Source organism: Melozone crissalis, unplaced genomic scaffold (genome assembly GCF_028551555.1).
Source record: "Melozone crissalis strain CALT ecotype California unplaced genomic scaffold, PUWL_Pcris_2 ptg000029l_1, whole genome shotgun sequence".
In the NCBI taxonomy this organism is placed as follows: domain Eukaryota; kingdom Metazoa; phylum Chordata; class Aves; order Passeriformes; family Passerellidae; genus Melozone; species Melozone crissalis.
In genome coordinates this window covers 4734287-4876497 of record NW_026535807.1, presented here as the reverse complement: position 1 = coordinate 4876497, position 142211 = coordinate 4734287, and the positions used below count along the sequence as shown (strand labels likewise).

Sequence of the window (142211 nt, the reverse complement as noted above, 5' to 3'; positions counted from 1 at the left end):
TGTCCTATTCACACGTAGCTACTGAATAATTTTTCCAGTTCAACTCACTGCTGTGTCAACACAGTGACAAACAGCTGAAAAATATTCGGTTTTCAGTCAGATTTGAGTTTCCTCTCTGCATTAAGCTACAGAAATTAAATGCTGTGACACCAGGTCAAGAACATTTAAACCCCATAAACTTTGCTGCTGTGTAGATTTCTTTGCTTGTTCCAAATCAATCTGCCATCAGCCCTTAATTTTCCTTCCAGCTAATCCTCTAAAGAAGCCATTCCCATTCTTCACCCCTTCCTCACATCTCCCTCACCAATGCAAATAATTATTTGGTACAAGGTGAATGAGACCACACATTAAATCTCTTTTTCCCCAATTAAATGAGTTCCCCAAGCTGGTTGACAGCATGGATGCAAGAACACAGATTTGAACACCGAGCAGCCTGGATGGCTGGAAACAGCTCATGCTGGTCACTAACAGCCTCATGCTTCTCCCTGGGTTAATATTAATTGTTTTTCCTCAAGAAATTCAATTGTGTCATAAACTAATAAATATTAATTTCATGAAAAAAGCCAAATCACCTTTTTAGCTGCATCTCTCTCTTTGCAGGCTAGTTGGAGTTTCTTTTCAGCATCTGCAATTCGCTGAGCAAACTCCTCTTTAAGAGATGAAAGGCTGCTGCTCTCTTCTTTCATTCTAAACATTTCACTGCATTTAAAATGAACATTTCAGAACAGTTGCATGGGTATGTGACACTCCAAACACTTTGCAACAAGTTGCCTTAAATGCTTTTCAGAAGTATTTTACTTATATTACACATGATAAGCTAAAGTCAAAAAACCTCACATATGTATCAGAAGTCCTAATCAAAGATCTTTATCAATTCAGTAGTTTACCCATGAAAACAACTAAATGTTTGACTTAGCTTAAATGTTTTCTCCTTGAAAAAGTCCTTTTTAGTTAACCATAATCTGTATCATATAAAGGGTAAATTATTTCATCTATTTTTAAAGTTAGGATCAATTTGGTCATTAAAAAACAGCATCATATATCTGTAAATTTTATAACTCTGTATTTGATCAATGAGCTGGTAAATACAACTTCCCACTTTTTCCCCTTTTAACTTAACCAAATTAAATAATAATTTCAGGTTTTCCCCTAAACCAGCCCTTCTTCCACACCTTCACTACCTACATTTTAGTCAACAAAGTTGACTATTTACTTAGTAAATCAGGATCATCCCTCTGTATCAGCAGTCAGTCTCTCTTAATAGCTGAATCCAGTCTTATAATAAAGATCTTTATTAGAAACCAAGACTGATTCTCCACATTGTCATTCCTACTGCTTGCTTACTGAAAACTCTTTCCCCAGCCCCCTCCCAAAAGAGATTTTAGCTCCAAAAAATAACATGTGTTTAAAAATCCCATCACAGCACATGCCATCATTATTGCCACCTTTCCCAAACAGTGCACATCCCCTGTAACCTTTGCTCCAGTCACAAAGCTCCTTGTTTGATCTATAATCTAACATTTTATTACAGCAAAGTCAATGACAGCACTGGGTGTATTTTCATACTTACTCTTTGAGGTTATCATAAGCTTCCTCCAAGCGAGCCCTCTCTTTGCTGGTGCTTAATAACTGAATTTCCCTCTTCTCCAGCTTCTCAGTTAATGCATCAATCATCTGGACAAGGTTTTATAGATACAGAGCAGATTAATGGGACAATTAAAACACAAGAGGGGCAGGCTTTCCCTTCTCCCCCCTCCTATTCCCTCACAAGACTATTTAAAATTGAACTGGTCAATGTTTCAGGAATTTGGGGCAGAAGTCAGTCAGGATTATCATGTTTCTGCCACACACCTGAACATAAAGACAACTGTTTTCTCTAGGTGTAGAAATCCTACTAAATCAGCACATGTGGCTCAAGTAAGTTCCTCAACAAAATCATCAGCTGTGATACAGTTTAATTTTACATGAAGCTTTTAACTAGAGCTGATAGTCTATAAAACCATGGCTTACATTAAACATGAAGACTCACAATGTTCTTTACAGAATAATTTCTATGGGAAGGTCTTCTCTGTGAAGCATTAGCACAAAGCAACAGAATACCCTCAGATGAGGGAGGAAAACTTTCACTCAGAGTCAAAAGCTCTTGGGTCACATCCTCAAAATAATTTCTTAATATCAAGTTTTGGAAAGTTGAACATTGATAACAAAAATACAAGAAAATATGCAAATGTAAACACCAAAGAACTAAAATAACACATTTGACTTATTAGGCTTCCTGTTTGCCACCCTTACTCAGAATTCACAACAATGACAACCAGGTGGGTCAGGTGAAACCCACAAGTATCTGATCAGAAATTTTACCACTCTGTTCCACTGCAGGATATCAGGGACAGTTTTGTACAGGGTCAGATAGCTCAGCATCAATTAATGCATTCAAATAAGCTGATGTAGGAGATACAGGACAATGTAAGGGAATGTCAGGAGTCTCATTTGCAATTAAAAGGTGTGTTTGCAATACATGTTTTATTTACCTTTTTAAGCTCTTGCTTTTCAGTGTCCTGTTCTACCAATGGTTCCCCAGCATCCTGCTGGGGCTCGGCCTCCTCCTTCACCACCTGTTCTTCAACAGTTTGCACAGCAGCAACCAAAACCACATCTGGCTGCTCAGAATTAACAGGAGTTGCACTTCTCCCACTCTCTTCCATCTCAGCCTCCTCAGCATGCAGCACAGGAGCATCATTCAAGTTCTCAGATTTATTTTTCAGGGCGTCAACCGTTTCTGCCTTTGGCACGGAAGGACTGACAGCGACAGACGCCGAAGCAGAAGCCCTGCCTGATAACTCATCATCTGAATTTATTTCACTGACACTCCTGCTGTCCAAGGACTGCACACTGAATGAATCAATTCTTTCAAAGGCATCCGAGGAGCCACAGCTCTCAGTCATTTTCTGGAAGTCCTCTAAGCGATTATAATCCGCGCAGGCAGACGTGGACAGGAGCTGGAACGACGTCTGCATGAGGTGAAGGCTGGATTTGGAATCTGCAGCTTCTTGTCTGGAGCTTACTGAGCTCTCACTTATCACACTTTCATGGTCCAGAACTTCAATATCACTGGTGGTGGAAGTGCCTGAGGAGAAGGTGCTGATGGGAGGTGATGGGGTATTGCTTTGTCTGTCCTCAGTCTTTCTCTCCTTCCCCTCCAAACCCAGGTCTTTCGTGCCTGCTCCAAGGGGCTGAGCAGTGCCCTCAGGTGCACCCCCTGCTCCATCCCCTCCCACACTGGATTTTTCAGTAGGAGAATCTTCAGGTTCTTCAAAATTTAGAGCGGACACCTTTTTGTCAGTAGCTTCATTTGTGCTTGCTTCATGCTGGCCATCAGACTGAAGCACAGCATTCTCTTCCAATTTCTCCTTGGGAATATCAAGGCTTTTCAAGTCCAGGACAGCTCCAGAGGAATCCTTGACCTCTGTCTCTGCTGCCACTGGCCCTTCCAGCTGACTGAAGTGCTGAGACTCCTTCAAAGTGCTTTTCACCTCCTCTTTGGGTCGCTGTGATTTGGCTGGAGGCTTGGACACCACTGGGTTTTTCTGTATACTCTGAACGTCTGTTGGGGAGAGAAAGGCACTGAAGAAATTTTCAGATTCATCCACAACCGTCCTCCTCACGGGCTTTGTGATGGCTGTGGGTGATACTGGCTGGTTCTGGGGTTCTGCAGTTGAGTTCAAGCCCCAGGATGATGTGTCCCATCCTCCACTTATGAGAGAATTTGTTCCTAAAATAAAGGAAAAAAGGGAGATAGGCAAATAAACCCCACTTTGAAGGCTACAAGCAAAAGCAAAAATTCCTGCTTCCCTACAGTGAAAGGAGTCCAGGCAAAACAACATGAAAAGCTGTAGTTAGGAGAATTACACTGATTAAAAAGGAGGAAAAAATTACAAGGTCTTAAAAGTTATCTGCAAATAGCACATAAGCACTTCACACACCATTACAGAAGAAGTGGAAAACCTTTGAGTATTTGCAGCATTTACATTGTAAGAAGGGTTCTTGCCCTTCAGTTTCTGACAAGATTTCATTTTTCCTCATACACCAAGCATCAGCATAGAGCTGACAATAAAAATCAGCAGCAGCCCAGCTGAGAATTTTCCTCTTCTGTAGAGAAATACTGAATTGTTCAGTTCTGAAGCTGCCCTAAAACAACATCAACAATTCCAATTATTGTATTTCTTGCAGCTTTTCCAGGACTTGTCAACAGCAAGAACAAGAATTTCAGCATCAAATTTCAGAAGCATCTGAAGTAAGAAAGAGAAGTCAAAAAACAGTATCCAATTTTGTACCTAAAATACAATCTGGGTAACATAACTATTTCAGGCTACTTAAAAACAAACTCACTCTATACAGCAGCATCTATTAAAAACTGAGTTACAATATTTAAAGCTGGCTTCTACTTTCAGAACAATTGATAGCTGTTGGCCTCAAATCCAAATTACTGTTTTCATTGCCCAAAATACTACAAACATGTGATTTATTACTACAAACATCTCACTTATTGATACCTTGTCCATGATTCAACAGCTTCAGAAAAAGCTGAGTTAACATTTAGAACATATTTTGACATCTCTTAAGAACAAGAAGGTTTTCCCTCAAAACCAGATGCAGGCTGATCTTTGCTGCTCTTCTTACAAATTACAGAGCTATCACAAACACTAAGATACAAATAAAATTTTAAAAATTTGGACAAGTCTAGAGCTTTGAGAAATTAAGCATGACAGAGTTTTCTATAAATGATTTCTGCATTTTAAGATGACACCAGACCACTTATATGACTGCCAAGCCCTCAAAGGGATAAAGACATCCCAAATTGACCTTTGCTGAGCAACCGACCTGGAAAACATTTTCAGTTGCTACAGCTTTCAGTTTCAGAAATCTCACTCTGCTGTGGCTTCACCTGGAAACAACCTCCTCCTCCTCCAAATATGTGTAGTTTTTCTAGATATAGTTGTAGCAATGACACTGATTCCAGATGACTTTATTTCTCATATAATTTCCCTTATTATTATTATTATTATTATTATTATTATTATTATTATTATTATTACTATATTATTTTGGGGGAGTTTCTAATACAAGGGCTCTTTTTTGCTCTCTCCCTTCCAAACAGCAGCTTAGGGCTGACCATTCCTTCAGGCTCTCCATTAGCACACGCACAGGGGAGACACTTCCTCACAGCCATGACAACTTTTCCACCAGCACATTCCTTTCGAAAGATGTTGGAGGATTATGAACTGGAAGCCACGAAAAGTGGAAATTTCATTTGGTTCACATTGACCAGACTTTCAGCTTCTCCTCTGCCCTCCCTGTTGCAGAGAGTGAATCCATGGAAGCCTCTGAAAACAGCATGATTTCCCCTTTTATATTACTGAGTTTTCACCAATTATTAGCCCCTCAGAAAACAAAATATAAATAAATAACGTCTCGCGAAGCAGGGATATGAAGCTCAGTGCTACGTATGTGATAAAAGCAGGACACTGGTGACACCAGCCAGGCTCTGAGCTGAGCTTGTGCCGGTGTCACACAGAACGGGAGGGAGCAGAACTTGGATTATTGAACCACAGGGGGCTCTGATTTATAAAAACCGGGGCGGCTTTGGGAGGAGGGCCGGTTAAACCTCCCCAGGGTAAGGGGGAGACAGCGGAGGAGGCGGGCGAGGCTCGGGGCCGCGAGGCTCGGCACGGCGGCCGGACCGAGCCCTTACCGTCACCGTAGTCGGGGATGACGGCGTCGGGCCAGGGGGTCTCCTCGGCCTGGATGTCCAGCACCCGGTCGATGGACTTCTGCGCCTGCGACAGCGCCTGCTTGGCGAAGCTGGACAGCTGCGAGGCGTTGAACCAGCTCATCCTCGGCGGCTCCGCAGCGCCCGTTCCCCGCGGCTGCCCCGGGCCGGGCCGGGCCGGGCGCGGCGCTGAGGGAGCGGAGCGGAGCGGAGCGGAGCGAGGGCCCCGCGCAGGCGCCGCCGGATCCACGTCGCACCCGGGCCCGGCGCAGCCGCGTCCGGCCCGGCACGTCCGGGAGGCGGGGCCGGGGCACCGCGCCCGCCCTCACAGCGCCTCCGGAGCTGCGGCTCAGCGGCTGAAGGGACCTAAACACCGTCCGGTTCCAGTCCCTGCCGTGGACACACACACCTTCCGCTCCAAGCCCCAGCTGACCCGGCCTGGAGCACTTCCAGGGGTGGGGCAGCCGCAGCTCCTCTGGACAACCTGTGCCAGCCCCTCTCAACCCTCCCAGGAAAGAATTTCTTCCGAGTATCTAGCCCAAATTTCCCCTTTTCCAATTTGTACCCATTAATCCTTGTCCTATCCCCCCATTTCCCCTCGTTCAGTTTGTACCCATTTCTCCCCATCCTATCCCCCTATTTCCCCTCACTCAATTTGTACCCACTACTCCTTGTCCTATTCCCCTATTTCCCCTCATTCAATTTGTATCCATTAATCCTCGTCCTTTTAAACTATGCAGTTCATAGTTAAAAAATTGTGAACTTCAAACACGGCTAACACATCAAACTAGAATTCACTGGCACTCCTTAAGTCTCTGACTAAAGCAGCCAAATGATGCCCCAGAATTTTTAATGGAGGTTATAAATGCTCTTGAATGTCCACAGAAAAGCCACAGACTCGGGTGTCTTTCTGATTTTTTTATTAATAAATACCTTAACAGCACCAATGATATTTGAACATAATTTTGCAATGCTGTGCATGATGGCTGCTTGGGGACAGTGAAGAGACACACCTGTATTTTCATGTACAGTTGATAATTTCCTCCTTTTGTGTTTCTTGTAAACAAAGCCATCTCTTCCATATTTAACAGCTTCCATAACATTGATCAAATCAATGCCAAATAAGAGGGAAATCCTCATTTTAATCTACTGCTTCCTTTGGTTTAAGGTGACTCAGTTAAATCTCAGGAGTGCTAAACTTATAACCAGATTGTTGTGGTTCCTTTTAAAAACATCATCTCTTTGCATATATGTGTGCACACATGTTGAAAACAAGACTTTTGGCCACCTTAAAGTTCCATGTGTTTGAAAGTACATTAGCATGAACATTTTGACAGCAAAACCTGGGAAAAGTGTATTTCTATACATCAGAGGTCTGTACATGAATAAGCATTTATACAAATATAATCCACCAAATATTGGCTTCTACATACAATTCTGAAATATGGTGATTCATTTAGATTTCCTAACCTTCAACCATGCTGGCACTAACAGGAACATTTCAGGCTGCCTTAACACCCACAGAGTATGTTTATTTTATAAGGTGGGGACAGACTTCTCTTGCTGTATTTGCACTTTACTTATGAATAAATTAAGTGGTAAAGTGAAGTTTGAACAACATAGTCTGTGGTGTAGTAACATCAGCAACTGCAAGTTCCTGGCCATCCACAAGCCCCAGTTCTGAAACAGAAAGAAAAGCTAAATTAATTTAATTAAACCATGTGCTTTGCCTTTTCAAGAAGCCCAAAAAAATTAGAATTGCTATCCTCACAAACTGTAAATGTGATTAAATAAAGCTGCAAACAGCTTACTGGCTAAATTAATATTAATCAAATTTAACCAGGAAACAGACCTTGTTGAGAAATATATATAAAACTCTGCTGGACAGTGTGAAATTTACAGAAGTAAATTCTGTCCATCTGCCTGCACTTCACCTTTAAACAATTAATATACCTGAGAAATGTGAAACTAAAATTCAATGTGTATTGAAAGTAAAAAGACAATGAAGCAAATTCTACTGCATAATGCAAAATAAACCTAAATATCCATACAGAGGGGTGAAACTGACTTTCTCTAACTTGAAAATCAACACCTGACAGCTCCAGGATACCTTTTAGTGTCTTGGAAAGATTTGGCCTTGTTCGTTCTTCAATTGAAGCTACTGTCTGCAAATTAAAACAAAAAAAAAGGACAATTTTTTTTCCAAATTCAGTAAATTTAAGCACATTCAGAATATTAAGATCAATTATGTATGTTCAGATTACCTGTAAATAAAGTGTTTTATTTCCCCCATACATAGTTGCTGTGATTGCAGGAGATTTCATCTGCCTATATATAAAACATTTTAAAACAAACAAACAGAAGAAAACAAAACCAGGAAATCAGGTTAAAAAACACATTTTAAAATTACCTTTTATAAGTAATAAACCAACAAATTATCAAATTACTCAGAATGGTTGCAACTTACAATGAAGCATTATTTGTTAAGTAATCCAGGATCTCCTGCAATTTAGCTGATGGGGAAATCTCTATGTTTTGGGGAAGCTGGCTGCAGGCTGGACAGTTCTCCTACCACAAAACAGCACAAGAATACACATCAGGTTAAAGATGATTTTAGAAATGCTGCTAGTAAGGTCTATAAAGTGTTTATGTTGTGTTTTTCTGAAATTTTACCTCTAGAAATATTAATGGTTGTAAATATTAATGACAAAACCCATTTCCTTCTGGAGTCTGTCACTGACTGGCTCCCAACAGTACCTAAGTATTTATGAATGACAAATTTAATCTGACATTAAATCCAATATTACAAACTTTCAGATCAATTTTTGCCATAACCTCTTATTTAGATCATCTGCCCATGAGTCATCTTAGGTTTGAAAATCTTATTTTGTGGCTCTACTTTGCAGAAATAGCAGACCAGTAACACTGTAGTTTCCATTGTTAAAGCTTCAGAAATATTATTATTCAGTGCTAGGGGCCAACTGATTCAATACTGAGGTTCAGAAATACACACAAAGTGCATAAAAACAAATCAAGGAAAAATTCCTTCAAGCCTTTAATGGCACTAACCTTTCTTTCAGCTTCAAAACTGTATGTATATAATCCATCCACATCATTGAACACCAAGTAGTTGTTAAGAGGAACATATGCACTGTAATGACAAATATGTCAGCGTGGATACATGGCATTCTGCTGGAAATCATGTCTGTAATTAATTAATTAATTAATAAGAAATTAAATACCTTGTGGCTATCTTAAAAACCTCCGTGGCGCAAACAGCTGCAATGAGAAAAAAGAATTTCTTCACCTAGCTCTACCAGACATGCAGACAGCACACAGCTGGACAAAAAGTGACAGAAACAATCAAGTATAACAATCTACAAAGAGAAAAATAAACATCTGAATGCAGCTGGTAGTTCTGTGCATTAACACCATAGATTTGGCACTAATCTGAGACTGTTTCAAGCCTATGTACTGTGTCAATTTTTCTCCCCAGCCTTAAATGCTTTTGCTCTCTCCCAGAGTGATAACATTTATTCAGTCACTTACAGTTTCTCTATGGAAAACAGAAATATGACTGTAAGAATAAACCAGACACATTTAAAATTTACTATTATCCTCTCCAGGTTCTCAATTCCAAATTTTTTGTCCCACAAAATTCTCAAGTCAGTAAAGTAGAAGTGAAATGAGTTCTTACAGCATACCTGCAATTACTGCATTTGTAGAAGCTACTGCTGGAATAATTCGTTTAATCACCCCTGTAAAAACAAAACATACAGCTCTGGGTTTTCTAAGAAACTCTATTGAGAGACTAATTTAAACAGAATAATTTCAAAGGGTGATTCCAAAAGTACTTTCAGGTGTCCAGGAACTTCTGTAACAAACATGTATAATGGGATGCTGCTGCAGTACTTGGGCACTTTTTTATTTTAGCAATGGATCAAGCACATTGAAAAAAAGCAGGTATCAAACAAAGAGAACTACTGAACAAACTCTGAAAGCAAGTGTTCTGCATTTAGCAGGGAAAATTAAAACTGTTCTTTTCCTGTTAAACTGGGAAATGCACAAAGGAAAGACAGTTGAGTTTTCTATTTGGTTAGTGTTTGAAATGCTGATGAAATGAGTGTCAGCAATACTGCACTTGCATGTGAACAGAGGCAAGGACAGCAGAGAGGAACAGATGCCACAGACTTAACCAGCCTGAACTGGCACAAAATGTTGCTAAAAAAGACAATCAAGTCCCTTTGTTTTTATTCTTTGAACCAGCAAGAGTGGTCACCATGTAATGTAAACTGTGGAGCTGCTCCAAGTTAAAAATAAAATAGCAAAAAGAATGTTCAGCTTTATCCCAGATAGGTTCCTCTGATTCATCATGAATGCCTGAACATCTGATTTGTCATAAAAATATTTGTGCTGGCACAGGAAACAAGCTGCTTGTTTCTGTTTTAAGGGTGAGGAGAATTATCCCTGCACAGCTGCCAGCTTAGTCATAACAAATACAAAGAATGCCAATCCAGCCTAGGTGCAAATGCCACAACTTGGTGAAATGCCATCCCCTTACCTTGGGTGAGTCTGTAGGTAACACCTTTAATGTTAAATTGTGATGCTCTTTCTAAAGACTTCTGGTAAATCCACTGTATATGTTCAGGGTCATCTCCATCCAATGCAACACCTTCTACAGTAAAGAATTTACAGATAAATTGCAATTATAAAAGTTCTGAAACACAGCATTCTTTTGGTCTAAAAAAATCCTTGTTAAATTTATAATGAATACCCCATGAAGCTATTGAAACTTGACATTTTAAATAACCAAAGTATTATTTGTACAAACATCTTTAGTTTTAACACAAACTATAATCACTGCACAATTTACAGAGCTGTTACAGGTTACATTTCAATTCAGGAAAGACACTGTGCAGTGTGAGAAACAGGAGCAAATATGGAACTGAAGAGTGAGTTCAAGAAGAGAAAATCCATCTCCAGCTCAGAGGAGGCTTAGATTCAATGACAATGAACCACACAAGGTTAAGAGTCAGGACTGTTTTATTAAAAGCATACACCCAACTGAAGTTAATTAAAAGGAGAAATGTTCATTTAGCACCATTACAATATATTAATTACCTCCAAAAGGCTGTTCCTTTGGCCACTGCAATATCCTGACATACTCAATGCAATGCTCTGGCAGTCTGGGCATGGATGCAATGGTGCACATGGGAAAATTGACCTGGTTGGGCAGGGGAGGAAAACCAGAAGAAACCAACATACATTAGGTGTAGTACTAAGAAAAGAAACCAGCAAGGCAGAGGAATATGAAGAGATGGCAATTTCACTGGGGGAGTTACCTGTGGTGGGTAAAGTGCAAGTGTGCATTCAACACACGCTGTCATCCCAGGAATGATCACACGGACATTGCCTTTGAAACCCTCTGTCCCTCCATCTATCAGGGGGATGATGGAACTTGGGTCCAGGACACCATCTTCATAATGCAAAAATGACATCTAACAAAGAAAGGGGGTGGGGGGTTGGTTTTTGTTTGGTTTGGGTTTTTAAACAAGTTGCAGGAAGAAAAAAAAATCCTACAATTTTATTCTTAAAGCAACACCCAACTATTGAATGCTTAATGTACAGTTTATTTTAAGTGTATATAAAACACTACTTATTTGTCAGTGCACAAGACTTTATCAACCACCTTCACCCTCTACCTCCTCCCCTTACTCCCCTGATAAATGCTATTATTTGCTATATATGTTCTTATAGTTCATCAGAACAAATGGCTGAAGGTTTGGTTGAAGGTTTGATTTGTGACTTGTTGTTTTGCTTTTGTCTTTTCCTTTTTTTTTTTTAATACAGGTAGATACTCCAGATCACTGTTTTACAAACAAATTCACAATTATAAAATTACCAATTTTCTGGTCACTGAATTCTGTAACAGTGCACCTCCAAATAATGGCATTTACAAGTTGCAGCATAATAAATACTGTTTGGGTAGTGAAGAAAAAATTCACAGTGGGAGCATCCAGAGCAGCTCTGGAGCTTTCTGTCTTGACCTTCAAAAGCTGACTGCAGAAGGCCACAAGCAATGTAACCTAACTATGACACTATCCCTGCAGGGCACTGCACAGGTGTTGGCTAACACTCTCAAGAAAAGGGCAGGTAAGAGAGCCTGCATTTCATCCTGCTCACAGAAAGAAAACAGATATACAGAAAGCTGTGAGTTTCAACAGCCCTCATTCATTCTCATGACACATTCTACACAAGTATGTTTAATTTTAGTCATCTAAACTCAAGCAATAATCAGGTATTAAGAAGATTGAAAACTTTACCAGCATGCCATTTATCCATCTTCTTGCAATTATAGAGTCCAGCCCACAAACAATAATATGAAACTCTGGGGAGAAAAAAACATTATTCAAAATCTACACTAATGCAGACTTCCCAAGACAAGCACAGTATTCTGTCCATAACAGGGACAGTGACTGTAGCTCAGCTATCTCCCCCACACTGCCTGTATCACAGGTGTATTCAAATTTTGTCTATGTGTTACTTCTACTTCCAACATACTGTGGAAGACTAAAATAATTAGCAGCAAAGTACCAGGAAAAGCAGTGAGCAGCAACATCTGCAAGGGTCCCCAAAGCACCTGTGGGTGTTTGTCAGGGAAACAAATGCCACTTACGTCGATAGAAGCTTTCATCCATGTCTTGAATCTTTTTAAAATATCTGAATGCAAGCTCAGTAAAGGAATATATTCATAGTTAAGTTTATTGTTTTCTATTTGCTATCCTAAAGCCAAAGTATTGTCTAATTTATTACTGTAATTCTATACAACACCTAAAAAACTGTGATCTGAGATTAAATTCCCACAGCTGAAGCTGTAACATCTCACAAAACTAGTAAAGGGCACAATGGAATAGTTCTAAACAGCAAAGTTCAGCAGGTGAAATATTTAGGAAGCTCAAAATATGTGCTCTCACAAAGTCCTTTATCAGTAAGTGCTGCTCTGTTTATAAACTAATGCCTCCTACCAGTGCTTACTCAAAACTCTCTGGTGAATAATTCCAGTATCTCAGTGAAAATTACCATATTGCACTTGAATAAAAAGACTCAGTGGAAAAATACAAAATCATCTCTGAGCCTTTCCCATGCAGATTCCCTGTATGTTAATAGGACGGAGAAAGAATTCTCAACTCACCAGCTGAATGAATGTGTCCTTTATTGTATGAGAAACAGGATGGCAGCAAAATACTTCAGATACTCTTACCTCCCACAGAGTTTTCTAGGGTACAGAAGCCTTCAGGCCTCCCTGTGAAAGGATACGGTACCACAGCACAGCTGGGAACGCGGCTGTTCAGGAACTCTGCTGCCACTTCTGCCTTCGGCCGCCCCACATCCTTCGCTCTGGGAAAACCCAAGCAATCCCAAAAGCTTGATTTTAGCACACTTTGTCTTTCCAGTCTATATACATTGCAATACCAAATTGAGTGGCTAATTGTTACTTCAGAACAATGTATTTAATTGGATCATATTATGGCATTCAACCCAAACTATTCCAGAATCCCTGTAAAGCATCAGATGTGAGAGTCTTAGAATTAACTATGGTTATCAGCACCAAAAAAATCCACTGATATTTTTTTGTTCACTGTACTTGGATGAAAAAGTTACCAGAAGCATCAGATGTGAGAGTCTTAGAATGAACTACGGCTATCAGCACCAAAACCATCCAGTGATTATTTTTTTTTTTGTTCACTGTACTTGGATGAAAAAGGTACCAGAAAAATCTGAAATCTCAATCTGTGTGCATTTATTCCTTGGTGTCACCTTTTCCAATAGTCATTAGCTGTACTGGAATGGCAAGAACACAGATTGATTTTCTTCATGCCACAGAGCCCAAAATAAGAAGAAACCATATGCAATTTTTAGTTAATTCTGAGTACTATTGTGACATGAAGGTCCAGTAATCTTTAATGACCTCTTGTCCAACCAAAATAATGAATGTATTAACATGTTTTATTTAGGCACATTTTAAAAAACCCAGAAGTTAAACAGTGAAAATGTAAAACATCACTCACCGAAACAAAAACTGTCGATTAAGGTTAGAAACATCTATAGTATCCATGTCAATAACATGGATCTGTCTGAAGCCAGACAGTGCCTGGGAAAAGACAAGGTCAGCTTCATTTAACAGGAAATGAAATGCTCACAAAGCTCCAGAATTCACTTCACATGCCAAAACAGCAACCTTTGAAGGAACAACTGTGTTTGCTCCTCATTGCCTGAGCAGACAGGTACAGGGTCATTCTTTGTTCAAAGGGGTTTGTGGGGCTGCTAATGCTGGTATCAGACAGATGGAATTAATAACATTCCAAAGTCAAAGACAATGCTCTCCTGAAGGCAATATTGCTCTGGACTACCTAATGCTAACACAGGAAAGCCAACAGTAGGCTGATCTATAAGGGCAAACTGCAGCGTTTCTTCATGGCTGGAGTAAATCAAAAGAGCCCACTGAGTTAAACAAGCACAGAATTTAATCAAATACCATAAGCACTTCCATGCTTGGCAGGAATAGGAAAAACAAAGTTTAATTCCTTTAAAAGGCTTTTTAAAAATTCCTGTTGAGGTTTGGGATATTTTCACATAAATGAGTCTGGCCTATTGACCCAGATATCACAGTTCTAAACAAGGCAGCATTCCTCGTGGCATTCAGTGCTGAAGGAGAGGGCAAGCACAAAAATCACCTCCCTATCTAAGAACACACTGAACCTCTGACAGAAGCTCTGCCTCTTTCCATTTGTATTCAGGAGATCACTACATCTGGGAAATAACTTTACAGTAAAATTGCCTTAAAAATGTATTGTGGGTCTGATCTGGTCAAGTAGCAACATCAGTCACACACAAAGACACAATGTGAACTGCAGTTAAAGGGAAATAAATGCTGTAAAACGTGGGGTTTGGAGAAAAGAAATGAGCTGTGATGTTCTGAAGTGACTCTAAAAAATTTGAATGATATACAAAATATGACTTAAATTTTCCTTTAAGACTCCATCGTTTTAAATGTAAAGACTTTGAAACTTTTCCTTTTACATTTTCTGAACAAACAAAGCTATCTCATGCAACAGAAATCCTTGTTCTTAAATAGAAACATGGGAAAGCAGAGTAATAGCCCAAACTACCAAACTCAAATGGGATCATAACACTGATACACTGAGATAAATGAGTGCTTGTGAGGATAAAAACCACACTAACAGGATAATTAAACTTTTGCATTTCAAACACTTTGTAGCATTATAAGCATGATTTGTCTTCATTTAGTTGACTTCACTTCCCTAGATCCGGTAATTAGGGAAAATCACCAATATCAGACTGGATATAAGGCTGCACATGAACTTTTGGCTATTCTTCATACAAAGCAACTTGTTATAACTCAAGACAAGCTTTGAGATAGCTGAATAAATAACATGCAACAAATGAAAATACCACCTTTCCAGTGCATTCTTTATCTTTATTGTCTGTATCAACATGTATTTTACACATGTTGATTAGAACTTAAAATTCTAGTAGCTATATACAACCAGAACTGCAAAATTAGCTAATTAAAAAAGACAGTTTTGTCAAAGAAAAAAAGAAACAGAGAAAATTCAAAGAAGAAAAGGGTTAAAACACAATAATTACCAGGTTTTTCAGGAGTTCACATCCTAACCCTCCTGCTCCAATAACTAGCACTTTACATGTGCTTAACAAAAAATCAAGGGCCTGCAGAAAACATAAAACAAAAAATTAATACAATTTGTGCTTTACTTCATAACCCTTACAAACATGTTACCATAAATGTTCAGTGCCTACTGAGTTACAGATAAAGCAGCTTTGCATTTGCAGGAGTAATTACACATTGGACTTTAATCAGTTGTTGAGTTCATGCAGTTCCTGTATCCTCACTTAGAGAGAACCAAGACATTTGCTGATACCAATATATTACTTTTATATTACTTTTGACCATGAAAAAAGCAAGGTCCACTCTTATTATTATTTAGTTTAAGGTGATAATGCTTTCCTTCTTCAGCTATTTCACATATATATTATATAAAATAAATCTATACAGACAACATTGCTGGACAGAAAGAATTGGAAATGTTAAATATATAACTGTTTTCTGTGAACTGTTCTGCTTCACCCCAGTCTCCAACTAATAAATAATGGAACAGTACATTAAAAAGGTAACAGGAAAATACTTTCAACCAAAAGCTCTGAAACAAAATGTACAACAAAAGAAGAAAAGCAGAAGAAATATTTAAAATAGTCTACCCTACTACACACCTTATCCCGTTCCCAAAGTATACATATTAACTCTAATTTCTTCAAGTACAATAAATTCCTCCCTGTATCAAATTACTTAAAAATGGAGATTCAAATGCTGCTATTTTTCATGTGAAACTCAAAAACAGCATAATTCATACATTACTATTTTTTTATATATGGTAACAGCAAGCTTAAAGTTGACAGTGTACAACTTAAAAATACAAACTTATAAAAAGAATACAACAACATTATCTCCAAGGACTATAGTGTTCAATTGATTAAAACACAAGCTTTTCATGCAGCTTCAGTACCCACACACTGCTGGTGGTCAATTAATGAACCTGCTCACATTAATTTGCAACACACTCTACAGATACTTGATTGAAATGAAGTCTTTCTCACTTGAGTGCCTGGCTCGAAATCGGGATGTGTGAATGGTCCAGATCGCTCGAGGAACTTCTTTACATGGTTCCAGCGACCTTCCCAGTCTGCAGAGTCCCCACACCCACCATCAACAGCCATTCTGCACAGAACACAGTAAATTCAGCTGCAACATCACACAGCAAAAGCCACACCTCCAACTTGCTATGCAAACAACACCTCAATTATTGATCATTTGTACAGATGCATCTGCATATTCTTTATGCCTGTAAGTTATGCACATGAGTATTTGCATGAGTGGGTTTTATTTGTGGAACTAGAAAGCAATAATATAAATATGCACAGAGGGGAAAAACAAGCCAGGCATTTCAATAAACCCACTGATTTAACTGTTACTAGTAAAAGTTGACCTGCAGTTTAAAAAGGGCCAAGTCTTATTACTTTTATTTCCCTCCAATTTAAAGAGGAAACACATAAAGAGCTTGTTCCTTTCAATTTCGAGGGTGATTGTTTTTTCATCAGTCAAGTCTTGTATTTTTGTATTTTTTTTACAGACTTATCAGTCTGCAACTGCAATGGTGAGGCTCTGAATAAATTACAGTAACATGCCCCAACATCATCCTCTGAATCTTCAGGGTAGCTTATTTAGACAAATATTTTTTAAAGACATGAATCTTGAATGTTCTTCACCCTCAGGTGGTACCATGGAATTAGAACTGCCCCATTTCTCAGGTATCCTCAAGCCTGTCTGCAGTAACAGTCTCACTTGAAATAAAAAGGAATGTTTGCAGTTATCTTCCTTTAAATTTTCAAGGCAGAATTTTACATCAAATACTCCAATACCCTTTTCTCCTTTTGCAGGTCACTTTTAATAGTACAGAAATATAGATTTAAATTTTTAAGAGACTTACAGGAATAGTTCAAAATCAGCTCTCAAGTATTGTTCTAGTATAAGATCAACACCTACTTCCCCATTAAATAAATAGGGAAGTGAAACTCAATAAATATGATTATGTTCTACGTTAATATAAAACTAGGCTCATTATAAAAGAGCCAATCCTGAGTAGCAAAGGATGTGTCACCACTGATAAAGTGTTTTCTCCTATCTTTCTCCACCTGCTTTCTCCTATGAAGCACTATGAAAAGCACTTGTCTAATAACTCTTGGGTAATGTTCAGAATTTATTATAACAATAAACTCATCTCAAAATCAAAGGTAAATGTGGTGAAAACATCTGGAGTGAGTTCCTTTATCTTCACAGAATTCAGAACTTGGACAACACAGTGTGCCAAAGTAAGTGAACTTAGAGGCAATGGAGTCTGCAAAAGATTTTCAGTAACAGGGGAAAACTTCCCTAAACTGCAGAAATAAATAAATCATAATTCACCTGTGATGTCCCTGCCCATGGCAGTGGGTTGGAACAAAATGATCTTTAAGGTCCCTTCCAACCCAAACCATTCCAGGGTTCTATGATAATTTGATTGCAGACTGAACTCTCCTCATTAACTGTTGAGGGAACTTACTCACTACATGAGCAGTTAAATAAAACCTACAAAAATTACTTGAATTCATAAGGGTCTTTCGACCTCAGATGCACTTCTGTATCTCCTCCAGTTTTCACAACAATGTGAAAATACACATATTTCACATAATGGGAAATGGTGTAAATAATGGTTCTCTGCAGAACTCCTCATCTGCTGTAAAAGAGATTTCAGGAGGTGCATTAAGCACTGACTTAAGCAAATAAAATGGGTCAACAAACAGCACAAAAACTGCTTCTATGGATATTACAGTTTTTAGCGTTTCTGAAAATGAGTGTAGAAGCTGTGTTTGGTCACATTAAGAACACGTTCTTAAATTCTTTTATATAGTCCCTATAAACAGCTACTAAACAGCAGCACTCCTTTTCTGTTTAGGTGTGTATTTCCCTTCCTAATTGATGAAAATACAAAGATCTAGTTTCACTTTTGCAATTAGCCTACCATTCATTTTTTAGAGGGCTGGACATTGTGGAGATCTGAAAAACATCTGTAACTCAACCTGATATTTTATGTTTTATTTCACAGACAATTTTCTCAAGTGTTTATTTGTTGTGCTGTTACAGCACGACCAGGTACAAGAGTTCAACAACATTCTTATTTATTTCAATTAGTTACTTTCATTTTGAATTTTGTTTGAAACATCAGAGCACCACAGTCCTTTTATCGCTTTAAGCTCAGACTTTTCCCTGCCACCCTCCCATCTCCAAAGCTCCATGCTTTTGGGGACTCGGCATGCAGCCCTCCCACCCCACATGCCCCGGGATGCTGCGGGCCCATCCCCACACACATGCACTGCCAGAGCCCAGGCAGGCCTGCCTGCTGACCCAGGGGACACAATGGAATGGGATAGTAAGGGATGGAAGCAGATGATGTTCAAGATTTCTCAATTTTCACAGCCTTTAAGGCAGGTGCGTAGGTTTTTTAAGAGTTTTAATGCGCAGAGACAACTGTTCTGCAGTCTGGATTTTAAATTTTCAGCCAAAAGCTTAAGTCACCTGCTTCTAGCCTAGAGGCCCTCCCAGGTCCCTGACCGGCCAGGCAGCTTTTCCCCTCTCCTCACCAAGCTCTTCAGCACACCATGCCAAGCTGCGAGCCCGCCACTCCCGCCCCGCTCCTCTCCCCGGGGGCTTCCTCTCCCCCAGCCCGGGCTGCTCAAGGGCCCTGCCCCACCTACGGCAGCTCCCCTGGGGCTCCCTCCTCCCCCGCGGGCCCCGCAGCCTCCTCCCAGCCCTCAGCTCCTGCGGGGCTGCGGCTCGCCCTCACCTACCCCCGCCCCAGCAAGCGCTGCCCCTGCTCCGCTCGCCCGCAGCCCCGCACTAACCCATCCGCCAGCAGCTCCTCTAGCCTCCTTCTTTTCTTCTCCCTAAAAGAGAGAGAATAAAAGAAGGGTCAGTATCGCGCTACACAGACCGGGGAGGAGGGAGAGGGGACCCCGGGCCCGGGGCAGGGCCGGCCGAGCACGCACATACAGGGCACTTACGGTTCCTCACCATCCGCCATAGTTCCCTCTGCTTCCCACAGTGCCCCGCGAGCGGCGGGGCGGGCCCGGGCCCGGCGGGCTTAGCGCGGCCCGTGCAGCGCTGATAGCGGCGACAGAGCCGATAGTGGCGATAACTGGCACGGACACACGGCGGGGACACCTCCGCTCCCTCCCGTCCTGCCTGCCCGCACCCCAGGGATCTCGCTGCGCCCGCCTCTCTGATGGTCACAGAGTCCTGAAATGATTTGGCTTCAAAGGGACCTCAAAGCCCATCCAGTTTCACCCCTGTCATGGCAGGGACACCTTCCTCTACCCCAGGTTGCTCCAAGCCTTGTCCAACCTGGCCTTTAACACTTCCAGGGATGGAACAGCCACAGCTTATATGGGTAACCTGTGCCAGGGCCTCACCACCCTCAGAGGAAAGCATTTCTTCCTAATATTTAATCTAAACCTACTGTCCATCAGTTTGAAGCCATTCCCCTTTGTCCTATCACTCCAGGCCAATGTAAATAGTCTCTCTCCATCTTTGTTGCAGCCTCTCTTCAGGTACTGGAAGGCCACCATTAGGTCACCCCATGCTGAACCATCCCAGTTCCCTCAGCCTTTCCTCACAGCAGAGCTGCTCTGGCCTCCTCCAGACTCAGAACTTCCTGGGAGCCATGGAGAGCATCCTCAGGGACAAAGTATGGAGATCATGATGCCTTAAAGCCTTCAGGAAGGCTGGAACCCAAATGTGATCACTGGGCTGGTCACTGCCTGCCCCAATGGCTTTTGTCTTACCAGCATTCCCTGGGCAGGGACCAGGCATAAACCAGAACAGTGCAGGCCAGGAAGCTGATGAGCAGGACTAACTTGGGCTGTGCTCAAGTCTTGGGTTTCCAAACTTCAGGGATGTAAATCCTTCAGGGATGGAGCTGTGAGAAGCAAGTGCTAGCCAGACTGCTTACATTTGGAGAAGGATTTTGATGCACGGTAGTGCAGCAAACCCTGGGTGCTGTGTGATGCTCAAGCCATGGAGGCTGAAGTGTGAAAGCCTGAAAACACAAGTGTTCCAACATGGACATGGGGTCAAAACACCACAGCTGCTGGCACCAACTTTTCCCTCCAAAGGTACGGTCACCCTAATGCCCATTTTAGGAGCTCTCTAAACAGAGTCTGGTTTAGAAAGGAGACATTGTTTAATCTGCACAGGCAGAAGTTTCCGCAAATCAAACACCCCAAGGGGTAAAAAGTTCTATCTATTATATAGTAAAATTTACGTGAACCCGCCCACATACTACATATTCTCCGCCCTCCTCATGCATATTTATTTAGGTGATGTAATCTGACGCAATGCCTGAAACCCAAAGTTCTTCTTTTCATTAGGCAAATTCTATTGTCGAAATTATCAGGCGGCATCAGTTACTTTGCAAAAGGTGAGAAAGATCAGCGTGAAGACAGAAAATTCAGCTTGAAGACACCAACCCCACTAGCAGAGCCCCCCTGCCATGGGATACCCCGCAGTGCCCCCTTGGCCGGGGCTGACACTTCTCGTGGTGCCCTCCCCGCTCACCCCTTGTTTCACAGACGATGCCAAGCGGCTTCGCCACGTGAATGCCCTACGTGCATCACCACTAGCTGAAGGAACAATGAATTTACAGCGGTTATTGACAGCAGCCCCTGTCAGCTGCCAGCCCTGGGCGGTGACACACGCCCGTCGCTTGTGCTGCTGCTCGTTCGCTCTCGGGTTCAGCAGCGCGGAGCGGCGGGGCCGGAGCGGAGCGCGGCCGCTGTCGGTGCCGGTGCCGCCCCGGTACCGCCGTCGCTGTCGGTGCCGGAGCCGCCCCGGGGCGGTGCCCGGCGCTCCCGAGCCTGCGCGGCGGCGGCGGCGGCCATGGAGGTGCAGGTGGCCCCGCTGCGGGCCTGGGACGATTTCTTCCCCGGCTCGGACCGCTTCGCCCTGCCCGACCTCAAGGACATCTCGAAATGGAACAACCGCGTGGTCAGCAACCTGCTCTACTACCAGACCAACTACCTGATGGTGGCCGCCGCGCTCGTCTCCATCGTGGGGTCAGTGCGCGGCCTCGCGGTGCGGCCGCAGGGCCGGGGCGGGCGGTGCGGTGCCCGCGGTCCCCTGTCCCTGGGTATGGGCTCTGCGACCCTGCCCGGTGCCACGGGAAAGGGCCCGGCCGGGATGTGAGAGCACAGGGGCGGGGGAGCTGCCTTTTCCTTTCCTCCTTTCTCCTTTTCCCCTGTTTTCCCCTTACCCTTTTCCCTCCCCTTTCCCCTTCCCGCCCCTCCTTAAACCCCCGGTGTGGTTTAAAAATGCAGCGGCCTGGTTTGCAGCCTCCCTCGGCGCTCGGTGGCAGCGGGGTTCGCGGTGTGTCGGTGGGGTGTGCCCGGCCCCAGGGCTCCCTCCCTGTGTGTGTTATCTCCCTTTCCCACGGGCTGCTCCTCCAGCCGGTGCCCGGGGCGGGCGCTGCGGGCACCGCGCCCGACCGAAGGCAGCGATGCTCGAGGCGCTCGGGGTGCGGGATGGCGCTGCTCGCCGAGCCGCATCCTGCGCAGCGAGCTGTGCTTCCTCCCCAGCCTGCCCAGCGGGGCTGCTCAGGCTGAGACACGCTCAGCTTGGAATTTAAAAAAATGCATCGGTAAATTCTGCTCTCAGTTGCTGTTCTAAAGTAATGTTCAGGGAAAGCCGTTCTTATTTCTGATCTAGATCATACAGAAAAAGTTCGCTATAAAATATATAAAGTACCCCTTCATTTCCTTCTGGTGGGCAGGATTCAGACCTTGGAGGTAGGACCGTCTGCTATTGTGTCACACCCAGCTTTCCTAAAGGGAATAAGGAAATAACCTTATAATCACCTTCTGAATCAAAGGCTGTGTGACCTATGTGACTCTATTTCAGGTACTGCTCTAGGATCTTTGGTCAGAAAGCTCTTAAGCAAGACATGCAGCAGAAATGATGATTAAGCTTTTAATATGGAAACTAAAATACTCCACTCTTCTCAACAAGCAATGCACAAATGCTTAAATTGGAGAACTGCCCAGCCACCAGGCCAGAGTGGCTTTGGCTGAAGTACATCTTATCTCTTATGTTGCAGAGGCTTAAAGTGATTCCCCTAAATCAATTTTTTTTTTTTGCGGGGGGTAAGCATTCTGCATCCTGTCAGGGCTTCTGAAGCTGTTGACCCAGCATCTAAGTTGATAACAATTCTGTGGCTCACAAGAGACTTTGACTTGTGCTCAGTGGAAGGATAGGCTCAGAATCTTGCCTTATGTTCTTGATGTATGTGATAGTTTTAGATTCAGTATAGTGGCATAGGCCTTGTTCTTGTCTATTTTGGTGGGGATATGTCACAGTGATTTTACAGACTACGGGGCTGGCAAAATGAGACTTCCATGGTCTTGCTGTTCTTCTCTCACTTCATTCTAGACTTGTGTGTTCATTACCCTCATTAGCAGCACAATGCTGTAACCAGCTCTCAATGAACAGATAAATCACAGAGTCCCTGGAAAGCAGGGGGACAGCTCTTCTGCTCAAGAAGATGGGAAAAGGCTGTAAATAATTTTGGTATCTCCGAACAGGGTATCTCCCTATAAAACAGGGATGGCAGCAGCTTTTACTCACCCTCCTAAATTCCTGCTTTTGAACTCTGATTGCTTTTCTACAGATGGGGGGAGATTTCTCTCCCACTTGTTTCCCACTAATCTGCTGAGGTGGGAGGTGGAGGAGGAAGAGAGCCACAGAAGATGGAAACTAATATCAGAACTGCAACTATAATATCTTAATGTTGAATGATAACCCTCTGTGTTGAAAACTTATGGGTGAACAAGGCCTGAAGTGAGATCTTTATCTCACTTTATTTTTTTATTGCATGTCTTACGAGTCTTTGGTTATATGATGAACCTGATTCTTCTAACATAGAAGTAAAATCAGATGGAAGAATAGTTCTAAAGGAGATGGGATAATACCTCAATAAAGAAAAAGTATCCATTTGTTTTAATAAAAATACTTTTCATTTGGCCAGACTGTGGCTTTGGAAGAAAGGTAAAGAAAGTTCTCCTGATAAATTTAAACTGATGACTAAGTTGTCTTTCACTTCATTCTGTAATGGGCAGGAACCCCTGATAAATGATGAATCATGGCTTTTTAGGAACTCCAGGGCTGTGTCCAGGCCTAAGGGCAGGATTATTGGAACCACTAAGAAAGTGGTCTTCTTGTGATCAAAACTAAACCTATGACCAACTCTACCTGTTTATAAACCATCTAATTGTATAGACAGACTTGAAATGCAAAGATGATATTTTCAGCTGTTGCAGTGCTGTGGTTGTGCTGGGCTGACACAGAAATTGTAGCCCAGAGCTTTCTTGATACTGGAAATACTTTGTGCCACAGCTTTAGTTTACTGCCCCTCCTACAACAAAGCTGAGCTCTCCAGCCTTTTACCTTCTCTCCACAAGGTGTGGAATAACCTTACCCTGAGCACAGTGGAATTGTAATGATCTTTTCTGCATTGTGTCCCTGCCCTTCTCCGTCCATTTGTCTTCTCCTGTAGCTACTCTTACCTGTAAATTAAATTGTGCTTTGCAGTAATGCAGATTTTACTTTCAGCCTTCAGGACTGGGTAGAAAATAAGAAACCAGTGAACAAGAAACTAAAATTTGTGAATTAGTGCCACTCCACAAATACAGGCTGGTGGTAGCAGCCACATTCCCTCCCTGCAAATTCCTTTAAGGACTCTGGACTTGTCTGCCTTTTCTTTTCTTCCCCCCTACAACTCTGTTGCAGTAGACTGCTGATAAAAAAACAAGCTCTTGACAAAATTCTGCCCTTTCTCCTAGTTATAGAAGAACTGGACTCCCTGTTCTTACCCTGAGCTAGGGCCCTGTCATTGTGAGTCCTGTATGAATTTTTATTAAAATCAGGGCCTTCAGTGCCTCCCACATCTTGAAACTTCCCTCAAACAGTCAATTTAGTTAATAAGTGAAATTTGTCTGTTCTTCCACCTACTCCAACAAGGCCTCTCTTATCATGGAGTTCAAACTTAACTACTTTAAATTCATGTAATTTCATCTAGGCTTTTGTTGCCATGTACTTGCTAAAAATTAGCTTCAGAATCTGACAGTTTTAAAAAAGCGTGCTGAATTTCGGAATGCTGCATCAGAGTGCTCATTCTGTCTTGGAATAATATTCTCCTTGCAGCCTGAGGTTTGATGTCTCTTTCCTTTGCCACTTCTTCAAAACATCTCCTGTCCATCTGTACAACCCCAGCAGTCAAAAACTGTGTCATTTTTTTTTCCCATGTTTCTTCCCCAGATCACTGCCTTAGCTGACGTACTTGTAGTGATTCCCTTTGCTGAAACAGAGGCTCCAGGGCAGCAAAATGTTTAGTTGCTCTCATGCTTGATGAAAAGCTAAGAATGAGTGAGCAAAACACATAATTTTAAATCATGTTGCATAATAATATTGGTGCATAACTTCATAAAGGTCTGGCAGTTCTGCAGGCAAGGATTCTGTCTCCTGTTGTCAAAGCCATGCAAGTGAGCAACAGTAGGTACAGAAGCATTGCTAAATCCATGGATGCTGAGGACTATCCCTCCAGACAACGTGCTATTTATAGTTTTGTGTGCTACCTGTAGTTACAGCTGCATAACCTCAGTGAAGCTCAAAGCATGGGGAAAGAGGAGGCAGAACTTCATCTTTCAAGTTATTTAAATGAATACAAATAAGCACATTTTAGTGCTCTGACCTGCCCTCTGCTTGGGCCGTGGTGGAGCAAAAAGCCTTCTAAGAAGGAATTTTCATGCTTATTTCAGCCTAACTGAGCTGCTCTAAATTAAAAAGATGTTCTCAATAACTGCCAGTCTCCTACTCAGTGCCTTTGTTCAGACTTGCCTGGTCACATGTGAAAGAAACAGATGTGACAGCAACTGCTGAATAATCACCCCAGGACAGTCGTCTAAAATGGAGATGATCTGAGGATGGAGCTATCTTGCTTTTGCTTTTTATGTGGCCTATCCTATTTCTGGGCTTGTGCTGCTGGAGGCTCCTTGCCTTACACAAAGAATGTGCCTTGCCAAGCTGTCCTTTCCCTGTGCTACAGCTGTGTGTCCTCCCCCTCTCCTGCTGTAAGCTGTGCACAAGTGTGCAGGTATGAAACAACCTGACAAGAAGAGGTGATGTGATAGCTCACTGAAAGCAGAGCTTTTTGTGTTTTCCTGCTCCTGTGTGAGAATTCTGACCTGTTTTGTGATGCATGTAGGGCAGTGCCTAGAGATATGAGTCTAATTTTTAAAAAAAAGAAAGTATTTCATCTTCATCTGTTTCTGCTGGCCAGGGGTAGCTGCCAGTACTTCTTCCCACACAAGTGCACCCCCAGAATCCCTGCTCTCCTGAGGCTGCTTCTACCAATACAAAGTGTCCCGTGGTCCTCCTTGACACAGGACAATGCCCCTGTCCCTGCAGCCATCCAGCATGTTTCTTTCCATGTGTTTGTTTTCCCTGACTCTACTTTGTATCTAGGTGGATGCTGGAGGAAGCCTGGTGTCTGCAGGGCAGCAGGAAACTGAATCTGGGTGATGGCTTTCCTTGTCCCCTTGTCCCATCTGTACTGGAGGTCACAGGCTGGTACCCTGTCACCACAGAAGACAAAGGAGATGATCCAGCTGGGGTGCTCTGAGCTGTTGGCACCCCCAAATGCTGTTAGTCCTGCCACACTCACTGCTTTCAGGGTCAGAGAAGTTAGTGGGTTTTATGTCCAGCCCTAAAAAAAGTTTTTCTTCCCCCAGGTCCTCTGAGCAGTATAAACTCAAGTCACCTTACCCTTGCCACGCTGGTAGTTCTATGCATTACATTTTTAGGTATTTGAGGTCTCATAAATCCCTGCTAAAGGGAATTATATTTAGAAAGTATCTTGTAACATACTTAATGGCTGGTCACTTACCTTTCCTCTGCATCTCTGAAAGACTTCCAGCCTCCTTGCCTGAGCACAAATTTGTCCTCTTCTGTTCTGACCTCTGGATAAATGTGGCCAATATCAGTGTTAGTGGTTCAACAGTAAGGTGACTTCTAGAGCTGTTACACAGCTCTCTTTTTCCCCAGTCTCTGTTGTTCTAAAATTACATATCCCTGTTTTTTCCTTTTTAGTTTTTAGCTATTGTGCTATTGAGAACAGCGTGCCAGCAGATCTGAGTGAAACTGGACAATGGAGTTCTGCCTTCCTTAATGCTGCCATTGTTGTAGAAGAATTTTCTACATCTGAATGTCTAGGATAATCTTAGATAGTGCTGTAAATTATGCTGTGGGTGAGTCAAGCAGCAAAGGGTGGCTTTGGCAATGACACCCTGTCCAGCAGTGTAATCACCAGCAGTGAAGTCTGTGGACACATGGCTGATGATGTGAATGCTGGTTTTCAGTGGCAACTGTGATCCCCATCTGTGTTCATGTGGCTCTGAATGCCTTCACTTGATACTTCTGCTCACTGTTCCCTTGTGCACGTTGGAATGCAGCCCACTTCAGAAAACATGTGATCCAAATCACTCTCCTCAGAAAAGAGGGATCTTCTGAATGCATTCTCCCCTCACCCCTCTTCATGTCCCTTACAGCCAGGCAGTGACACAGAACCTGGGTAATACCAGAAAGAAATGTAGAGCAGAGAAGTCTTTGTCTCTTCTCATAAATATGGAGGGATGGTTCTTCACCACAAGTTTCTGAAGTTGTAACAAGAGTAACAGGAAATGCAGATAAGGCTTTGAGAGTATTTTCCAGGCACATGGAAAGTGTAGAGTGGAGCTCTGTCTAGATCTTTGTTGCTTCCAGGATTATCTTGTCCATGGATTTTTAGCAACAAGAACAAAAAAAAGATTGCTGTGAGTTGTGTAAGTTTTGGCCATTTCTGTCTTGGCCATTTCTGCTCCAAGACAGCTGAGGTGTGGAGGTGAATCCTACTTTAAGAATCTCACATGTCCAGTGGTACATATATAACCCAGGCACCAGTGTGGTCCAGTCATGAGTCACCCTCCTCCTGCTGCTAAGGAGCACAAATGAAACTGATTTCTTTCCAGAGCAATGCTGTTCACTTTTTCCAGCCTGGAAACTTTAGATTGACAATTCAGAGCTAAATATAATCTGGCTGGCTACAGGGAGTGACTCAAATGCAACAAGCAAGTCTGGCCTCTCACCACTTCCAAAAAGCCCGATTGGCTTTTCAGCATGAGTAGCAGAAGCAGGTGGGGAACTACTCTGAATTTTAATCTTTTTCTGTCCAGCTGTCCCATCCCCTGTTGGCACAACTGACTTGAAGAATCAAGAGCCATTCCTTGCTGTGAAATAATTCTTGGGGGTTCTTCCTTCTCCAGGAAAATGCTCCCTAGCACTGCAGGTAGAGCTGGCAGTGCCAGAGCAGATTTCTTCTGCCTGGGCCGGATGTGAAGCACAGACCACAAACCATAACATCCTCCTTGGCAGTGGGGAGGAGTGGTGAGTCACTGGGCACGGTAGCTTTGGAGCAGCAGGATGAGCTGCAAAGTCTGCAAGAGTAAACCTTGAGCGTGTCTTGCTTTATTGGGCACTGTCATGCTGCTGCCATAGCTGTAATAGCCCTGAGGCCTCAGCTGTTGTGTAATCAGATCAGTGCATGCCAAAGCCAGAAAATCAGAATGCACACCAATTCACATAACTTATAGATAGATAAATACCATAGAGCCTGGACTCTGGATGAGTACAGAAACAAGCTCAGCAAAGTCATTGCTGAACACTTGATTCTGAACAAGCTCTAAATACCTGGGGATGTGGTTTGAGCAGGTGACGTTTCTGCCTTCGTCCAAAAAAGGATTTGCTGTTTGTAGTCCAGAGCTGATCCACTCCATGGCTTGGTTTGCCTGGAAACTGGTAACAATAACAGAACACAAACCTCAGCAGTGACTGTCTTGCCCAGCCTGGCTCTTGTTCCTGTAAGACCTTTATCACATACTCCAGCTCCTTCTGACTCTCAGACTTGCTTGCTTGGGGCTGGGCTTCCATCTGTTGTGCTACCAGTGGAGAGCTACTTTTGCAGGTTCATACAATTTTTTTTGGAATGTAAACCAATGAGAAGGTTTATTCAGAAATGAGAAGTAGTGAAGTAACTTCCTTTACTCAGTGTTCTACCTTTCCCATTTTGCAAACGTAGACGAGATAGCAAGAAGAGCTAGTTCATCTGAAGGCCTAGCCTGAGCCTGGTTTTGGTCATGTGAAGGGAGAAGATCAGTCAGTGTTGTCTCCATCTGCTATCTAGATATGCTGACTCTGGGTGTGATATCAAATGAGTTGATTGCAGAGGTAGGAGGGGTCCTGGTGGGCAGTGCCTCTATGATGATGTGCTGCAGAAACTCATCATCCTGAGCTAAGCTCAGGAAGAGAACATAAAGACAAAGATTACCCTAATTCAGTGCTAAGGGTTTCTTCTTCAGTTATACTTTTTACTTTATTCAGCTCCTGCTAGAGACCTTGGTGAAGATTTTCACAACAGCAACTTCCTTTTCAATGCCTTACCTCCCTAACATTACCACTGAGCAGGCTGATCCTCTATGGACACACAAGTCATGAAGGTGCTGAAACTGAACTCTTTGGTTGTTGTTCCTCTTCCCTCCAGGTTTCTGAGTCCCCTGAACATGCTCATTGGTGGCACTGTGGTGGTGCTGGTGTTCCTGGGCTTTGTGTGGATGTCACACAACAAGGATGTGCTCCGCAAGCTGAAGAAGCAGTACCCAACCACGTTTGTCCTGGCCATCATGCTGTCTAGCTACTTCCTGATCTCCTACCTGGGGGATGTCATGGTGTTCATGTTTGGGATCACGCTTCCTCTCCTCTGTGAGTATTTGTTCTCTTCCCTGGGGGGCTGGAGGTGTGTGAGCTGAGCTTTCTCAACCAAGTCTGCAGAGTCTAAGTCAGCTGTTAACTTTGCTATCTGTGTTTAAGTGGTCCCAAAGCAGAGCTGGGGGAGGGGACACAAAGCAGCACAAGCCATCTTTGATGTTATTATTAAATGGATACCTGTGGTTACTTCAGCAGTCATTGATACATCATCATCTTCCAGTGATGTCACAGTGCTGGGACATGTCTTAAGTGCTGCAAGAACTATGCATTCCTTGGGCATGAGCAATTAATGAGGGTGTTTTTGTCATGCAGTGATGTTTGTCCATGCTTCCCTGAGGCTCAGGAACATACAGAACAAGCTGCAGAACAAGATGGAGGGGATAGGCTTGAAGAAGACCCCGATGGGCTTCATTCTGGATGCTCTAGAACAGCAAGAGGATAGTATCAACAAACTGGCTGACTACATATCTAAAGTGAAGGAGTAAGCAGCTGCAACGTGGCATTTCTGCCTGTTGCAGGAGTGTAGTTGCTATTTACTATTGTTCAAGCTTGCTTTCAGTTTATGTACAAAACAGGAAATGCATGTGGTACAGGTTAATAGTTGCAGGATACAGGTATTCCAAGGTCTTCAGGGCTCCTCTAAGAACATACAAACAGCAACTTTTTTTCTATTGTATAGCAAAATGTTCTGGTGTTTACACAAATACATCCTAACTTAACCATGTTTGCTTGTCTCTTCTTCTGGGGGTAGAGGAGGAAGAGGTAGAAACCTATGGAATGCAGTCTCTCAAACTGACTTGTAGCAAATTGGTCTATTAAAGCAACATCCCTTTGATCTCAGTTCTAAAATATTGCAGTTTAGCCAGGTCATGCTGGGTGACACCTTTGAGGCTGGTGATGCTCAGATGAGCTGGAATGTATCACAGGCAGGTATCTCTTGCATCCTCCAAATCCCTCCCTTGGGTGCTCTGTGTTACAGAGACCACATTACCAGCTTAACTGGATGTGGTAAAACTCTGCAGTGCTTGTGCCCAGTCTGGGGTCCTGTCCTCACCTCACAGCCCTCCTTTAGCAGCCCTGAAATAATCTAAATAGCTGTAAGCATGAAGAATATACACGGCCCTGCCTGCCAGTCCCAGTAACATTTACCTTCAGGCTCTCCAAAATCCTCATCCATAGAGCTGCTCCCCTCTGTAGGAGAGCCAAACTTCCCTGTGTACCAGCTAAACCCTGGCCAAGCATGGGAGAAAAAGAGAGAGGTTGGATGAGCTGAGTTCCTACCCCATGGATGTTTTTAAATACTGCTACTTTAGGACTTACCTGCTTTAGTCTGCACAAGCTGTTTGTAGATGGAGGTGTATGTGTGTTCTTGAGCGTGGGTCATCTTTTTCTTTCTTCTCACCCAGAATGCAAAGATACAGGTCAAACATGCATCTGTTGACTCTGTACTTCCAACACTCCTCAAAGGAATAAACTGGATTTCAGGTTTACAAGTACAAGCAATAAATGTCAAGATAAAATTTTTGAAAACCCATTCAAATTCATGAAGATATTTGCCTGTTAAAACTCCTGATGTTGAAAGCAGTGTGGGGGATTCTTTTATATATACACAATTTAACTGCCAGCTCTGATGGAATCATCTTGATAACAGGAGCTTACCAACGACAGGGGGGGAAAGTTGTCCAGGTGAGACTCCATTTCAAATACTCTTGAATTTCTCTTTTCTAACCAAGTAATTAATTTAACAAAAAAGCAAGGATCCTTGAAGTTGAAGCTTTTATGTAACTTGCCATGCTGTTTTCATAGTGAACTGTGTAGAACTCTGAACATGTCATTCCATTTAAGTGTTAAGGTGATCAGTATTTATCAAAAATGTCTGTATATTCCAGCTGAAGAGTCGATGGCCTGTTCCTCACTTGTAGCGCATGGTCTTTGTTTTCAAAAACTGTTTCCACACCTAAAGAACATAGTAGCCTATGACTTCATCATTACAGTAGCATTTTAAAAACTACACAGTTATGAAGAAAAATAAATTCTAATGGTTGGAAACTCGACCTTGTGCCTGTGTCTGTGGTTGGGGTGGTGGGAGATCTGCTGTCACCCTGTGGCTCGTGCCACAAGCCCGTGCTGGGGATTAAGCTGCTGGCTCTGTGCTCTGTGTCAGCTTTGTTGAGGCCCAGGGGACCTCTGAGCTGAAATATTCCAGCCTTGCTCTCGCATCCTTAAAACAGCTGCTCTACAGAGGTGGAATACTTACTGTATTTCTTCATGCAGCTTTGGTCTCTTACATAACTCAACTCTACTTAACTGGGATTTCAATTCCTGTTAATTACCTGAGAGGGATTTTTGCCTCTAGGATTACTGAGAGCTGTGCCCAGAGCAGTACTGGTACCAGCTCTGCTGCAGTCAGGCTAATGGTGTGATGTCTGTGTGTGCCTCCCTCCTCCTGTGATCCCTGAGAGGCTGCTCAGTGGGAGAACGTGGATCAGAGCAGAGTTTCACAGGTCATGCTCTATCCACCCTGGAAATTCATGTTTGGCAGCTTCTGGGTGTAGCAGTAATTGGTGCCTGGCAGCTTCAATTGGAGATTTAAAGCACTATATTACATATTCCTTTGTGCTTCCCTGTCCCAGCTGCTGCAGTCTGAGCTGCACCAGCCTGGCCTTGAAGCCAGTCTGGAGAGCAGTGTGCTCCAGCAGCTTTCCTGGGCAGTTACCTGGTGCATTTGTCACCTGCTGCTGTGCTCTGTGCAAGGCCTTGGTTGGAAGTACCAAGCTTCTTCCTTTCCTGCTCTTCACCTTTACAAAAAGAAAAGGCTGCAATGAAAATTACTTTCTTTCTTTATGTTACTTCCCTGCTATGTGATGCTTTAAAGCTATTTGCTCTTTCTTGGGCAATGAAAGTAATCAGCTTTCCCAAGTTTGGGGCATCACATTTGCAAGCAGAAGCAGAGCTGAGAAGGAGCTTTACAAGTTTGGAAGGTGGAGATTGGAAAGAGACCAGGTGATAGGTACCAAAGGACAAGAACAAGTGAAAATTTGAACAAGTGACAGCAGAGACTACCTTGGATTCAAGAGGTCTTGGACATTGCTGATACTACAGGACTATTAAAATAAACATGGGAAGGGGGAGCAGGGAGGGACTGGGATTTAGCTGCCAGGGAAGGTTGCTAAGAGTTACCACTCAGAGATGAACTCACCTGAAGGAAATCCTGCCAGGAGATACAAAGCTGTGCCTTTGGATCAAGCAGCCACAGGAAGGTGCATTTTAGCACAGGGAAAGCCTTTGCTCTTTCCCTGTGCCTTGCAGCTTTAAAAAAAAATAGCCTCAAAAACAATTGGTTTCTTGTGAATGTATTTCACAAGAGTGTGACTTAGCTCTAGCTGCTGTACAAGAAAGGCAGCAGAAGAACTTAATGATCATAAAGTGATCATAAAGAGGGGGGAGAAAAAAAATCATAAAATTATTAAGGGAAAACTGAGTTGTGTATATACAGGTTTTACCCCTTCAAATCCAGCCTGCCAGGATGTGACACACTATTCACACATCATACTAGGAAGAATTAGGTGTTTCTTAAACTCCTGGAATAGTGGTGAGGCTCATCCTCCTGCCACAAAAAAAGCATGGAGAGAGACCTAAAATGGCATTTCAGTGCTCTCCAAGGTGGCTGCAATTAAGGATTACAGTAAGACCATGGTGAATCACAGGGAATGAACATCACATTTCTCAAGCAGAGCATGGCATCATCTTTTAAATGCTGATCAGGTAAATACCCACTAGACATTGTTCTGAAATAGAAGGAGCTTGGAAGGTGTTTGCTGTACCAGAGCAATTGTTCTGTGAATGCTTTTTAGCAATGGAAGTGCTGCACGCTTCTTACAGAGAGAGCTTTATTTCATTTCTATTTCCTTAGCCTAAAAAATGAAGCTGTATACATAGAAACCAAATACATTTCTCATGGACAAGAGAGTAATAAAGTAGCATGTGTGTGAAAAGAAGGATAAGATAAAGCACAGCGTGTTCCTGCAGAATCTGGCAGCAGAAGGACAACGTGGAAGCAAAATAGTTTGCTGACAAACTAGAAAGACAAGGTTATTGATGCCTCTGAGAAAATACTCCCACAACAATCTGAAGCCTCAGATCCACTTGGCAGACAGATGGCAGCGGGATTGTTTGATACCTGATGGAAACACTTAGCAGTGACTTTTCCCATGCCAGCCGTTTTCAGCACACTTACACAAGTGTGTGTCACAAGCTTTGTTCCCAAAGAGTTGAATACACCACCTGGCTTCTGCAGAAAACATCTGCTGAAACAGTTGTAGGCAAAACTTGAGTAGTCCTTATTCCAAGTTGTTTTCTTCAGGTCAGTCTGGTCTCTCACTCCAGCTGCTTTGGCAACGGCACCTGGACAAGGACAAGAAGTATTAGGAGGAGGCAATTTCTCAGCCTTATTTACCAGACCAGTTTAGTCTAATACAAACCCCCAGAAACTAAAATATAACAGCTGGGAACTCCAAGGAGCTCTAATTGGGAGCTCTCTTTTGTTTGGAATGCCCCACTGGATGTTTGGAATGCTTAAGGTCCAGGAAAGCAGTTTGAAGGCCTTGAGTCTCACCACAGAGAGAACAAACACCCAACTCAGCTCAAGCAGAAAAACTCCATTTTAGAAATGAAGCTGAGGGAATTGAGGCAAAAAGGAATTACCAAAACCATGGAGGATGGGCAGAATAACACCCTAATGCCCCAAATCCAAGCCAAGTGGTCTGATGACAGAGGCCAAAACAGTGCCATCCCAAAAAATCCCCAAACACTCCACCAAAACAAACCACCCCAAGCCCCGAGAATGTGTCCATAGTTTCATCTTTCCATGGGCTGGGACAGCAATTGTTATCTGGCATATTTAGGATGCACCATGAATTGATCTGTCTATCTTTAACCCCACAGCTCTCATGGATAAAATCCTCCTGATCATTTTGGGGGAATGGCTGGGGTTCAGTATCACCCCTGGCATATGGCAGCACCCAGGTTTTTCAACCATTGCTGTCCAAAACAAGGGCTGTGCCTGGCAGAGAACGAGCTCCATTGTCCTCCAGCCTCTTGAGAGCTGGGCAGGCAGCAGCTCCCACGGCCATGAAGGACCAGCCTTGTCACCAGCACAATCTGTGAGCTGTCCACAAGCAGGTCGTCTTGTCTGGGATGTGGAACCAAAATGCAAACCCTCGACTGGCCCAGAAATGCCCTGGGGAGAGGCCTTGGCTGCAGCCAAGTTGGAGTGGCCAGCACAAACTCAGAACCCCAAACCTTGCCTACAGGACAGAATGTTCAGGGTAATCCTGGACCAGAATCTGAGGTCACTGCAGAACCTGCGCCTGCCAAAATATCAGGACAAACTACTCTGTCTGGAATTACTGAGAAAATATTTATTTCTTTGTAGGTATAAATGGAAGAAAAATTAGGACCGCTATATTAAAATGTCAATATTGAAAGAAATGATAATTACAAAATACTACTTGACTATTTTTAACTACAAGGGATTTTCTGTCCTCTTCCTAAAGCCTTGACAGCACAAACAGGCATCAAGCTACAAATACATCAGCCAGCTCTTAAGATTTCTTGAATCAATGCAAGGGAATGTAACAGGTCAGGAGAACAAGAGCTTAAATCTGGTGGCCAGCATTTTGAGAAGAAGCCCATGAATTTGGTACCCAAGTGAGACCATACCCAAGAGGCAGTTTTCAGTTTTGGACTGGCATTCTAAAGTCAGGATGATCTTGATCTCATTGAATTGCCAATTTTCAGTGGCAAAGTTTTACTTGAAAACAAATATAAAATCCCCTACAGTACCACTACTTTCTTGCCACAACCTTGTTCCATCTTTACTGCTGGTGGATCTAATTTCTTTTTTCTTGTTAGCACTAGAATTTTACAATTGATCTATATAAGGACAAACGGAAGAATGAGCAGCAAAGGACCAGTAAAATAATGCACTCCTTGTTACTGGGTGAGGCAGGCAGGAGCAGGGCTGCAGAGTGTGAGTCCAGGCTGGATTTCAGTGTGTGCCAAGTGCTCTCTTGTGTAAAGTGAGAGCTAAGGAAAAACAAAGCTATTGAAGAGAGAAACATGGGGTTTGTGGGAGACTGATGTGAAAAATAATACCTGTTGTACTCCTGAAATAACAGTCCCATAATACCATGGGTCTGTCATAACTAATACACTATTAGGAGCATAGAAAGGTTGAGTTTCTGTGGGTTTTTTCACCTCCTGAGTGAATTTCCTTTCTTTTACCCTGTGGATGCAGCCAGGGATGCACAAGGCTGAAGCCTTGGTGTGAGTCCCCTGTGTACCTTAGTGCTGCTGGAAAACAACCACCTGCACACCAGGAGTGGCAGCCTGACACAAAAGGGTGACAATGCCACATGCAGGTGCATTTGCCAGCCCTGCCAAAGCCCAGCATTTCCAGCCAGGGCTCAGAGCACAGCAGGTGAGTGCCTTTCCCCCCTCGGAGGCACCACTCTGCACGTACCGGCCTGAGATAGGCGACGTTGCTCTGGCGGATGTCGTTGAGGAGCTGATCTCTGGGGGTTATTTCCACCAGGGGAGGAGGTCTTCTCCTGGGAACTGGTTTGAGTGTTTTGATGACGTCCTTGAGGTTGGTTTTCTCAGCAGGCTCCACGTACTCTGGCACAGGGGCTTTGCGCTGGGTCTTCTTCAGCTTCACCACTTTGAAGCAGATGGGTTTCTCCCTGCACGGCTGCTCGGGTGCTGGTTGCCTCGTGTTCTCCTGCCTTTTGTTCAGTGACACAGCTGCAGGGACAGGGGGTTTGGGGGCTTGTGGGGGCTCCTGCATCCTCAGCTGGGACAGCGGTACCCCCAGCATCTCCCACATCCCAGGAGGCAACCCAAGTCCATTCTCCAGCATGGCTATCAACTCCTTCTGCTCCTTCATCTGCTGCTGCCTTTGCCCCTCCTGCCTCTTTTGCCTCTGCTTGTCCAGGTTCCTGCTGAGCAGGTTGGTCACCACCATCCTGGGCCCCGGCAGCTCGAAGTGATAGCCCATTTTGAGGAGGGTGTTGTTGGCTTTCAGCAGCCTGGCAATCTCCATCTCTGCCTGGTGGCCCAGCAGGCCGCGCTGGTTGTGGAAGCGGAGCTCGGTCAGCGTCTCGTTGTACTGCAGGCAGCGCATGATGGCCACGATGCCTTTGCCGGAGATGAAGTTGGAGTCAATGTTCAGGGTGGTGATGCTCCTGTTCTCCCTCAGCATGTTGGCCAGCGCGAACGCCACGTTGTCGTCAGCCCCCACGTTGGCCAGGCTGAACGTTTTTATGTTTTTGTTCTTTTTCATGGCGTTGACAAAATCGATCAGCATTTCCTTGGGGACGTTTTCTATGTTGTTCAGGTTGAGCTCCTTCACGTCTGGGTTGTTTTTTCGGACTTTCTCCAAACTGTCTTCTAAATTGGTTTGATTTCCTGAGGGCCTGGCACTTATCTTCATGAAGCTGGTATCCAGCGCTAACTTCTGGGGGATGTTCAATTTCGATATTTTCTTTTCATTTTCCTTGGGCTTTTCTTTGATTTCTCCTGGTTCTGTAACTGGCTTCTGACTTATCTGGTTGATGTGACTGTTCTCATTGGTGCAATTCTCCTTTGTTTCCAATTCAGTCTCATTTTCTTCTTCGTCTTCTTCATCATCTTCCTCTTCCTCCTCCTCCTCTGCGTCTTCTTTCTCATCCTCCTCCACCACTCTCTCCTTATCACTTCTATCTGTCTTTGTGTCCCCAGGTTGTGTTCTTGACTCGGACACGTGCTCATTTTGGTAATGTCTCTCTTTTCCCTCTGTTCCTGGCATCCTCCCTCCAGCCACCTCTCCACCGCTGCCGGCCTCTCCTTCCATCTCCTCCGCTGCACTTCTCTGAGGGAGACAAAACCTCACAGCTGAAATAGTTGCAAAACATCTTTGCTACAATAACTTTCTGGTCAAATAGTAGCAGCTGGATTTAGAGCCCTCTTTGCCCATACAATAGAGAATAATCCTTAAAAGTGTCACTGCTGTAAATTCAGGCTGCACCAGCTTGCTTGGGAACACAGGAACAACTTGTTCCTAAAGAAGCTGCAAACCAGTTTCTCATCTTTGCCTACTAAATTAAGTCCTAACAATTAAATCCTGAACATATTTAATGATATGTTAAGATGGTCTTTGAACCCTTCCGGGGGTTGAGAGTTTCTGATCCAAAGTCTCTTTCTGGATTTAGTAATCTTTATAAATTCTTTGACAAGAAAGTTTCCTTCATATGCCACAAAGCACTGGACATCAGTGTGACCCCCTGATGGTTTGCTCAGCCCAAGGAGGAGTGAAAAGGGCACATTGTGACCCCTGTGGAATCAATAGAATCATCAGCACAAGGGACAACAGGGCTACCTGCCCTGGCAGTCCCAGGGCATCACACTTAAGGCAGCACCTCACTGAAGACAAAACATTAGCTCAGTTTGGAGTCCAGAGATAGAATCCAGCCCCTGCACAAAGCAGTTGTAGGGCAATGAGGCTTCTAACATCCAAATAAATTAGTTGCAAACATCTACCAATTCTAGAGACACTCCTTACTGAGATTTTTCTTTGTCAAGCATCTTTTTCCAATCAGTTCCTCCATCACAGAAATGCTAATGAAGCACTAATAAAATCAAGCTATTTCCCTGAAATTTGCACTCTTCAGGCAGGACAGTGCCATGGCTTGTGCTGCACCCAAAGTCAGCGAAATTGTCCCAGTCACTTCTGCCCTTGGGGCTGTGGGGGTGAATGGGTTTGGGATGGGGATTGATGGGTCAGCTGTGAATGCAGCAGCCAGGTCCACGCGCCCAGGTTTCAGATTTAACCTCTGAAGTGTTTACAAAATTGTTTCTTTGAGCATAAGAGTGCAGGAGAAAAAATCCCACAGATTTCCCCTGGTCTCCAAACGCAGCTCATGAAACCTGCCCTGGGAAGTCTGGGATGCGCCACACCGGTGAGTATTAGCAAACCACTGATATTTAAAATAAAAATAAAATAAATAAGTCACCTCAAATTCACTTCCAGAGAACTTCACATTCAAGTATGGATGTGTTTCATCTGGCCATGTTTCAATTCTATTAACCTATTTTTAAGTGTAGCCCTCATCCTGAAAGATATCTAAGTATGACCTTAACTTCATTTAAAAGTCATGGGGATAGTCAAATAAATTTAAGCATTGTATTGAGCATGGTTGAACTAGTTCAAGAGTTTGCATGCTTGGTTGTTAATGTTTCACCCTGTTAAAATACAGTGGTTTGGGATTTTTCTCCAGTACATCATTAAATTCTGTCAATTAATAATTTAATTTGTATGATTAATATAATCTTCCATGGAAAAGCAACATGGTGTTCTTCCATATGCAAAATCAAACTAATTAGAGTTACATCCTCCAAAACTGATCTTGTGACAGTTTCTCAGTGATTTGCTTTACTCTAATCAGAATTAGGATTTTTTTTTTCTATTAAAAAGCTTAAGTAAATATTTGGGAAAAGCAATTAAAAAATTACAAATCCTGACATCAGTCCAAGCTGGATTCTATCACTGATGAGGCTTTTAGGATTAATCTACATTCGTTTGTACTCTACCTTACGTAAGGGACGGAAGCAGAGGCAGGTTAAGGTATTAAAGCTACAAAACAGATCCCACTGCTGATGCATAATAAATATTTGTGATTTTTGCTCGTTACCTCAGAGGGCAGGAGGGTGACAGGAACTCTCTCATCCTCGAGCATGCGTCTGGATGCCTTCTGCCAGTACAGGTAATCGACCAGGGACCTGTGGTCGAAGCTGCCCGTGGGGGGTTTCTCTGTCTGATCCCTCTGTATCATTCCAGTCGGGATTTCAGGGTCTGGGGCCATGACTTCCATCTCACTCTGCAGCTCCTTCAGCTCCTCAGGGGACAGGTTAGCCAGGATTTCATCTTCATCAATGTCCTCAGGACACACGTCTTCGTCGGAGTTTTGGCCAAGTTCAGACATGTTCATTCTCCCCTCCTTCCTCTAACACTTTTTAAACCTAAACAGAAAGATAAATTTCAAAGGGTTTTCTTTTTTTCCCCCCTCACTAGCAGTAGTTATCTGGTTAAAATGACCAGTTCATGTTTTGGTCCTGAGCTGTGGCAGCTCCTGGGCTCAGTGCGGGGCACAGCCCGTGCAGTTCAGTCTATATTAAGCTGCACTTGGCTGGATAAAGAGAATTTATGGCGATGCTCCATTTTCAGCAACCTGTCAGCTGTGCAAACCCTTCTGACATTTCAGTGCAGCTGGTGTGTCCCCCACGGAGGGAGGCAGGAGACAGACATGTTCCAGAGGATTCCTGGGACACTGCACTGCCCGGGGCGGAATCACCAGAGCAGGATGAAGGGACATCAGCGGCACCTGTGAGATGTGCAGGTGAAATCTGGCCTCTGGGAGGAATCAGAAAGGTTTCTGTGTCCATAACATCTCCAATCTATCTCAAAAGGACCAGAGACCACAGGCCCTGTGCTGCTTTTGGCCAGGTCTAAGCCCTGGCTGACCATCACAGGGGGTTTGGTGTGAGTGCAGCCACCCTCTGTGGGTGACCTCTCCCAAACCTCACATCCTGGTCTGGGGAAACTCCTCCGAGGTGGAAAAAGGAGGGTAGAGCTGGTACAACATGCCCCTTCTGCCTGGGGACAGAGGTCCGTGCAAGGACAGGCACCAAACCCTTGGAGCAGGCTGAGTGCTCCCAGGGCAGCGTTTCCCATGGCACATCCCTGCTCCCAGCCAGGGGCAATGCCACTGCGGCTTCTCGACTGGCCTGGCCCTGCCATGAGCATCATTTGCACCATCAACTCTTCTTGGCTGGCAGCTCATCACCAGATCATCCTTCTCCTACTTTTTACCTTTTTTTTTTCAGAATTAATATGCAGCCACAAAGATTTACTGTTATATTTGTAGACCTGATGTAGCACTCTAAAATCCTTTTCATCTTAGGTGTCCATTTCATCCAAGTGCCTCCTTCTTTCTTCAGAATACTTTATAGACTGCTAAATTCCCACAGCAAACCTCCAGCATCACCATGTGCATGGTTTCTTTGTAAGAGTAGAGTAGCAAGGGTGGCTCATTTTGCTACTCACACTTTGGGCCGTTCATTGGATTAGGAAGATTGCCTCTCATAATTTCAAATTTTCTTTGCAGGGGTATCAAATCAAATCCTCACCTTGCAAATGCAGCTTCCATAGGAGCAAAACCATGGGGGAGAGGCTCTGAAACCATGCCCTGCCAATTTTTAAACCATATTTCTCATCACAGTCTCAGCCATGCTCTGCTGGAGTCTGCCAGCAGCAAAATAGGGTCTGCATGATGATGGTGCCTCTTTGCCGTGTTTTGTAACATGAAACATGGAGCTCTAAGCCCTGTTAACCTCTATTAAAAGTCCATTATCCAAAGGTCCTCATTTGATTCATGCTGTTACACAGCAGGGAAGAGGGCAAAAATTTAGGAACGGCATAAGTGGCAAAGGGAAAGATAATAAATGTTTCTCATTTAAACAAGCCAAGAATGCAATGGCTCCATTTGCCCCTTTGGTATTTCAGGGATGTCCTTACCCTTGTTTTATTTTATGCAGTGGCAAGCACAACAACAGACCCACACATCAATCTATCTGCTCTAACCCCCAGTGATTGCTGCCCATTGTAGAACACACAAATGGTTTCCTGGTGTTCTCAAATAAATCAGTGCTCCTCAGCAGCCTGCGTGCTGCTCTCCCAGACCATGCAGTTTGGGCCCCAGAAGCTGTCTGTGCAGTGCTTGCTGCTCACTTGCTGTTTCCTTGCCTGTAAATAAAGCCCCATGCCACCTGCTTGGGTTTCCATGATCTTCAGCCAGGCCATCTTGGGCCATGGTCTTATCAGATCATCCAAGTTAAGCAGGGTCAAACCCATGAATTCCTCTTGAGAAGGAAAACAGGGGTACTGAGAACACTATCAGGTGTTTGAAAACCACTTTTTCTCTTAAGCAGAAATATATCACTTGTCAATACCACCATTAGGAAACTCTAGACTGGCAATGATGCCTTCCCCATCAGATGCAGAGCAAGGGGCTGCCTGGTGACACCTCTCCTGGTGACATGGGTGCTAATCCCACAGATTTCCAAGGTGGGTATCATATTTTGCCTACTTTAGGTCTCTCCTCCATAAATTATGTTTCCAGGATGTACTTCCTTTCCTAACACACTGCTTAGTGTTTTGGTGTTCTGGTAACAGCACATTAGAGCAACAAACAACACCCTGAAGGTGAGGACACGCTCACAGTGGGTCTAAAACACTTTTCCAAGTCTAAACTCCCACCTTCTTCCCAAAGACATTTGCTGGTGCTCCCCTCAGAGCTTTCCAAAACAATCACACATTTCTCAACCTTCATTAAGACAGGAAAGCCACTTCCACTGGTGACACTTGCTATTTCCACACCAGTTTGACACTTGTTCAGGAATCCCTGGGCTAACAAGCTGCTGCACTGCTACCAGAGGGCAGAGCTGTGCCAGAGCAGCCCTCAAAGCCCCAGCAGAAGACAAGAGAAGGAAAACAGGGGTGCTGAGAACTCTATCAGGTGTTGGAAAATCACTTATGATTGTGCAGCAATTCCTACAGGCAGTAGCAGCTCAAAACTCACACTAAGCAGGTACCCAACAAGCGTTAAACAAAAGCACTTCAGACAAAGGATGAGATCTGCCCTGGGTAATGAACCATTCTCACCCACTGCTCGCTGTTTGTAAGGCAGGTACTCACATATGGATGAACTCTGGAATGAAACCAGCAGCCTCTCCTGCAGGATTGCGTCACATCATTGATTTTTTCCTCATTTAAACATTTTCTTCAAAAATTCCAATCTAGCCCTCTTGAAAGCCAAAAGGTTGACAAGTTCTTCGCTTGAATATCAGCAAGGCCTGACTGCTGTGTCACCCCTTGACAGGAGGCAGCCCATGTTTCAAGCCCATGTTTCAAGTGCCTAAAACTGTTCTATTTTTAAGGTAATTGATGCTTGCCACATGCTGTGGCCAAATATTGGAGAGCAATTTCTATAATGTTGGCTTTCATTTTTTTTTTGTTTATAAATCCCCCCTCTATTACCAATCCGTGGCATTTCCAAGTGCCACTGGAAGGAGTCAGGAATGTGCCCATGTAACATAACCTTGCATTACTTTTAAGAAACTCTTAGGCTGATGGGAGAGTCTAAAATTGACAATCAGTAGCATAGAGCAAGCATGTCCAGCAATGCAGTGTAACCCAATACAGGGATTATAAAGGGTCAGATGATGGGATCTGAACAATAACAACCACTGAGCAATGGGAGCAGTCATAGAGAGACACCCTGTGGGAAAAACATCACCCACCACACCTCCAAATTCTTCCAGATATAAATATATCAGATTAAGTTTGCTGCTTAAATAGAGTAAGGACACCTGACTTTGGAGGTATTTGCCCAAGTTGTTTGACAGGGAGCTGCAAAGGCAAACCCTGTGAGAAGCAGCAGGCACAGCAGGCTGGGCCAGGGCAGGAGGGGGCAGAGGGATGGGGATCTGAGCCCTCCCCTGCTGCCCCAGCTCAACCAACCCCATGTCACTGTGCTGAGGTCCCTCATCATCTCCCATGATCCCTCCCATCATCACTGTGTGGATGCCTTGTGATTTCCTCTGCCTCTAGAGAAACAAGCAGAGCTGCATCTCCTGTTTCAGTGGGACCTGGATGCTTCTAATTTGCCCCCCCCCCCCCCAAAAAAAAGAGCTTGGTGATTTATTTATTTATTTATTTTAGTTTCCATTTTTAGAGAAATCTGAGAGCAGCTACAGTACCTGTGCAGTAGGAAACAACCTCTGTCATCATCCACCTTCTTGATTACAGGGAAAAGAAAACGTCAACAAGTGTAGGGAGAAAAGGGGAGCAGGGAGAAGGCTTTGGTCATGACAGGAATCAAGGACAGAACATTTCAGCCTGGAGAAGGGCACTGACCACCCACAGTGGCCTGCCCAAAGCAATCCTGTAGGGAAATGCATTGGTAAGTCACATGTGTATGCCTAGGTTTGTATCAAAAAGGGTTAAATAATCAGCAAATGGATTTCTAAATAATTTCGACTCTTTAAAGCCATTAAAAAATATCAAAATCCCCATGGTTTTGGGGTAGCAGACAGCCCCACATATCAATGTTGACACTGAGATGTTGCTGGTGGGGGTCTGGAGATGACACAAAAGGCAACTGAGCTGCTCCTGGGCCGACCCAGGACAAACCTTTGCCCCATTCAGAGCCAAAACCTGTTCCAAATCTGACCCCCAAAGACTGACTTTCTGGGCTTGCTTGCCACTGAACAGCACCACACCCCCCCTGCCATCTCCCAGCATTTTCTTACTGACCACACTCTGAAGAGGCTGGAGCACAGCCAGGGGGGCTGCTCTGCACCATGTCCTGTTACACAGAGCAGTTCTGTGGCTACAGGAACGGGTTTCTGCTCCCAGATGTCATTTATAGCACAGACATGGGCAAAATGCTGAAACACTCAGCCCTGGTTTCTGCTCACTTGGTGTTTTCCTTTCCCAGCTTGTTATTTATGTGACCTTGGTGAAGCTCTTGTAAATACCTGAATGTTTTCATCCCTGGGCGGTGGTTTGTTACCTCCTCTTCCCAAAGCACAGTGCTAACAGCTGCCAAAAGGAGGAGAAAACCAGCCTGTGGTGAATAAAACCAGGTCTGTGAGAGACCAAGAGCAATTTTGTTATTTTATGGGGAGCAGGCAATTCATGATGTTTGTTACCTGACCACGACTTCAGGGCCTGAGCTTCGGCTCCACCTGGGGCTTCTCACCCATGGGCAAACCCAGAAGGTGCCCTGAGCTGGCCCAGAGTGGCTTGGCCTGCTTGGGGACAGAGCTGAGGCTGCTATGGGGACACTGAGCCCTGCACAGGGAGTGCCTGGGGACAGAGCCTGGGGCAGCACTGGCTCCTGTGTGATGGGCACAGCTGGGCTGGGCACGAGGCACACACGGTGCTGAACCTCACACTGCCCATGGGCACTGCACAGGGCATTCACCCAAATGTTTACTGCTACCAACAGAGGGCTTGCCATTCCAAATCTTTGTGCAAAACAGGCTCAGAGATTCAATACTGGCATCAGAAACGCGAGCTCAGACCTTGAGAGAAGACATTAATCTCCCTGAGAACTGTGTGAGAACCTGTCTGTGACAGCATGTGCAATTCAGCAATTATTTACTGCTAACTCTGCCTTTATTCTCACAATTTATCTGCGCTCTGGGTTTGCAGGGGGAAAATAACCCACAAAAAACCAAACCCAGGAGTGACAAAAGCCTCATGCTAAAAGCAGTGGCTAGAATTAAATGTTAAAATATACCCTCTCTTTTAGGCCAAATCTCTATTTTCACTCCCAATGTTGCCTGGAAGCACTATTAAATCAGAACTGCAACAATACAATGTCAAGGATTCTTCAAGAAGCAACAACAAAACCTTTGCAAGGAGAAATCACCTCCACATTTATATGAAACACTGAATTCAGCATAAGCAGATCAGATGAGAAACAGAGTAATCTGTTACAGACACCTTTTCATAAAAATATTTTCTTTAGGATTTTCCTTTCTGGGAAGCTGAGGCTTCAGAAAAAGAATGTAAACAATGGTTATCTGCTGCTGTGGAATGCAACAGGTGCACCTGTGATTGGCCCATGTTGGATGTGTATAATTAATGGCCAGTCAAAGACCGAGCTCTCTCTGGGACAGAATCGGAGAGAGATCCTTTCTTATTAATTCTTTTCTACTCTTAGCTTAGCTAGCCTTCTGAGAACTTTTCCTTCTATTTCTTTTAGTATAGTTATAATGTAGTATATATATCATAAAATAATAAACCAAGCCTTCTGAACATGAGGTCAATATTCTCGTCTCTCTCTTCATTCTGCAACCCTTGTGACCAGTCACAATCATCCTAGGAAACAATGTCACCCTTCCCACTGAAATAGGGTGTATCTTTCTTTTACAGCATCCAAGCCTATTCCAGCCCCACACTTTGTGTCCTCCTGCCACCAGAATGTGCCCACAGGCAGGGATGCTGCAAAGGCCACGTGGGCACCTCGTCCTGCACACATGGGGCACGTCCTGCCCTAACCTCAGGCTGCAGCAGGTGCAAGGATTTCTTCTAGAGTTACTCCAGCTGAGCCCTGGCTGGCTGCAAACTCCATCTGCAGCTCTTTGGTGGCACTCTAATGATGAAACAGAAACTGAGACTCCTCCCTGGTGTGCTGAACAGGGCAGGAGGTGCCCAGGGAGGCAGAGCACATCCCTCTGCAGCCAAGCACCTGCTGAAGGATTTATGGTGATGCCCTTCATCACAGGGGACAGGCAGGGATAACCAAGGTGGATGGATGGCAAGGAGCTGCTGCTTGTCAGGAGTCTTGCTTCTGTGTCATTGGAACCCTGACCTGTGTGCCATGTGTCCTCCTGGGCCACCAGCACTGACCACAACTCACTCTGCCCCATTTCCAAGCAGGAAATGTCACCTCAGGCTTCATGTGCTCCAGCAGAGCACAGGGTAAAAACTTTGATGGTAAATCCTGCCCTGGGAGAGATTTCACTGAGAGAGATTTCACTACTCAGCAGGTGAGTGCGACGGTGGTCACAGGGGTTTTCAGGATGAGGGAAGAGATGGAGATCTGATTCCATATTTCAGAAGGCTTGATTTATTATTTTATGATATATATATATTACATTAAAACTATACTAAAAAGAACAGAAGGAGAAGTTTCATCTCAGAAAGCTAGCTAAGCTAAAAACAGAAAAGAATAAATAATAAAAGTTTGTGTCTCGGACAGAGAGTCCAAGCTAACTGGGCTGTGGTTGGCCATTAATTGTAAACATCTAAGCTGGGCCAATCACAGGTGCACCTGTTGCATTCCACAGCAGCAGATAACCATTGTTTGCATTTTGTTGCTGAAGCTTCTCAGCAGGAAAAATCCTAGTGAAAGGATTTTCATGAAAAGACATCTGTGACAGGTGAGTCCCTGCTGTAGCTGAGACTGTCAGTTTTATACCTTAAAAATGTATTAAATGTGACAGAAAAGTACAAAGGAGATGGAGAACAGTGTAGAATGCAGAAAACTCCCTAGGAGCAGTGTGAACATATCCAGACAGTGCCAGAAAAGAGCAGGGAACTTCTCCCCAGGCTGAGGAGCTCTCCTGCAATGATCCCAAAGCCCAGAAGATGGAGCAAACCTTCAGCGTTTATGGGATTTCCTACACACGTTTTGGGACGGGCTGGGTCATGGTGGAGGCCTCTCACCCACCCAGGAGTTACAAACATTGCTGCTGCATTCTTCACACTTACTTGAGCAAGTCCAAGATCACAAAGGAGAAATCAGCAGAAACCTGCAAGAGTCACATACTGACTTTGGCCAAAAAGTTTCACATAAGTATAGTCAGGTGAATTTTAGAGATTAGTGGTGTTAAAAGATTTTCCTGTGTTGGAGAAGGGGCTCCTGGTCTGAGCCCCATCCCTCCTGGTCCCTGCACTGGAGGAATGTCCAGCCCCAGCCTCCCACAGGGCTCTGGTGACTCCCATCAGTGCTTGTCCTCCCTTATCTCAGTGTTTTTGTTCAAAACAGCAGAGAAGCAGCAGACAGTAATTAAAAATATCAGGCATGGCTTGTTTTAGCTCAGTGCCCAAATTCCTTTTTAAAGATTTCTGGCAAGGATTGGGTCTTCTTTTTAACTCAAAGCACTCCAAACCACTCCACTACACACAGATTTAAGTGGGGTTTTATTTCCCCTCCACACTCCCATCAGCAGCATCTACCTTCTGAAAAGAGAGATGTTTGTAAAATCAAACCCTGTGGTTTGGTGTTTTACCTTGTTCGCCTCTTGGCTTTGTTCTGATATTACCAAATAAGAATTTCTGATATTTCTTCATACTGGAAGGGTCAGGAAGGATTCCAGAGGAGCACAAGAGGCAGGAGGGCTCCTTTCTCCAACTCTGCTGTCAGGCACTAGATGTCCTCAGTTATCCTGGAGAGGCAGGCTGTGGTTAAACAGCTACACAGAGATGAGATAGGAATTCAAACAAAGCACAGGCAATTTGTATTTCAGCTGTGAACAAATAAGATCATGATTACAAGTATGTCTTTATGACCTCCTCAGCTGCAGTCGTTTCTGTGAACAGTTGTACATCTGCATCAAAAGATCACTCCAGAAACGCAACACAGCAAGCTGGGAATCTGCCAAGGGCAAAGTTAAAGGTCCTGGGGAACAACTGGCAACAACTGGGTGCAGCAGCAGCTCCCCTGATAGGCAGGAGATGCCACAGAGACATCGTGGTCTCCCTTTCCCTCCCTGTGCCACCCAAGACTGACCCTGAGCAACATCTGAGAGAAGTTGAACATTCTAATTCTCTTCTTCTGGGCCTCCTTCTTCACTTTGTATTTCCACCCTTCATAGAAGTTCCTAAAAACAAAACCCTTGTAGAGCCAGGCATGTGGAGAATGACAAGAGGGGCTTGAGAGCCACAGCTCCGCCACCCCTGTTCCATTTCCAACTCCTCTGCTCGGCTCTTGCTAACTGGAAACTGCAAAACCAGGCTCTGACCTCAACCCAAACCCACCTCAAATCCCCATTTTCTCAACAACTGCACCCAAAATCACCCTGGTGCTGTCCCAGCATGCCAGGAGCTCAGGCTGAGTGCCAGCCTGGTGCCAACACGGATGTGCTGGGCTGAGCTAAATCCTGAATGCTGTCAGAAAAACCAACACAGAACTCTGTGGGTGCAGCATTAAAACAAAGGATTGCAAACAAAGCTTTAAACGGGGAACAAGCCTTATTACACATCTCATTTCCTTTTTGCAGGAAAAGCTTTGATAGTGCTGATTCCATGAGGTCTGGGTAAGGAACTGGAGACTTGGGACCACTCAGCTTCCTGCTCAAAGCACTGGTGGTTTGTAGCAGCAGGGAGCAGTCAGGGCATGAAGAACTTGCCAGCAGACAAACCTCAAACGCTGCTTGGATAAATGCAAAAGTACAGCATCATGGGGATAATTTTAAAAAAACCCTGCAGGTGTGATCATTAAGCACCTATTTTCACCAGCAACCTGGAAAAAAGAATAACATTCAGTGGTGGTTGTGAAGTTTATGGACACCTCAAAAAGCAGGGAATGACAACTCTGAAGAGAGGAGAGTAAAACTGAATAACCTCAGCTACTGGGTGCCCAGGGTGCAGAAGCAGCTGCACATCTGAAACCCAAGTCACTCTTACAGACAGAGGGTGTCTCAGGGGGCACAAACTCCAAACAGGACCCAGCAGGTGAGCAATACAAACCCTAAAAGCCACGTTCCAATTGGGAAAGGCTGAGGCAATTCCTAAGTGCAAGGACAGATGAGCAAGAAGCATTTTCAGCAACACAAGGACACCCCCGTCTCTGCATCACTGGAGGGATGCTGAGAGAGCCCAGCTTGGCTCCCTCAGTACAGCTGATGGAGAAGCAGAAATTCTGACCTGATATTCTGATGTTTTGGGATCTCTGACCTGCCTGGGGCCAGCCTTCCTTCAGATGAGACCACTGACCCTCTGCAGCCCAGCCAACACCACAGGCCAAAAGACATCAGACCACAGTGATTTACTTCAAAGCCCTGCAATAACACACACTGCACTTTGCCAAGCACTCAAGGAGAAACAGGAGGAATGCTGAAGTGGTTTTGGTAGCACACTTTTCAGTTTATTGACCTATACAAAATAATAGGTCTAAAAAATTCAGGAGTAGTAAAAGAATAAGCAAAAAGAGCTCTCGCATTTCTAGAAGGCTATACAAATATGCAAAACCAAGGAAATAAGTTATTTTTTATTTTGTTTTTGTTCGTTTAATTCCAAATTGCGACTCTAATAATACAAACAACTAAGTACCAGCTTAACAAGTGTGTCCTTCTGTATATATTACATGCTCTGGAATACTGGTAAAAAACGTCAAAAAAGTTTATCAGAAACCTTTCTATTCACAATATGAACAAGGAGTAACTAATCTTCTGTATAAAAGAACAAAAGAGCACCATTTCTGGAATCCTGAAGCACAGTACAGCTGAGAAACGAGAGAGATTTTACCATATGCAGACGAGTCACCAGGAATCAGGCAGGATAACTCAGTGCCAGTTTGTTCCTACAGATGGATGACCTGAGGTAGGTTTATCCCTCTTAAATCCAGACTGCAGCCATGTGTTTTTTTCCTACACAAATGGTTCTGTGAAAAGGCTGTTCTGCCACTCAGTGACTCTGCAACGCACCTGGCAGTTCAGGTGACTCCTGGTACAATCCTAATGCCCCTCATTTTAAGGCACCCACTTGGCTGTTTGTGTTTGCATCCACCTTAGAACACTGGCCACCGCTACCAAATTGTCCCTGGGGCTCCCCACTGCGGATCCTTGACCCACTGTGGCACAGCAACCTGTCACTGTCACCACTGAACAGGGGTCACCGTGAAGCCACGGTGAAAATTTGCCTACTCCTCCACACAGTGAGGTTGTACCATGGAAAGGTCATTAAATGGGCCATAATTAATTGTGTTTTATCATGGAAAAGAGAACTCAAAGTTCACTGCTTCTGTTTCCAAATCCAAAACTAGCTATTAGTTTTACATTATGTATGTGTCAGCAAATTTTTTTTCTTTCCAGAACTTGCTTGTGGTGCTAACAAACACTCTTAACAACACCCCAAAAACTAGACAGACTCATTCAAACCTCCATAATAAAAAAACTCCAGCCTTCCTTCAAGTAATGTTCCAATACTGATTCAGTCATCCTTTGCCTCACTCACACACACAGATCTATCCTTCATGAAGCCTATGAAACCTCTTCCAGGTCCTCATAAGCCATGGCAGAATAAATTTTCATTTTTTCTTCTTCTTTCAGACATCAGACTTGTGCTCTTATAATTCCCGGTTTTTCCATAAGAGTCTCCTTTTCACATTTTTTTTATTTTTTTCTCTGAGGTTTGCCTTCAACACCTTCCAATCTTCCCAAAAAGTGCTTGCTAAATATAAATACTTCAACCAAGTGCTGCAGCTGCTCGTAGATGAACTGTGGCCGTACGGATTCACAAAGAGACGCCATTCGTGGTAAGACTTTGTCAAGTTTGCTACAGTCCCTCTGAACGCTGAATTCCACCTTTCCCAGCAGGACAAACAGCCTCTGCTTCCTCTTTTTGTTCCTTTTGCAAAGTTCCACCCGAGGCCGGGTGCGGCGTTCTGTGCAAGGCACGCAGGGGTAGAGGGAGGGAGTGAGTGAGTGAGGGGCTGCACGGGGGCTACACCAGCGTCCCGGGCTTGGAGTCCTCGTGCCAGAACAGCCTCTGCTCACTGCTGGGCAGCTCTGCCTCCAGGCCATCCTCCTCGTCCCCTCCCAGCTGGCTCGGCTCCACGTAGGTCCTGCAACACAGACACGGCACCAGCGTCACCTGAGGGTCCTCCCCATGCGCCTCCCTTGGGCTCAGAGTGATGCTGGTTATTTGGAGTTTGCCTCCAAGCACAAACCCGTTTTTGGGCTGCAATCAGTAAAGTTATGTGCACAGCAATCCCAGCTGCTCCAAACTGTCATAGTATCACTGACTGGTTTGGCTTGGAGGGATTTTAAAGCTCACCTTGTTCCAACATCCCTGCCCTGGGCAGGGACACCTTCCACTACACCACATTGCTCCAAGCCCCATCCAACCTGGCCTTGAGCTCTGTCAAGGCTGTTGGGTGTACTGATTGCTTGTTTGCCATGATCACATTAAAGCAGACAATAAAGCAGATGAACAATCAGACAAGTGATTAAGAATGTGGAAAATTAATAGCTAATGAACCTCATTTAGATAAAGCTGCTAATACAAGCAGAATTTTCAAAGTTCAATTATGAGAAATTAAAAAATTAGTAGAAACAGTATTTTTAAACACTGTTGCCATAGATATTTTAAATCACTTCAGTAAAACAGCCCATAGCACTTAGCTTAGGAAAAAAAAAGATCTAGCAGCAGCTTTTATGTATTCCCTTACACTTTCATTTATTTTAAAACAAACAGAATTAAAAATTCAGTATTTTCACACAAGTCGGTCTGGCAGCAAGCACAAACTGCAACCCACAAAGCAGGAGGCACACGTGGGGTACTCATTACACTGAGCATAAGTGCATTTCAATGTGATGGCATTTGTGGGGGCAGAGCCATTCCCCAGGGCAGGAGCTTTCTGTCCTCACAGCCAAGTGCTCTGCAGTGGGGGGGGACACATCCAAACAGAAAACTGCCCTCACAACACCGGTTTTCTAAATACCCTTCATCCTGGCTCTTTGAAATCAAGCTGATTTGCTCAGATTTAAGAGGCAGTGACATGCAGGAGGAAGGGCAGGAAAATCTTCACGTATTCCACTCACCTGCTCTGCAAAGGAAGGTTGCCATAAACATTCCCGTAACAGCTGGCGTAGGAGGAATGAGACAACGTGTCGTAGTCTGAAAGTCCCAGTGCAAGGGGGGTTCTCCAGTTCCCAGCAGTGTTTGTAGAAGATGCTGGAATTACAAAAAGGATTACAACAAATTATACCTTTCTTAGAACGAATTACACCTTTCTTCAGCTAAATCAGCTGAGGCAAACAAGACAATTCTCATCAGCAATTTCTATGGGGTTTTGCAGGACACAGGCAGACAATGCAAACACAAAATATGATTTACAAGCCCTGTAAAGGGGGTATTCTGGAGCTCTTAAAGTGCTTGCTGACACATTCAGTGATGCTCACTGGGCTTTATTTTGGAAGCCATCACAGCCACTGCATTTACATGGCATGAAGCTTTGTACACTGCTTCTAGTTGCTAAATATACCTGTCAAACTCAAATGCTCTTTGTCCTTCTCTGGGTTACTGTGCTTGCACAAAGAGCAAAAGGCTGATTTACCATGAGGAGAAGGTAACAAGCAAGACTTTCCTTCCAAGAACAGAACAAGATCCAACTTGGCTCCTCATCCACCTTCGAGGACAGAGCTCTGCTGACTTCACTGAGGCAGGGATGGGGCAGAGCTGACAACACTGCAGGGGTTTACAAAAACACCGGGCACGGATGAAATCAGACCTTACCCGAAGAGAAAGACGACACCCGACTGCTGGGCGAGCACGGCGTCTGCAGAGCAGCAAAGCCCAAACTCCTCTGAGATCCTCGGTCAGACTCAAAGCCCGCCTGCAGGCCGTGGCCCTGCTCCTTCTGGCTGGAGGCACGCTGGTACCAGCCCCGGAGATGCTCTGCTACTAAGGCCTTGTGAATGTTTTTGGTTATGTGCTCCGTTTTAGCCACCTGCTTCCTGGGGAGCCTGAGGGTGGCGTAGGGGTTGTGTGGGACTCTGTCCACCTCGTCCTCGTGGTAGGAGCGGAACTCCCGGTACCGCTCGTAGCCGTAGTGCGCCGAGGAGCGGTACGAGGGGTTCACGCTGTACTGCCCCTCCGTGTCGCTCTCATAAACGTACCCCCCGTTGTAATAAACGTCAGGCTCGGTGTAAGGGGAGTACCCAGGAATGTAGTAATTAGAGGAAGGCTGCTCCTGGTTTTTGTGGAAGACGGCGCTGCGGGCGTCCTTGTGAGCCAGGTTCGGCATGCTCCCCGAACTCGCGGCGGAAATGTTGTGTTTCTTGGAGCGCCTCCGGCCCCTGGTCCTGTTGTCGAGGGTCTGGGTGGTGTAATAGGGGTTGGGAGTGGGTGTCACGCAGTAATACTCTGCACTGGACTGGCTGGTGTAGGATGATCCGTCGTCCAGGATCTCTGTGCTGCTGCTCCGCTGCGACTTGCAGAGGGAGAAGGCTGGCTTGTCAGCAGGAGCCTCGGACAGCAGGTGGGTCTGGGACTCCAGGCTCCCGCTGCGCTGCCGGCAGTGGCGTGGGGAAACATCTGGCCTAGAGCAACACAGATGTTGGCTGGTTAAAGGCAAGTCTCACACAAATAAACACTCAGAGCATGCAAGGACAGGTCAGCTGCCTCCCCAGCCCAAGCACAACGCAAATCCAGCCTTATGTTTCCACACAGAGTATTTGCAACACACGGAACTCAGTTTGGCTGAATTTTGTATTGGCTGCAACAGCAGGAGATCTGCCTTATAATAATCTGTTAGGCTGAGCAAGGTTAATCTGTGACAGGGACACACTGAGCTAAGGTCACAAATACACATTTGGTAATGATTTACGGGAGGGCTCCCTCAATCACCTGCAAACCTGCTGCTATTGATGTGCTCCATGGAGCTGTTCTAGCTCAAAGTGTCCAAATGCCATAGATACACACAGCCAACACTAACGATGGAAGCTGTCTGAATCCCAGTAACTCTGCTTGTAAACACAGAACTCTCCATCAGTAAACATCATGTAAACAACAAAACTCTCCATCTCCCTTCCTTTCTAAAAGGAAAAGCCTATGCAGGTAATGAGCTTGGACCAGAACATGGGAAGATGGGTTTCCTTTTGATCTGTCTCTGCAAGGCTGCATTACCTCACCAAACAAACCCTGAGCTAACATTCTAAGATTCTTAGCATGACTCCTTCTCCACCATGGATTGGCTTCCCACAGTAATACCTCCAACCAACATTCAGAAAGCAGTGGGAATCCTTACACTGGGTACAGCTGCTAGCACCAGATCTGACATGATCACACACGACATGACCACACAATCATCTGCAAACCTACTGCTCTTGATGTACTCCAGGAAGCTGTTCTGGCTCATAAAGTGCTCAAATCCCATAGATTCGGGATGGACACACAGCTGACACTAATGATGGGAGTTGTCTGAATCCCAGTAAACAGGGAACTCTCCATCAGGCCTCACAAGAATTATGTCAGCTCTGACAAAGCACCTGCTGAAACACTGATACCCCACCGCGGCAAAACCGCCCAGACATCAACCCTCTGCCCTCTTAACACCGTTTGCTTTCGCTCCTGTGCCTCCCCAGCCAGGTGTGGCACCCAAATCAGGGGTCTCTTACTGCAGGTGGCTGCTGCTGTAGGCGTTTCTGGTGAGCACGGGGGTGGTGGGCATGCTCCTGCCGCCCTGCGGCGGCACCGGCCGCTCCAGCGCGCGGAACAGGCTGCTGTGCGTCGAGAGCGTGTCCCTGCAGCAAAGGGGGCACACACAGTGAGGCTAAACATCCCAGCACATGTCACAGCACACCCACTGCGGCTGCTGTGCGTCGAGAGCGTGTCCCTGCAGCAAAGGGGGCACACACAGTGAGGCTAAACATCCCCCAAAAATCACAGCACACCCACTACGGCTGCTGTGCGTCGAGAGCGTGTCCCTGCAGCAAGGGGGACACACACAGTGGGGTTAAACATCCCCCTACAAGTCACAGCACACCCACTACCAGCACCTGAGGTCTCGGAGAAGCAAAAAGGAAGGGTGGAATGTCGCCCTGATTTTTTAAGATTTTCTAAGCCTTCTGATGTTTACGTTCTTGTAACGAACTTTTCCACGCACTTTCTGTAAATAGTTCATTGCTTTGCATTCTTTTATGGAGGAGAAATCCGATGGACTGTTGGTTTGTCCAGCGTCATTGGAGAGGTGGCACTGTCACCTCCAATTCGCTGTCACTTGTGGAAAACTGTAAATGTTGGAAATAAACTTTCCTTTTTCTTCACCTTGAGAGCAGTGGTGTGTGTGCTTATGTTCTTTTGTGTCCTATAGTGACAGTGGAACAAACGTAAGTGGATGTGTGAGAAAGAGATGGTAAATAGGAAGGAAAATTCAATCCCTTCCTGTGGTTAAAGGGAGGTGTTGACAGAATGAGCAGCAGGACAAACTGCTGCCAAAGGACAGAACCATCGAGGAGAGACAGAGCAGGTAACAGAGCAGCAAATGAATCAGGCTTTCAAATGAAGCACATGGGTACATATAGCTATAATTTGACTTCTGAACTTCATGCAGGAGTGTTCCACTAGTCTTGAGGGACAGATGAGGAAAAAAAGCAAGACATGGCATTGCTCAAAACTCTAAAACATTTTTAAGTGTGTCTTTAACAGCCTGTTCACCCAAGACAGTCCAAGAAATCTCAGCATCAGTGGGAATCCTTACACTGGGTACAGCTGCTAGCACCAGATCTGACATGACAACACAATCACCTGCAAACCTACTGCTCTTGATGTGCTCCAGGGAGCTGTTCTAGCTCGTAAAGTGCTCAAATCCCATAAATTTGGGATGGACACACAGCTGACACTAATGATGGGAGCTGTCTGAATCCCAGTAACTCTGCTTGCAAACAGAGAATTCTCCATCGGGCCTCACATGAATGATGTCTGCTCTGATAATGTACCTGCTGAAACACTGATATCATCAGGACAGATGGGTAGGGTTTGGTGCTGCCTGAATCCACTAAGCACAGTCATCAGGAAAGTGACAAGTTGTTAAATGAACACTGAAAAAAACCCAGAAACTGACACAAAAAATGACAGCACCAGCAACTCCTTAAATGCAACCCTTGCTATTATATTTCTCACCCATCTCAAACCTCTTCACAAAAATTACACTACTCTTTGGTTTGAGATACTGTGTCAACTGCTTATGCACATTTTTGGGAGCTCAATTTGAAACTTCAGCTCCCATCTCCAAACCTGTAAAGCCAGAAGAGCAAGGAGCAGTGGGCTCTGCTGGGATGCTCAGCAGGGACAGGAGCAGCTCATGGCAGCAGGTGCAGAGCGCAGCAGCAGTGGGATTTGCCTACCTGGAGTGTCTGCTTTCCAAGAGCTGCTCGTTTATGGATGACTTCCGGAGGTGAATTCTCTCCACGCCAAGGGACTTTGGTGGGGGAAGCCTTGGAGAAAGCTGTGCAGAGCTGGGTCTCTGTGCTGCTGCAGGAAGTGATTCACTGACTGTTGGAAAGGAATTGGCGCTTTGTTAGAGCAAAATCCCTGATATTTGTGCCCTGTGTGCAAATCTGTGGCCCCTAAGGAGAAGCACTTTGCAGTACAGAGACAACGACAGGAGTTATGGGTCTAGAATAGATTTCCTGCCTGCACTGAGCTCTCTGCACACAGACAGGACATTGTGGAGGCTCCTACAGATCCCAGCAGCACTCAGACTACACCCAGCTTGGGGCTGTGCCAGATCACAGAATGGGAAAACATCTGTTTGCAGAGCAATCCTTCCCAGAGACAAGCAGACAAGCTCAGCCTCTGCAAAGGCCAGTTCCTCTCCCTCAGCTTCCAGCTCTTGAAAATGACATTTTAAGAATTAGTTTTGAAACACAACCTGAAAGAGACTGACTTCAAAAGCGACTGAACGAGCAAAGGGAACTGACAGACACATTTGGCTGAAGGCAATTGGGAAGATGCTGGTTTGATCCTTGTTCTCACTTTGCTTAGGGCACAACCAGGTCCCGACAGAGCCAACAGGAAACTCCAACTAATACATATAAATGCAGGACGAGCATCACAGAGAGCACCTTCACAAGCCTGGCTCCACTTCTACAAACAGGAATCAGGTGAAAATTCATTTTATGGCACCACCTGGTTTGAACAAGTCTAAATCAGGGACAAAGTGAGATCAGAATCAGGCCCAAACCGAAAAGTGAGTAATAATTTAGATAATGTTTGTCCCCAAATGATGATTATCCAGTTTAAGGGAGAGGCAGGCCAAGTCCTTTCCACCTGGTGGAACAGGGTGTGAGTGTGTCTGTGGGTGTGTGTGTGAAATGAGTAAGCTGAGCAAACACCAACCCATGCAAGATGCAAGCTCACCAGGGAGCAGATAAACGTAAATAGAGCGTTAGTATCTGTGACTATTGCACCTTTCTCTAAGTTTTATGATGGCTGTGAGGGCAGAAGGGCTGGGCTAATTCTGCCAATTTGTAAGTCCTTCAGTTCTAGGCCAGGCCCTAAGGAACACGGATTTGACACTCACAGTGTCCTCAGCTTGCAGGTTGGTCATGTTAAAACCAACTTCCTTCTCTGAAGATGACTCAGGCCAGCTGACAGAGCAGAACCTTTCAGAAACTAACCCATTAAGAGGAAGGACATTCCTGAGTAGCTATTTTTTCCTCTGCTATAAAGTAATTTATCATTAAAAGCCGCCAAAATTAGAGAATAATATAATGACTTTTACTGGAAGGGACCATAAAGGTCATCTCATTCCAACTCCCTGCCATGGCCAGGGAAATCTTCCTCTAAAATGCTTTGCTCAAAGCCCTGTCCAGCCTGGCCTTGAACACTTCCAGGGGTGGGACATGCTAAAGGACATTAAGTCAAAGAAATATCTCTGAATGGACAAACTTATTGGGAAAAATAAAAGGTAAGCATCTTACCATCATCATAGGTGGTTGCGTCTGACAGGGAGCTGCTCTCGGATGGAATTATATCATCTGTGAATAAAAGCAAACACTTTAAGCATAAAAGAGCCAACATCAACTTACAAACAACTTAATACAGTTCATTTTCTAGAGTTTCAGAGCCAGCTGATACTTCTAACACTGCAATCCTTATTCTTTAGCCTAAAGACAGTCCTGGTGCATCATCACTCTGTATGTTCACTGCAGTTCAGCAAGCGACCCAGGTAATTATCAAAGCAGATTTTTTTTTCCTCTTTTTTTAATCTGCAGCAGGAATCAGGCCAAGATTTACAAAGGTGTTTTCCACCCCACTTCCAACAGATCTCACAGGGTGTTTTGGTGCTTCAGTAGGAGTCAGGAGCCTACACAGACATGCAGATCTTGGCTGTTAGCAGCTAATCTCCTCTAGGTACACCTGAAACCCCACCAGGTAGGTACAAAAAAGCCTTTTAAAATTTGGCACTCACTTTTGAGTGTTTCATCAGCACGCACATCCTGTTTCAATTAAACTAAGATCAATCCAGAGTAGTTCCACTGATTTCTATCAAGGTATTGCAAATTCCAGCAACACAGAAAACAGGAACTGTTCCATGGGCGGACTAATTTTTTGGTTTTTTTTACATTTTGTTGTTTATTCACAGCACTTGACTGTACCTGTCTCACCTTGATGCTACACAATGAGAAGCAGCCTGTCCTCAGGTTTGGGGCAGACCACCAGCAGCAGAGAAATGAGGCTGAACTAGAGATAATTAACCCATAGACAGCTCAATCCCTAGGCTGTTTCTGGCACTGGTGGGGTAAAAAACCTCCATGAATCTTCAAGCATGGGAGAAAGGAAGCAATAAAAAACGAGAGTGGCAGCCACTTTGTGCATGACACCTGCCTGTGCCCCCAGTGCAATGTGCACTGCTGCTGCTGTCACAGCTCGCTGCCAGCAAAGCTCTGGTTACAAGAACGCAGCAAAGAGAGCAGCTGTTCAAAACCAGCAAAAATCAGCACTGGCCCCTGCCCTGGGGGGACGTGTCAGACCACCGAGGATGGGCTGCAGCTCTGCTTGCAACCTGACACTGGGAAACAGCTCCAGGGGAGCTGATTAATGTGGGTTTGACCACAGGGTGGTAAAACGTGGAAGTGGGCCCAGAGTGGGGAGGAACAAAGGCTGCTGAGGGAAAGAAAAAAGCCAGCCTAAAGCTACAGGGCTGGGTTCAGGGGGGTGTGCAGTGCTGACATCCTCAGATATGGTGACATATCTGAATTGAAATCCCAGGTCTGTGAAACTCCCTGCAAAGGAGGAAGAAACTCTGGGCTAGAGAGGGAGGAAAGGGAAGAGAAAGTGGAACACGGAAAGCAGTCCAGTATGTCCTTCACCTCCTATCCCTTGGGGCTGGAAACAGCTATGGTTTGGTTCAATAAATCAGTGGGACTGTTTAACATATTACTTGCAACAAGTAATTCCCTGAACTCACAGACTCGAGTGACTCATCACTGCTCAGCCTCCTGAAACCCAGACCTGGAGCCCGAGAGCACTGCTGGAGATGGTGACAAGGTTACACACAAAATCAATTACTGAGCAGGGCACAGCTCTGCTCCAGGTAAACAAACACACACTGCAGGCTGAGAGCCTGGCACTGGAAGGGAATGCAGTGCTTATTGCTGGCTTGGACAGCAGAGAAAAACACTGCCAACAACAACAGTGGCACCCAACAACAACAATGGATGGATGGATCTCTGCTCACCAGCCTTCCTGGTCATTGCCACACACCAGGTGCCCAGGAAATACAGGACCTTCCACAATCACTATCCACACTGGTGAGCAAGGGACTGGAAAAACAGATGTCTCCCTCCCCTCTGTCAATCAGGAACAAGCTGGGCCACATTAAATGCTGATCATCAGCCTTTCAGAATAATCATTTGTGATGATGGATAGCCCAGTGATGCTGTGGTGTGTCAGGGGGAAGGATCCAAAACTCCTTCAGCTGGCTTGGATACCAACAGGTTTTCACACATTATCAACAAAGCAGCAAGAATCTCACTTCCCTTAGGAGAAACACACTAAGAAGGGAGGGGCCAGGAGTATCTGCTTTTGCTGTGCTCATCAGTGGCAATTGGGTTTAGTAAAAAAATCTGTTTGCTACTCATTGCATTCATAAACTCCTGAAGTTTTGTGGGAAAGGAGGAATTTTGAATCAAGAAGCAATGTCCTCCATCCTCCAGAACACCCTGCCTGCACTGATTCTGCTGGAACTGCAGCACCACGGGAGGGATGGCAGAGATGTTCCATGTGGCAGCTCAGATGCACAACTGCACTCATCCTCATCCCACCAGGAATTCAGGCATCAGAAAAGCTTCACCCAAGGTGCTGCTGGAGCCTTTCTGTGCACAGCACCTTCAGCCCACACCTGCTGCTGGAACATGCCTTGCTCCTAAAACTGTGGCCACTCTGCCCCCAGCCTACACCAGTGCACCGAGTGTATCACATGCAGCAGTTTCATTTTTTTTCTTATTTAACTGCCTTGGAGAAGATAAAAACCATACAGAAAAAACGTACACAAAGTTTCTAAGTAAGCCAAATTGCTCTTTTCCCCTCCTGTTTGCATCAGAACATGGGGAATTCCCTCACCTGGTAGAGCCAGAGTTGATTTCTGGGTTGGTTTTTTGCCACACTTGATTCTGTATTCATTTATGGAGTTTTCTATCTCTTGCAGCTTTTTTACAGCATCAGCATACTCTTGTTTTCTTTTCTTCTTCACATTTTTGCAGAGGTCTGGCTCGCTGGCAAGTTTCTTTGCAGCTTCTACCAGCTTTTGGTGTATGATAAAATTGCTCTCCAAGTCCTGCAAAGTAGGATCCTGCAAATCCATGAAAGAGGTTATTTGCTTGTACTCCAAAGAGAAATTATCAATGAAAGTCATTAATAAAAATGTCTATTTTTGTGGTGATTAAGTGAAATTTTGAGCACAAAATGCAGAAATAGCAAAGTTCATACACAAGACAATCTCAGCGTATGAAAGTCTGAGATCTTATTTCTGACTAGAGTACAGTTTTGAGATCTCATGGGCAAGGTCCAAAGTTCTGAAGCCCAGGTGACATAACACATACTCTTAAATGCAGGTTTAGGCTGCTAAACCTCCTGCTATGAGTCCAACCCGGCAAACATCACTCAAAAGCTCTCCCTACTTCAGAGAATGTAAAAATGGAAATTGGTATCACCATACCTACGTAAGAGGGAGTTTCAGGCTTTAATTAATTGTTTGTAAACTACTTTGAGAAGCTCAGATGAAAGGCACTGCAGAAGTGCTAAGCAACAGGTTATTAAATCTGGTCAGCAGGATTTTGGTTTAATAGCATTTAAGCAGTCCACAAAATCACTTTGCTGCAGACAAGGAGCACACCAGCCCTGAGAGGCAGGGCAGTGAGTTTCTGGTGAAGGACAGATGCCAAGTGCCCAACACCTACTTATTTGGATGATACAGCTTGTTAACAAATCTCACAAGGAATGAGGGGGAATGGAGTGTGTCCAGAAACTGCAAACATCTGAATTACCCTATCACTCGAGTCAGTCCCTGCTAGCAAAGTCCATTTTAGCCTCTTGAGCAATGCAGGGAGGTTTTACTGAGGTGGAACCTCCATTAAGCCACAGATAAAACTCCTCCTCCTGTCACCTGTCACAGAACTATGCTCACAGATGATTTTGCAAGGGGGACAGAGCACACCCTTGCCACGTTCTGGGTTCAAACACCATCCCAACATGACACAAATCAAGGCTCCAGAAATGCCACGGGCTGCCAAACGGCATTATGCACCTGATCTTCTCTAATTAGCAGCAAAACATCCATTAAAATTCATGCAGGGATTCAGGCTGGGTGAACTTCAGGCCTTTAGCAACAGCCGATTTCCTGCTCAGTTCACCGCGTGGCTGAAAAACGCCAGAACCCACCAAAGTTTCCCACTCCACGCAAACAATTTCCCACTCCACGCAAACAACTGCCCCAGCTGCCTCCCCTTAAACCCCTAGGGAAGAGCTGGACGATCTCCAAGGGCTTTGGAGCGGTGTGGGCAGCCCAGCCCTGTGTGCACACAAGGTGCCGCGCTCACCTCCTCGCTGGGGAGCAGGTTGTCGTCCAGCTTGAACGCGGTGCCCACGCGCCTCCTCACCTGGGGAGGCTCCTCCCCTGCCCCCAGGGGATACTCCTTGGGCATCTTCCCTGTCAGCTCCTGGTGGGGGACAACACACAGGGCTCCAGGTGAGGCCCAGGGGGAGGAAAGGGCTCCCACCTGCCCGAGCCCAGGGTGGGGTGCAGCTCTCTCACCGCCTCGCGCAGGCAGATTTTCTTCAGCTCCTCAACCTTCTGAAGGAGTTTCTCCTGAAGGAGTTTCTCTTTCTTCTTCAGTTCCATAATTTTCTCCTTCTTTTGTTCTTCACTGACCTCTGAGTCCTGAGAGCCTGGAAAACACATGGTGTTATCAGAGGATTTCCAGGTAAAGGCCATTTTAATGGGCTGGTGGTCTCATTTCCCTTTTTACAAACAAACCCCATTAAACCTGGCTACTTCACATTTATGTGCAGTGTTACCTGATGAGATCAAACTGCCATTGCTGGCCATGATAAGCTGGTTCTTGGCCTCCAAAGTCACCAGCTTTGACACTTTTGGAGTTCCCATCTCTGTCAGATCCATGGCGATATCATCCAAACTTCTGGCTGACGGAATTTTTGCCTGAAGGAGTTAAAAAAAACCCAACAGCCTCATTGAGTTACCTCTAATTAACTTCAGAACACATCACAGAAGATGACATTTCACACATCATCTCCCACAAAATTAAGGGCTAAAGCAACAGCATCACACAGGTGCTTGTGGTATTCAAGGGCTGTTTGGCATTCTCTTCCCCTTTCCCCAAAAACCTGAACCATCTCCCAGCTCCAAATCTCTGCAGCTTTCAAAACAAACACAGGAAAGGAGACAAAAGAAAAGGCAGATTAAGCACCCAGACATGGGAATTCCCTCTTCCATGATTACACTTCCACAGGCCTTAACTGCAGGCAGGCTAAAATGGACTGAATACCAATACCAGCACTAAGAAACTGCTCAAAAAGCTGACAAAACCAATCTGCAGTTTTTCTCTGGAGAGTAGTTCACCCGTGGAAAAACACATGCTGAAAGGTGTTGAAACTCATGCTTGCAGTAAAATGCCTCATAACTTACTTTGCTTTGCTTCCTGTCCAAGTAAAACTGGTGCTGACTGATTGCCATCACCCAGATGGACTTGATCAGGGAAGTGTTTGCATACCAGGTCTGCACCACCAGCCCACTCTGACCAAAGGTCCTTCTTGACACTGAAATCCTGAGGAGGTGAAAAGATATGCCATTTCAAGACAGGTCTTTGAGGTTTAAAGTCCACAATGCCTCTCTCTCAAACAGATGAGGCTCAGCCTTTATTTCAGGGAAGCAAAAACTCAGATTTCCTTCATCCCATCACCCAGTGCTGCTGCAGATTTGGCCGTGACAAACAGTCCTCCTCCTGCAACTCCCAGAATGGACACACAGGGATCTGAGAGGACACTCAGAGCTGTGACAGCCCCAGTCTGCCCCACCAAAAGCTGGATCAGGATCAATCCCAAAGCCCAGAGGAAACTCAGGGGTCAGCTCTGAGGCACCGCCCACCCCATCCACCAACAGGTGATGATGGTGGGCAAAGATGAACCCCGATGGCAGAACCTCCTCAGGCTCACCTGCGGGGATCGTGCACCTCCACAGCAAACTTCTTCTCACGGAAATACAGATTTTCCAGCTGCTTCCATTGAAATAGCTGCGAGAATTGGGAGAGAGAAGCAGAACACGGTCACTAAATCTCCAAACCTCTCACCCCAAGGTGATATCATTTCAGCAAATTACAATTCCTGCGTATCTTCAGCTACGGCATGGACTGAGCAGTAACTACATTCATAACATCAATTAAAAGAAGCACGTAAGTATAGGATGCCCCCTCAGTAATTTCACACTCTTACAGACAATGTGTTGCAAATTGAGGATTTTGCCAGTGACAACATCTGCCTCCATCAATAGCACATTTAATTTCACTGCTAGAAGTTCCCAGAGATCTTGGCAGGGCAGCTAAAGTAATTTTCTCTCTGATTAAACGCAAAAATCTCTTTACAAAGTAATTGTATAGACAACTATGGTCTACTTCCCTAGTCAGAACATCCCCAGGGAATGGCAGCAGCTTGGAAAAACCAAAGTTTTTTCTTGTGAAGACACTCTGTGAGACATCCAGCGTGACATTTTGGAGCAGAGGTACAGCATGTACAGAACAACAGCAGCTACAGGAGGAAGCCACCCCCAGCACATCCTCCTGCTAGAAACCCACGTATTTCCTGCAAAGTGCCAGCTGGGAGAAGAGATCAAAGCCAGTTGGGGCTTGGCAGCTGCACCCATGGGATCAGAATTTCATCTGAATTCGCTCTCCTTTCGCAGCAGCAGCACCAGCCCTGCTGATCCCCCTGGGGATGGATGAGCCACCAGGGGCTGCATTTCCCAGCCCGGCCTCGCAGGTTTGGGCAGCAGCACCTCCTGCCCCCTTCTCCAGCAGTGCCTGGATGTGACCCCCATGGTGTCCCCAGGGATGTCCCCCTGACCATGAGGGGCACACAGGTGCAGCAGCATGATGGAGTTCACATCAGCTGCTCACACGGAGACACTGGGGGTGCTTCCACCCAGCTGGGCAGGCAGGGACAGGGTTAATGAGAGATCAGCCCTGGACACCAGGGATCCAGCCAAGGCCCTCACAGCAGCTCCCTCCTTCCCCCACTGGAGCTTCTCCAAAGCATCCAAAGGTGCAAACGCCACACCAGAAACCCCCAGGACACACAGCATCCCCGCTGGCCTTGCCAAAACCTGACATTCCATGCTAGCTCCCACTACAGAAACACTTCAGGTTTTGTAAATAAATGATGCATCAGGCTGTGATGCATCTGAAGCATTTCTAACACCATGAAACATAGCCCAGCACATTGGTGTTTCAGGGGAAAAGTGGCTCTTTCAGCAGCCTTTCCCTCTGTTTAATTAAAACTTTCCTAGGAATACAACTGCCTATTAGAACCTGCCACAGAAAAAGCAAAGTCAAGTGGAAATGCGATTTACTAGAATTAATAAGTTATTTTCTCAATGGTTGTGGAAGTTTCCCTCTACTGCTTAAATAAGTTTATGTTTGTCTCACACACTCCTGCCCAGCCACAGCGCTGTCAGAAACGCCTCTTTACAACTCCGCGTGAACTTTGAAAATAAATACATTTACAAAAACGCCAAAGGAAACAACCCGAGCAGTCTGCCAGGACATTGAGCAATAGGTGCCCGTGAGGGCTGATCCCAGCCGGGATCCCAGCACAGCTCTGGCTGTTCCCCGCACTCACCTGGCCGCATGAAAATAAATACATTTACACAAACGCGAGAGGAAACAACCCGAGCAGTGTGACAGAACATTGAGCAATAGGTGCCCGTGAGGGCCGATCCCTGCCGGGATCCTGGTATTGCTCCCCGCGTCCCGCACTCACCTGGCCGCATGAAAATAAATACATTTACAAAAACGCCAAAGGAAACAACCCGAGCAATGTGCCAGGACACTGAGCAATAGGTGCCCGTGGGTGCCGATCCCAGCCGGATCCCGGCACAGCCCCCCGCGTCCCGCACTCACCTGCCCGCAGCCCCGATCCCGATCGCGGCTCCCCGGCCCCGCCGGGCAGTGCCAGGGCTGGCACGGGCAGGGCACAGCCGTGCTGTCTGTCTGTCTGTCCGTCCGTCCCGCCGCTGTGCTGCGGCAGCCTCGCCTCCCAGCGCTGACACACGCCTGACATCACGGCCCACCCGCTCCGCGCCGCCCACACCCCGCTGTTCCCCAGATCCAGGGAAAAAAACCCAACAGCGAGCGAACAACGAGGATTCCACCGGGGGGCTGCACCCCTGGGAGTCCCCCCGGGTGCCTGTGGGCCCCAGGGCCGTGGGGGCTGCCCGGGGTCCCCGCGGAGCCGCGTCCTGCCCCGGCAGCCCTGACTCACACCCAGGGCAGCAGCAGGTTCCACCAGCAGCATCATCCCGGCCGCCGCTCCCACGCCCGTAAAAGCCATGGGCGTGCTTCAAACATGACCTCTGCAGAAAAAACTGCCTCTTATCGTGGCGGGAGATGATTCCCCGTCCCCTTTTTATCACTTCCTTTGGGGTTTTCCCCCTCTCCGGATGCGCTCGGCGTTCCAAAGGGTTGCGGGAAAACGGAGCACCTGTCCCAAGGTGAGGAGGGGCGCGTTTGGCAGGAGGGCAAAATGGAACAGCCCCGGGAGCTGGAGCAGCCTCCTGCCCTGGCAGAGGGACAGAGGGACACGGGGGTCTGTGCTAATGTGACACCAGGATCACTTCCAGTGCCGAGGGGAAAAAAAAAAAAAAAAGGCGTTTGCATTTTTAAGAAAACCTGCATGGAACTGCCTCAGGATGTGGGTAGAGCTTTGCTCCATTTCCTCCCCACCCTGTGAGATCCATCCCAGCCCAAAAGGAGCTGACGGGCGCCCCAAGCATTCACAGCGGGGTACATTCAGCACAAAGACATCTCTGCCTCCTCGCACAAAGTCTGGGATAACTGCAGCTCCCCCCTCTGCTGCTCACATCCCAGGCATAGAAATTGTACCCAAGACACATCTTTGCTCCTGAGGACTAAAAAGTGCCCTGTCCTCAGACTATCTCACTTAAGAGCAATATAAGCTCCTTAGCTATCACCTCATCTGACAAACCCTCCTAAATCAGGTCCTTGTTAAAAAAAGGCTGGTGATTAAATGAACGGCTTTAGGTAAGTTGTGAGCCAGTAATATTTATACAGATGCAAATAAAAATAATCCTGAATAAAGTATTACACTTTCCTGCCTAACACACTTAGATTCGTGAAAGGCAAGAGGGGAAAAAACGGACTCAGTACAAATAAGGACAAAGCAATAAAGTAATAAACTTTCTTCAACTGAAATTTTTCTAACTCATGGTCAAAAGGCAACACTCAGGAAACCGTCAGTGCTCCAGAGATATCCTGCTCCCTTCAAATACTCTCTATCCTGTACAGACATGTTCCTAAATAATTCCTAATTTCAATCTTACCTAAACTAAATGCATATTTAAAGACAAAAGAGTGGTAAAAAAAAAAATCTGGAAATCTGGAACTGGTTTTTGAGGGCTGGAAGAACAATTAGGAATAATTAAAATGTTTTTGTGGAAGTTTTGCAATGTATGTTCCCTTTAACCAGATGATTAAGTCCACCTGAGCTAATTAATGTTTTCTTAATAGCCTTCCCCATCCATGTAGGTTGTCAGATCCTTAAATGCTCCTGAAAACTACTGAGCATCCCAGGGGCTCTGACTCTGAGTAAAACTTGGCCTGGTCAAGGTTGTTTTTCTGATATTTTTTTTTTTTGGTAGAAGGCGGAGGTGCAGCTCTGATCACATCTCATTGCCCAGGCACCTCTGTGCACCAGCCAGACTCCTACCACCCACCCAGCTGCTGCTTCTCCAGCCCACGAGTTCAGGCTTCCCTGTATTTCTGCTGGGATTCAATTCCAGATACCAGGGAGCATGGAAAAAGGAATTGCTGTCCTTCTTGCGCAAAAAGAACCATAATAGTTAAGGCAGCCCAAAGACACATGGCAGGGCTAAGTGCTGAAACACCTTAAAAGCAGCAGCTGGTTTTTCACCTGGCTGATCTGGTATTCAGTTTTGAATAAAATGCAGGTTTGTCCTGGCCTGACAGCAGGAGCAAACTGGCTCAGAAGAACGGCCCTGTCAGGATTGCAGGAGCTGCCAGAGACCCTGCCCAAAGAGCTGCTCAGGCTCCTGGCTCAGTATCACTGTGAGCCTGATGGATTTTGTTTACAAAACAATATTTTAGTATTTTTTTTACAAAGTTTCTTTTTGCACCGAGGTGTAAATGTGGAGAGCAGCTCAGCGCAGGGGCTGTGTGGCCACAAGCTGCTGCACCAGCCCACTGCGCCAGAACTGTTCCCAAGGTTAGTGACAAATTCTGACCAAGAGCTAAATGACCCAAATCTCAGGTTTTCCACCCAAAGGGTCTTAGGTTAAGGTCAGCATGAAGTGCAAGCCATGGCACAGAGTTTTTAGCAGCCTTTCCCTCGGGAAGCACTTCCAAAGCACCTCGTGGTACATGCGGTGCCCAGCACGCAGCACCTCAGGAACTGGCTGGGAACAGCAATCTGCAGACAAATCTGGCAATTCAGAGCAAGGAAACATAAAAGATTTCTGCCCACAGGAATGCACCCCACCCGAGGAGGGAAATTACCACCCTGGCAGCACAGGCTGTGCTTCAGCCCCTCTGCTGCTCTCAGCTGTCTGGCACCCTGCCTGCAGCTGGAATCCTGGGTCCCACTGCTGCTCTGCCTGCCCGTGGAGAGAGGCACCTGAGGGATGGCAGCAGAGCCAAACTGCCCCACCTGCAGCAACTTCTGAGGGAAGGAGGCAGGCAACTCCCTCCTGTGCCAGCACAGCCCGGCAGAGCTCACCTGCAGGCATCCTTCATCCCTTAAATATTAAACCAGTCCTCTAAAAACCTTTTCAGTCATGTATTTTAATTCCTTATGATGCTTTTGTGTCTGGTCTTCACTAGCACTGGCATCACAAGACTGAGAGATGTCTCAACATCAAAATACCCCAAAACATTTGTGTTTTGCAGCAGGTGACGTTCAAGCAACTTTTTGCACATCTGGAAAGAGCTGAATTTCAGAGCAGCCTCATAAAACCTCTGTGTTTTTTTTAAGTAATTATGTGAGCTTAGTATCTTCTATCTAAATCAATGGCTTGGTGAGAAATAAACACCATAAAAGAAATCTCTGCCTAATTAGAGCTGCCTGCTGAGAAGGCTGTTCCAATGCTGCTGTGTTCTGAACTATTCAGCAAAGCAGGACAGCAAATTTACATGAAGTCAATGTTCTGCAAGGGAAAACTTTCAGCATCAACTCTTAGTATATGTTCATTTAAGAAAGAAGTATCATAATACCTCCTCCTCACAGCTCAGGAACAATGCATCCCAACAAAGAGAAAGTAACGAAAAAGTGTCAGGACGCTTGCAAGGATGAACACAGAGCTCCTGGACAAACTCAGTCACCCAAAAGACCCCCAAAGAGGGTGGGAGAAATACAGAGAAATTGTCTGAGCAGCCAGGGGTCTGGTTTGGAAAGCTAAAGCCCCCAAAGTATTAAATCCAGCCAGGGATATTGTGAAGGTGATGAGGCACTGGCACAGGATCCCTGGGAGTGTCCAAGGCCAGGTTGGATGGGGTTTGGAGCACCCTGGGACAGTGGAAGGTGTCCCTGCCATGGCAGGGGGGTTGAAATGAGATGATCTTTCAGGTTCCTTCCGGCCCACACCATCCTATGTTCAACATACCCCATCATTTCAAAACGAGTACATGCTAATAAAAACACTTCTGAAAACACAATGCAGTCAAGACATCAGGCAGTAGAAATTATATTCTTGGACATTTGACACAATACCACAGCAAGATTAGTTCTTCTCTTCAGATAACAGAGTTAATTTATCACGAGGGAGTCGCCCACAGAAACACAATGAAGTGGGAGAACAAGTCAGAGAGCCAGCAAGCTGCCTTCTCCAGCCCTCAGAGGATCCTCACATATTGGCTGAACGCAGAATAAACTCCACTCATGCCTTAATACACCCTCCATTAACAAGACTTACATTGTTTATCTCACCAGTGAGAAGAATGGGGTGGAGATAAAGGGAGATCTACTCTGGCTTGAAATGACAAACCAAGTCCTGGGACCTGTTTTATACTTTTCCTAATTGATTCAGAGGATGCTGGGGACAGGATCTTGGCATGCCACCTCACAGCAAGCAGAGGCACTTCTCCAAGCAGGAGGTGACTCTCAATATTAACTGCAACTGAATGAGAATATGTTTGCAAAGCAGCAGGACTGCAGAGCTAATCCCAGGTCTGAGCTCAAATCTGAACAAGGGTTGCCAAATCCAGTCTGTTTTAATGCCCTGTGAGACTTCAGGATGATAATCAAGTGAGCTCAGTATAACCTCCAGCCAGCGTGGAGCCACTGCTTTTATCTACAAAGACAATTTTCATAAATGACACACAAAATAATTCTCCCTTTTCAGTATTTTACAGACCTGGAGCCCAGCGCTTCCCTCAGTGCCTCAGCTGGCACTCCTGGGTGATGGGGAACACTTGGGCTTTTCTAGAACCTGCTCCCAAAGCAACACAACCTCCCAGGAGTGACTTGGAGCAACAAAACTCCCTTGTCCAAACCATCTCAGGTCAGCCAGCAGAATATTAATAGCTGGAGCCAAACCTCCCCAGCCAGCCGTGCACAGACAGACAGACAGACAGCCAGGGCAGGTTCTCCAGGTCCGGCCCCGAGTCACACACTGGGCTCCCCTCAGCCCTGGCTGATAGGGATCTGGGGATTGCTTCACCCAGGCCTCTCCTGCAAGTTCCTTCCTGTGAGCAGCTCTCAACCTTGGACTCCATGCACTGGTGTTGATCCAATAACAAAACCTTGGGATAACCACTACGCTCCAAGGCTCAGATTTAGGTGTCTTGGCCTCAAGACCTACTTGGATAAAGCCAAAGGATTTCACTTTTTTAAAAGGGTGGTTATGTTTCTTTGGATTTAACTGAGCCTCCATTAATGGGTGCAACTAATGTAGATTTTATTTCTATTATTAATAGTAAAATTTTATTCTAAATATGGACTTGGCTCTTGCAGGATGCCTGTGATTCTGCGGTGAAGCAAACACACCTGAGAGCACTGCAGAAAAGACAGGGAGCAGAATAAATCTCCCTGGTGTGAATACACTGCAGCACAGGCACCAATTCCTATTAAAAAAGCCTCCCATCCAAAATGCTGCAGCTTTCCCACCACAACCAGTGTCAGAGGGGTTTGCACACCCAGAGATCCCCTGTAGCTTTAAAACTCAGGAAGGCCAACTTGGTTTTCATTAGACTTGGACTCAGCCTTTCCATCTTATTATTCTCTATTTATCTATCAGCTGCATGTATATTTAAACATCACCAAAAGGAGAAGGGGAGCACAATGAGGATGCTCTTTCCCAGATGGCTGGGGATAAACACAACAGCAGTTTTGATCCATGGTATAAACAGCTGGATAACACCAGCACACGGCAGTTGTGAGTTTGGCTCCGTTCCCAAAAAGCAAAGCAAGAAAATTCTGCTAAATCCAGCAAAACTAGCACTGCTGCTCCAAAAGACAGGAATAGTTCACATGCCTATTCCCCTCCTGCCTACTGCTCCAGAGAGACTCCTGGGAGATTCAGGCAAGCTGTCCATACTCTTCTCTCTCTGAAATAAATTCTGGTACATTCATAAATATGAACGAACAACAACACTGATTAAAAGGAATTTCTGCTTGCTGCATCACAGGCAGCAGGGCTGTAGCTACACTGAAATAAGCAGCAGTATCTCAGCATTTTAACTCCAAACCCAAGTCCGAGTGTGGGTGCCCCTCTAGACCTGATGTCTGCTTTTCCTCCCAGAAGTGATCCAATTCCAATCACTTACCTAAAGTGCTCTTTGTATTTTTAAACCCTGAAACATTTTTCATATAAAGAAACTGTTTGTATATTTACCCACTTGTTAAAGGCAACCATGGCTCAGGACAAGCTGTGGCTTACATCATTTTTGTCCCTTTGCACTGACACCAGGAAAATCCTTAAGGACACTACAGCCATATCCATCCCCACAGTTTCAATGAGCTTACTGTAATTAAACCTTCCACCTGCATTTAGGCTCCTCTCTCTCCCCTTTAAATCTCTATGCTCTGTGGTATAATTATAATTTCAGTGGAGCCAACAACTATTCTCATTTCCATTGTCATGCTTCTGCTGCAGAGATGACCTCTGGTTTTTATTTTATTTTTTTTAAGCACAACTCCTGCTGCATTCAAAGGCAACGCCTCGTAACTAACTGTAGCAGGGTGTGACTTGGTATCTGGGCCCTGCTGACCTTAAAAAATTTTCTTAATCTGCCTGGTTGATGTTGTAAACTGAAATCCCACAAGCATAAGAAATGCTTGGCGAAGCAATGCTTTCAGCCAGGCAGGCTCCATTTTCTTGGAGAGCATTGCTGGTCACAGCTGGACATCTTGGCTGCAGAATGAACTTTTCCTGGCTGGAAAATCTTATGGATGTTGCCTAAAATCAGGGAAGTGCTTAAGGGCAAGAGGACCTCCTTGATGCTCTCCTTTGACATTCAATAGCTTCAAGTTGATTTGATTTACAGAGGGTTCCTCCTGTGTCTTTTAGTGCAGGCATGGGAAGAGACATCTGGGATAAAATTCTGTATTTTACTACACAAAGTGAAGGAGGACATGAGAGCTCACCCTTGGACACAAAGGTACATAAATACACCAAAAAAAACCAAGTCATAGCCTGCTCTGGAAAAAGACAAGATCAAGTTGGAAGCTTGAAGGGGGGGATCACTCTTTAACAAGGAAGTTTTGTTAAGCTGTGCTTTTTGGCACCAATACACTAAACAATATCATTTTGCAAATGTAAAAATTCCCTGGCGGGGAGCACAGCTTCATGTGAACTCCTGCCCAGATCATTCCTGGGGAAAGAACAGCAAACTCCCAGGTCTCCATCCCCTCATGGCTTAGATGTTTCAGTGAAGACACTCTGGGAAGCAGTGGGTTGGAAAAAGAGAAGAATGAACTCCAGTGCTTGGCATTTATTCTCAATTTCCCCTTAGAATTTATGGAAGCACACACTTCAACAAGCCTTCAATTTCACACAGTTCCTCTCGTATTCTGCCTGTATCAGCGGAGCCTTTTATGTTCCATGCACAGAAAAAACCCCACCTACAAAAGTGAAGTGAAAACACTGCCCGAGCACAAGGCCTTGCAGAAACACAACTGCCTCATATTTCTGTAGTTATCCCTGGGGGCTGCCAAAATCCCCATCCTGAGACCACCAAACTCAAGACACACAAGCCAAAGCTCCCAAAGGGAGTTTCCACTACCTAGGAGAGGCAGAGATTTACTGCCTCAGTGCCAGCAGAACTCTCCTTCTGCCTCCAGCCTTTGGTCTTTTGCCCACCACTCTAATAAGCAACAGCTTAAAAGAGTAAATCCTGACATGCAACACCACACCATGTTCCCCCTACAAAAAAAAATCAGATGCAAAAAAACTTACTTTTCTGGGCTTCACTTTGTCTTGTAAGTCATACTGGCCGATTCCTTTGTAACTTATTCCAAGCCACCACGGGATTCCTTGTTTATCCTGAAAAAGGGAACGTCTACGTCAACCAAGAGCTACTTAAGAATGAGGCAATTCCAGGATTAGAGCCCTTTTCACTCTGTGACAAGCACAAGTAGGTACAGAGCAAGGATTTTTCTGGCAAACAAATTGAGGTGAAGGTGGAAACTTTCTCCCAGAGGCACAAACCCAGGCGGTGGCTGAGCAACGTGGGCAGAAAAGCAAGAGTGCTGCTGGAACAAGAGGGTGTCACTGCTGGAGGAGTGGCTGTGAAGGGGAAGGACAGGGGACAGGGAAAAACTGTGGCCAATGACTGCCAATACCACTAAATTCAGGCATGGGCAGCCACAGGAGGAGACACCAGCACAAAACAGCAGCTTCTCAGGTACCACAGTCATGGCCATGACTCAAAAGCAAGGAGACATCATCTCTGCTGAGCTCTTCTGCACAAAGCACTCTGGCCCCGGCTCTGCTCTACAAGTGGGAATAAATGGGGTATTTCCATCACTCTCCAAAAGTATTTCTCAGCGTCTCCCCACTCCAAGCACGCACCACTAATCACCTGCCACTTAGGAGGAGTCCTTTCCACATTCTATTTTTCTAATCTTGATTAATGTCTCTGGGGAAACTATTAGCTGCTTCAAGTCTAGAAGTGATATCCAGTTTAATTAAGATGATAGGAATTTAGCTGCTGATAGGATTACATAAAGGTTTTACAAAGATTCCTTTCTGCTGTCTGGAAACAATTTTTAAAGTACATTGAATGGGGAAAAATTACAGAGGTTGAAAAATGTGGGGTTCCATACTGATAGAAGGGCACTGAATCATGCAACTGCTCCTTTAGGAATGCAATCCCTCATAATAAGCTCAGCAATCACATTATCTGTAGTCAGTTACTGACCTTTACTCCATAGTAATGAACTCCATATGTTGGCAAAGCTTCCACCACTTTCATGTACCTGCAGACAGATTTATAGCATATCAGATTATTTTCTCTGGAGGAAGTAATATCTATTAACATATTTTTTTCACACATACATCCAGGACATGTCATTTATCATCTGCATATTTTGAAGGCCTTAATAGCTGAAGGCCCATATTTTCAGAAAAAAAACTTAGCATCTTGGCTTGGGGAAAGATAGGGTATTTTGGCCCAGCTAAAGCAAAAGGAAAATTTCTCATACAACAGAAAATTTAATCTTTTATCAGAAGGTCATAGAACTGAAAGCAAAAATTCTGAACTGAACATGTGAGCCTTTTGGGAAATGTTGGCAGTAAAGACCTGCCCATAATTATTCCATTATGAAGCTCTGGTTACAAAGGACAGGCTCCAAATGAATATGTTTATGCCATTGTACAACTGTTTCATGAGGCAATTCAGAAAACCACTGAACAGACCATTTTTCCCTTGTTTCTACTGCAAAAACACCACAAATTATTGAGACAGATTTACAGGCATTGAGGCACGTGAGAAAAACTGCAAGGAGTCTGCACTGTGCAGCCATGGCCATCATCTCAAACATCTCATAACACATCCTACTGCATCTGCTTGTGGGAAGGACACTAAACATTAATGGTAAATGAAAAATACAATTCCACAGGCTCAGCGGGCAGCTTGGAAGACCTTGATGTTTTGAAAGCCAAATTCTGAACATTTCAGAATTTCTTACAGGACTTAGGGTAATATGCAGCCTTAAGAGTTTGGAGTGAAAATTAATTGATGGCAAGCAAGGTATGGAGAAGAGTCTTCCAATAAAGTAAGATCCAAATAATTTATTTTGTCTTTGAGGTACCCAAATGACTGCACAAATTCTGAACTGCAAGCCTGTGAAATGTGAGACTTCAAATAATTCCACTTTGCAATGTAACTCAATAAAAAGAGAATCTGACAGATACAAACGACATCATTTGCAGGCAATAATGACCCAAAGAGTCTGCCTTGCCATTTCTCAACCAAAAAAGAACAGGAGAAAAGTAAAAATACCATCTTCACAAATTAACAAGTGTCATACTCACTGAACAATGGCTTGTCCTCTGGTCAGACCTTTAATTTGTGTATAATGCTCAATTACTCTGTCCTCACTGCAAACCAAGCACAAAACCCAATTTAGAGGCTCAGTGACTTTGTTCATGTGCCGAAGCTCAGCCACCTGCTCAGCACGCAGAGAAGGGTCCCCCTGCCCATTTCTTGCTCTGGTTTACATTCTGGTTCTTGCAGATTTCTTTCCCACCCTTCATTAGGCAGCGTGGAGCTGCCTGGCTGGTCCCCACCATCACATCCTGCCTTCCAGACTCATTAACAAACCATTTCAGATCCACCTGTTCTGCTGCAGATGCTGCTGCAGAAGAATGGTGCTAATTGTGGAAATTCATCTTAATGTTCTAAAGGACCCAAACTTCAAAGCCTGGTTAATGCTCCATATGCAAGACAGAAGAAGTTCAACCAGAGCTGCTTTCATTCCCATCTATTTTCTCCCCCTGACATTTCATAGGTGGAAAAAACCACGCATTTGTCAGCAATGACCTTTTTGCATTTTTCCTGTTACATATTTCAACATTTTTGTTTCGGAGGAATGCGAAATAAAATATGCATTTCTGTGTCAGACACTTGAAAGCAAAGAAAAACCCAGCAGTGTTCATTCAGAGACAAACAAATAATAAGCAAGCATGGTACACTTGAAAATCCATCACGTACACATCAAGCCTAAAAAACCAAAACAAACGAGGAGGTTGAATTTGCACAAAGGGCATAAATTCCAAGGAAACAATATCACTGATTCATCCCAAACGCTGTGTTCCTTCCACAGCAAATTCAAGCCCCAGAATTGGAACTGTCTTTCTCTTTCCAGCCTTTCTAGATTATTTTCTTCCCCTGTCCTGTCCAGAGGAGCTGGGTGGGCAGCTGGCAGCCAGCAAAGGTCACCCACCACAAGGGCTCCACTGTGTGACAGAAGAAAACTGAGGTGCCCTCTGCAAACCCAGGCCTGGCTGGAGTTCAGAATTCATCTCCTTCTACTGCAGGGTCCCCACATACTCTGATCCAGCAGTTTCTGACACAGCAATTTATTATGAGCAAACTTTCAAGGAGGAATTTCCATCAGATCTTGCATAATTTATATCCTTCTAAAAACTGGAAATGCTTGAACATGAGCAATCAGCTCCATGTCCTGGGCTGAAAACTTTTAGAGGAGTTTGCAAACTGCTTAAAAGTGATCTTCTTATTATCATTCACAGCAATGATTTACATTTTAAATTAAACAGCTCACCAGTAAGCAAGGGATGGATGCTCCTGCAGTGTCTTGGTAGGAAAGACAGGCAGTGTCTTCAAGTCTTTTCTGGTGTTCTCATCACTGAAAAAGAAAAAACGGCCCAGAGTCAGTGCTAGTGAATCAGAGATGGACTCACCAGTTTGGGCAGAAGGAAGGGCTGTATTTGCTGCTCACAAACGTGGAGAGCAGCCCCATGTCAGGCTTTCATAGCAACGTAACTCGAGATGTCCTCTCACATGACAGTGATGGATATGGTGTCATGCTCATTATACACACACGTGATGCTCAGGCCACCACCATATCAATATTTATTTTGCACACCCTCATTTTATTTGCTGAGTGCAGAATGAGCCCTGAAACAGCTGCAGGAGAGCCCAAAAGTAAGGCTTGCAGTGCTAAGTTTTGCTCTGCCTTTAACAATACATTTCATGAAGCAGTGTGGTATGTGTTAAATCACAGAAATTTAACAGTGATCTGATCCAAAACAAAGGGTTTCAGTTCGTACATTTTAAGTGAAAACAGTACTCCTGGACTGCCCATTGTACAAAAATTAAATATTCTGGACTCTAGGCCCAACCTGAAATGAAATACAGGAGGTCTGAAGTATATGAATGCAATTTGTCACTACAGAACCCTGGCAGAATATTTAAAACCTATTTACAGACATCAGTAAAATGGTTCATATTTTCTCCTCACACGGTCCATTAGTTAATCAGCTGAAACCTGCACGCCCCATCTGGGCAGGATTTCTGCATGCCTTCAGCACCAGCAAGCACCAACACGACTTTTCTATGCAAAGAATGCACCAGTCCCATCCATCAGCATCTGCCTCAACTTTGCCCAGGCTTTCCTTGAAGGTGTTTTTTCTGCTCCCAACCTCTCCTGTCATCAGATTGAACTGTCAGAGTTTCCACCAGAGCTACCATGGGCGCTGAGGATGGAGCTCTGCACATGAAGGACACAGCAACCCCCCTTTTCCACAGCTCCAGCTCCCAGATGCCACATGGAAAACGCAGGAGATGAAAGGTTGTTTTGTTTTGTTTTTCTGTTCCTCGGGAGCACAGGCTAATGGCTCTGTGCAAGGCTCTTCCCCAGCCCTGAGTAAAGGGGACCACCTCTGGGGACAGGGGAACACTTCAACCAACAGCCTATTTATTCTTCAGCGTCTTTGATGAGGCTGCCAAGAAGGGGTCAATTAGCACCGAGGAGTGCTGCTTGCTGCACTCTTCTGCCAGGAATATCCATTTTTCTTTGCGAGCTGGCCAGCACCCAAGTGCCACAAACGGGGACAGCTGGGTAGAAAATCGGATCTCTCCTTCCAGCGCTCAAATGCAGGCAATGCTCACAAAAGCTGAGTTTTATTCACCCCTTGCAGGCCTATTTTGATGGGATCAAAAGGCTGCAGGACATCTCAGCTTGCAGAGAGAAGGTGGATTACCAGGGGTTTGTTGGTCACATGGAAATGCAGACACAGAGCACGCTTTTCTGAGGCCTCAGAAACCACAGAAAAGAATAAAATAAAAAAAAACCAAACAAACAAAAAAACAAAACCAAAAAAACCCAACAACAACAACAAAAAAAAACCAAAAAAAACCAAACAACCCCCCCCAAAAAACCCCAAACAAAACAAAAATACAAAAAAAACCCAAAAAAACCACAAATCAAACCCAAAAAACCACCCAAAAAACGCAAAAACACACACACACAAAAACCCAACAAAAACCCCAAAACCAACCAACCAAAAAAACCTGAAAAACACACACACATTAAAAAAAAAAACCGCAATCCAAAAAACCCCAAAAACAAAAAACAGCAACAAAAAAAATACAACATGGCCTGAACTCTCTCATAAAGCTGGATGGCTTGGCTCTCCAAGGTCCTGTCCAACTTCAATCATGGATTCACAGGATAATTGATAATTATGATACTTAAACCACAATTTTCCTCCTATTTTTAAACCTGATTTATCACTACAATGGCTGCTCTAGCAGGCAGAGTTGGCAGAGAACTACAGTGAAGTAGGAGAGGTTTTGGAAGGAAGTACTAACAAAATAGCTCATTTTTGCCAAACAAAAGGGCTGTTTCTGTAAATGTCAATTCTCAGCCCCGTATTCATAATCAGAGGTTTAATGGGTGGTCATTAAACCCTTATTTAGTAACCTGGTTTTAAGGGCTGAGGAAATAAGGAGGCTGATGCTGGGGAGCCAGGGCAGAGCAGGGGACAGCTGACACCCAGCTGTCACCACTACACACGGGTGGAGAGGCCCCAAACTCTCCTTCCCCAACCATCACAGAGCCAGGAGCCTCCCCATCACTGAGAAATGCCACAAATCCTGGCAGCTGCATCTCCCATGCTCTGAAATGCCACCTTCTGTAACATTTGCAGCCTCCAACAGCACTACTTGCATTCCTGTTGGGTTTTTGGGCCCTTCACCTCTCTGTTTGGTTTTTGGGCCTCTTGACTATCTAAATCTGGCTAAATAGCAACTTTATCCTCATCAATGCCAAAAGGAGGGTGCTAGTTAAGCCTGAGTGATGAGTAGCAGCTCATCAATATGAAAATGTCTACCACTGAATTTAAATTTTGAGGGCCGGCCAGCAGAGCTGGCTGCAAGCAGGGCCTGTGGGCTCAGAGCTGGGGCAGGCAGTGATCAAAGGGCTGTCACCACGCTGGTGCCATGACAGGGGGCACGTCCCTGCAGCAGTGACCCAGAACCACAGCCCTGCTGCACACTGTCAGCAGGCAGAGCCCACAGGGCTGGGACAGCTCACAGCAGAGCTGGGCCTCCTCTCCTCTCCTCTTCTGCCAACCTACAAACCCATCCAATTTCTCGCAGTAACACTGATTTTATGAGGCAAAATTGGCTCCTGGGACTTGTCTTCCTCACGGGACCCAACCTCACACCCTGAGGTTCAGACTCCATCCCATCCACAAGCACTGGGAGAAGTCCATCCAAATGGACTTATAAGGGCTGAAACTCTGAGAAGCAACAGGAGGATTTTTTTTTTCTCCCTGCATAATTGTAAGATCAAGCATGAAACAATCCTAGAAAAATGTAAAAGACCTGGGAGAGACAGGGCACAGCTCCTTGCAGGCTGGATGCCTTCAGACAGTGCAGGCTGGCACGCAGCAGCCTGGATCTGCTGACTGCACGCCCCAGGATTAGGGATGATTCACGGCTTCAGGGATAATAAAAGCCTCAAAGGGTCCTCCCCCTCCTTCAGAGAGTCCATTATCACTTCATCTGCCCCAAGCAGGTCTCCCCTTGACCTTCAGGATCACTTTCCCAAGCCCTCTGAGCCCCAGCTGTTCCCCAGAGGTGACAACTCCCGATAGCAGAAGCGGCGCTTTGAATGATGGCCTGTTCCTGTTTGGTTTCACAAGGACCACGAGATGATAGAGCAATCCCAGGGCAGACAGCCCCGGCTCCAGATGTCCCACCATCCCCATTATCTGCCAGCCCAACACCCAGGGCTCTATCTGGCATGTCTATGGTGGGTTCCCACCAGGAGGAGGACGTGGAGGTCGGGACAGGGAGGCCCAACTCGCATTTAATCTGACCCCGGCACCAGAGGGGGTTTCTGGACTGGTGGTTTTTGGCATAATTTCAATATATAAACTGCCCAGAGTCAATGGGACTGAACATTTTTTGGCAGAAGGTTTGTTTATTCCCCAGGAGGAGAATATAGGAAACTCTCAACTCAAGTATTTTTCCACTATGGAGAAGAATTAAACAAAGGCAGCAGACAGACCCTTTCCTTCCTATTCCACCCTTTAAACAGGAGTTTTCTCTCTGGCAGATACAAAGCAAAACTTGAATCAATCCGGGCAATGCAAATGGAAATAATGAAAATCTGCATCAGAGCCTACTCACACTGAACCTCAACTTGCACTCCTGGTACTGCCCATAATTAATTCTCTGTCCCAACATGATCAAACATTGGGCAAGATGCTGTCCCCAGCATGCCCTGCTCGTCAGTGCTAGCTCTATGGAGAGGGAGCTTGACTCTAAAACCACCAGGTAACATGATTAAAAGTATTTAATCATGTACCATACTATCAACAGGACTTCCCACTTGAAAATCCAGCAGCAAAACAGGACCAATCTCAGGAGCTTCCTACACCCTGCTGATGTTACAGTGAGATTTCAGGCATCTTGCTAAAACCCCCACCAGAAATCCACGAAGGAACCAAGCCAGACCATCGTGGCATGCTCTGCCTAGAGCACATTACTGAAAATTAAAGAAGAGTTACATATTTATGCCCCCAGAAAGTGCATCTTGACAGCTTGTAATGGAATGATACAACACTCCCTGCCAGGCAGAGATTTACAGAACTGTGCTAATTAGGACCATTTGTCAATGGGTTTCCCTGCATCCACTGTCAAAAACCAGCTTATGCCCCTTGCTAAGCAGGTAAGAGCTGAGATGGAGTAAGATGTGGTTAATGAGAGTAACAAAACGTGAAGAGCAAGCAACACACCCAGCAGCAAAAGGCATATATTGGACTGCAGCATAGAAGCTTATCAGCCCACAGATTCTTTGTAAATATTAACAACTCGATGAGGACAGGACTTCAGACAACTCTTAACTGACGAAAGCAAGGGCAGGTGTGCCTGAATTGTGTCTATAACACGTTATAAGGTACAAATTTATCACTAGGGAAAGCGCACTGTATAGCAACTTTATTCTTGGAGTTCCTTGACCTCACACAAATACTTTCATGTTGCTAGAGGATCATTGGAATAAGTCACTCCCAGGTTCTCCTAAATGTCATTATCTTAAGTTCAGTTAATTCTTGAAATTAATTTTAGGCATAGCACTGGTAGAATTTAGAGCGGCCTTGCCTGTAGAAAATGTCAATCAGCCTCTCAAAATTAACCTGAAAGTAATTTCACGGACACCTAAATATCAGCAAATTTGAGAATTACGTATGAGATTCAGGGAAATGTGCAGCTGCACAGCAGAAGTATAATACACTATTATCCTACATCATGAAGATGATTCAAAGCATTTCCATTAGGACTTGTCACCTCACTCTCTTCAAGATTTTTAGAGCTAGCAAAATAAAAAATCTAGAACAGCACAAAATTAGAGCAGATGCTTGAAGGCTTGACAATCAAGGGTTTCAGTGGGTCAGATTATTCAGCCGATGTCAGTAACAGCCCTATTTCTTGAGAATGACCACCAAACTCCTTTGCACCAAATTGTACAAGAACATCCTGTGCTGCTGCCCACACCCCGGCCTGGTCCTAAGTGACGTTCTCAAGTGACCTAGTGACTTTCTCAGGGTCCTCCTAGTGACTTTCTCAGGGTCCCAGTGACTTTCTCAGGGTCCCAGTGACTTTCTCAGGGTCCCAGTGACTTTCTCAGCTTGGTGCAGACTCAGGGAAACATGACCAAGGTTTCCAAGGTTCTCCCATTCTTTACACTCAAGAGATGTGAACCAGCAACATGGGACCATCCCTTTGTAGCTGGGCTGCTTCAGCAACAGGTGCCTCCTCTTTAGGCTTTGGGTTTGTTGTAAAATAAAGAGCAAGACAACCCCAGGCTGCTCTGCCCTTTGAGGGACCACGAGAAACAGGCGTGAGGGGCAAGCAGTGAGGCAGTGGAGGGGAAGACATCAGCAGGGTTAAAAGTGCAGGAGAAAAAAGGCAGGAGAGGTACAGGGAGACACGATGGATTGAGCAGCTTCTGAGTATGCCAGAGCAGCAGGATCTTGGCAGCAGGATTTTGAAATGTGCTCTCCGACAAATCCTCTTTTGTGACAAACGCCAGACGTTTCCCATCATTTCCCAACCTTTCAGTTCATGGTCTGCTGGCCCACTCAAGAAGGGTATTTTTCTATTGAGAGGAGCCCAGGATGTGGAAAGGCCATGAACCAGGGGCTCCCGTTGGTACAGGGCTGCAGAGCCTGACCTTGCAGAGCCTGGCTGGGGCAGGGTGCAGAGGCTGCACTTGAGCAGCAGATAGCAGCCGCCTGCTCAGAGAGGTATGTGAAGGGGCATTTAAGAGCCCTCCAACCCTATCTGTGAGAAGGACCCTGATAAGCAGCGCACAGGGCTTTTTCAACCCCAGCTTGTTGGACATTTAGGCTGTGCTGCAGGTTCCCACCTTGTGCAGCTCTAACAGCTTTGGTTTCACAGCTCAAGGAGGAGCTGCACCAAACACAAAGCGTGGCTGGACTGGATGACCATTCCCCATACTTGGAGCAGAGCCTCGGACTCTGCTGAGCTCCTGACCTGTTTCCTGAGCCTGACCTTGAGCTCCAGTCCTGCTTCCTGAGCCAAATTTCTCTGCTTTGCAAGCACTGCCCAACTCCTGGGCAGAGCAGCAGCACCTGCTGATCTGCAGGGGTTTGGTGACTCCATACATTGGCTTTTGGAAGATGGGCTAGGAGCACCAAGGAAAATGCAACATTTCTCCCATCAGCTGTATGCACACATCTCTCCATATGAGGACATGGTGGGAGACAAACAGGCACATGAGCTGCCCCCAGAGCCACCTTGCCAGGTGAGACAGTGCCACAACTTCCACTTTGCACACAAGGGTGCCAAGGAAACAGCTCTTCACGGCTAGAGAAAATCCGTGACCTGCAGCTGCCCTAAGTCCTCAGGTCTTCTTTTGCAGCTCTTGATGTGAAACATGAATATTCTGAAGACAAACCCGTTTGATCCTTGGACCAACCACCTACAATGGGTGGTGGATCCCATCCCACAGACCTGCTGTGACATATCCACATTTAAAGAGCTGCTTGCTCTTTAAACATCACCCTTAGCAGTCCTCCCCTAACAGACCAGACAAAAGCAGAATGGCTCAGCTTTACCTGGGGATTTACTGCCAAGCAAAGATGGATATTCACAGCTGATACAAAGCTTGAAGGACCCAAGCCCTTCCTCACAAAGCAGACTGTTATTTCTAACATTCACACTGTCTTCCTGCTCACACAAAGGTCAGCTTAGCCATATTAGCTGTGGGTTTTTAGCGTGTCTGAGTACAGTAGCAAAGTTTAAAGCTTGTTATCACAGCCCAGCTGATACATGGAGATACATGGAACCACAAGAAAAATAAAGTGTCCAAATAACGATAAAGACCTGACAAATCTGCAAAAGCAAAAAAAGCTGATGCTGAAAAGCTGTCGCTCCATTTCCTCAAAGCACAAAACACACCTCATGTGATAGATCTCAGCCACCATGGGAAGGAAAAGCAAAAGATTTATTTCTGCTTTTCTACAGTGAGGATGTTGTTAGGACTCAGACCAGAGCCCAAACTCCTGCTCACAGCTGAGGGTGCAAGACTGGAAAAAAAATCCCTGTAGACCTCACAAAGTTTTTCAGCTATTAGACAAAATGGAGGTGAAATGTGATTTTTTCACCATGAAATGTGATTTTTACAATAGGAAATGCCACGTGTTTTAATACTGAATCTGTACTTAAGGGAATTTCTAGGACAAGGAAAAAGCATCTTTTACACATCTATGGCTGTGGATGTCATGATGCTGCCCCATGTGACAGCTTCTCCCCTGCATGGGGGACAAGCTGGGGGATGCTGAATTTCCTTGCACCTTGCTTGCCTTGTCTCTCATCTGTTTTGCATGCAGAGCACACACAAAAGACCTCTCTAGGTGGCTGGGTTGTGCCCACTCTAGCTCTGCTGAGTTAGAAATAATTAAAAAAAAAACCCAAATAAAAGAAAGTATTGTGGAGGGACTATTAAAGAGGACAAAACACAGTAACCCCTTTTCTGCCCCTATGGAAACTGTACAAGCATCACACATATGAAATCTAAAAATTACTGTTCCTTACCAAACTGCCATAATTACGTGTGAATATTAAGAGTTACATTGCTATATACAAGTAGTAAATCCCATGAGATCAGGTTATTAAATTACTGCAAACATCCTTTTTTTCCCCTCTTCATCTAATCCTTTTTGCTCATTTCCACCCACAGTGCTTCCACCTAATTAATCTGCTCCATAATAAGCATTCTATACAAATTCCCTGAGAGTCCTCACAGAACTGCTTTAAAATAGGAAATTGTAAAAAACCATTACAATGACATCATTGCAGACTGCATATGCTTTAGTCTGCCTTGAACTGGATGAATCTACAAGTAGCACCAGTGGAAAAAAACCTGTTGCTATGAAAAGTCTACACAAGAAATGGCATCTTAAGTACTTTTTCTTTGTATTTGCACCTGGTTTGCATGAAAAATAAAACTCTAGGAGAAAACAAAGCTTTCATTTCATAATTAATTAATTCAATTCAAATTCAGTGTTCAGGGAGATGGAGCTCAGCAGTTCCCTGCCTGGCTCCCCTCAGCTCCTGTTCCACATGGCAGACCTGCAGGGATTCACCAAGGAAAGCAAAATTTTCACCCTGCCAGAGAAAAATTACTGCAATCTTCAACCAGCTTTCTTTGAAAATGGTATAAAATTCAATTAAGCTCTTGGCAAAGTGGGTATCTGATACCTGTCAGCAGGGCGAGCGTCATCATTATATGAAATAGATATGAAACATGACTTTTCCTATATGTGCTTATTTACTACATTGGTTCATCAGATGCTCCCAAATAAAGCAAAACAAACAATCAACCCCCTCAACTAACAGGCTCTGAGTAAGCAGATCTTCGCTCATCTTGTCCTGAATCAGCTGTTTATTGAAAAAGAGGGAGCTGAGGAAAGCACACAGCTGGATTTGACCGAGAGAGAGTTAATGGTTCAGAGCCAGTGCCCCAGCAGGTATTTAAAGAAAAAGTGCTGGGAGTCACAGCTGAAAGGCAAAGCACACAATGAGTCACTTGGCAAACAAGGGCCAGGAGCACAAGGGGCACAAGGCAGCGCCAGGGCTGAGCACTGATTTACAGCCAGGCAGACACAGCCTGCAAAAAGGCTCAGGGTATCAGTGCACGGGCTTTAAAAAGTGCATTTGCATGGAAAGGAACATCAGAAACTGAACTGCAGTGCTGCTACAGGCACCAGATGGGTGTTGTGAGAGTGAATCCTCTGGTGACCCACCAGCTCTTTTGTAGCACCCAGGTGTGAGGAAATGGCTGGGGCTGTAGCAGGATCCAGACCGGGCTCTGGCCAGATGAGATGGGCCCTGGTAGCTCATCCCCAAACTTGTCCTCCTGCTCCAACCCCTGGGCATGGCCACACCTGGAATCTTGGTCACATAAACCTGGCAAAACTCCCAGAAACAGGCTGGACAAGCCACCTCCAACAGACCTCAGGTGTGTCCTGTTCCCGAGGGTACCTTCCTTAATCTTGGGGTTAGCAGTAGAGTGAGCAGGTGCTTTGCTATCAGACAATTATTAACTTCTTTCCAACAGCTATTTTCTAGCACTGCCCACGTTATCTTTCCCACGTTCTTTTCTACCAAGAGATCTTCCAGTTTGCCTGGCAAAATATTCAGCTCCCCAACAGAACACGACCCAAAAATCTCACTCTGACCACTCTTAACTAAGAGCAAATTGTTAATACTTTCTGTACCTAGATCGAGAACTTCACTTTTTTTCCATGCAGGATTTTAAAATTCAGGACTTTCTGAACCAATTACTCCATAGCCTCAGTTGCAGGGCTCTCTCTCACCCAAACCTTTCCCTTTTCCAAACTCCTTTATCACCCCCAGAACGATAAATCCCGGTGCCTCGCACATGTCAGCTATCAGGAATTCATTATTTTGTCTGTGTTATGTTATACTGGTCGGGAGTTATCTTTGCAGCCCACAGGCCAGAATCAAAAACGAATGTGTCAGCTATTTAAAGAAAATAGAAGCCCTCCTCCAGCAATTTAATTAACTTCCAGGGAGCAGGGCTGGGTTTCAGTCCTGGAAATGGTACTGGGGCAAATACCATCCAAGATTACCAGTCAAAAAATAAACTTTTTTTTTTCCCCCAAGTTGCTTTCCTTATATAGTCCCTGTAGCTAATCTGATTTTGATAAACATTTTTCCAGTGCTAGGACAGCATTTAGGACTTCTTGGTTATAAACTGTCTCTCTCATCAAGCTACAAAGGAAAATAAAAATATATAATATTTTACAGCATTTTTGAGGGCAGATGCTTAATTTTAAACTAAATACAGCTAAATTATTTATTTCCCAGGGAGGCCAAGCTTTATATGTTGTATATCTACAAGATGAATAATTAACAGACTGCCAAAACATTGTCTCTTTAAAATTCAAATAAAATTCCCAAAATAAACAGAATATGTACGTTTTCCCCCGAAACTGAGCCATGCCAGAAGCTGCAATTTTAATCACATTATCTTTTTAAAACCTTTACATAGAGTTTAAAACCCAAGATTTCATAAAACCAGGCCTGCAGATTTTTCCGTTTCATTTGCAAACAGGAGAGTGGAGAAACGCAATTTACTGACACAGAGTTTCAAAACTCCAATCAATGACTAATGCTTGCTTGGGGTTCCACTTGCAGGAGGAGCTGGGTAAAAACTGCTGGGAACTCAGCTGAAACACACGAGCAGTCAACTGGAAGCCGTGCACGAGTCGTGAAAAGCAAACATGAGCCAGCGTTACATCCTTCCTCTTGAGCAAAGCATGCCCAGCGCTGCTCAGAGAGGCTGAGGGGCAGAATCTGCAGCATCCCAGCCCAGGACCGTCCTGCAGCCCCTCCTGGGGACAGCAGAGCTGCAGGACTGTCCTGCTCTGCCCAGGGCAGCCCTGACCCCATCCCAGGTAGGGGAAGAGGGATAACTCACTGAGCATCCCTGTGACATCCCCTTCATCACACACAGCAGGGGAATTATCTTGGCTGGGATCACCAGCTGGGTAAACAGGAAGAGGAAATGGGTACATGGTGGCCTGCTGCCACCTCTGCTGCTCATTCCTCCTGTGTCCCCAAGCCAGTCGTGGCTGCCTTTGAGAATCCAGAGCTGTCCAAACCAGGACATGCTGGGGGTGCAATTTTGAAGCATGCACTTTAGTTTTATAAAGATGTCTTCAAAACCAGAGTCCTCTCAAAGTGGGATTTGGGTGGTTCATCTTACATGAAGTCTCTTCACAAATTATAAACGTGTCTTCAAAACCAGAGTCCTCTCCAAGTGGAATGTGGGTCTACCATCTTACATAGAGTCTCTCCCCAAATAATAAAGCACAAAATCTTTAAGATCTCTTCCAACCCAAACCATTCCATGACTCTGTGAAACCCCTGTCCTGTAAGAGCCCAGTCCAGGACCTTGGGGTCCTGCAAAGCACCAAACCCCAAAGTCCCTGCTATTCCCATGCTGCCAGTGCCACCAGACCGTGAAGCCCCTCCAGAGTGACCTTGGTGGTGCAGAAATCAAAAGTTTTTTACTTTCTCCGAGCGCGCACGTGTCAGGTTTGCTCACTGAAAAGAAACAGATTTCCAAGGAATGTGCTCACCCACTCAGCATGGGGCAGGGGAGGGTGTTTCCCAGCAGGCTGCTGCTCCCTGCCATCAGGGTGTTATCTGGGGATTTGAGCAGAGGATTGGGAAAGAGGTTCCTGTAGAACCACGGGAGAGAAACACAGCAGTGTTCGGGCCCTGGTACGGAGCTGACATCACGGGAATGCCACATGGTGACCCCACCACAGGATGTGTCCCCATGGAAAAGCTGCCTAGGGGATGTGTGTGAAATAAATCAGACAGGAAGAGATCCCCAGCATTGCCTGGACTGGCCCAATCCTCACTTCCACAGAGCTAATCTCCAGGACTTCAGGCAATTCCTGTATTTGCCGGCGTTCATTCAGCACTAATCCAGCACCAGAAAAATCAACCTGCACGTTCTCACGGAGGTGGTGCAAGAGCCACATTCCAGAAGGTGATTCAAAGCAGAATGTCCAAATGACAGCGAGCAGAGAACACTCTAAACTCAAGGCAGTGCACAGGGACACAGTGTGTGCAGCATGGCAAGCTGTGCAGCAGAGGCCAGTCCTCCGGTATCCTCGTTAAGATATGCTGGTAATTAAGCCAGTGCTTTATCAGCAATGGCCCAAAGGACCACTTGTGATATGTGACATGGAATTCCTTCACTCCTGGTGTGCTCACTGGGCCTGGGACAGCTGGCTGGGCTCATTTGCCATGGGGGCATAACATATGTTCAGTTTAACAAAGGGAACAATTGCTGCAGCTATTTCCATGGGACTCTTAGCTGCATTTGGAAATCACTCTTGTAGCAGAGTGCTCTTGCCTACAATTTTCTTTAAATACTTCTGAAGGTAACCAGGGGCAATCCACTCCTTGCAACATGTCCATGGAAAACAGCCACAGCCACAGTTCCTGGGCTCGTGAAGCCATACTTACAAACCTATTTATGGCAAATGATAAGGAGGCTGTGTTAGGTTTAAACCACATAAGGGAGCTTTCCACCACCAAGGCGGTTTTTAACATTAACCCCTGTTCCTGAGAATCAAGAAAATTGTGCCACCAGTTGCTACAGCTTAACAAGTTACTTAGTGTGGAGTCAGCAGTGATTTTCCGGTTATCTGTGCCTAACTGAGCTAAGCTTAGGGTGTCCCTGTAGAGATCAGGCAAGATAAGGGGTCTTTTTAGAGAAGAATGCAGCATATTGCAGGTGTAAGCAGTGTACTGGGGGTCACAGAGCAGGTCTGCAGCATGAGCAGGAACAGAAATGGTCTGCACAGCCAGCCCACCCAGCTGACCAAAAACACCTTTCTGTCCCTGCAGGTGTGACAGCATGCCAATGAACAGCAGGAGGGGGTTTGATGGACTTTACAGAGTGTGTCCTCTGGCAGAGAACAGACAGCCCTTTGAAGGAAGGGGTCTGGGGACTGGCACTGGCATTTACTTGACAACTGCCCCCTCAAGGGAAAGCAGAGTCACTCAGGCAGTCAAACGTGACTTGCTCCCTGCATTTGGGTCTGTACTGAGCCCTCTACAAAGCTGTTGCAGCTAAAGTGTAAAACACACTTCTCCCCCGCATGGAAACTCAGCAAGCAGTAAAATATTAACGTGACCAAAGCCAATCTCCTGGATCTCTATTTGCTCAGCAAGCTGTTTCTAATGGAAGGTCTTTCCCCGTGGCTCCAGCAGGTCCAGGTGACCCCACCTGCTCCCCACAGCCCCTTATCACAATCAGAGATGGGTAAGCAGCACCTCCAAGGGGAAGGCAGACCTGATGATGAAGCTTTAAACAGAGCAAGGGGGGTGCACATCAGCCAGGGGACAAGTGTTGGGTCAAGTGTGGGGAGGGAGAGGCCCCGGGGCAGCTGCAGGAGAACATGGCTCATTGATCCCAGGGCAGCTGATGGCTCAGGGCTGTGGGCAAGGTCACCCACAGGGACCCAAACACAGGCCAACAGAAGCACAGGCAATGGTTTGCTTGGCAAAAGTTTGGCAAAGCACAGGTTTTCCCAGCAGGAAGGAGGTGTGGGAGCTTGCCCTTCTCCCACTGCGGCACCCACACTCGGGAGGGGAGCACAGCGTGGTGGCCTCAAATGCTGTTTTGACTCAGAGCTTGCTCACAAAAGGCATTACTCACCCTGCAGACTCAGATTTTATCCAGCCCAGCAGCACATTTCACTTTCTTCGGGCACTGCTCGCAGCTGGACTTTACCCCCATTCGTGATTGTTTGCAGTACAATGCCAACACAGAAAAACACATCCATCAAGCACACCAGTATTAGAAAGGAAAATGTTATTACCTGGAATAGTCCCCTTTAGCTTCCTACAATTGAAAAACAGTGACAGAATTAAAACACCATCTCTTCAAAACCCTTGGTTTTCCCAGCATTGTTCCCTTCCCCACTCCCACAGTTCTGCAGGCAGATCCTGACCCCCACCACACTCCCTGCATGTGCTCAGGAGCTGGACTTGGCCCCTCGTGCTCCCAGCTGCAGACAATCCACCCACAGCACAAATAAAACTGCTTCCAAAACGGGGATGAGTTTCACATTGCAAATCAAATGCTGCTTTTAGTGCACAAGAAGTGAAATACAATTCTCCCTGCTCTCCCATCCAGGCAAAGGTTGGCTGTACAGTCAGGTCAGCACTTGGGAGGAATTGTGCTCACTCGAGATGAAAACAACTGTTCAGGCAGATCAAGCTGCTGCTGCTGCAGCTTTGCTGTGGCACTTTGTCACTGACAATGCAATGGGGGAAAACCCCCAATTTTTTAAAGGTAGAATTTTATTTCATAGAAAGTGGCAAATAACTGGAATTTAAGTCTCATTAGAGCAAAACTAGATTAATGAGAGGAAAAACTGACACTGTATATTTTAACATAACAGAGGCATTAAAACCATATGCTTGGAAAAGAAGATTCACAGGCATAACATAGCTGATTGAGCTACAATATTTACACTTTTCTTCCCAGATCTCTGGAATGCATTTAAATTACAGTTAAGTGATAAAATGAATGGAAACCTGCCCAGATAAATGACTTCCCTTGATTAGCTTTTACTCTTTCCATTTAAAAACTCCTCAAACAAACATTTCAAAAAGAACCTCCTGCGTGTTCCAGCTTCCTCTGCCGCGGAGACCACAAACAACCCTGCGGGGGCTCCGTACGGAGCGGGGAGGGAAAAACCCCGGGAAGGGAATGAACTGAGCCAAACCGAGCCGGGGCAGACACTCACCTGGAGCACCAGGGCGGCCAACTTGAACACGGTCTCGCTGTCCACCTCGATGTGTCCCTGTGCGGAGAGAGCGGAGCGTGAGCGGGCAGGACGGAGGGAAGGGAAGGGAGGGAAGGGAGGGAGGGGGCTCGGCGCAGGCGGCGCTGCCGGAGCGGCGCTCCCGCCCCGCGTCCCCGCTGCCACCGACGCACACACAGCCCGTCCTGCCCAGCCCCAGACCGTCCCCACAGCCCGTCCTGCCCAGCCCAGCCCCAGCCCGAGCCCTGCCCTCCGTACGAACGCGGCTGCTGCTGCATTGCACGGGATGCTGACCGTGCTGCTGCGCCCCAACCTGCGATGCTGCACCCCAGGGATGTTAATGCACACCCCATCCTCAGGGAGAGGATCACAGCATCACAGACTGGCTCTCACACACTGCAATCTATGGAATAACAGACTGGCTGGGTTTGGGACCTTCACAACCATCTCACCCCGAGCCCCCTGCCCTGGACACCTCCTGTTAGCATTCAAAAACACAATCACAGGGGATTATATGCAGTGCTTTTTATTAAAGCGCTCTGGGGATCAGGGTATTACCCAAATCTGATTCTGACCATACATCCGAAATGATCATGTTTTTATACTCTATCTAACGATACTTTATATTGTATTATAACTTTCATGTTAATTATTAAACTTATATTGTTCTATTGTATACATAAATTTAGCCCCTTTCTGAATTTCCAACATAGTTTCTCATTATTCTTCTTATGGTTATATAATAATTGTATTTAATTACTAAACAATCATCACATCTAACAATTATATAATTTAGCATACTGCTTATGCAGGTGCAAGTTGATCTGGGAAAGCACAAAGCCTAACATTTTAGATTCTGTCTTTAACTTTTTCCAGGGCTCCACTATCACTTCCACCAGACCAGGTCACTCCATCCCTGCCAAGTGTTGCGATTCCGCTGTTATCCCTGGGGTAGCTTGGTCCATTGATCAATTGTATCGGGTCTGGATGCTATTAGCATGTTGAGGGGTTGCTCTCAGTCTAGAGGTGTGGTCTAATTTTTGGAGGTTTTATTTTGCTCCAAGGTCGGCCCAACCAAAAAATGCAGAGCAGTGGCTCATGTGTCAGTGAACCCGGTGGGCGAGTATGTGTTTTAAGGTGGTTGCCGGTTTTGAAGTTCCACTTGCAGGGATGGGGCATGGCTGATACGTGGTTGGATGGCACCCAGGAGCACCTATCAGCAGTATTTGACAAGATCTAAAACACTGACACCATCTACAAGAAAAGCTGTTTATTTCCCAGCTCTTTTCTGTGCTCTCCACTCATTTGGATGCATCTATCCACTGGGATAGCCCTGTTCCAGCCAAGAGAAAACCAAAGAACTACATCCATCTCTCCATAAGGAGTTGTATTGCTTACAGTTTTAGGGCCTTTCCTTGTTTGTTTTGATTGTGGTAGACAGCCCCCTGATGCCAAACCAGCCATACTGATTAATCACAAGGGCAGCATCACCGAGTCCTTTGTCCTGCTCAGTCTGCATCCTACAGCTTTTGTTTCCTCCAACTCCACTGGAGCTCTAGAGCAATGTTCAGAAAAACGGCTTGGATCCCATGCTGGAAATCTCTTGTGCCTTGAGCCCACCCCAAAACCAGCCCTGTCCTAACAGCACTGTGTACTCAGAAACTCCACAGGTGCCAAAGCATCAAAAATACACAAGGATCCCTTTTTTTTTTTTTTTCCCTCCTGCTTACAAGCCTAAGTACAAACTTTCCAGGTTAGTTTCTTACCAGGAAAACCCCTGGCCTTGGTTGTACTCAGGGACCAACAGTGACACTGGAAGAGCAAAGGAGATGCACTGACAGTGGCACTCTTTACTCCTCCTGCATCCTGCAAAGAGTGGGCAGAGCACAAAACTGAGCCTATGGAGCAGCCCAGGAACACAGATTTTTCTTATTGACCTTCTGCAAATGCAGATAGTGGACATGATGCCTGCCTCATGTCACTGAGATCCCAACACACCCTTAGCCCCCAGGATCTGTTGGCTGAATGAGACGACAAAGCAGACCAAAAGCTGAAACAATGCCAAAACCAGGGCAGCAGCAAGATCTACAGAATCACATACAGACACAGGGAAATGACATCTCAAAATATATTAGGGTACATCTGGAGCTGAGCTAATTTACCCCAGCTGCAGGTCTTGCCCACAGAGACTAAATTCAAAAGTTGAACAAACAAATAATTCAATTTTCATGGAAAGGAAGTGTTTTTGCCAGCTTTGTCAATAAAACATTCCAGCAGCAGCACTCCTCCAGGCTTCTCTGACAGGCAGACCAGGAGGAATTTCCCCTTCCCAACAGGTGTGGCACCAGCTATGCAGGAGAAGCCCCCAAAGCATTCCCAGACATATTTTATTAGAAGAAGAGGAGGGGCACATCACAAGTTCAGAGAAAAAAAAATAGCTTGAAGTGCATCCTTCCTTCAGATCTCTTTCATGTTAGTGTTTAAGAAAAGAGGCAAGATTGCAGCCCAAAAACTCCTCATGTAGGTGCAATTTTAAGGCACTTAGTTACTTCCAGGTCTGTAAGGTTAGTCTTTGTCATGCACATCTGAGCTGGCTTTCTGAAAGCTTAAATTGCATCTGGCAAGCAACTTCTGATGCCAGCTGTGGTGGTGAGAGGATTACAGGAGATCAGGTCACCCCAGCACCACGGTGTCCTTCACCAGCACACAAAGAACTCAGATATGAGAAAATGCCACCACAGGGAACCCCAGCTCAGCAGGAAAGGTGAGATCTGGCTCAGCAAAGCTGCCCTGCATCACAAAATCAGGGAAAACAGGGACAGAAGGGGCTTTAAAAGCTCACCAAGAGCATTGCCCTGCCCCAAGGCAGAGTCAGCTACATGGGGCTCGCTGCCTTTTAAGCCTACAAGACACTCAAGGAGATTTAACTCTCCAAAGCCCTCTTGATTTACTGCTGGCTCCCAGATAAGCTCAGAGCACTCAGAGCTGCTGCAGCAGAGTCTGCTGACCCACAGCAGGAGCTGCTGCTGGCCTCACAGGGGTGTTTGGGACTCCATAACCAAGCACCTCCTCACTTCTCATCTTCACAGCACCTCACAGCCATTAACTAATTAGCAAGAATAATTATGAGGCTGCTTTTCTGCGTTTGTTTGCTTTTTCCTAGATACTGGCCTTAAGAAACTCTGGTCACTTCACTGGCTGCCATGGCACGGCCACAAGTGTTAACAGTGATGCCACAAACCACTTCATTCAGGGTTTTAGGAGACCAAAGAGAGCATGAAGGGGGACTGGCTTATCCAGGTGAGGAGGTTTCAATTTGCTTTCAGAGTGAGGGATTTGCTGTGCCAGTGCTCTCAGTTTCAAATGCATTTGCTTAGAAGCTGTAAAGAGTGAAGAGGCAAGAGGGTCCTTCCTAACTTGACCTCTTGAAGATGCTCTTGACCAAGCAAAGGGGACAGACAGATCACCCCAGGGGCAGGGCCGCCATCATTCTCTCCAGCTGCTGCAAACCTCACAGCCCAAGTTACTGCCACCACACAGTAACAGTGGAAGGAGACTGGGGCCACTCTAAGCAAGGCACAGGAGAAAAAAAAAAAAACAAAAAAAAAACCCAACCAACCAACCAACATAAAGAACAACCCACCCTTTAAAGGGATTAAAGATCACAGAAAAGGTGCAGGGAAGTGAGGGGACTGCCCTGAAGTGCTGCAGTAGCTAAGCAGCAGAGCAAGGATTTGAAGCCAAGGATGCCAAAGCCCAGCTCAGCCTGTGTTTGACAGACTAATGCTCTCCAAGTGACAGTCTTTCCTGGGCAATTCCCTCTGAGCCTGCAAGTACTTTTTCATCATAATATAACATTATTTGCCATCTGGCTCACCAATTGGCCATTGCTGTAATGTAATCCAGCTCTGCCCTGGGCTGTCATGGAGCTTGGACAGCCCTTGGCTTGACACAAATCCAGACAGTGATATGTGCTGCTCTGAAGTGCAGGACCATGACTCTTCTCACTCACTCAGGCAATATTTTGATTTTATAATCATCCTTCAGCCTGGAGGTTGGCAGATGGGGGTTTCTCTCTTAGTATTGCTTTATCAGCAAGGTCATATTTCAAAAATAGATGAGGAAAATGACTGTAAGAAGATTAATTTGCATTGCCTGCCATTGCCAGGGTAATTCCAGCAGAGACTTCAGTGAGCAAGTGGGGGTGCCCTGAGAGCCAGGGCAGCCAGGGCTCCCACAGCCACATGTTGAAGATGAAGGTGGAAGGTTTTCCTAAATTTATCCAAGTGGGAACAAGGTCAGCAGCACGAGGTTAAGTAGATGTATGTCATTCAGATAATGGAATCTGACTCTTCTACATTTGAGATGTAAATGAGTTTAAACAGACTGGTGACTGCAGCTCCAGGGAGGGGATGAAACTGATATTTTTCAATTAGAGTCTGCACTGGGGCTGATCATTTTAACCAGTGAGACAGATTCAGCCAGGAGACCACTGTTTTATCTAAACACTGAACTCGGTCCAGCGGATTCAGGTGCTGGCTTTTGTCATCCTGATAAACATCAGAGCAATAAAAGGCTGCAGCAGGTGTCCAAACTGGTTGGCAATTACTGTAAAGCAGGAGTGGGTCACTATCTCAGCATCTGGTTAAGAACAACTCAACCTTCAGTGCCCATGGGCAGAATTTAACCCCCAGTTCAGATAGGAGCTCTTGCTACACAGACATAGACTTAGAATGTGATAAAAATCACAAGCTTGGTCATGAATAGAGCACTGAACCCTCATTAAACACAGCAACAACACCAGAATTTACTGCCATAGAGATACAAGTCTGAAATCCTGATGAAAACTCAGATCAAGAGTGATGATAGTCAGATGAGCATTAACTGTGTTAGGCAAATCTTTAGGCTGTAAACTCAGATTAAAGCAGATTTAAAAAAATAAGCACACACAGGAACTGTCATGTTTAACTCTTTAGAGCAACAAGTGGAAATGGACATGGTTTGTTCACACCACATGTAACCTCCAGAGGTTAAAGGCTGACAGCAAAATGATTTCACCTGCAGATCTGAGAGCTGAGATACCAACACTCTTGTTCCCTCAAACTAATTCCTTAAAAATTTGTGTTAGCCAAAGACACCCCCAAAAACGCACACACCATGATTGAATAGCCTCGAGACAGCCACAAGACTGAATATAATTACCAGTGATTACCGAAAGGTGCTTTAAAAAAAGCTGAAAGAAGGGTGCAATTAGCAGAGGGAAAGAAAGGACCCAAACCGAGGCAGGCAATTAGCTGGGTGTGGAGCCAGCACAAGGGAACAAAGCAGTGGCAGCACCCCATGCCCTGATGCAGCAGTGAGGTGATACCCACCAGGGACGCAGATCCCTGCTCTGTGTGCTGAGATGGGCTGGCACAGCCCAGCAGGGCAGAAAGCTGAGCAGCTTTTCAGTGTTTTTAAGGCTTTTTTGTGCCAGGCTGGGGAGGGCAGTGGGTGTTGGCCACAACCTGTTCCACCACACAGGCTGTGCCGGAGGAACTGGGTCAGGCAGATCCTGCCACTCGCCCTGCCTGTGCTGGGGAATTAATTACTGCACAAACACATGGATAACTCCAGCTTTCAACTGCCTGTCCCAATTACCAGCACTCACACCTACACCTGAGCCCTGGTGCTGTCACCTGCTGTTCTCACTGCCCTGCAGGGCACTGGGGGCACCATCCCACCCCTCCTGCAGCAGCTGCTCCAGGCTTTGCTGAGCACCTGAACTGGGACTCAGCTCCAAGGACACAAACTGAGCTGAGAAAAAGCATAGCAAAGCAAGTGTCAGCCTCCAGCACCTCAGGGAGGTAAAGCAAAGCACAAAAGCAGCAGAATACGAGCTGCTAGAGGAGCAAATGGCACTCTGCTCCTCCTGACCTTCCTGGGAGAAACACTTCAGATTTCTACTTGTGCTGCATTTCCCCCATGGGCCCTGCAGCCTGGGTGGCTCAGAAGGCCTCACAGCTGCTTCACAGCATTGAGATGATCGATGGTATCTTCTGTTTCATGCATGGAACCCCACAGCCCCTCACACCAAGCACAAGGGAGCACAGGCTGAGACCAAGCACAGCTCAGTGCAGGTGCAGAGGCTGATGCAGCTCCTCCCTGGCCATTCCTGCTGCTTCCCACCTCAGGGGCTGAGGCCAACCCAGCTCAAAAATAAAAGCTCTTAGTGGTGAGGGACAGGTTCAGGTTTCCCTGTTACACCCTTTATTTTGCTGTCTTTGCCAGCCACTCTCATTCATTTCCTTCTGCCTTTTTTGTGCCTCAGCCAACACTTAGGTGAAACTCCAGGGACAGGAGCAGCTACTCCAGGACTCATCTGCACTGTGCAACAGGAACACATTTACTGCTGCTTTCTCATTAATACAAGAGTAAAAGCAGAGAATGGGGAAAGGCCTGAAGACTTCCCTGGTTTGCAAACCAGGGCACATAGCAAGTGTCATTACCCTTAACATATAATCACAGCCTTTTGCTTTGCTACCCCACCATCACGAGGAGATATCAACACACACAACAACAGAACTGGCTGAGCTGTCACAGCACCTTTGCTCTGTGGCCAGGACATCAAAGGTGCAGGACTCTCCATGGCAATTAACCCAGTTGTCAGTCCCAGGAGGAGGTGAGTACATCTGGAGATGTGAGGAACAGAACTCTGGCTGCAAATCAAGTGAATTTTCATACGCAATGGGGCCAGCCCAGCTGGGACACAACCTGCACCTCCCCAGGAGCCCCACAGGTCCCTGGGGCACCCTTTACAGCAGGACTTGGATCAACCTCAGCACTCTCAGGAGGCCCTGGACTGTCCCCACACCATGGCCAAAGCCACCAGCACAGCCCCAGGTGAGGTCTCTGGGAGTACAATGGGGGCCCCATGGAGATCTGCTGAACTACACCAGAGTGGGGTCCTGTCACATTTTATTCACAGGCTCCATCCTCCTCACCGGCTGACATGAAGCTGGGCCATGGATGAATCCATAGGAGAGAACAGAATTCACAGGAGAGAACAGCCCTGGAGGAGCAAGAAGCCAACAGCTCCTGCTGAACCTCAACCTGGGCTTCACATGTGCTGCCTTTGGGAGCAGAACAGCCAACTCAGGCAAGGAACATTTATTATTTCATAGCCTTGGCTAGGATCAGACTACACTGTGTTACAGGGCTATATGGGAACATTCCCCTCTCCCTGGAGGTGGGGGAGAATTAGGAAATATCCATTATAAAACTTTCGAGAGCTCTCTGATATATGACCACTGTGCTCCCCAGGAGCTGGGAGCCAGCCAGACTTTATGCTCACACCAGGGGTCTGTTTCAACAGCTCTTCTTGGTAAGCACTGGTCCCCAGGCTGCCAAGTGCTCACAAGCATTGCTGTTCATGGAGCGAGCACAGACTCCTCTGAAAACTTACATTACCTTTAACTTTTCCCTTTTTTAAAGCAATTCTTACAAGTCCTTGAAACAAATGGGAATTTAAATAAAGCCCCCAACACCCAGAGATACAGAGGAAATGGGGAACACAGCCAACTTGACCAAGATCTTAGTTTACAGAACATATTTTAAGGCCTGGCAAAGACTCAACCATACGACTGCAGAGCTACATGGAGGTGAGCCCTAATGCATAATAAAATTGACAGTGCTTTGCTAGCCAAGTAGGGTGTTATTTTTCCAAACTTGGCTGTTTCAAAAGAAGAAAAGACTAATTTATCTTTCCAAATTTATCACCAGCATGTGCGTGACCAGCTCTGACCCACCTCCCTGCAAGCACCCCAGCTATGGTCATGGGCTGTGCAATAACAGACTGAGCACTTCACATTTACAGAGCTCCCTGTGCAAACACAGCCATTCCAGATACCCACTGCACCCAGGCTGCCCTCTCCTGAATTCCAGCAGGTTTCAGACAGCTATAAATCTTAACCCAGCTTCTTGAAGTCAATGGTGGGTGAGAAGGCTTTTAAAGTGAAGTTGTCACCGCTGAAGGTTCTCAGGCAGCAACACTCAAAGCCTTGGAAAAGAGAGGCCAGATGTACACAAAGCAACTGCAGCCTTTGCATTCTCCCAAAATACATGTGGATAAACGAGTTTTTAACCAAGTGACTGGAAAGCACTTGCACAGACCTGGATATATAATTACCACCAGCTCCCACCTCGGTGGTCCAAGCTGTTCCTGGCAATGGAAGCGAGTTCTCCAAGCTCCAAGAGCGTGGATGCTGCAGAGCAGGAGCCAGCCAGCTGCTGGGACCACACAGCACTGAGAGGGACCAGACCAGGGGAAAATGGGCAGCTTGGCATGGCAGAGGGCAGGGTGAGAGCTCTGGCAGCATTTGCTGTCTCAGCTGGATGCCAAGCTCTGTGCAGTGAGGGGGCACCAAGTGCAGCAGCACATGCTGTGCTCTGTTCACATGCAAAGGGGGCTTCACAAAAGTAAAAATGAGGTCTCAGCCCTCTTGTGCCTCAGGCAAAGGGGTCTCCCCCAGCTCCCCACAGGCAGAGGAGACTGCACAGAGAGCAGCACAGGTCACAGAGGATGCACGAACCTGGCACGTGCCAGCAAAGGTCCCAGAGGCACAAAGCAGCTTTGACTGTAGAGGAGCACAGAGGTGGGGGAGTGGGTGGGGAGTAGAAAGAAATACATTTTTGGCAGCTGAGATTTTATTGTCTATCCTGTCCCTTCCTTGCCAAAATGTCTACAGAGATTGCAAAACGCACAAGGCCCAGATTCCTCCGAGTCCTGGCAGGGTGAAGCAGTACCTGATTTCAGAAAGGAGCAGAGAGACTTGCAAGAAGGAATGTGGGGTTGAAAGGTGAGGAAGAGAATCATGGCTGTGCACTGCAGAACACCAAGCAAGCCTTCACCCTTTTCAGAGCTGTCACACAGGTTTTGATTTCATTATTTATTACTCATGATCATATTTTGTAATATATTATGTAACTAAGAATATAAAACGGTATAGTGTTTACCCTAAGTTTTTATCCAGCTGTTACAAGACAGCCAGCACACACTGCCCAGCGGCTCCAGCCTGACCCCAGAGGTGCTGGACTTCCTTAGGGGGATTCCATTCTCTTTGATTAGAAACAGACCCTTACAGTATTGCACACACAGATATCTCAAAGAACACTGTAAATACATTTCTGTTGCAGCCTCTGCCCCTTGCAAGGCAAGGATAAATGCCCTGCACAGGAAAGGCTGGCACAGAGCTTTGCCATTGTGCTGGCTGTGCCTGGCTCTCCTGGTGTGCCCCATGTGCCAGCAGGAGCACTGGCATCCCCATGGCACACACAGGGCAGCATCACCCCCTCCCTGCTCACGAAAACATCCCCGTCCTCTACAGCCAAGGGAGCTCAGGTACCCACACTCTGCTGTGCTGTCAACACATGCCAGTGCTCAGGAATGTCACAAGAGCACTCAAGCATTTGCACCACCCTGGATTTGGGTTTTCCCTATGGGGAAAAGCTGCAGCGAAAACTTTGGAAACACCTTTGTGAAAGCAAAGAAACACGACTGACTTTGAAGCAATCTCATCCACGCAGGGCTTAGCACGGCCCAGGTATTGCAGCATCTCTCCCAAACCACATTCCTGGCCCACACAGAGCACAGGCTTCCTGCAGAGATCCGGGTTAGGATATTGCCCTGGCAGGGCATCCTCTGGCACTGCCTGGGCACATGGGCTGGGTGAGAGCTCCTGCTTTTGACACACTGGGGGTTCCTCACTCCAAAAATACAACAAGAAAAGGAATGGGAAAAAAAGGGAAAACCAAAAAACCAAGCTGAGGCAGGCTAACCTCCTGGAGCTGGATTAAGGACTGAGAAATGCCAGGGAACATTCCTGGCTGTCATCAGTGAGCATCAGCCACTTTGCTCATGGAGCTGGGGATGCTCCTATTCAGACACCCCTGGCTCCTTGCCTGCCCCACAAAGGAGCCAGCAGCACCAGGGGAGAGCACAGGCTGTGGGAACACATCTGAGGGGCCTTTGTGCATCCTCCTGCCCCATCCCAAGGCTCAGGATGAGGGCTGGCCCCACGTGCCCTTCATGACTACCTGGGGACTGACCCGAAGTTTGTCACGTAGAACAGAATATTTTTACAGGAGTTAATTGGAAGGTTAAAAGCTGCTTGAGAGTAGAGGAACTGGCTCCTGCTGGAGGAGCCAGAGGCTTGAGCTGGGCTGTGAAACTGCACAGAGAGGGCTGCAGGCAGAGCCAGGCCTCCCCAGCTGTCCCTGTGTGCTGAATCACCTGGATCTCTCAGGAGGAAGGGATGCTCCTCATCCTTATCCCCCTGCTGCCCACAGAAACTGGACACAGCAGACACCCCCTGCTCCTGGCAGTTTTGCCTGCAGGAACAGGGATGCCACACTTTGGGTGGCTACAATTAGAGCACACACCTTGCAAACCATAGGGAAACAAAAAGAGCCAGCCTGCCTTCAAACTTCTTTTTTTATGCTTCTCTTCTCCCTTGCTTTCTGAAATGTCTTATACATACACAGGAACACATATACTGGCACCCAAATGTGTTAATATTGGGTAGGGTTTGTTACAACAGCAGTGGCATTTAGCACATTCCATCCCAAAACCAGACCCCATTTTCCAATTCCAAAATTATTTGTTAAGCTGCTCCAGTTAAGGAGCAACTTAAGGATGGCTACAAGCTGCCAAGACCCTTCATTTCAAGTGGCAGATATATCAAATGGAGATTTGCTTTTTAATAACCATAACCAGTGAGGCCCCAAGTTCTTTGAGCACCTTTCAAACTTCAGCATGTTGTAAAAATGCACCAAATTTCCTTCACTCTTCCAGAAAGCAATTCCTGTACAAAGCACAGCCACAGCTCTGCCATCAACCACTTTCAGGTTTCTGTATTCTTTCATAAAACAAACAACACTGGGTCCTGAATAAGAATCCTCCAAAATCTGAAGCATGTTAAAGGTGAAAGTTTTTGCTGGCTACGCTGAGCTCCACCACCAAGGATTGTGTCCCAAGGAAAGGTTGTAAGGACCAAGTGACCCTCTCACACTGATTGAACCACGAGTGAAAACAAAAGGCACCAGAGTTTGACATTAACTGGAAAATCCCAGAAGCATCAAAGTTCACTGAACTGCAGCTGCGTGTAGGGGCATGGCAAAGTTGGCTGTCACACCACTCTTATTCCTGACCAAGATGTACCTGCAGCAAATCAACTTTATTGTTTAAGATTTCCATTACCACATCCTGATGAGCCTTTTAAAAACATGTATTTTACCAATCTGAATATTTCAAGAAAACAGTGGAAGCTTTTCAACCAGAAAGTAAATACAGAAAATATTCTGTATTAAAAAAATAAATATTTATAGGATTTGCTATTACTATTTACTGTTACTTTACTATCTCACTGAATTAAGGCAGGAAATAAAGGAATTAGGGACCAAGTCCACAACACAGGACTTTCCTCACAGGCCTTTTCCTCCTAAGACAAGTTTGACTGGAAGTCAGTAAAGAGACACTTGCACTGAGTGTTTGCTATGCAGACTGTAGGAGGATGTGCCACTGAGCAGAGCCTACCTGGGAAGTTACAACCCAGATTTCAAGAAGTTTAAAAGGTTTTGAGTATTTCAGGCTCATTGTAGAGCACTGAGCACACAGCAGGGCTGGGAAAGCATCATCAGCCTCATTCATGTGCATGAAACATCAGCTTTCAGGGCAAGGAGAGAGTCAGCATGCTGAGATCTTAATATTTCAATTAGCTCTAGAAATCAGACACAGCTCCTACCAAGTTCTCAGGACTAAGCATGTGGCAAAGCAATAGAAGAAAAATGCACAAAAAAGCTCCAAGTCTTACCTGGTGTACACAGGATTTGGCATTCAGAAAAAACAGCTCCACCGTAGTTTTGTCCTTGAGAAAGGAAATGCTTTCAATGTAGAACCTGAAAATTAAAAAAAGAACCAAAAGCCATGAGTGACTCTCTTGAATAGGTTTCATCTTCCTCCCAAGTCATTTTATTTCCTCAGTGTTTTGTTCTCCAGCAATAAAATAGCACAGAGGAACTATGAGCTACTGCACTTAATTTCCTGCCTTTTAGGAGGGAGCAAGCAGAAAATCACAGCCTGACAGCACACAGGGACTCCTGGTTCAACAGATCCTGGATATCTGATGGCTTTTCAAATGAGATGAAAACTCTTGAATGCTACAGGAGCAAAGCCCATCTCTCCTGTGCAGGCAAAGTCACAGCAGTGGAAAAGCCACTCCAGACGTGGTGGGGAGGTCAGTCCAACACTCTGCTGGAGGACAGGGGTTGGAGCACAGATGTTTGTAAGAACCCCCAACTTCACTCCAGCCCCAGATGCTCCCACTAAATGCCAGGCAGGAGGCACAACAACTTTCTCCCAGCCAAGCAAACACCTGGCCCACCAGTGCCTCAGCAATGCACATCACCCAGGGCTTCCCCATGTCCTGTCCTGGAGAGCAGCGGGCTGGGTGACCCACACAGGGCAGTCAGAGCCAGACCAATCTCTCCCTAGGCTGCTCCTGAGGCTCCTGACAAGCTCCTCAAGCTCCATCCCCTGAATTTTGACTGATGATCACCTTGGCATGGATGGTTTGTAAGACACTTGAACAAGCAGCACAGAGCACATGCTAGGCAGCAGCGAAGCTGGGACCTGCCACAGGTGTCAGGAATGCTTGCAGTGTTTATGCTGTGACCTCAGGAAAGTGATGCATTAAATAGTAATTGCTTTAATATTTCACATTCCTGCAGTGTGTCCCACTGAATTAATTTTAAAGCACTCTCCAGAACGCCTCTGCAGATGATTTACCCATCTCACAGGCACGCAGCCTGGCCAAGGGGCAGCCCCAGACATCTGAAAAGCTGTTCTACATTTCCATGACTCACCTTTCCCCATGAACTCTATGAACCGCAGGTATTTCCACCCTCTCTTGATCTCACCTGATATATTTTTTTCCCCAACAGCTTTGCTAAATTTTACTTTAAACACCCTTGAGTGCTTCTCTTCAGAAGTGCAGAGCAGAGGGCAGGACCCACACTCTTCATCCCTTCCCATCCTCCTGCCAGACCAGCCCAGCCCATCCCATCCCAGCGTGGACCTTCCTCAGCCTGCTGCAGCCTTCCCTGCACCCTGAAGTGATTTTCCTCAGCTGACGACCTCATTTGCACTTGCAGGTTCTTTCAGCCAGGCTCAGGTGTGGCTCAGGAGCAGGACAGCTCTGGCTCTGAAGAGAGGCAGCTCCCAGTCACTCCTGTACAAAGCAGGAAGCTGTGGGATCTGTGGATTTAGGGTGAGGGCACGGGGGGCACTGCCCCAATCCCAGCTCCATTTCCTCTGTGGTACAAGTTGCACCTTCTCATCACCCCAGGACAGATAAGGATGTTCAGGGCATGGCAGGCACATTTGGGAGCACCATAAAGTGCAAGTTCTGCTTCCACTTCCAGTGCTGTCAGCATCCTTGAAACTAAAATGACATTTCTGACAGTCCTCAATCTGCATCAGAGTCCTTCAGCTGAGTGTGCCATCCAAAAACCTCTGTGACTGGACTGAGTTTATGCCAGCTGGTAATAATTAAAATATCAAAGGATTATCACATGTTTCCTTATTGAACAGCAAAAGTTCAGGGATGAGAAGAGATGAAGAAAAACCAACAATCTGGAGATTCCTCCATTTCCAGTAATGCAACTGGAAACTGCAGGTTTTGAAGTGGCATTTCTGCTGGAATATCTATTTTCTATGGATCAGGTAGTTTCTGCAGTGCTAATTATTTCTGTATCTTCCTCCTCCTGGCTCTGCATCTCACTGCCCACCTCCTTGGGTACCTGCTTTGGATCTCATGACCCCAGAGTGGTCAGGCTTAAAACTCCCTTTTGAAATTTGATTTTTCCAAGCCCACTCTTGACACATTCACTCCTACCCAAGTCTCTGCACAGAGAGGGCCAAAATGAACACCATGAGCAAACAGAATCAATTCCAACCAAAAGAATGCTCAAGTTGTAATAGGATTGCCTTCACAGCTTTCTTGGGCAGCCACAGGTTTTGGCCTCCCAGATCCTGATCATTGCAAACACAGTGAAGAGCCCATCACCCCTTTATAAATGGAGCTTTTTCTTTCTGCTAAGTGTCGAAGAGGAGCTCTGGACACCATCACACCCCAGCACGTATTCAGGCAGAACAAAGTGCCACTTGTTTGTCCCATCCCCTGGTGACAGTGGGGGACACGGGGAAGCACCAGTGCCAACTGACCCAGCTACACAAGAGGCTCTGCTTTGGAAGTGCTTCAAATAATTAAGCACACCAGGCATAAATTTACCCAGATCTGAAAAGCAAATGAGGTCAGTCTGCTCTCACGTTCCCTCGCAGACTGCAAGGAAAACAAAGACTCCAACAATATTAAGAATATGATGCTTGAGCTCTTCTGCCAGCTCTGTTTCATGGGATGTGGGTTTTTTCAGGCCTTAACCAGCAGAGCTTTGCCAGCAACAGCCCTAAAGTAATGCAATTACATTGGCCAAAATCATCATTTTGCCAGGGATTTTATTCTTTCCTGGGGACTGGTTAAGCTGTGAGCAAAACAGCCATCAGCAATCCCTTTAAAGTACAGACAGGCCTTAAGTAAACTGAAGGAAAAAAAGTAAGTAAAATTGTTTGAATAAACTGTATTGAAATTTAGCACACTCAAAGATACGTCAGGCAAAGAAGATAGTTAAAAAATGACGTTTTAAATAAAAAACAAAACCCAAACCCACCCTAGGAATCATGTCCTAATACGAGTTTAAAAAGTAGCAGGTTCCAACCTACTTTATTTCACAGTTACATACAAAAGAGAGAAGCACTTAGCCAGGCCCTAATCTCTTCTAAAAATAACACATTGCTTTGACATTTATTTCCTTTATCAAACCTGTAATCAGCTCCTTTAAACAAAACCCCCTGGTGACAAATAAACCCAAGTGGTGATGTTTGCTTGGTGGAAACAATTACTCACCTAACGGCAAAGTACAAAGTAGCTGGGCCTGGTTTCTTGGGCAAGTCATGGTCCAGGACACGGTGATCCAGCTGCAGCCAGACACTCTGACCTCTGTGCAAACAGGTTGGGGAGAGGGTTAAAAACTGGGATGGAAAACACAGAGATTGGTTCTTTTCAGTGCTCCCAGTTAGTCCAAGTGTTACTTCAAAAAGTTCAAGCCTCAGCCCCAAGGCAGGCAAACATCTCAGGGAATAATTTCCTTTTTTTTTGTTTTACCTAACCCTTAACCCTGCAAGGCTGAGCCATGGGTGCCCTCCAGAGGCCAACACTCCCTCCAAGCACCCAGCCCTGTGCACACAGCGAGGCAGGCCCTGGAACCCCACTGCAGTTTCTGGGGAACCCAGCAGCTTTCAGATAATCCCCGGGCAGCACTTTAAACCTCACCGCGACTCGGTGCCAGCAGCCAAAAACATCCAGAAGGATTTCATGGCAGCTCTTCTGGGGGAAAAACAACAAGCCAAGTACAAACAGTGTGCTCAAGGGATTTAGAGAAAAGCTGGGGGAAATATTTTCCAGCAAGCGAAAGGACAAGGATGTGGCAAAAATATTCCAGGGATGGCCCCAGATGTGAGTGGCTGGTAAAAATAACAGAGGGCTGGGGTCAGGGCCCCAGAGGGAGCAGCTCCACGAGCTCCAGGGTGTCCCACATGGGATGTGCCTCAGCAGGGTGGCCCCAAACACCGCTCTGATGGGATCTGCAGGTGGAGGCTTCCATCCAGGGCTGCATAAAAAGTGGCGATGGAGAGCAGCAGGAAGCAATGCTATGCCACAGACATATTTTCATAAAAATCCTCCCTTTAGGATTTTTCTCTCTTCTGAGAAGCTGTGGCCTCAGCAACAAAGTGTAAACAGTGGTTATGTGCTGCTGTGGAATGCAACAGGTGGATCTGTGATTGGTCTCCTGTAGATGTTTGGATTTACTGACCACTCACAGCAAGGCTGAGTCTCACTCTCTGCTGGGACACAAACCTTTGTTATTCATTCTTTTCTATTCTATTCTTAGCTAGCCTTGTGAAAACTTTTTCCTTCTATTTCTTTTTAGTATAGTCATAATGTTATATATATATCATAAAATAATAAATCAAGCTTTCTGAACATCAAGTTAACATTCTTGTCTCTCTCTTCATCCTGCAAGCCTTGTGACCACTGTCACAACGTTATTCCCATTAGACAAGAGGTTTATTTAGGGGCTGTTGTAGTGCACAGCTCCACGTCCCCACTGCCCTGAGCACCTCTGCTCCAGCTTTTTGGGGGAGCTGAAGGTAACTCCACTGGAGACACTGCCAGCAGATGTGGGGAAGCATTCCAGTGCCCTGCTGAGAGATGAGCACCAGGTGAGACTGCAGGTAATGAACCCATCTGGCTCTGGGTTGATGCCATGGAACACATCTCCCACAGCATCACAGCCAGGCTCAGAGAGAGCAAAGTGGGTCCTGGGCAGGACTGACCTCACAGCTCACTCTGCTCGGGAAATTTGGAGTTAAAAGGCTCAATGATATATTTGAGATTCACATGTAAAGCAATTCATTTTGGAAATAAATGCAAAACCTTTTTGTTGCCACTAAAAGTGCAGAGGAGGAAAGCTGAGGGTGTTCACATGGGAAATTATCCCTGAATCAGTTTTTTCACTGTGTGAGACAAATATGAAATGTGAAATCATCAGGAAAATATTTTACAAGGATTCTCTGGTTTGGGCCCAGAAGATATTTTCCAAATATTTTCTATTTTGCGCCTTCCCCTCTCCCCAGCCAAGCAGCACAAGCACAAAGTAGGAAACTCTTTCTTCTTTGAAAGAAAAAGAAATTTTTCCATCATGCCAAGCTGCCACAGTATCAGAGGATTTACATTGCAATAATGACACAGCTGTTTAAATAAATAAACACACTCACGTGTCATCAATAAATGTTATCCCAAAATATTCCTTTTCTTTCAGGTTGAAGTGTGAGGCCACCAGATCCAACAACTCCCGAGACAAAAGTTTGGGCTGTTGAAAGAACAAAATTAATTTTATTCATTTCAGTCCAGGCTTTTAATAAAAAAAAATATTTTTTCTGTGCAAATACTGACATTTGAGTGCACATGGCCATGCTAAAACCCTGTTGTACAAGAGAATACAGAAGTGATGTATCAGACTCAGGGTGTCTCAGTGGAGCATGGAGAAGCAATTCTGTGCTTAATCCATGACATTAAGCTGAAGGGCACAGACTGAGTGCTGCTTTCCTCTTGCTGGGGAAGAATTGAGCATCCAGGCTTTCCTGCACTTAGGGCAGGAAGGATTTTGCAATTAAGAAAACATTGTGCAGCGGAGGATCTCGTGCTTTGAGTTCTGTTATGGGGGAAAAAAACATCCTCAAAAGAGTTTTCTTCCCATCTAAATGACAAACATCACCACAAGGGGTATGTTTAATGTCCTGTGAGAATTTTGGTGAAAGCAAAAAGTGAATGCAGAACTGATGATGGGGAAATCCTTCAGCTAATCCAGGTGTCAGGAGAAGCACACATTGCCTCAGCACACCTATTCCACTCTCTGAGTTTTTCTAGAATAACCTTTATCCAACCCTCACTTCAGCCCCCAAAAGAAGACAAGCAGAGAAGCCTGGCCCTGCCTGCCAGTGCCCAAAAGAGCGAGGTCAGTACCTGAACCAGCAGCTCCAAGTTCCTGTCATCGAGGAGATGCACCTGGCAGTGCCGGCCCTCGGTCATCTGCAACGACAGCAGCACAGCCTGTCAGCAAGGACAGCATTCCTGCTTGCACCAGAGCATGGGAGCCTTGGGGACAAGGGCAGGGTGAAGCCAGTGTCTGATTTTGATGGATAAGGGAATTGACTGTGTACCCGAGCCGAGTCCTTCTCCAAGGACTCCATCTGGGAGCTGCCTCAGCACTGGCAGTTCCTGTCAACCCCACGCTGGAATTAAGGGTGCTTAGCAGCACCCAGGATCAGATTAAAAAACCCATAAATGCTGTGAGAATTAAATGTGAGGATGAACCAGCCTGGCCAGTGCCACAGCCTTGGGCTTTTGCTCTGGTGAGGAGGAGATAACCAGGGACTCAGGAAACCCAGATCCATCCAAACCTCCCAGCCCAAATCTGGTCCATTGACCTGTCACTAGAACAGATGGAATAACATTTTCACTTGAGCAGCTACTGAAAGTCATCACCTCCATGGATTCTTGCAGAGGAACTGCACATATCAAGAAGGTGTTTGAACTGCATCACTAAGAATGGGGTGATGCTATATCTGAGCCACCTCTTTCATGTCACATTTATCTCCTGCAAACAAAGTCTCTTCCTCTCTTTAGCAGACAAGCAATTCAGAAATAGCTGCCCATTATGCCCTTTTATATATCCGCCCTTTGAAATCTAATACATTTCAATGAAAGCTTTTACATTATTTAATATCTGTTCTAATTCTGGGCCTTTCAGCAGCTCCAGTGAGGACCGGCTTTGCAACACTCTCCGGGTGAGAGCTGGTGAAGGAAACCTGGCTTTCATATTTGTTCTCCCAGCCTCAAAGTAGCTCATTTTCCTGACAGCACACCATAAATTGTGAGCTGTGAGCAGAGGCCGGGGGGTGTTTGCTTAGACAGCGGCTCCCGGAGGGATTAAACAGCAACACGCAATGGCTTCCCCTTTCACATCCCTCTGGCTCTGCAGGGACAGGGACAAGGACAGGGCTGAGCTGTAGTGCCATCAGCCCCTCTCATCACCTCCTGCCCCTGTGCACGCTGCAGAGACTTAAAAATAAACAGAATTTCTGTGTGATCACAGTGGGGCTGCAGAGAGCTCGCAGCTCTGCCCCCGTTTGCACAGCCAGGGCTGCCCGGACACAGCAGCCCCTGTCACCAGCCAGCCTCTGCCCCCAGCTCCCACAGCAACAAAGCTCCATTGTCCCACTCACTGAGCTCGTTGGGACCAGAAGGCGAGAGGGAGTGCCCTCCTGAGGAGCTCTGCAGGCAGGTCAGAGAGGAGCATCCGCAGGCACAGCTCCCCAAGTGTCCTGGAAAACTGGGCAGCAGCAACTTTGGGCACTGCTGAGCATCACACCGCCCACCAAAACAGCAACACTGGTACAAGGACAGCTTGCAGAGTGAGTCTAGAGGGCAGAAATCCCTTCTTTTCTCTGTATTGCTGCTGCAATCATGAACTTGTGCAGAAGTGCCAAATGGGCAGTGACACACGGTGAGCAGCAGCTCAGAGCACAAGGCTGCTCCAGCCCAGAGCCAGCAGTGATCCCACAGCTGCATCCCCTGGTGCTGCTGCCTGCAGAGCATCATCTCCCAGGCCCAAGGCACCACCTCCAGCAATCCATCCCTTGGGTCTGGAAGCAGAGCTGCAGCACCCCAATTCCAGCTTGCAGCACGCTCCCTTGAGATTTCCCTGCTGCCCAAACACAGCACCCTTAAACCCATCATGATCCACTCCCAGCTCCATTTGTTCCCCAGAGCTGAAGGGCTGCCAGGGCAGGCTCATAACTACGTTGCCCATTACCATCAATTAATCATTTCATCAGCACACCCTTCAAGGTGCAGCAGATTTCTGGCTCTGACACACTGTTACCAATCTGCCCCTGTTGGGAAGTGTCGGATCCAATGCTGTTTTTAAATCATTCCCCATCTGCTGCTCTGAGATAGCACGAGGGTTGCCATTATTTAATTGTGAGCCGCTTCAGTTTTCACCCAGTGAAATCACATCAATCACTTCTGACTGTTTTAATTGCCTCAGTTGTCTGTTGTTAAGTAAAAAAGGTTTCTGTTAGAGCAAACACGTCCACAAAGCCTCATGCTGAGGAGAAAGAAAAGTATCTGGAAGGATTAAAATATAAAATAAATACCAAGCATCATCTGTGCTTCAATTCAGCTATCCAAGGTGACTGCAAAGCACCTTAAAAGTAAATAAAACTCGTAACAGCCCTGAAGATAGGCAACATGTAATTATTCCTGATTTTATTGATGAGACAACATAAGGAAACAGTTTAGAAGTCTCATTTACAAATATACACACAGACAACATTTAAAACCTGAGGCACCAGCAATCTTTGCTCAGAAATCACACATCCACTTCCCAGAGTGGTGGGAAGCTCAGTGAAGAGGCTGCAGAAGATGCCAAGGTGCCCATGACAAAGCAGTGTGAAATGCCTTTGCTGCGACAAACCTGGATCCACAGAGCTCTGTGGCCACAGGCTCGTGTCACCCCAGGAACAACTGGGGACATACTCACAAAGCCACAGGACAGTGATGTCCAGAGCCATGAAATACCTGTGGCTGTAGCTGCGAGAAGCGCTGCTTGCACCCCTCTGCCCCCTCAGCCCATTCCTGAACACCTGAGAGCCACATTCCTGCTAAGACACCTCCTCCAGCCAGGATGAGACACAGGGATACTCACTGTGTGCCACCACAGCCTGCTCCAGGAGCACAGATCTGCTGCTGTGACCATCAGCTCTGCATCTGCAATCCCCAACCAAAGCCTGGACTGAGCCCTTCTCCTCCTGCACCCTGGCTCCTGCAGCTGTGCAGGAGCTCACTCCAATATCCCCACCCCGTTCCTGGTGGGGCAGAGAGCACAGCCCTTGGCTCACCCTGTCCTGGCAATCAGAGGGAAATCACTCCAAATTACCACCACAGGGAAGCACAAGCCCATCCCACAGCAGGAATGTCGCCCACCAGCGCTCATCTCCAGGAGACAGCTCTCCCCTCGCATCCAGCTGTGTGCACACAGGGCTCTGAGCTACCGGGCAGCACCCACATTCCACAACCCTTTTCGGTACAGGGGGTAGAACCAGCAGCTTTGGAAGCTGTGGCAGCTGCATGCTCACCTCAAAGGCTGTGACATGACGGTGGCACAGCAATGCCACAGCACAGTCACAGGCAACAATAACCTAGTCCCATCCTCCTGCATGGAGAAAAGCTGGAGAGCTTCTTGAAGAGGCTTCCATCACTTTCATCCATGGATTTTGGCCAGGGAAAGGTGCCACCAGCTCAGCAGCTGGAGACACTGAGCTCCTGGAGCCAAAGGACTCCTTTTTAATTCCCCCAATGACACTGGTGTGATTTATTGGATTTATTCCCCACAGCACATGCACTTGCAGGTCTGTTTCCTCAGGCTGTGGGAAGGGACTTGTGCTGTGTCCCAACCCCGGGGGACCAGGCTCCTCAAAAACTCAAAGCCCTGGACCCCTTACTAATACATTTTCTTTCATCTTTAATTCAGGACACCCAGCTAATCTGAACAATATAATTGATTTTCTATGTCTTGGACCAATCCATCAGGAGATGAGCACAGCTGTCTGCCTCAGTCAAGAGCTGCTGTGAACAGTCTTGAGATATTTATACACACACACGTGTTTTCAGCTTATTCTCATTGATTTGGCATTGTCTGTACAAACGAACAATTTTTGCAACGTGTCCCCAAATTGGTCATCTTAGCAGTTATTTTTAAAAGCCTGCTAATATTTGAGCTATTATCCAGTAAAAGAAGTAGCAACATAAAATTCATGAAGCATCTCTGTGTCTCATCTCATTCCCAACAGGAAATTAGGGGAGAGACATTACACAGCCCTATTTTTGGCAAAACCATACTGAGAGACTGGGAAACAACAAAAATCCAGCATTCCAAATTCACTTATATTCTCTGTACACAAGTAAGCAGCAAAACCTCAAAAACTGAGAGGATTGAAAGGAGACAAACGCTTTCCACTGTAGAAATACAGTTACATCAAAAAACTGCAGCTCTCCTAATTTACAGGCTGTCAGCAAGAATCTGATTCACCCAAATCTTCAGTAAAAAAGGCAGATAATGAAGGGAAACAAACAATTCTCAGAATACTCATGTGTGAAAATTAAAGCATATGGTGAGATTGTAGCTCTACATAGAAAATTAGCATTATCATAAAGGTTTCATTAGCTGGGAGGAAACAACATGTTGTCCTCCCTTTTTGTCACAAAAAAAAAGACAAATTCTCCACCTAAAATCATCAAAGCAGATTTTCCAGAACATCCATACTTTAAAAAGAAAATCAGCAGAGAAGGCAGAGAAAAAAACCCATACTTCTTGGCTACTTAGACCAATTCCCTACAATATCCTAAGCCTGAATGTTTATTTGGGAAAAAAAGCACATGCAGGATATTTATGCTGTTTCTCTTGGACAGAAACATCCTCCTTATGCAAAGCTGGTTGTTACATGCAATATTTTTAGACATCCATGTGTGTCATCCCGTTAGGGAAAAAATAAGAAAAAGAGTAATTAGACAGGGTGTAAACAGGAAATCTCAAAAAAACACCCTTAAGCCAAAAAAAAAAAAAAGCTGTCAGAATAACACATCTCCTGAAGGGAAGCTCAGGAATGGAGAATCATGGAGGGTCTGGGTCAGGAGCAAACCCCAATGTGCTGTATTCCCTCCAGGTCAGATTTCTCCCTCCCAGAACTGGGCAAGTTACAAAGAAGCCACTTGGCCTATTGACACTGACTTCTATTTTTAAGCCTTTTTTGTTTTAAGGTCTAGAGAAAGAAAATAAAGGAAAAAAAAAAAAAAGAAAAAGATCCAACAAAACCCAAACCCTACAAACTCTGGCCAAAGAAGAGAGGATTACACGTAAGCTGCACATAATTAAGACAAAACTGGGAGCTGTGTGTGCCAGTGACAGGCTCAGAGCCCTGTCCTGCAGCCACCTAAATACTCATCAGCAGAGCTTTAAAACCACCCACATCCAGCAAGGCTTCACAATCTAATGCTCTGAATTCCATGAGAAGTCTTTTGGACTCTCCCCCCAGTTCTCCTCTTTCCTTTCTCCCAGATAAACCCCTTTGTCCAGGCCTGGGTGCTCCTGGAAACATCCCAGGTGACACCAGGGATTTGGCCCCAGGTGCACTGAACTGTCCATGTTATTTCCATGAGCTCCTGGCAGGGTAACTGTGTGAAATTCAACTTCACTGGCAGATGGATAGCCCCAAAAGAAGGAAAAAAATCACCTGTGCTGATGCATCCAGTGATGAGAGAGAAAGGGGAACCATTATCACTACATAAATGGCCAGCACACAGCCTTAAACCTGCAGTTGGAAAAGTGAGGAATTGGACTGTGGCACATCATTAGTACATAGATTATAAAAACTGGCTCATTTATTCCTGAAACAGGCACAGCACAGCGTCTCAGGCAGTCAGAGCACTGGAGAAAATAATACAGATAACAAAAAGCAGAATTCCCTCTCTCAGAAGGTGATGCTGTCCCTTTGCACAGTGACTTCACAAAGGGCATCCCAAAATGCTTCCATCCTGCTTTTGAGAGCGGCAGAGAGGCAGCACCTCTGCTTTCCAGGTGCACAAGCCTACAGCACCAGCTGGATCTTTAAAGGATTCCATGTCCAAATCCCTGCCTGAGCTGCACTTTACCACCCATTAAAGCATCACCAGTAATTTCTTGTAAAGGTTCTTGGTTTTTAATCCAAACTTCTCTTCTGTAATTCATAAACCTGTAAGAGATATCAAAGCTTAATGCTGAAGCCCCCACACTCCAGGTTTTCATTGGCATTGAGGTGGGTTTTTCCTTTGGTTCTGAAGGCATTTAGGATCAACTCCTCAGATCAGCACTGTTTCATTGACTTTGGTACAACCGGCCAGCTGATGTCTGGCCCTGAATGTGCACAGCCTGATCAAAATGAAATCTTTCGTGAAATCACACGAAAGAATATCTTGCCATAAGGAGCTGCCCCAGCCAGGCACATCTGAGGAAAATAAAAAGCCTTTGCCTGTCCTTCTGGAAGGAAGGGGCCTGCCTGCAGCTGGGGGGAAGAGGGAAAAAGTTATAATGGCTGGAATGACCTCAGAGTTTCCTGGTGTGTCTGCGGGGAGAGCAGAGCTTCATCGTGTTCCAGCACTCGGAGTCACTCAGAGCTGGAAGGAACAAGCAGGAAAATAACAGACAGAACTTTGGGGCCATACCAGCATTGCGGTGGAAGCTTTTTAATCAATCTGCACAGATCTCCAAAACACCCTGATGCACATTCTGGGGAGCCTGTCTGCCCTGACCAGTGTGGGTGCCACCACTCAGTGTCCCATGGTGGGAGGTGGAACTGATGGATGAGGATTGGAAATGCTCCACTCTGCCACGAGTGAAGATGTGAGGGAGGGAAGCACTGCCCCAAGCCACTGGCACATCAGACCCTACTGTGCCTCTCCAGCAGCCTCAGATCAGAGCAGAGCCCCTCTGGACTCACTGACAGCTCCTGCAGAGCCCAGTGGGGCAGCTCTGGTTCCCCAACTCCAGTTTCCCCAGTCTCTGCTCCCACCAGTCAGTGTGGCAGCCACAACACCACAGTCTGGCTCACACAGACACAACAAACCTGCAGTGATCCCTTCCAGGGCAGGGGCAGAGCTCCCACCGGCTTTATGGGGGCAGACCATGTCTCCAGACATACTGCCTCTCCTTCCTAATCTCCAAGTCATAAAGAAGCCTTTGGCTCAAGTCCTGTCTCCAGTGTAGTCAATTAATCTTGCCATTAATTTTAGTAGGGTCAGGGTTTTGCCTTAAATCATTTGTTATCTCACCATTAACCTTTAACAGAAGCCACTATCTGCCTAATGCTCAATAGCCAGTGATGCTGCACAGTGGCTGGCTGCATCTTTCATCCTCTGTGCTCTGGCAAACGCTCCTGTGGGACCAACCAGGTGACTCCAGGTGCCACCTCCATCCCTCCCAAGGGCCCCAGAGGCCACCTGGGCTCTGCACACCCATCAGATGTTTACCCACAGCACTCAGGGACTGTGCAGAGCCATTCCCAGGCCTCAGGACATTCTCTTTCCCAGCACCAGCCAGGCAGGGACAGACACTTATAACTGAATGACAGGCACAGAAATGTTTTAAGATGAGACAGGCTGGAGAAAAGTGCAAGCTTTGCACTTTGGAGCCCCTTTGATGATGCTGTACATGGAAATGTTGGCTGTGCTGCAGTTTGGCAATGAGCTGGAGATAAAGCAGTGCCTGGAACAGAGAGGCTGCCTGGGTTGCATGGCACCTTCCTAAAATAGCCATGAGAGCTGGAGATAGGATGAAAAAACTGGCTCCTGCAGAGCATCAAGTGACTTTCATGTAAGCCCCACCAGCTGAGCCAGTGAAAAGTCTGGCACAGGAACAGCCCGAGTGCTCTCCCTCACTGCAGGACTGGGGCTCTGCAGGGCCACGAGCCAACAGACTTTCCATGCAACCCTCCTTTCCCCGTTTATTCTATTATTCCTCATTGCAGGGGATGGCAGATCTAAGGGACTCTGATTCACTGCATTGATGGCTTGCACAAGATGACAGGCACGGCCTCTTGGGGTTATCAGAAAGATCCCACTCACCAGAGCAGGTCATGGGGCTCTAAATCTCATGAGTATGCTGTAATAAGACCCCCAAAAACTGAACAAAACCAAAGAACAGCAATAAATTAAAATCCAGGAAACCAACTAATTCAATCTTACTCAAAATAATAAATCGAGCAACCCAGCCAGGAGTTGAAGCCCTTTGCCAAGAGCAAAACATAAACAGCAGAATTGCAGCTTTTGCTCCCAACCAGGAGTGTGCAGTGTAAAAAACTCACTCCTCTCCTCCCCATGAGGAAACCCTGCAGTGTGGCTGCCTTTCCTGATGGCTTTTTCCTGTTCTTGCTTTTGCTCCATCCCATGGGGGTGCAGGGGCTGCTCACTGTGCACCAGCACAGGATGAAAGCACTCAAGTGCAGGAGGCAGAGGGAAGAACTGCTGCTAAAGTCTGGCTCTGCAGCACCCAGGCAGCATTTCACCTCTCCTGGCACTGCCCAAGGCCACAGGATCTCCCTGGCAGTGTTATCACAGATGCTGAGTCCCTCTGACAGAGGGGAGAGGTTTGCTATCCTCTGAAGGATCAGCACCTTTACTGCAGGAGCATTCTCTTTAAAGGTGTCTCAAGCTGAAAACTGAACAGGTCGTGTCATTCCAGAGGTGCTGATGGACCATTCCTGCCACTCTGCAGTGTATTTAAAACAACAGCGAGAAAAGAATAGGCAGCTGTTCTTGTATTAGTTGTAACAGTAATGCTATTAAAAAACTATCTGGAAAATTAATAGGGAACAATCAGTAGAAATCTCAAGTCAATGAAATCCAACATCTGCTTTCCTTGGCAGCACACAGGCAGTAAATTGGTGTCTGCTGGAGACAAACTTATCACCAGCAGTGCTGGGACACTGCAGGCAGCTCATTACTGCACACAGCCCTCTGGGGTGCTTTGTTCCAGTGCAATCTCCTGGGAATTCAGGGGAAAAAGGTCTCCTGTGGGATCAGAGTGCTTTCCTGCTGCTACCTGACACAACAAAGGCAGGGGCTGCCCATGAGTGAGCAGCATCCTCCATCCCTGAATGAGCAGCGCCCACAGAGGGCAGGAGGGGCCACCTGCCCTCCTGTGCCCTGTCCTGACCTCTGCTCCTCAGCCAGGACACAAGGCAGTTAAGCTCCAGCTTCTTTGCTTAAGTCTCCACAACAGGAATCTCAGGGTTTATTCTGTGCAGAGCTTCTGGTAACTCCTGAGTTTTACCTCACCCCAGAAGCCATCCCTGACCCACTGGAACAAACTCGGCTTTGCCTGTTACAGGAATAGTTACAGAACATGAAAAAATACCCTTAGAGAAGAGTAGCTTCACATCCCTGGAGACTCACACCCTGCCCTTGATGCCTTTTTGCCTCTCCCCAGCCCTGAAGCTGTCCCCATTTCTGATGGCTTTTCACAGGATGCTCCCTGGCTCACCCCTGAGTTGGGTTTTTGAGGGAAGGCTCCCAAAGCAGGAGACACATGCAGAGCAAGCCCTAACCAAATATCTACCATCCCCTCCAGGCAGCATCTCATCCTCCAAAGTCATCTGGAATCTCCTCTTCTCCTGTCCCATCCAGGTCCCTGCATCCAGCATTTTCCCCTTGGACTTTTCCAGCCACTCATGCTTGGCAACAGCCCCTCAGGAACCCAGATGCCAGCCTTGGACTGACGTCAGGTAAGGAGGAGATGAAAAACAATTTAAAAAGAAGGCTAAAGCACAAGTCCTTTAAATCTGCAAATCTTTAAAAAAATTGCAGAGAGCAAATAATTAAAGCAAGAGAGGCCACAGTAGCGGGTAAGGGCTGGAGCAGGCAGCGAGCAGCGTTTCTGTGGAGGCAAGGAGCCAACACTGCCAGTGCCAGCAGCTTGCCAGGCGCTCAGGGGGCTGATCCAGATGGTTCCACGTTTCACTTTTAAAGCAAAACAAGTGCCTTGGATCAAAGGCTCCTTCTCAGCAGCCGTTATCCCAGCTCTGTGTGCACTGCTGCATCTCCAGGCCGCTCTTCCCAGGGGTTTTTCAGGGGGTGAGAGAGGAGGGGACCTCATGAGGAGATATTTAACAGTTGAATGCTGAAAGGAGTTACTGTACCAGGCACCGACCGCCTTTTCTCATGAATCTGTGCTTTGTTCGGGTTAAATCATATCTCAGGGCAGCCCATAAGGGTAATCTCTGCAAAGAGGTTTCTCTCTAACCAGAAGTTAGAGATCTTTGCTCTAGCTGCAGCAAAGTTAGCAGAAACCAGCTTGGATTTAGCTGAAGGAGCCAAGGCAGCATTTCCAACAAAGGCAGGAAAAAGCAGCTGTAAATGCTGGGATAAACAAACAGCCCCTTATCTCCTCAAAGGAGTGCAAAAGACGTAAAGAAAATTTTATGGACTGATCCTCCAAGGCAAAGAGAAGAGCAAGCAGAAAGGTTTCAACCCACCCCACCCCGAACTTTCTCTGCTCTGTGCTGCTTCCTGGCTCTCTGGGGCTCCCAGCTCCGAGCTCTGCACGATGTTTAACTCGGGACACACTGCAGGAGCACTAAATAACGTTATCTGTCACTGCTAAGCATCACAAATTAAAATACAGCCTCTTACCTCCACATTGCACAGCCTGCTGGTTTAAATGGGCTGGAGAAACCCAAGGAGTATCCACAGCATGCATGCATGCACTAAGCCTTCATGTTTTCTGTGCATGTGAGCTGGGGCAGAAGGGAGACACGATCCCGACTCCTTCCGTTGCCATACAGTCTGAAGGAAGTGACCTTAGTGTTTGTGCTTTGATTATACTCAGAAACAAAAGCCCTTCCAGAGTGAGTCAGGGGAGACACAAGGGGTTGAAATGGGATTGTTAAAAATGGGAAAGCATTACAATTGTGGGCTGGCTGTTTTTGGTGTTTTTTTTTTTTTTTTTTTTCCTGTCTGTGATATTAACCCCTTTCTTATAAAACAAAACTGCATGAACAAGCATTACTGACCAAAGGCACAGCACAGGTGCCAGTCCTGGGGCAGGGAGACACCTCGGTGTGGGATCATGGTCCCTGTGTCACAGAGTGCCCCATGCTGGCAGCTCTGTGCTTGTTGGGAATTGTCATCACCCCTCCAGCTCCTCCACCCCACACACTCCTATCCGGGGTCAGGAGGGACCTTCGTGTAAAAACTTGGCACTAAAACTTCAAGCCAGCCCCAGTCTGAACCCCTTGGAGCAAGGCTGAGCCCTGTGGCAGCATCTGAAGGGATACAGAGACAACCAGAGCTTTCTGCTCAGCACAGGCACCCTCACCCCATACATCAATGCATACCTGCACTGTCCCTGCCTGCATCAGACACCCCCAGGCACAGCATTGCACTGGGCTGCCCAAACTGCCCCCCAAAGCACAGCTCTGCTGCTCTGACCTGGGGGCTGCACTCTGGGGAGGGAACTGAGAGCAACATGCTCTCATGTCCAACCGAGAGCACGGACATCATGGCTGTGATGGCCTTGTCACAACCTTGGCCATCACTGTGAACCTGCTCCTGCTCCCCAGGAGTGCACTTGGCTGCTGGCAGAGGAATAAATCACCTGCCTGCTGTTCTCTGTGTGCCAAACACTGAGCTCTGCTTTGATCCCCTGACTCCTTCCCCACTGGCACATCAACCCACCAAGCTGCACAAACTGTGCAACTGTGTCAGGCACAGCACAGGTGTCACACAGGCACTAAAACAGCTCTCCTCAAAGGAAACTCAAATAGCTGACACTGCTTTCACTGAAAATGGGAAAAACAGAACAACAAAGAGCTGTGCACCCAAATCCAGGAAGCTGCACCTTGCAGAGTTCCAAGCTGACCTTCAGGCAGGTACACAAGAGGCACAATTTAGTGTCTCACATTTACACATGCAGTTACTTCAAAAATCTGAATGCTCTTATTCAGTTATTTATGCTCTCAACTGAGCAGTCAGAGGACAAACTATGAAGACTCTCCTAGCCCACTTTCAAAAATGCAGGGATCTATTTTTTTTTTTTTTTTCTATTAAAGTTCAACACCTGGAACAAACTACCTTGCTTTTCCCAAAATGAAAACTGGTCAAACTTTGGACAGCAACACCGCAGATGTGGCTCCCTCTTCTCAGAGGTCCTAAAGCCCCTTGGGCCAAGCTGAAGTGCCCCAAACAGGAGGCTCTGTGCCCAGTGTTTGAGGCCAAGAACAGATTCCATGAAGCTGTGTAGGGACAGAGCCTTTCCAACAATGCTAGGAGAGCATTCTCGCTCATTCTCCCTAAATAACATCAATCCAGACACCTCCAGGGGCAGCTACCCCAGACACCAGCATGCAATGAGGTGCCAGAGGTGTCTCACTCCTTGTTTAATTCAGAAGAACCAGCTTTGATCAAATATCCACCCCTTCAATAGCTGCAGACAAAAGAGCTGTCTTTTTTCCCAAAGTTGCTTTGTAAAAGCCAACGTTCTCACAGTCATGAGACTACAAAAGCTTTCTACTCTGTGCTCAATATCACAGGTTTCATGAAAAAACCATAAGCTGGCCCCACATCAGGCATGAGGGTGCCAGGTCAGGTCCAGCCAGCTGGTCCAGACTGCACCAGCAACCTTAGAGACAGTTTTGGGAAGGGATTTCAGAGCAACCAGCTTGCATCTGTCTCCAAAACAGACTCCAAAGCCCCAAAAATAAGATGGAAAATAGACAGTGAGTCATGTTTCCTTAGAGACATGATGTGAAGGTTACCTGGGTGGTGCCAGCTCCTGCCCTGCTGGGATAACCACAATGACAGGAATAGCTGGAGGAGGGAGAGCAGAGCTCCTGGGAGGATCCGTGCCTTCCAAACAAACACAGAGCAGGGCTGCATAATTCAGCTGCACAGAGAACTTATTTTAACTGAGAAAAATTAGAGTTTAAAAGAATTACAGCACACCCGTAAGAGGTAGGAAGCTGTTGGGAGTTGAGCACAGGGAAACTCTGCAATTCTGAGGCATGAATGGGCTGTGTTTGGGGACAGCAGTGCCACAACCCTTCAGTGTAGGGTGACCCTACAGGGAATGCAGCACCCCCAGCCCCCTCAGCAAGGTGAGCAGATGCACTGAGCTTGATACAAGAGAGGAATTACTGCCACTTTCACTATGGCTTAACAAACACCAGCCTGCTCAAAAGCTCACACCCGCTGTCCAGAAACCACTGGGCCAAGCAAAGGTGGAGCCAGGATGCTCAGGAAGCAGCACAGCATCAGCAGTCCCAAACAGAAACATCACAGTCGTAATCCTAGCATTGCTTGGACTGTCAAAGATGACTTGTAATGGCTAAATCCAACACGTTCAAACTTTTCTCAGCTTTTTGGTGACACTTGTTCTCCCCATCTCCTTCCCCAACACAGCCCTGCTGCATGTTTAAATGAATGACAGATGAATTAGTGGGGAAAAGTGTACATGTGTACTTGTGTGTGGGAGGGTATTTAAGCTAATATATTCCAGCACTGATAGCTTTATCCTCTTTGCAGTCTCTGAGAATGAACTGGCCTCCATCTGCACAGAAGATTAGTAGAATCACTAATCACTAATTATGACTCAGAGGTTTTAAGAGCAATGCAGACTGTACAAGGGGTGGCCTGATTTTCAGAAAATGAGGGGACAAAGATAGCACAGTGTTATTTTAAGCACATGGACAGTCCATCCAAGATCACAAAGTGCTGCCAGCTAAAGGGGTGACAGAGACACAACCGCACAGGAGGATGAAAATGAAGCTTGGAAAAACCAGCACGTGCCTGGAATACTTTAAAATTTACCTTTCCATACAGTTTGTGTCCAGTCAGAGCAAGCTGGCCAGCTTCTCTGCAAGGGCCAGAATGGAGATTTATCCAGGCAAGCCCATACAGGGACACCTTTGTGCAGGACTTGCTGCCTCTGGGAAGCGGCGCCAGCGACATTCGAAATCCAACGTTCTCTGCGAGCTGCGTCACGTCCAGGGGGAAAATATTTACACAGGCCCAAGTGGTGTGTGAATGGAAGGCACTGTTTGAAACTGGCACCATCACACCCCAAAGGAAATGAGATGGAGTTCGCAGTCTGGTTGTGAAGTTTGTCAGCAAGGGAAGAGGGAGAAGCCATAAAAAAGAAATGATATTTTTGTTTGAATCAGCTCTCTCGAACAGAAAACGCTGTATCATGAGCTCAGATGGAAATGGATCTGGCAGAGCTCTGGAAAGCTGCTGTTGGGAGTGTGCAGAGCCAAGTTTAACTCTAAGCTGTCAGGAGGCAGTGCCCCAAGGTCCCAGCCATGGGGACACCTTTGGACATGATGGAGTTTCAGCAGGTGACACAGGAGCAGCACCACTGCATTAGACCAGACCCCTTCCAAAAGAAAAACAGCTGAATGGATGAAAGCAGCCAGAGCAAAGCTTTCCCAGGGTAACCAGTAATCCCCAGTGCAAAAGCTGAAATCTTTGAAGGAACACAAGCACATACTCAGTGTCCTCTAAAAGGGTTTCCAAGCTCCCTTTGAAAAGCCCTGACCTGTAAGAACACCTTGAGATGCTCCTGCTGAGCATCACTCTGGGGTCTGTGTGGTGTGGAACCAAGTCCAGCCCCACCTCTGTGCTCTCCCTCGCCACTCCAGCACTGCTTTTCATCATTGTGAAAAGAGGAAGGAAAAAAGGCACCTCAGTTTGTTGTCAGCACTTTTCATAGTGGAAAGTCAAGGTGTGGCAGCAGAGGAAGCATGGCGCTCACTATCCAAACCAACTACGTTAGCGCTGGAGGAAACACAAGGCAGCCACTTCCTCTCCCACCCCAGGTACCAGGGGCCAGACACACGGACAAAGCTGATTTCTTGTGCTTCATCAGCAACATTTTTCACTTCATGCAGAGGAAATGACCTTTCAGAGGTTAAAAAGCACTTTGTCCAAAAGACCCATGTGAAAAGTTTACACTGTTATGCCATAATTTATCAGCTAATTACTGTGCAATTGGTAATTTCAGTTACTCCTAAACTGCTTCATCACAGAGATGCTCCCATATCTGGCTGCAGACCCAGCAGATCAATCTCAACCTGCCATTGTATTCTGCAGGGAGTTTGGGAACAGTTTTCCCAATTTTTTTACCACTTTGCATGGAGCAGACTGACTGACACACATTCAACCTTGACCCTAAACCATTCACTTGACCAGTTTTTAATTTTTAAGAGTTGGCTGCATCATTAATAGACTTTGATGCCATGTCCCATTCCTGCTTAACCACACTGAGGAATCCCTGTGCTGTGGGATGCACTGGTGGCAACTGGCATTGATATCTCAGAGGAAAACTTTGTGTCAGTACCCCAATGAAAACCAGGCCAGTGGTAATGCAGGTAACTAAACACGGGATAAATGTTGATTCTGGAAGTCTTTGGCCTTGCAGCTGCTTATTAACCTCATTTATATAAAAATTTCACTTTGTTTTACTGCCCTATAATTAAATCTAAGACAGGTGGCCTATAAACCCAGCACATGGAGGGTCCTGCAGAAAGCTTTCTCTGGGAATAGCATCACGACACCCATAAATGCCATGTTGTCCCATCTCAGGCATCAGGAGGGGCTCTGGGAAGACCCCCAAAAGCCACAGCACTATGTGCCAGAGCTCCACAACAAAATACAGCCCTCAGTCCTTTCTCTGGTAGGAAATGGGAACCCTTCAGTAAAGGTTTCTATGCCAAATTCTCCTCCAGGAATTCTCCCTAACAGCCCAAATAATTCACACTGACTTGGGGCTGTTAGAAAAACAACCTGTGCCAGCTTTTCCATCAGCTGTCTCTGCAAATCTGTTATTTCTAGGGCAGGCTTTAAATGCTCCCTGCCATGGACAAGACAATGTTCCCTGGCACACAACCCAAGGGCTCAGAGAATCAACGCTCACACTGTGCAGCCTCTCCCCTCCTGGGGGTTTGGGGTTATTTCAGAGTGAAATGGGAAACCCCAGCAGTGCTTTGGCTCACAGCCTCCTCCAGATGAAGGGGCTCTGGGCAAGCAGGACATCCCTTCTGACAGATGATGGGCAGCATCCTGGAGCCAGGATCAGCCTGGGGAAGTGCCTGGGCTGGGGTGAAGTCGCTGTGCCCAGGTGAGACAACAGGTGAAACCTTGCACAAGGTTTCCCACATCCACATGCCAGAAACACAAAGGCCAAGGAGAAGGTGACTGACAAAGGCTGGTTTGTGCTTGCTGGGGTGGGTTTTAGTTGTGCTTAAAGCTGCTAAGGCAGGTAAGGGCTTTATGCTGGCAGAGAGGATTGGAGCCTGCCCCGTGACCACCTCTGCACCTGCCAGCTCCCAAACACAGCTGGGACCCTGCTCAGACACACAGAGGTGTTTGGGGCTTCTCTGTGCTGCAGCTCGAGCTCAGCTCTCCCACCAGGCTACTAAATATTTTGTATTTTAAAAAGACAAAAAATCCCCCTCACCACAATACACACAGCACCCCAAGGAGAAGGAATCCTGTTTGCTTTCCTTTCTCCACAAAAATGTACCGGTGATGAAATAGAGACTTACTGGCAGCATCCAACTCACACAAAAACAGCCACTGGCCCACAAAATGTGATCCCCAAATACTGATCAAGCAAACTGAGGCTTCCAGGGCTGATCAGCAGCACAAGTGCCTGTCACCTCACCTCACCCTGGCCATCCCTTGCATGCAGCTCAGTGCACTGAGTTCTGCCTGGTGTCCTGGTCTGTCACATCATGCACAGTCCAGAGAACCCTCAGAGAGGGAAAAAGCCATGTTTAACCACAAAAACCCATGGCATTTTTCACATCTGGAATATGAATGCAAAGGGGCCACACAAATGTGAGTGTTCTCCATGAAGCCAAGGTGGGAAATGTTAAGCACCTGTCCAGGAGTTAATTTTAATAAGAACACAGAGCAAAAAGGTGTTTTCATGGTGCTGCAATGACTACAGGACTTCTGGGGAAAAAAATCTGAGAGGACAAACAGCATCCCTGGCAGGCAGGAGTGCTGCTATACCCTTTCCACAAAGAACAGGGAAACAGAGGAAAACAATTTGCTCAAGAAAATGCAGGAGCTGTGATAATGATGCGACACAAAATCTCACACCCAAGATTAGAGCCCTGTCCCACAGACACTGCAACATCCACTTCCTTAGAGAAACAGCCCCATGGAGTGCTCTGCACTGCTGCTGTTGTTCCACTGAGCCTGAGGTGAAGAAATGCAACCCAGGGTGGCTCAGAGTGCCTTCCTGTATGCAGGGGTCACCCAGCCACTGCCTCTAGCTGTTTCCATAGCTTGAAGTGCTTAAAAAATTAAGAAAACCAATGTGATTCCTGCAAGGCTCTGATATCTGAGCAGTTGGGTGACCTTTAGCACTGTGTGCTCAGTCCTGCACTCGCTGGACTCAGCCAGAGGCTTGAGCAGCTCAGAGCCAAGACCAGCACAAAAAGCAAAGTGTTACACAACCCAGCAAGGAAGGGCTGCAGGGCATTCCTTCAGCCATCTCACTTTAATACACCCCAAATTGCCACTGGCAAATTCCTGATGTTAAAATGTGAGAGTTGCTTTGCTCCTGCCAGGTTTCACCTCCCAGAGAGGGCTCTCAGAGCAGCAGGTGAGGAGCAACAGGTCCCTGCCTGTCCCCAGCAGGACAAGCTGTGGACAGAGGGGAAGGGCACTCCCTGTCCACTTCCCTGGCTCAAGGTTGAGAGAAGAATCAATCTCCTCTTTTCACCCATTTTCATATCCCCAATCTCCTCTTTTCACCCGTTTTCACATCCCCACTTTCAGACACTGGCACATGATGCTTTTCATAAAGAAAAGACAAGACAAAGCAGCCTCTAGGACACAGTAAGTTTGGGCAGAGATACAGCTACACTGTGTATGGAAAAAATCTCTTTTCACCTCAAGCCAGCCATCAGAGTACGAGGAAGAGGCTGAATACAGCTGTTGTCCGAGCTGGTCCTCACTGAGTCCTTATTCCAGCCCTGGAGGGATGGGGTTTTACCTCCATGGGGATGCAGTGGGGAGGGAAGGCAGTCTAAACTGCATGCTCTGTATGTGAATGGACCCTGAAAATAACACCCACACAGCACAGGTGCAGCTAGAGAGGAGGAAGAGGGTCAGGGCTGCATCCCACCACATCCCTACAGGTCAGTAAAGGTGGGTAAAGGACGAGCAATGACACCTTTACTCCTGCATTCCCTAACTAGTCATGATCCATATAAGGATCCATATCCACAGTGACACCTGTGTCAGACACACCCCACAGTGTTTCCACACACGATCTGCCCAAGGTACATCCAAGCACTGGTACATTCACCACTGCAAAGCTGCTCTCCCACTCCTGAGCCCTCCCTAAAGCTAAATACCAGCAGATCACCTTAGGATTAAACAGGCACAGATGTCCTCTTAGCATGAGGACTTTCCCGTGGAAGTTGCATCCCGGTGGCTCTGGAGAGCTGTTTGCTACGAGCTGTGCCACTCTCTGTATTGCAACACACCCGGGAGAGGGGAGAAGCTGCTCTGAAACATTCACCCCGGTGTAGCAAACACACAGCGAGACTGAGAGCAGGCAGCGCAAGTTCACATGTGAGACAGAAATACAGACACAGAAATAAATAATGCCTGCAAAAACAGACTCGAGAGTGTGACACCACCCTCACTGCAACTGGACACCACAGTGACTGCAAGAACAGGGCTGTGCTTAAGGGGAGCCCCCCAGTTGCCACTCCAGGACCCACTGCATCTTCCCAAGCAGCAATCCCTCTGTTCCAGGACCCACTGCACCCCTCCCGGGCAGCAATCCCTCTGTTCCAGGACCCACTGCACCCCTCCCGAGCAGCAATCCCTCTGTTCCAGGACCCACTGCACCCCTCCCGAGCAGCAATCCCTCTGTTCCAGGACCCACTGCATCCCTCCCGAGCAGCAATCCCTCTGTTCCAGGACCCACTGCACCCCTCCCGGGCAGCAATCCCTCTGTTCCAGGACCCACTGCACCCCTCCCGAGCAGCAATCCCTCTGCCATGCACAGAACTATCACGTTACAAGCTGCCGCTATTCAGTGACACAAACACAGCAAGAAAAGCCACAGCCAGGCTCTCCCATGGGAGAGGGCACAGGCAGAGAGGAACTCCCAGAGCTCTGCCCCAAAATCCCGAGGGCACGGATGGCGACAGCAGCAAGAGGGGCTCCCAGGGGCTGTTATAAGGGGGGCAGCTGGCCAACACACCTGTGGATTGACTGACAAAACACACTTGGCACAGAACGCATGCCCCCAACCCCCGAACGCCAGCACTTGCAGAGCAACACCGGGACCAGCTCAGAGCCAGCTCGGGACCCTCCGAGCACCTTCCCAGCGCCGCCTCATTGATCCTCAGCCCATCGGAGAGAGAACACGCACGGCGGCAGGTGCCGGGATGCTGCTGCAGGGAAAAGCCGGGACGCTGAGCTGGCTATATATTGATTTTTACCTGGTAGACATCGCGGAGGCCGCACCAGGCTCGCAGCGCCTGGCGTGCCGCCCGCAGCCGGGCCGAGTAGCAGCGGCGCAGCGCGGCCACGGTGACGGTCCAGAGCAGGCGGCCGCCGCTGAACAGCACATCCTCCACGCCGCACATCAGCACCGGAGCCATGGGCCGGGCGCCGCGCCGCTCACACGCCTGGCATGAGGCTGCTGCCCGGCTTTATGCTGCCGCTCAGAGCCGGGGTCGAGCCTTCGAACAAACTCCTCTTTCACGGCGCTTCCTGGGCAGATTCCCAGGCATGCCCCGGCTCCTGACGCCCAGCCAGCGGCTGCAGTAGCTCGGCGCGACCAGCAGCTCACACAGCAGCCTTGTCCTCAGCAGCTTATATAAAGCTCCGTTAAGCTCCGCTAGCTAGCACTGTGTTGTCTAATTAAATGTTAACCCTTTTGCCATACGCCCCGACAAGGAGCCCGTTTGGATGCTGCGGGAGGAGAGGAGGGCGCGGAGCGCTGCCGCACTCCGGTGAGCTGGGCAGGCGCTGCACACGCGAATCCCGAGCTGTCTGCCTCCAACACCTCATTATCCGCTACACAGGGAACAAAGCTGTCATCGTCTTCCCGCGGCGGAGCCCGTGCTCAAATTATACAGCAGAAATCCCACTTGAAAAAGGCACTTCGGGAAACCAGCAAGCGCAGGGAAGCAGGGAGGGGTAGGAGGGGAGGGTGGCGAATCGGTCCTGCAGAAATAGAATAGCTTGGGAGAGACCTTAAAGTTCATATTGTCCCAAACCTCCTGCTACTATGGGCAGGGACACATTCCACTAGATCAGGTTACTCAGAGCCCCATCCAAGCTGGCTCTGAACACAACTCGTGCCAGTGCCTCGCAGAAAAACAGATGCACCAACTTCTCCTCCAGCTCTGACAGCACAGAGCCATCCCTCTGTTCAACACTTCCCCCTCGGCTGTTGCATCATATGGGTAAAACACCCCAAACGTGCTGAAGAGATGATTAAACTCTACTCCTCAACTAACTCCATTAACAGAGCACTTGCTGCAGGAGAAAAACAAAGCTGGGCATTGTAGCCGAGCTCTTCACAACAGCCCGCAGCAAATAAACACTGCAATAATCATCCTCGAGAGACTCCAGCCTTGCCTCAAGACAGTTTAAAATTAAACAGCACCCTGCCCTCCTGGGGTTAAAGTGTTAAAGCTCCCAAACATTCCATTTGAGCACTTTTACCTATTACAAGCTAAGGGAAGGTGGAAGACAAAGGATGATTAATCTTTTTAAACCCCTCCTCAAAGGATTTGACACTTTCTAAGCTTTTTGGGACAGAAGCTGCGTGCTACCACCAGCACCTTGTTGAAGAATCGATGAAAGGAGCGGATTTTTGGCTAAAATCATCAGCAAGGCTGACCTGTAAGAGCAAACCCTTGTGCAGTGCAATGAATGGAAAGGGGCAGGAACAGCCGGCACACAGGCGGGGTGGGAGAGCTAAATCCCACCAAACCTCCCCCAAGGGCACTGCCTGCCTGTCCTGAATGCCCTCAGGGAGGAACACACCTGTGTGCCCACAGCACAGTTCGTGAGGCATTCACAAACCCGCCTTCATCCCTTATTCATCAGCCTGCTCCCAACTGCAGGAGCTCGCACACGGTGAGCGCTGCCGTGGCAGCTGGGTGATGTAATTCTGCAGGCAGATGCCTGCCTGTTTGAGACAGGCTGGGAACCTGTGTCTCCAAGATCTCCCTCTTCCCTTTCATACAGGACACAGTAAAAGCAGCCCTGGTGCTCTTGGTGCTGATATCCCCTGGCTGTGCTGCTGCCAGGTGGTTCTGGTCAGCCCAAGCTTTGCTTTCATATGGGGAAAACAACGACCACATTTCAAATGGGTAAGAAGCTGCTGCAAAGTGAGCCCAAACAGAGGAGGATATGGCTGCTTGTAACAAGAGATAAGCAAAGATTTGGGCTCTACATTGAAATCCAGCATCCATATTCCCACTCCATGGGTTTTATTATCCCCTGGAATTACTCAGAGCCTGTAGCCACAAAAAAAAAAAAATCATCCTCCTCCTCCTGTGCTGCCCACCACTGTGTTTGGAGGACTTTGACAGCAATCCACAGATACTGAACAGAAAAGGTTTGCCTCTTCCACTGGGAGGGAGTGGTGACAAACACCCATGGGGTGACTCCAATAACCTGAGCCAGCAGCAGGGAATGGCCATTCCCTCCCAGAACACTGCTCTGGAGAGGAACCAGCCAGGAAAATCTCCAATGGCATCTGTTCACTGCGGTCAAGTCATATCCAAATTTAAACACAGAGATAAAAAAAAAGATTCAGTTTTCAAGTGCCATTTCTAAAAGAAAAGAAAAGGACCTTTGTAGCTAAAGAAACAGTGCAGGGAACTGTCCTGTGCCAGGAAAATCCAACCAACCCACTAGGAAAAGTTTACGTGGTTTTGCGCTGTGCCTGCTGCCCTCAGTGCCTTTTTGTTTTGCCTCTTTTCCCCCTCATTACCTAACCGGATTGAAAAATAAGGATGATGATTTTCTCTTTCAACAGAGCACAGCAGATTTGTGCTAGGTTTTTTAGTTTTGGGTTTCTCCGCATGCTTTTTTGAATAGCTCTATGATCCATGGTATCTTTACACTTAAATTACATTTCTGCACAATTTTTTTTATGCTTCACAAGCTCCTGTGAGCCTGAACAATGGCCTCAGATGCTCCATCTCAGAGGGCAGAGCCAGAGGTACTCAGGCCTTCCCTCCTCAGTGCCCCCAGCTGCTTTTCCCATCACCTTGTGCAGGCTTTATGCTCCTACAGCAAAGTTACAGCTCCATGGGTTTGCTGGAGCAAGGCAAGAACCTTCTCTCCACCCTCATTCAGGGTACATGGACTTCAAGTCCAGTCTCATGATCAGAAACGTCACCCATTTTTTCATCCCTAGGTGATAAAATAAGTAAGAATTAAGTCCCACCTGGAGTTCACCTTCCCAGCTGACCCAAGAGCAGGAGTGCACTGTCCCTTGAACCTGGGTAGTGTTAAACACACACAGAAATAAAAAGCAAAGGAAGTTTGTGATGCAAAGAGCAGCTAAACGCAATTCAGGATAATTTGGGTGGAGTTATATGCAGCTGATGAATTATCCATTCACATCAGTCTGAGTCTTTTATTGACTTCCACTCTAAGAACCTGACTGCATGTGGGTTAGTTTGAAATTCCTAAATAATACCCAGGCTCCTTAGAGTCAGAACAGAAAACAAAATTCAGCAAGGGAAAGGCAGCAGGATAAATACCCAGGTGGCTTCCAAAGGCGGTGCCATCCAGATTTCTATTCTGTGAAGGGAAGGAGGGGGAGAGAGCTCTCAGAAAATGTCTTTGTAGATCCATGTACCACTGTCAGGGGAGCACAGGAGACAGCTACTGCAGATGTGTTTGATGTGCATTCATATGAACAACACAGCACTCATTGCTGATAAGGAATGAGCCCACACAACAGTGATCTAAGGAGAATGTCACTTGAAAAGGCAACAGAAAACTTGATGTGTGGCAGACTCATGCATCTCCTCACATTATTGACTGCAGATCCAGAATAATGAGTAATAAAAAGAACAAAGGTTTGCTACCAACATAATAGGAAAAGATGATCCCAAGTGGATTCACAGGCTTCCTTGCATGTTATCTTCTATGCCAAAATTAATGGAACCAGGCTTAACTGAATTGCTGCTCCTCTTTTCAAAGTTGCTCATATGAAGTTCAGAATAAAGATGAATAAAGAATTAATCTGCCTGTGAGGCCAGAGGACAAGAGCATCAATCTGCTTTTAAATCTACAATGCAGTATTGCTCCTAGACAGGACTTTTGATTAGGCATACAGGAAAGGACACACACACACAAAGTCCCTGGTGACAGCAAATGAAATTAAAGCTTTGATCATTTTCAGTCTCTGAACCTTCCACAAAAAAAAGGTGAGTTATTGTGCAGATGCATAAAATGTCTAATTCTGCAGGCTCACAGATGTCTGTCCTGACCAGAGCTTGCAAACGTGCTCTAATCCATACTCTGCACTCATATTGATTACCCCTGATTGCAGCCAATATTTGTAACATTCTGTAGGGAGAGCAGTAAAGTTCAGGGAACACAAAAATAAACCCACAAGGAGCCCTCACAAAGTTATGAGAGACAATTCTGGTTCATGGCACGCACCCCTATTGACATTTGCTGTTACCTGCACTCCAAGGGCCCAGCCCTGAGCCCACCCAGGGCAATGAGAAGCATCACTGAGATCTGTGCTAGAACCCAAAATCCTCCTTGTCCTCTGAATTCCCACCAGGAACCAGCTGCAGCCCCACTTCATCCTGCTTCACCCAGACATGCTTCTCCTTTCTGTACAAATCTGCATGAAAATCTTCCCATTTTGCTCAAGTTAGAAGCCAGCAGCACACAATTGCACTGCCTGTAAAAATAAACTTAAGCACTGCTCAAAGGTGCTGTTTTGTAGGCGGTTTCATGAGCATGAACAACAGGATTACTTGGGAATTAGGACTTCCAGACAATGCTGAAGGCTGCATATCCCCTACAACTTTATTTTTTAAATTCCTGTCATGAACCAAGTCTGTCAAGCTGTGAGCATTAATGCAATTAACCCCAAATAAAGATGAAGTGACTTTTCAAAAATCGGTTTTGCTACACTCTGGCCCTTAATTACCAATTTAAATATAAAGTGAAATGCAGACACTGGGCACCCTCTCTTTGATGTTCTAACCTCTCAGTACATAAGATGCTTAAGCAGCAGCACCAGTGCACAGGATAAATCTGTAATCCAGCCTGCCCTGCTCGAGAGCTTCTGATGGAAGATTCAACTTCTGGTAAAAGTGTTTGCAAACCAGTTTTGTTCCTTGAGATTATCAAAAAGAATTGATCACAACGTGCCTCTAACTAACCTACTTAATCCTTTGTATAGCACTAATTTGGGGATCTCTCAGAAACTAAGTCTACACTTCCACAAAGATATATTTACTGTCATTCACATAATCAAAATTTAATTTAGAAAGAATGAAAGGGCCATGCCAACAACAGCATCCAGTGTAGCTATTTCTTTATCAGGTTCTACACCAGGAATTTCAATTCCCACCTTTTGCCCAGTGACCTGTACCTGTCTCAAGTGCCTGATGTAGCTGAAAGCCACAACTACACCCAAAATAATGCACAGCTCCAGAGGGAGGCTGATGCCTATTTGGATGAGGAAGCCTCTAATAAGCTTATTTAACAGCAGCCTTACATATTTCTGAAGGAGGTGCTGCTGTTTTCCCTCCTCTCACAGAGCCTGGGCTGCACTATATTGCTCTACACTAATAATATAAACACAACACCGTGATGAACACATCTTTAAAGATGAACAGCCACTGTGCCAGAAACACAAATTTCCTGCAGTCTGGATTCCACAGTAAACTAATTAGCACTTCACATCAGAAACGGAGTGCCACAGTCTTTTAACTTCATAAATGATTAAGCAGCTGCTGTCTGATTCCTCAAACAGCAAATTTCATACCTGCCATACCCAGAAGTACAAAATCAGGTCAGGTTCAAAACAAGCAGCAGATGCTCCAGTTTCACGAGTCAGGGTTTATCACCTTGCACTGCCACGCTATCACCAGCAGAACAACATCACCCAGTTTTCAATCACAAACCCAGTTCCTCCATGCCCTGTGGCCAGTGCAGCAGGGCTGTAATTTAGCACAGCTCCACTGGCTTCAGTGAAACCTCACGTGTGTCCAAACACCATCAGGTGGGGATGCCCGAGGAGGCTACGTGACATCTGGCAGCAGGACTTCAATGCAGGTCACTATTAACATGTAGCTACACACAAATTGTAATTAAACGTCTGTAAATTTAAATTTTTATAATTTATAAATTTAAATTTGTATTTCTGAGGTGGGAGAACTTTACAGCCTCAAAGTCAGTTTGTAACTAAAAGATACCTATCAGGGAGAAACACCAGACCTGTGAGCAAAGAAGGGTGAGGAAATGGGAGAAAAGAGGATTTGTCTCCATCACACACAACACAGCCTGGGAATGCTTTCTAAATACACATTTCTGTCCTTTCTCAGGTGCATGGTGATGGCCAGCAGAAAGGCTGACACCTACCCAGCCACCAGCAGCACTGTGTGCACCTCTGTGGGCACAGAGACCTGCCCAGGGACACAGCTCAGGATGTGACACCGCCCTCCCTGCTGCAGGATGGGGCAGGACGCTGGAAAACCACCCTCCTGTTCTTGTGGGAAGGGTTTCCTTCTCAAGGAAAGGTCCCTCAGGAGGGCACAGTCATCTCCAGTGACATGGGAAACCATCCTGCTCTCGGTTCTGCTCCCAGGTCACATCTGGAGGAAACCAGATATCAAATGGCACAGGGTGGAACCGTGGAGCATCCTCAGAGCTGCAGAGATTGGCACCACCAACAGAACGGGCTCACCCAGAGCCTCCCTGAGGAAATGATTCAGCCCCAGCAGCCCCTGTGAGAGGCAGCACACCCCAAACCCCAGCTCAGGGCTGTCCTGATGAGAAACATCCAGGGGAAGGGACAGCACAGGGGGACAGACTGTGCCTGCCTTTGCAAGCTGAGGCAGGAAAAGCAATTCCTCTCCAAGCTGCTGATTTCACCCACCTGAAGGTGCTGATCTCACCTCAGTGCTCCCTAACTAGGTCCCAGCCCAGCAGCAGGTCACTCTCACTGCCATGCAGGCTGTGCTGTGCCTCCTGCCCCAATACCAGCCCTCAGAGATGGTCCCCAAGCCTGAGAAGGAACAAAGAGCCTCCAAAGAGGGACTGAGATCCTGCAGAGCAGAGGGCAAGTGACCCTTTGAAAACAAATTATACCCCATGAAAATAAATTACACCCCATGAAAATAAATGATAGAAAGAAACAAACACCCTCTGCACCTCCAATCTCAGTAGTCTTGTACCTCTACCTCCCCCAGACTGGCAAGAGTGAGTAATAAAGCGCACAAAATACTTCCAACATCCTAGTTTTAGAGGCAAAACTGTAACATCTGCTGTGCACTCACACACGATGCTGACAAAATTCCACCTCCTGTGCCCAATTACTCAGGTGAGCCAGCCCAGTCCCTTCACCTCCCAGCAGCTGGAGCAGGGCCAGGTCCCTCTCTCTCTGTGGCTGGACACTCCCCTGCCCATCACTTCACTGGAGCCATGAGGTGCTTCAGGGTCTTATCAGGTCCCAAGTCTGCAGGACCAAAGGGTTCCAGGCAGGTGACACATCCAGCCCCACCGGTTTGTCCCTGGCTGCAGGAGGGGCTCCTCCCCAGCTCTGGTCACTCAGGTGGACACTGTGCTCCCCAAAGGTGCCACACCTGCCCAGCTTCCCCCAGGCACCACCGTGGATGCTGCCACTGCCCTGATAATGTCCCAGACAAACATGGGGCAGCAGCGTCTCCCTCATTTTGGGCATTAAAGGGAGCTTGGAGAAGCCAGGTAATTACTGCTGGGTGAAGCATTTCACAGGAGATGGAAGCACGTGAGGAGTGTGGAAAAGCAGGGCTGCCCCAGCTTTAGGATGATTTTATAGCCTCGTTAATCTGTGGCAAATGGGGCAGAATTAGTGCATAAATAAACAGTGGGCAGAGATCTACAGCTCTGTAAGAGGAAGCATAAATGAGATAGTAAAGTTTCAGCATTCTGCATGATATATATGGACACAGAGACAAAATAAGAGCCCAAACCTACCAGCTTCCTGACAAGAATCTTTTAAAGAGTGAGAATAAGTGATATCTAACTCTCATAATTATATCCTCAGTGCATTCATTCTCTTAGGATGAGTAACTCAGGATGCTGGAGCCTCCAGAAAAGTCATGACTCAGAGCAATGCTCTGCCCTTGATTAGGCTTTATGGGTCATGCCCAGCCCAGGGAAGGTGCAGCCAGGAAAGGACTTGCCCTTCCCTAGGTGGCAGATGACAGAGCTCAGATCACTGCACTCCATCAAACACGGAGCAAGACAACATCTTGGAAGCCTTTGTGCTTCTTCTCCCCATCCCCAGTTCCAGGCCACAAACCCAGCAGAGCAGGATTGACTCCTGTGGCCATTCAGCATCTGGCACAGCAGAGCACCAATGCTGATACCATCAAAATCCTTATTTAAAGTAGCCCATTCCCAGGGCTGCTGCTGGCAGGGATGAGGGCAGCAGCACAGGCGATGCTCTCCCAGGGCCACCAGCACATCACAGACATCTTTGTGAAAAATCCCTCCCTTAAGATTTTTCCTCTTGAGAAGCTGAGAGGCCTCAGGAACAAAATGTAAACATGGATTATCTGCTGCTGCGGAATGCAACAGATGGATCTTTGATTGGCCCATGTTGGTTGTTTCTAATTAATGGCCAACCACAGCCCAGCTGGCTTGGACAGAGTCCAAGTCACAAGCCTTTGTTATCATTCCTTCCTATTCTATTCTTAGCTGACCTTCTGAGGAAATCCTTTCTTCTATTCTTTTAGTATAGTTTTATTGTAATATATATCATAAAATAATAAATCAGCCTTCTGAAACATGGAGTCAGATCCTCATCTCTTCCCTCATCCTCAGACCCCGGTGAACACGGTCACACCAGCACCCACTCCACCTGCCCCAGGGCCCAGCCCCACCACTCCAGCATGCCCAAGAGAGTGGTCCTGTGGACGTTTTCATCTGGGATTTGATCCTGCACAACCTGAAAACAACAGATCTTGCTGCACCTGCTGCAGGTGAGCTCAGTTCAGGTCCTTTGAGGCAGAGCTGTGCACTTGCCCAGCCAGGGGAGAATCACTGACTGGGGAAAGAGAGAGCACTTGTCAATAGAAGAGGCAAAAAGAAATGAGTACTGTAACTCCATATAATAAATTGCCAGCACTTTTGGTGCTGTGGACTGATGTTTTCTGGGAACACAGGTCTGCTGCAATTGCACTTCCAGAGCTAGGAAACACAAAAACAACATTTCACAATGTCTCATCTGTTGCTACAACAATTAGTGCCTCATTTTATTAACAAAGTACCTGTAAAGTGCTCATTTGCCAGCTCTGGACAAATCAATGGGCAATAACCATCTAAAATTTGAAAGGAGGCAGGTTGGGATGTCTTGTTGTTAGACCAGATGAGCTCTGGTGCAAAGTATCTCTTGAAGGTGAGCCTGGCTGAATTTGGCTGTGGAGAAGGAAACAAGCTGAGCAGCTCATGGCATTTTCCCAAATTGGGTCACTCTGTGGCTGTGGGGGTGCAAGGAGCAGCTGATGCAAAGGAGAAGGAGAAAGAGCAGCCATTGAAAGGATGCTTTCATCCTCACAAGGCATCCAAAACAAACAAGCAGCATGCCATGGGCTCCATCCAAAGCCCATTGAGAGCAGTGGAAAGCCTCCAGCTGCCCTCAATAGGCTCCTGGGGAAGCTGGGCATGCCTTGGGAGCCCCATGAGCTGCCCCAACAACAAACACAGTGACCCCAGTGGGGACTCCTCACCTCCTCCTGCCACTGCTCTGTTCTCCTCAGTCCCAGCAGGCACTCTGCAGTCATCAGCTAGTCAAGCCACCCAAGCTATTCAAGCCACCCTTATATTAAATATACTCATATAAAAATAATTTTTTTTCTATGGAGTCCCAGGAACTCATACAGGTCATGAACCTACTGCTGATGTAGCTGTTGTCAACAAAATCTGCATTAAAAACCTGAATTCTGCTTCTGAGCTTCACAAGGTTCCTTCTGGAGCCACCACACAGCTCAATCCTCATCCAGTTGCCACCCTCATTTTTGCCCAGGAGATTCCAGGACAAGAAATCTGCACTGATACTACAGAAATTCCAAGTTCTTCTCACCAAGACAGGTCAAGTTTAGACTGAGCAAACCTCCTTTGAAAGCCTCAAGCCCTGATGCAATTTTTCCTCTTTTTTAATGAAGGAATCGCCAAGAGAAAGGCCTGACGCCAGCAGCGCTATCAGAGCCTGCAGGGTGGGAGCAGTGACGTGGGGAAATGTCAGAAACACGAACAATGAGAGAGGAAGAGGGAGGGAAAGGCTGAGGGCACAGCTGGGGTGGCCACGGGGGCTGTGGCAGCCCATGGAGGTCAGCAGGACCTCAGCACCCTGCAGGAAACAGGGTGAGGAGCAGGCACGGAGCCCTGTCCCTGCTAGGTGGGGTTCACCCACACCTCATACCCTTTTCACAAGCCCCACCAGACACAGGGGGCACAGCAAATCCCCACTTGCCAGCACATCTGTCCCCACAGCTGGTGGCCATGGCCAAAACCACAGGAAAAACTGTGTTTTGTTTTGGTTTTTTTTTTTTACTTATCCCAGCACTTGTGGAGGGTGAGGATGAGGATACAGAGCCAGGGATGTCACCTCAGCCCACAGCTCAGTTACTCATTTTGTAGCTAACTGGGGAGAACAGAAGGGGAGAGGCAATGGTAAAACCCATTCTCCCATAGGAGTGTTGATAAAACAGGCTGTTAAAACTCAATATATTTCGTATCCAGTGTTTTCTTATGGCTTTTAACTCCTTTTAGCTTTTCCCTCCTCATCACCTTGGCAAAAAGGGAAGCAGAGCAGACTTGCTGTGAGGGGGCTTTAGCCCAGCCAGGCTCCCCACAGCTCCCTAATTTCTCTTCTGGCCATTCTGCAACAGCATGAACTCCCCAATGGGGGTCAATCTGAGATCATTCATACACTTTTAAAGCTATTCCTGCTATAATGGGCACAAATGAGAATTCTGCATTTGTTAACAATTATCCCAGGCAATAACTTCAGTTCTCCCCTCACTTCCAATGGAAACAATGCAGGCTGAGCACTGAGTAGTACCTGTTGGCAGAGAAACTTTTAAATTAATGGAAAAGAGGGGCTAAAATGGCTTCCTAAAGAAGAATTCTTTTCTTCCTAAAAGAATAAATCCCATTGCTTCCCTCTCCCTGCCCCCTTGGGATGTAAAGCAGACTTGAAAACTGCCCTTGTCATTATCGGAGCTGTGATTCAATCAGCTTCTCATGGCCCTAATTAGCGGCTATTTGTTTTCATGGGTGTGATTCGTCACTTGCCAAGACGGCAGAATTATAATGCATTTTCCCCTTCCTCCTTGGAGAGGACATGAGACCTTAGCCAAGGAAAAAGGAAGCCATTTGGAGCAGGAAGAGGATGCTCGGAGGTAGAGCTGGGGTGCTTATATTAGGCCCGGTCAATGGATCAAACTGACTTTTTTTTTTTTTTTTAAAGTCTGCTGTTCTCATTCACATTAATGGGAAAAATTATAGCACAAAGGGCCCTTTGCGTGGCTGTTTGAGCAGGTCACACTGTCCTGCCCAGCTGGTCCTGGGGGATGCTCCCAGAAACTCAGTTCCATCCTGTGCATGCGGATTGAGGGGGACAGAGCACATCCAGCCCAGGGAAACCAGAGCACCTGGTCCTCTTCTACATCAGGAGGAAGAACTTCCAGCTGCTTCTGGCTGGACCCTCTACACCCAGTTTCATTCCCTCCTCCCCATATATCTGTTCCTCAAAGCAGGTGGGAGCTTTTGGGTAGGAACAACCCCAGGACTGGGGTTTGGGAGGGCAAAGAAAGCCCAGCTGAAGGCTGAAAGGGGCTCCAATGTCCCACGGGCTGCCTGCAGAGACAGTAACACTGCTCCTTAGGGGGGGGCACAGATAGAGGGGACTGTCCCCCCATCACAGCCCTGTCCTTCCCACCCTCCCCAGGCACTGCATGGCCTTGGCAGGGACATGGGGATATCTGTCCCTTCTGCACAGAAACAGCAAAGCTCCTTCAGCACACAACCAACTCATGGCTAGAATTCACACAGGAAGGGAAAATAAACTCTGGGCTTCAAAACCAAACCTAGCTGGTGCTATAATTTCAAATCCTCAGGGAGGTAAAAAAAATAAGATAAAAAGAGTTACACTGAACATCCTTTCCCCCCTTCCCCTGCTGCTGAATGTTCAATCAAATTATACCTCCCCCTACCAGGAACACAGCAGCCACGGGACTGCAACTCCTGTTTCTGCCTTACCGAGTGATGCACTGGCCCTACAGCAGGTAAAATTGTAGCACAGCACCATCTGTTTCCCAATCTGCTTGCTGCCAGCTTCCATGGCAGGGATTCGCTCCCACAGCCCTCCCCAGGCAGAGCTGAGCTGCTGGGCAGAGCATCTGTCACAAGAGAAAGGGACCTGTCACCTCCCCACAGCCCACTGGGGACACAGCCACTGAAAGGTGGGGACAGAACATTTATTTTCTGTCACACAGCACAGGCCCACAGTGCCAGCTCCAGTGAATAGCCCTTGATGATGCTACACATCCTTAACACATTGCAGGGGAAGGCACGTTTTCCAGCTGTTGGTGCCTTGTGCCAAGCACATTTACATCAGCAGTTTCTCTTCTAAGTATTCCGGGGGCTGCTGCAAATTTACCACTATGGTTAAGGAGGAGGAGAAAAGCAGCCAACAGTTCCACATCTTCAGACTGAAATTCAAGGGACTGGTACACAAGTGCTTGTGAGAGCCTCAGATGTCAGTCAGGCAGCTGCCAATCTCTGGTGTGAATGGTTTCAGATCTCAAACAGTGACCAAAGCCCAGCACAGAGCTGACCCCAGGGGGAGCTCAGGGGGTGCCAGGCCCCAGGGCTGGGGTGCAGAGCCCACTTGCAGCTCCCCTGAGCTGCTGCTGCACAGACCGGCAGTACAGAGCAGAGCCCTCACTCCATCTCGACCCAAATCGCTGCTGTTCTGCTGCAGAGCAGCTGGTGGGGCTCTGTGCTCAGCTGGAGCAGCACTGAGTGCTCTGGGGCTGTGAGCCTCCATCCCCTCAACACCCATGGGCAACATGGTGCCCAGCTGAGCCACCAGCCAGCCCAGCCTCAGGAACCTCACCAGGAGCAGCTCTGCCATGAGCAACACCCAAAATAAACCCGGGAGAACCCTCTGGATACCCCTCATGCTCTGTCCCTTCTGCCCCAAGCTCCAGGAGCACCTCCACCAGCCACATCCCCCCAACTCCTAAGGTGGTAATAACAGCCCCCCAGGTTCCATTAACATCAGCTCAAAGTTGCTCTCACCTGAGCCTCAGCAGTCAGTCAGGCACCTCCTGGAAGGGAAAGCTGCTTGCACTCCTCACCCTCTGCCACACGCCATAAAACTCCCGGATCCGTGTGCTGATGCTCCTCTCAGCGTCCCCACCTCGTCCTGGCTGTCCTGCACAGGTTCCCCAGGTGGCTGCAGCTGGCCAGAGCTGCTGGGCACACAGCAGGGCACCGAGCTGTGGCTGCAGGCCGGGCAATTCCTGCAGCACCTCCCAGGGCAGGCGGCACGGCAGGGAGAGCGCCTGTCAGCACACAAAGCAGGGAGCAAACTGGTTCAGCCTGTTGCTGCTGCCTCTGCTCAGGGCCAGCTCGGCACGGGAGGGGTGCAGGTCATGTGTTCGCTCCTGCCCCAGCTTGGAAAAAAAAAAAAACAAACCCAAAAAATCAAGTGGTTTCGTAGGATTTAAGGCTTTCACCTAATTAGGTTCAAAGAGGTTATTTGATGACTGAAATAAGGGCAAAACAAGACCCAGAATTTCAATGCCAAAGTTGTAGCAAAACAAAGCCTTTCTCCTCCCAGATTTTGTTTTACATATAAGCACCTCCTCTTCTACAGCCCTAATTTTACTGTTCAGTCAGGAATGGGGAGTCTTGTTCCCACTTCTCTTCCCTCCAGCCCCATCAATGTCACAGGCTGTAAGAAATCCAGACAATGGCATCAATTTACCAACAACCTGCCCTCATCTCCCATGGAAGGAAAGGAGAGGATCCACCAATGCTTCCAAAAGGTCCAGCTGATCTGGAAGTACAACTTGTTCTACTCTCCTTATACCTTGAATATCTCACCTCCCGTGGTTGCAGGTTTCAGCAGCTGCTTTGTTGCCTTAGGGATGCACCACACAAATGCACCAGAACAGCTCTGAGCCAGCAGAGAGCCAAGGGAAAGGCTGGTGCCAGCCTGGCACAGGAGCCACTGGCCCACCTGTGGCTGTGGGACTCTCCCTTGATGCCATCAGAGACAAAAATCTCACTTCAGTTCCTCAAGAGAGCCCCAATGAGCTCAGATCTTGCGATGCTTTTTCTCATTTCTCCCAGTAAAATGACTTCCTAGGGAGAAGTCACTGGACACCTCATCCTTCACCACTGCAGCACTGTTGGTACCTGTGCTTTGCTGCATTTCAGCCCTCTGTGTGGGGAGAGGTGAATCTCCCCATTTCTTGTGCATCCTAGAGGTGTGTGCAAAATCAGCACCCCCAAAGGAGCCACTGCCCTGCCTGCAGCAAGCAGAATGCTCCATTTGGAGATTCTGACATCCAGGATTTAAAGCATCTGTGCTTCTGGCCTGTTGTTGGACTGCTCTGCTGGGAGAAACCTGATCAATTTACCCTCACAGTTCTCCATCCTCAGTTTTATATACCCTGTATGGATTTCATCCTTTTCATTTCTTCACTATTTTTGCAGTGTCTTCATGAGACACTACAAGGCAGAACATCTATTCTCCCTTGCAAAAATCTCATGCATCCTAAATGGAACCATTTTTGCAGATTTTTACCCACGGTCACACAGGGCAAGCTCCATGTCCCAGCCTGTAACAGCAGACAGGGATTACAGAAAAC

General features: G+C 46.5%; 5 protein-coding genes across 10 annotated transcripts in view; 1 reads left to right on the top strand and 4 right to left on the bottom strand.

Annotated features, from left to right (window-relative positions):
- TMF1 (TATA element modulatory factor 1) overlaps positions 1–5915 on the bottom strand; it is a 14852-nt gene extending 8937 nt beyond the window's left edge. Inside the window, exons 1-4 of the mRNA XM_054280821.1 lie at positions 5753–5915; positions 2532–3772; positions 1571–1674; positions 573–699 (exon numbers count right to left, since the gene is read on the bottom strand). Coding sequence (XP_054136796.1) covers positions 573–699; positions 1571–1674; positions 2532–3772; positions 5753–5894 — 1614 coding nt within the window. The 5' untranslated portion in view covers positions 5895–5915. The remainder of the gene's footprint in view (positions 1–572; positions 700–1570; positions 1675–2531; positions 3773–5752) is intronic.
- A 760-nt stretch (positions 5916–6675) lies between these two features.
- On the bottom strand, positions 6676–19509 carry UBA3 (ubiquitin like modifier activating enzyme 3). 4 transcript variants are annotated; one of them, XM_054281128.1, is made up of 18 exons: positions 19466–19509; positions 19307–19348; positions 16466–16586; positions 15440–15520; positions 13840–13922; positions 13088–13168; positions 12447–12490; positions 12094–12158; positions 11113–11268; positions 10892–10994; positions 10332–10445; positions 9475–9528; positions 9013–9049; positions 8840–8921; positions 8238–8338; positions 8035–8098; positions 7881–7935; positions 6676–7450 (listed from the first exon to the last, which is right to left on the bottom strand). In XM_054281128.1, the coding sequence occupies exons 1-18, from the start codon at positions 19483–19485 to the stop codon at positions 7362–7364; spliced, it is 1392 nt and encodes a 463-aa protein (XP_054137103.1). In that variant the 5' UTR covers positions 19486–19509; the 3' UTR covers positions 6676–7361. The 4 variants fall into 4 exon arrangements, with proteins under 4 accessions (XP_054137103.1, XP_054137101.1, XP_054137102.1 ...); XM_054281126.1 differs by having other exon boundaries at positions 19455–19505; XM_054281127.1 differs by having other exon boundaries at positions 19476–19493.
- Positions 19510–21303: 1794 nt separating this feature from the next.
- ARL6IP5 (ADP ribosylation factor like GTPase 6 interacting protein 5) lies at positions 21304–31360 on the top strand. The gene is made up of 3 exons (XM_054281144.1): positions 21304–21514; positions 29083–29300; positions 29619–31360. The coding sequence occupies exons 1-3, from the start codon at positions 21339–21341 to the stop codon at positions 29789–29791; spliced, it is 567 nt and encodes a 188-aa protein (XP_054137119.1). The 5' UTR covers positions 21304–21338; the 3' UTR covers positions 29792–31360.
- Positions 31361–33639: 2279 nt separating this feature from the next.
- LMOD3 (leiomodin 3) lies at positions 33640–39325 on the bottom strand. 3 transcript variants are annotated; one of them, XM_054281163.1, is made up of 4 exons: positions 39035–39325; positions 37974–37986; positions 35830–37145; positions 33640–33710 (listed from the first exon to the last, which is right to left on the bottom strand). In XM_054281163.1, exons 1-4 carry the CDS (start codon positions 39323–39325, stop codon positions 33684–33686), a joined length of 1647 nt encoding a protein of 548 aa, XP_054137138.1. In that variant the 3' UTR covers positions 33640–33683. The 3 variants fall into 3 exon arrangements, with proteins under 3 accessions (XP_054137138.1, XP_054137137.1, XP_054137136.1); XM_054281162.1 differs by lacking the exon at positions 37974–37986 and having other exon boundaries at positions 35830–37157; positions 38986–39325; XM_054281161.1 differs by lacking the exon at positions 37974–37986 and having other exon boundaries at positions 35830–37215.
- Positions 39326–50424: 11099 nt separating this feature from the next.
- FRMD4B (FERM domain containing 4B) lies at positions 50425–127721 on the bottom strand. Its single transcript, XM_054280880.1, has 23 exons — positions 127560–127721; positions 108463–108528; positions 107715–107809; positions 105784–105876; positions 102634–102718; positions 90767–90823; positions 89834–89856; positions 76189–76272; positions 74939–75004; positions 73824–73881; positions 72860–72946; positions 63376–63452; positions 62849–62987; positions 62221–62362; positions 61958–62091; positions 61743–61862; positions 60268–60496; positions 57624–57680; positions 56046–56193; positions 54318–54443; positions 52435–53240; positions 51741–51873; positions 50425–50761 (listed from the first exon to the last, which is right to left on the bottom strand). The coding sequence occupies exons 1-23, from the start codon at positions 127719–127721 to the stop codon at positions 50641–50643; spliced, it is 3108 nt and encodes a 1035-aa protein (XP_054136855.1). The 3' UTR covers positions 50425–50640.
- Between the last annotated feature and the right edge of the window lie 14490 nt (positions 127722–142211).

Bases quoted from the DNA above. Each gene is read 5' to 3' on its own strand.
- LMOD3 (XM_054281161.1), bottom strand. From the start codon at position 39,325: ATGTCTGAACTTGGCCAAAACTCCGACGAAGACGTGTGTCCTGAGGAC. The intron at 37,216-39,034 runs GTAACGAGCAAA...TGTCTCCCTCAG, and splicing joins TCACCCTCCTGCCCTCTGAG to AGAAGTGCAGCGGAGGAGAT. The intron at 33,711-35,829 runs GTACGTGCAGAG...GTCCTTGTCCAG, and splicing joins ACGTCGCCTATCTCAGGCCG to GTGCCGTTGCCAAAGCAGCT.
- ARL6IP5 (XM_054281144.1), top strand. From the start codon at position 21,339: ATGGAGGTGCAGGTGGCCCCGCTGCGGGCCTGGGACGATTTCTTCCCC. The intron at 21,515-29,082 runs GTCAGTGCGCGG...TCTTCCCTCCAG, and splicing joins GCGCTCGTCTCCATCGTGGG to GTTTCTGAGTCCCCTGAACA. The intron at 29,301-29,618 runs GTGAGTATTTGT...TTTGTCATGCAG, and splicing joins GATCACGCTTCCTCTCCTCT to TGATGTTTGTCCATGCTTCC.
- UBA3 (XM_054281128.1), bottom strand. From the start codon at position 19,485: ATGGCGGATGGTGAGGAACC. The intron at 19,349-19,465 runs GTAAGTGCCCTG...TCTCTCTTTTAG, and splicing joins ATGGCGGATGGTGAGGAACC to GGAGAAGAAAAGAAGGAGGC. The intron at 9,050-9,474 runs GTATGCTGTAAG...TTCTCATTGCAG, and splicing joins TACAAATGCAGTAATTGCAG to CTGTTTGCGCCACGGAGGTT.
- FRMD4B (XM_054280880.1), bottom strand. From the start codon at position 127,721: ATGGCTCCGGTGCTGATGTGCGGCGTGGAGGATGTGCTGTTCAGCGGC. The intron at 62,363-62,848 runs GTAAGTTATGAG...TAACTCCTTCAG, and splicing joins TGGACAGGAAGCAAAGCAAA to GCAAAAATTCCGTCAGCCAG. The intron at 61,863-61,957 runs GTGAGAGAGCTG...GTCCCCCACCAG, and splicing joins AAATCTGCCTGCGCGAGGCG to GAGCTGACAGGGAAGATGCC.